This window comes from Phyllostomus discolor, chromosome 12, assembly GCF_004126475.2.
Source record: "Phyllostomus discolor isolate MPI-MPIP mPhyDis1 chromosome 12, mPhyDis1.pri.v3, whole genome shotgun sequence".
In the NCBI taxonomy this organism is placed as follows: domain Eukaryota; kingdom Metazoa; phylum Chordata; class Mammalia; order Chiroptera; family Phyllostomidae; genus Phyllostomus; species Phyllostomus discolor.
The window spans coordinates 63,893,138-64,015,964 of record NC_040914.2 but is presented as its reverse complement, the minus strand read 5'-3'; the positions used below and the strand labels follow the sequence as shown (position 1 = coordinate 64,015,964).

Genomic DNA, 122,827 nt, shown 5'->3' with positions numbered 1-122,827 from the left:
GATACTGAATGTTTTTCCATTTTTAACATCTCTGAAATTGAGGTGTCTCTCACACTGATGGCATCTTAAGCATTATTTTAGAGTTTAACTGGCAGAAATTTTTCTTTCATATAATTCATAGCCTATTAAATTTAATGAAATATGGCAGTGGTTCCCAAACTTTGCTGCACAGAATCACCTGGTTATCTTTAAAAACTACTGATGCCTGGCACCCACCCCAATTCATTCTGATGTAATAAGGTTGTATATGGCCTGGGCATCAGGATTTTTAATAGCTCTCAGGCATTCTAAAATACAGCAAAATCTGGGAAGTGTTAAAATACAGTATTTCTTCAATACGATTTCTTCAAGCTTTTTTCAACTCTTAAGTTTCACGGACAGTATTGCATTCAATATCCGTGAGGAATGAGCATTGGAGACTTTCAGGGGTTCAAAGGTGTTATTTTATTGGCCAAGTTTAACCTGCACAGGGGCGAACTCTCAAAGTGTCCAGTGACACAGTGCCCACAAGGAGCTGCAAACGAGAGCCGCGTGAGCGCTTACAACTACGTTCTTATATAGGGGAGGGCAAGCAAGCGTTATACAGAAGCAGACGTGGCAGTTAGCAATTCGCTTACAAAGGCCTCACGCGGGAATTTCAAACCAAGCATTCTTGCATAAGGCGGGAAGGCAGGCTGTTTGTTCATTAACCTAGTAATCTCCTGGCTCTAGCTAGCTAGTTTTCTATTTTCTCATTAAAAACTACAAAGCACTGCTTATCTAGCCTACTCAGGGGAGAGCATCTGCTAGACACAGGATGTTTGCTTAACTGCCCTGTGTCTCCCTTATCGTTTCCTTTTAGCTACAATGTGGTTCTTGTCTATTAGAGGAAATTTAGTTCTTAATTTCCTTATTCTCAACAGACAGCATCCTTACAGATTTGTTTATTATAATTGGCATACTCCTCTGTTTCAATTAAGGATATCTTTCCAACTGCATCCACTAAGTCATTCTCCATATCCTCATTAGAATGTCAGCTCCAGGCCCTGGCCAGGTTGCTCAGTAAATTAGAGCATCATCCTGATATGCTAAGGTTGTGGGTTTGATCCCTGGTCAAGAATCACCAATGAATGCACATACAAGAATCACCAATGAATGCATAAGTAAGTGGAACAACAAAATTGATGTTTTTTTCCCTCTCCGTCTCATTCTCTCTTCTTTTCTCTAAAATCAATAAATAAAGTCATACCCATATGCTAGCAATAGATTAAAAAAATACTTATGAGTTAGAACACTTATATGTAAAGTACATGACAAAAATAGCATAAAGGAGGAGAGCATTTGCGATCTTACTCCCTGGCATATGTTGTAAGTTTGGCTCAAATAAACTCTTATAAAAATTGTCAACAAATAACATAAAGGATGGGAGAAGGTAAAGACATTAAATTGCTGCAAAGTTATTTTATTACTTGGAGACTAGTAAAGGCATTAACTTAAAGAAGACTATAAAAGGTCAAGGATGCATATCTTGAAACATTTAGGGTAACCACTAGAAAAATAACACAAGAATATGTAACAAAATAAACTGTCAGAGGAGATTTTTGTTAAAAAACTGAGTAATACAGAAAAGACAGGAAAGGAAAAATATAAGAAAAAAGATCTTATGGCTTAATACCAACTTTGTTAGTAATTATATTAAATATAAATAAAAATATATGCCACAAAAACACTAACCAAAACAAAGTTGGTATATCTTGAGTAATGTTAGACTGAGAGACTCTATGGCAAGAAGGATTACTAGATATAAATAAGGACATTTCAAAATGATAAAAAGTCAATTTAAAAAGAAGACATAATAAATCTCAATTTGTATGTATCAAGTAAAAAGAACTCAAGGAAAAAAATAGAATCCACAATCCTTCTTTCAGTCACTAATTTAAAAAGCATGAAAAACATCAGTAAGGATATAGAAGAGCTGAACAGCACAATGAACAAACTTGACCTATTAACATATTATAGAACACTACATTCAAGAACTGTTGTCTTCTCAAGAACACATGGAAACACTTATTCAAACAGGCCACGTGCTAAGCCATGAGGCAAGTCTCGATAAACTTCAAAGGAAACATTCTCTGACTACTGTGCAATTAAACTAGGAATCAATATTAAAAAATAAATTTAAAATCTCTAAATACTTCAAGGTTAAACAACAAACATCTAAATAAATCAGAGAAAAAGGCATAAAATGAAAATTAAAAACATTTTAAACTGATTGAAAAAATCAAATATATTAAAGCTAATAGGATACAGGTAAAGCAGCATACAGGGAGAAATATATAGTTTAAAATGAATGTATTAGAAATAAAAAGTTAAAATTGATATGTTTCTACTTTAAGAAGATAAAAAAACTAAAGTAACAAAAGAGGAAATAGTAAAGATAAAAGTGAGAATCACTGAAATAGAAAGGAGACAAACAATAGAGGAATTCAGCTATGGCAAAAGTTTGAATTTTGAAAAGATTAATAAAATTGATAGATTCCTAGCAAGATTTTTCAAGAAAATAAAGGAAACACAAATTATCAACATCAGGAATGAAAAGGGGAACACCACCATTAATTTTACTTATATTAAAAATATAATAAAATGCCCTGGCTAGTGTGGCTCAGTGGCTTGAGTGCCGGCCTGCAACCCAAAGGGTCGCTGGTTTGATTGCCAGTCAGGACAATTGCTGGGTTGCAGGCCAGATCCCCAGTTGGCGGTGTACTAGAGGCCACCACACATTGATGTTTCTCTCCCTCTCTTCTCCTTTCTCTAAAAATAGATAAAATCTTTTTTTTTAAAGATTTTATCCATTTATTTGCAGAGAGGGAAGGGAGGGAGAAGGGGAGGGAGAGAGAAATATCAATGTGTGGTTGCTGGGGGTCATGGCCTGCAACCCAGGCATGTGCCCTGACTGGGAATTGAATCTGTGACACTGGTTTGCTGCCCGCGCTCAATCCACTGAGCTACGCCCGCCAGGACAAATAGATAAAATCTTTAAAAATATACAATAATGTTGGGAAGAGCTTTATGACAGTAAATTTGATAACTTCATTGAAATGGGCAAATTTCTATACAAAATAACCTACCATTGGGGAAAAAAAAGAAAATCCAAATAGTCTTTTATCTATTAAATAAATTGATCTGATCTATATTTAAAATCTTCCCACAAGAAAATTATAGGCTTATCTGGCTTATTGGCAAATTCCTCCAAATAATTAAGAAAGAAATAATATCAATCTTACACAAACTCTTTTTTATGTAATAGAAAAATAAGAAACACTCCCCAACTTGCATTAAGAGATCAATATAACCTTAATATGAAATCCTGATAAGGAAATTACCAAAAAAAGAAAAAAGAAAAAAGAAAATTATAGACCAATATTTCTCATGAACTCAGATGGAAAAGTTCTAAAAAATGATCAGCAAGTCAAACCCAGCAATATATAAAAATTAGATAGAGCAAGGGATGACTGTATACTTCACTGCTGAGTACCCATAGAGAATTTTATATGTTTTTAAAATTACTCAGGTTTAAGAGTGTAGAAAGTGTGTAAGAGCATATGAAGTGTTTATAAGAGTGTGGGAAAGGTTAAATAAGAGAGTGGGAAAGGTTTATAGGAGTGTGGGAAGGGTTTATAAAGCCTTAAAATATATATAAATAATAACATAAAGATAGCACTGCTACTTCATGGATTTTCACCTATCGTGGGGGTCTCTGGAACCTAACTCCCGTGATAGGTGAGGGATCACTGTATACTATATCATGAGAAATTTAAGATTATTCCAGAAATGTAAGGTTGGTTTACCACTCAAAAATTTATCAGTTTAACTCATCACATTAACAGAAAATACATATGTTTGTAATGGATAAAGAAAAAGTATTTAACACCTCTTTAAGTTTAAAAAATATTTAAGCAAACTGGGAATAGAAAGAAACTTCCTTAATCTAATAAGGGATATTTACAAAAAACAAAATAAGTCAACAGTGTACAGATGATGTTTTGTGGAATTGTGCTGCTGAAACCTGTATAATTTTGTTAACCAGTGTCATCTCAATATATTCAACAAAAAGAAGAAAAAAACAAAACAAGTCTACAGTAACATAATCTTAAGAAACTTTAAATTCTTTCTCCCTTCTGGGTTTGGGAATAAGACAAGGAAGCCCACTCCCCACTTATATTTAAGATTGTAATGAAAATCTTAGTGAAATAAGGTGAGGAATAGAAATAAAAGGTATGAAGTTTAGAAGAGGTAGCAGAGCCAGTATTTGTGGATGATAAAATTGTGCACCAAAAAAGTTTGGAACATTAATCAAACTATTAGACTTCATTAGTGAATTTACTGACATGGCTGAATAGACGTTCAATATACAAAAATCAATTATAGTTTTCTCTATTAGCAATAAATAATTAACAATTTAATGAAAATATTTACAATTGCATAAAGTCAATACTTAGGAGTAAATTTAACGAAAGAGGTTGCAAGCAATCTATTCTAAAATGTATAAGGCATTGAAATTAAAGACAACCTAAATAAAGGAAAAGATATACTACGTTTATGGATTGGAAGACTCAATAGCAAAAATGGCAGTCTTCCCCAAACTGATTTAGAGATTCAATGCAATCCCAATCAAAATCCCTGCAGAACATTTAGGACAAAAAGAAAGCTGATTACAAAACATATGTGAAATGCAAAGGACCTAGAATAGTCAGACAAGGCCATCTTGAGGAAAAACAATAAACTTGGAACACTTATAATACCAGGTAACAAGAATTACTATAAAGTTGCTTGTTAAGATTGAGTGGCATTGGCCCAACATGAGACAGACTGACTAATGGAACAGCATAAAGAATACAGAAAGAGACCAACACATATGCTGTCACCTAATTTTTAGCAAAGATACCACTACAATTTAAGGCCAAGGACGATCATTTCAGTAAATGATACTGGATCAACTGCAGATCTGTATGGAAAAAAACAAACTTGAACTTTTATCTCGCATCATGTACAAGCATTAATTCCACATGAGTTGTAGGCCTAAATGTGAAAGGTAAAGCAATAAACTTTTGGAATTAAACTTAGGAGGATGTTGTCATGATCCTGCAGGAAAGATTTCATAATGAGGATACAAAAAGCACTAACGGTAAAATAAATTTAAAAAATCCCGATAAACTAGGACTTAGTAAAATTAAGAACATATATTCATCAAAATACATGACTGAGAGTGAAAAGAGAAACCAAAGAATAGATGTTTACATTTTTTTTTTCTGATAAGGGACTAGCATTCAGGATATCTTTTAAAAAACTCCTACAAATCAACAAGAAAAAAATAGAATATAACTGGACCAATAAGAATATAAAAAATGCTCTGTATATGATTTGATATCCAGGAAAAGCAAATTAAAGCCATTATTATAATTTACTGCATATACTCCAGAATGGCTAAAATTAAAGTGTGCTGGCAAGGATATGGAGCAACTGCGACTTTGATATATTTCTGGTCGGAGTGTATATTAGAGAACTGTTTGGCAGTATCTATTAAAACTAAACATATACCTACCATATAATATAACAGGGTCTTTATCCATGAGGAATGAGTGCATGCATCTACCAAAAGATCTTCAAGAATGTTGATAGCAGCCTTATTTGCAACAGTCCCAAATTGGGATCAGTTCAAACATCCATGACAGGAGAATGGATAAATCAATAGTGGTTTATTCATACAATGGAATGCTTCTTAACAATAAAAAAAGAAGTAAACTAATGTGACAACATGGATGATTCTCAACAGACATAATGATGGGCAAAAGAAACTGGAAACAAAGAATAGCTACTATTTGATTCTATTTATATAAAATTTAAGAAGAGGAAGAATTATTCTTTTTTTTTTAAAGAGATTATTTATTTTTAGAGGCAGAGGGAAGGGAGGGAGAGAGGGGGAGAAACATCAATGTGTGGTTGCCTCTCACATGCCCCCTACTGGGGACCTGGCCTGCAACCCAGACATGTGCTCTGACTGGGAATTGAACTGGTGACCTTTGGTTCGCAGGCAGGCTCTCAATCCATTGAACCACACCAGCCAAGGCCAGGAAGAACTATTCTATCGTGATAGAGGTTAGCACAGTGACTATTTTTTTGGAGGAGAAAGTAGCCTAAGTAGTCTTAGGAATATTCTATATTTTGATCTGAGTGTTGATTACACAGGTGTTATATAAAGAGTTGTTGAGCCCAACAATAAAGATTTGATGCTCTTTTACTTTTATATTTTATTTTTAATTATATTTTATTGATTATGCTATTACAGTTGTCCCAATTTTCCCTCTTTGCACCCCTCCACCCAGCAACTCTGACTCCCTCAGCAAATCCCCACACCATTGTTCACATCCATGGGTCATGAGTATAAGTTCTATGGCTACTCCATTTCCTATACTGTACTTTACATCCCCATGGCTATTCTGTAACTACCTATTTGACTTCTTTTTTTTTTTTTAGCTCTTTTTTAAAAATATTTTATTCATTTATTTTTTTAGAGAGAGAGAGAGAGAGAGAGAGAGAGAGAGAGAGAAACATCAATGTGCAGTTGCTGGGGGTTATGGCCTGCAACCCAGGAGTGTACTCTGGCTGGGAATCGAACCTGGGACACTTTGGTTCCCAGCCCGAGCTCAATCCACTGAGCTATGCCAGCCAGGGCTCCTATTTGACTTCTTAATCCTCTCACCTTTTCATCCACTCCTCCACACCCCCTCTCATCTGGCAACCATCAAAATGCTCTCCATATCCACGATTCTGTCTCTGTTCTTCTTGTTTGCTTAGGTTTTTTTTTAAGGATTTTAAAAAAGATTTTATTTATTTTTAAAGAGAGAGGAGGAGAGAGAAAGAGAGGGAGAAACATCAATGTGCAGTTGCCTCTCACTGGGGACCTGGACTGCAACCCAGGCATGTGTCCTGACCAGGATTCGAACTGGCATCCTTTTGGATTGCAGGCCAGTGCTCAATCCACTGAGCCACACCAGCCAGGGCACTTTTTTTTTAATTCAATTGTTGATAGATATGTATTTATTTCCATTTTATTGTCTATATTTTTGATTTTCTTTTTCTTTAATAAGTCCCTTCAACATTTCATATAATAATGGTTTGGTGATTATGAACTCCTTTAGTTTTTTCTTGTATGGGAAGCTATTTATCTGCCTTTTGATTCTAAATGATATCTTTGCTGGGTAGAGCAATCTTGGTTATAGGACTCTGCTTTTCATGACTTTGAATATTTCTTGCCAATCCCTTCTAGCCTCCAAAGTTTCTTTTGGAATATCAGTTGACAGTCTTATGGGAAATCCCTTGCAGGTAACTGCTTTTCTCTTGCTGCTTTTAAGATTTTCTCTTTATCTTTAAACTTCAGCATTTTAATTATAATGTGTCTTGGAGTGGGCCTCTTTGCATCCATCTTGTTGCTTTCTAGGCTTCCGTGTCTGTTTCCTTCACCGAATTAGGGAAGTTTTCTTTCATTATGCTTTCAAATAGATTTCCAATTTCTTGCTCTTCTTTTTCTCCTTCTGGCAACCCTACAATGTGAATGTTGGAATGCTTGAAGTTGTCCCAGATGCAGCTTACACTTTTTTGGTTTATTTTTTCCTCTTGTTTTCTGATTGGTTGTTTTTTGCTTCTTTATATTCTAAATCATTGATTTGATTCTTGAGCCACACCAGCCAGGGCATTTTTTTTTTATTCAATTGTTGATAGATATGTATTTATTTCCATTTTATTGTTTATATTTTTGATTTTCTTTTTCTTTAATAAGTCCCTTCAACATTTCATATAATAATGGTCTTCATCGGCTCTACTGTTGTTTCCCCGTAAATTGTTCTTTATTTCAAGTGGTATATACATTTTCTGATTGGGTCTTTTTTATGCTATTAAGGTCTTCACTAAGTTCCTTGAGCATTCTTATAACTGGTGTTTTGAACTCTGCATCTGATAGATTGCTCATCTTCATTTTGTTTAGTTCTTTCTCTGGAGTTTTGATCTGTTCTTTTATATGGGCCATGTTTCTTTGTCTCCTCATCTTGGCAGTCACTCTGTGTTTGTTTCTATGTATTATGTAGAGTGGCTATGACTTCCTATCTTGGTAGCATGGCCTAATGTAATAGGTGTCCTGTAGGGTCCATTGGCGCAGCCTCACCTATTACTCAAGCTGCATACTTGAGGTGTACTCTTCATATGGGCTGAGAACAAGAGGAGGCTCTTGTAAATGAGCCTTGATTTCTCTTGACAGATCAATAGGGGGGATTTACCCAGGCCAGTCAGCTGCAAGGACAGGCTGTGACCTCTAACCACCACCATCCACCCTCCATGGAGGATCAACTGTGTAGGGTGATGGTGGTCCAATGTGGTCTGCAGTGTGGTCTACTGGGTACACAATGTGGTCTGCAATGTGGTCTACTGGGTACACAGGCTCTAGAGTTTCCTGGGTGGTGAAGGCCAAGGTCAGCCCCCACCTGTGCTTTGCCCAGGGCCACCCTGGATGAACTATAAAGCAATCTGAGATCTCTGTTACTTGTGCTAGGCTTAGAGATTCCCAGGCAAAGCCAAGCCATGAATGTAGGCTGGCTGCTGCTATTGCTGGGCTTGGGGCCACTTAGCAAGAGGTATGGAGGATGGGGGCTCACTGAGGCTGGCTATTACTTGTTTGAGACGATTTAGGAAGTTGTGAAGCATGAGCCAAGACCAGCCATTTATATGGAAAAGTCACTGTTAACAGCTTGGGTTGGCCTGTAAATTGGGTTGTAGGGAATCTTAGGGGATGTCCAGGGTCGAGCAAACAGTGTTAGTCAGGTTGGTGAGTCTCAGATATGGTACTCACCTGTCGGCTCTGTGCTTCTGTGCGGGGAAGGTTCAGAAAAGGGACACTGACTCCTGACTGCTTTTCTGTCTGGGAGCAAGCTGTCCTCCAGCTCTCACCTCAATGCCAGACACACACTTCAGTTCCTCCCTGTATGCCCTTGGTGCCTTTCAAGCTGCTACCCTGGTGCTGGAGCTCAGATGAGTGGGTCTGCACAAGTCTGTGTGTGGGTTCTTTAAGATGAACTGCTTGGAACTCCAGGAATTTCTTTTGCTGATTCAATCCCTGCTGGGTTTTGCAGCCAGAAATTATGGGAACTTGTCTTCCTGGCACTGGAACTCTGGGCTGGGGGAACCTGGTGTGGGGTTGGGACTCCTCACTTCTGAGATATCCCTCCCTAATTTTTATCCACCACAGGTGGATGTGGAACCAGGCTGTTCCATGTCTCCACCCCTCTTACCAGCCTGGATGGATGTGGTTTCTTTAATTCCGTAATTGTCTGACTTTCATTCAGCTCGATTTCTGACAGTTCTGAGTGGTGGTTGCTCTGTAGTTTAGTCGTAATTTTGATGTGGTTGTGCAAGGAGGCGTGCCGTGTTTACCTATGCCGCCATCTTGAAGTTCAAGAAGTTCAAGATTTTATGTTTTTAGTAAATGATGCTACATCAATTGCATATAAATATGGAATAAAGTAAGCCTAGCTTCTTTTCCTGTGTGTGTATAAGATGTTTATAACAGACAAATTAGAATAATCTTAAATTTCCAACACTGAGAAAATAGCTAAAGTGTATATGATACATTCTTAAATTAAAAATATATGGCATTAAAAATTTTTGAAGAGGTTTTCTGTAAGAATTGCCTATAACATGGGGTGAAAAAGGCAGACCACAAAAATCCTGTATAAATGATGGTAAAAACTCTATAAAAAATGTGTACAGAGAAAGCCTGGAAGGAAGTAACACCAAACTGTTAATAATGGTTATTGGTTGTCTTTGGTTGGTGAGATAATGGGTAGGTTTTTTTTCTTTTTCTTTTTCTGCACCTTGTAAAATTTCAAGACTTTTGTAATGACAGAATGAACTTTTGAAAAGTATTTTTTTTCCTTCCAAAATGAAAACTCTGCCCTTCAATTCTTCTGCCAACTGCTGTCCCTCCTTACTGATATTTCAAACTTTTCTGCTTTCTGTTCTTACAAAATGTATTCACTACTTCCCCTGGCTGGCTACACTGAAGCTTCTCACTTGCCACCTCACCTTGTCCACTCTTAGTTTCCAATTAAGAGAGAAGGACTTTTGGCAGGATACTCTTTGTTGTCAAGTAAATGAAGGATGTCCTCTGTTGTTGTCCAAGACAAGGGTTGCTGAAATGGAATTCAAATTTTGTTCATAGAAGAGATGTGAATTTTCATGCATCTGGTGGGTAAGCAATTATTCTATAGTGGTGGTGAGACATGTTTCACTTTATTTATGTTAGAAAGGGCAGCTGCAGCCTACAGAGAACAACTTTCTGCCCCATTTCACAGACTGGGGTTCTCCCCCATCCCCCAGAGAATCCATAGAAAGCTTTCAACATAATCCTTTTATTTAGCTTGTGATTCTGTTGGTCAGCAGTCTGGGCTGGGCTGGGCTGGGCTGGGCTGGGTTGGGTTGATCTCAGCAGGGGCTCACTCATGCATCTGTGGTCAGCTACCAGGTAACTGAGGCTGGTGGGCAGGGAGGCCTGGGTTCTCTTCTCTGTGAGCTTTCATCCTCCAGCAATGGAGGAGTACTTTGGGCTCATTCATTCATATGGCAGCCCCCAGATTCCAGGTGCAATGAGAGAAGGTGAGTCCCAATTTACTAGCCTGTTTCAAGTCATTCTTTTCTGTTTGCTACTATTCCATTGGCCAAAGTAGTCACACAACAGAACCGTGACTGGAATTGCTGCGGTCACAGTGCAGTGTACATACAGGGTTGGGGAGAAGTTATGGCCATTTAAAATGCAGATTCTCAGACTCTGCTCAAACATATTGCATCATATGTCTGCAAAGAGGGGTCTGGACTTTGCCTCTGTCAGGTGATTCCCACTCTTTCATATTTTAAAATGTTAACACTATAAATACTATATGTCAACTATATATGATATATATCTTTAAAAAATAAGGCACAATAATATAATGTACATTCATGAACCTATCACCCCGCCCAAAAGCTGGATCATTAGCAATAATTTTCCTATATTTATATCCAACTATGTGCTTTTCTCCTATGCCTTCCTCCTGCCTCCCATGAGAGGTAACATATTACATTTTGTTTTCCATTCCATTAAAAATTTTAAAAATGCCAGTACAACACATTGCTTAGTTTTGCTTTCTTTAAAAAAAATTGGCCCCAAGACGTTTATTTACTGTTTTATTTCTTGAATTTTTTATTGTGATAGAGTACATAGAACAAAATTTCTGATTTTAACAATGCTTAAGTGTATAATTCAATGGCATTAATTACATTCAAAATGTTGTGTAACCATCACCACTGTTTCCAAAAGTTTTCATCACCCTAAACAGAAACTTTGTACCCATTAAGCAATAACTCCCCATTCCTCCCTCCCTCTAGCCCCTGGTAACTGCTTATCTACCTTTTTTTTTTTATGAACTTGCCTTTTCTAGCTATTTCATGTAAGTGGAATCATACCATACTGTCTTTTTGTGTCTGGTTTCTTCTTGCATTTAACATAATGTTTTCAAGGCTTTTCATGTGGTAGTATGTATCAGAACTTCCTTTTTATGGGTGAATAATATTCCATTGCATGTATATGCCACATTTTGTATATCCATTCATTTGTTGAAAGACACTAGGATTGTTTCTACCTTTTGGTTATTGTGAATCACGCCACAGCAAACATTGGTATGCAATGATCTAAGTCTCTGTTTTCAATATTTGGGGTATATACCTAGAAGTAGAATTGGTGGGTCATATGGCAATTCTATGATTATTAGCTCTTTGAGGATTATTAGCTCTTTGCAACTCTTTTCCATCAAAACCATTATATTTTATATTCCAATAAGGAATGTATGAGAGTTTCAATTTTTTTACATTTTGGTCAACACTTAAAAAAATTGTAGCCATTTTAGTAGTTGTCAAGTGGTGTCTCATTGTGGTTTTGATCTGCATTTCCCTAATGACATTTTCCAGTGATGTTGAGCATCTTTTCATGTTCTTATTGGCTATTTGTAGATCTTCTTTGGAGAAGTGTCTATTCAAGTAATTGCCCATGTTTTATTTGGGTTGTTTGTCTTTTTGTTGTTGTAGAAATTCTTCACATTAAATCCTTGTCAGGTATATGATTTGCAAATATTTTCTCTTATTCACAGGCTGTCTTTTCACTTTTCTGATATTGTCCTTGGATACATAAAAGTTTTTAATTTTGACAAACTAATTTATCAATGTTTTCTTTCGCTGCTTGTAATTTTGGTGTCATATCTAAGAATCCATTGCCAAGTTTTGCTTGGTTCTGAGCTCTGAAACAGTGGTGTCATTCTGAAAGTAATCTTCTGAAACTTGCAGTTTTCTTTCAAAACTGTGTTTATGAGATTATCCAGGTTCTTTCATAGTTCACTCACTTTCATGGCTGCATAATATTCCATTACAGGACTATACCATACATAATTTCCTCATTCCCTTATTCATGGACATTCGTGTTGTTTCTAGTTATTGTGGTATTACTTCAGTGCTACCATGAATATCCCAAAGTGATTCTTTTGTACACTGCAACTTTAGGACCATTTACTTTTTTAAAATTAAATTTATTTATCTTTAGAGGGGAAGGGAAGGAGAGAGGGAGAGAAATATCAATATATGGTTGCCTCTCATGCATTCCCTCCTGGGAACTGGCCTGCAATCCAGGCATGTGCCCTGACTGGGAATTGAACTGCAATCCTTTGGTTTATAGGCCCACACTCAATGCACTGAGCTATGCCAGCCAGGGCTTACCTTTTTTTTTTTAAATGAATAAAGCAATCTTTTATTGAGTTGCTATTAAATTTCAGTTGAACCATAATTGGGATAAACAGGTGCAGACATTTGACCGAAGTATATAAATTTTTTCATCTGCCTACTTGGATTGATACTGACTATAAAACCATAAGAACTACGGCCATTGAGTATGGTGTGTGTCGCTCTATACTCTAGCTTTAACCATTTTGTGTGATTTCTTGCAAACAGCAATCACAGAATATACAATAAATACATCTTACTGATTTCAGATTGGAGCGCTTTTAAGCAACAGGGAGATGTCAACACAGGACAGGGGGAATGATTGTGAAAAGGAAATGCTTTCTTTAGAGCCCCACCTCAGCCAGGTTGCAGGAGTGTCTATAAGGGATTTGAAATAACCCAAAGAAGGGCTTTTTTTTTCAGTGCTGAATACTGTCCAAAATAAAGAGATAGAGATTGACAGTTCCTCCTCCGGCCCTGCACAGTGGCTGATTTCGGGAAGCTCTTTGGCAGCTACCTGGGGTCATGATGTGACCAGGTTTCTTTGGGGTTTGTAAAAGAACACCAGGGAAAACTCAAGTGTGAAGCAACAGCTCGACTCTTAACAGGGATGTTTGTGGTTTTGTTACCGGAAAATGCCAGTACTTTAACAAGGCCAAAGTTGTGTAGACACAGGAATTTCAAAATCAAGAAGGGGTGGGGTAAGATATTACAGCATAAAAGCATCAGCAGGCTTACCCCACAGCACTGCTCTTCCAGAGGCAGGACAAATCAAAGATGCGGTGAGTCCACAGCTCTGCTCACACTGCCTCCCTTTCTCTTGTTCTTTATCTCATCTTCTTTGCATAAATCTTTTATCTACATGACAGCCCAGGTATAGGAGAAGCCTACAGAACAGGTGCAAAAATATAACAAAAACAGGGCAAATGGGCTATGTTAAATCCTTTGCTTTTCTGCATTCATAAGCGATAATACCTTCAGATACTGCTGTCTTTGCCAGGAGAAGTGACTTACTCTAACCAATATCTTTTTTCCCTTGAGAGTATGAAGTTTTCACCTTTGTAGGAGATGACACCAGCTTCCATGGTAGGCTTCCTGGTATTTTAAATATATTTATTAGTTTTTTTTCTTGTTAGAAATGTATAATAAAAAAGACCAAAAGTGACATACTTGGGTGACATAATTAAGGCACTTAGAGTTTATCAAAATAAAAAGATTTTTTTAAAATGTGGAAGTAGCAAGACTAGAAACTTAACCAAGCAATCTCTGAATAGCTGACATCTGTCATTGTGATAATTGACTGGTAAGTGTGGCCTGTGCACTGAGGCCTGTGTCCAATCAGGCTTTTAGGAAGCCAGTTATCTTCCAGGTAACCCTCTGGCATTTTGGGGTTTAATGCACCATTTCTTTTTTTTAAAGATTTTTTAAAAAAATATTGCTTTTATAGAAAGAGAGGAGGGAAGGAGGGAGGAAAAGAAGAGGGTGGAGAGAGATTTTGATGTTCCACTTATTTATGCATTCATTGGCTGACTCTTCTATGTGCCCTGACCAGGGATCGAACCCACAACCTTGACATATCAGGATGGCACTCTAACCAACTGAGCTGCCTGGCCAGGGCTAATATACCATTTCTTGAAGCAAATTATCATAAAACAAGAGAAACAACCACCTAGGTATTTTAAATGAAATATTTTAAAAACTTTTTCGTATGGAAAATTTTGAAAAGTAGAGAGACCTAGCACAGTGAACCTCCACATTCCACTACATTTCCCACATTTTATTTGCAGTGTCCTTGTAGCCCAGTACTTTAGGGGTGCCTGAGGGAAGTTTCTCTTTGCTGGAGAGCTCATGTATTATTACTAGTTTAATGATTCCTTAATGCTGCCAGAAATTGAGGCACACACACCTGTGTACCTTCCTATTTTGGTGATTCCTCCCTGAAGCTCAAGTAGAATTCCCAGCAGCATAGAGCTTGCTGGGCCTGCATGTACTGAGAAGCTGTTAAGTACATATTTGGTGGGTTGTAGCTCTTCCATGTGGCGATTTTCTTTTTTGGCTGCCTCTTGGGAGGTGTATGTGTTGTGAAGCAGGGAGCGAGCTTTGCATTCCTTCCTGTTTTCTCTTCACAGCACCTTGGGAGCTGTTGTCGCTCTCTTGCTCTGGGGTCAGCTTTTCGCAGGGGACACTGGCAATGAGGGTACAGGTAATGCAGGTAGGTCTTTGGGTTTGGGCAGGAGCTGTACATCCCAGCACTGTTGTGTCTGACCCTGTTAGATCTGCACCCTCTCTTTAGGGAGACCCAGATCCCCTCTTCTCACCCTAATCTCTGCTCTTCCAATATGATGAAGAGCATTGCGGAGCCAGTTGGAAAGAAGAGAAGACTGCCCACTCTTTGGCTTTGGTCTGGGGTGGAGGGGGGTTGGTGTGCACAGCAGCTTCCTCTTATCTGACTTTTTGTGGGTCTTTGGGAGCAATTTCTGAATATTAACTTCCTCTCCCTGTTTTTCTTCCCAGATGACAGCTGCCCAAAGGCCCCTGAGATTGCAAATGGCCACGTGGAGCACTTGGTTCGCTACCAGTGTAACACCTACTACAGACTGCGCACTGAAGGAGATGGTAAGACCTGCACAAGAGTCTTCGTGTCTTCACCCTCGTGGCATTTCCATGGTGGATGGAGCTGGGGGTGACTGGCTAGGAAATTCACATGTTATCCTTGGAGCCAGGAGATGTAGATTCTAATAAGGGTATTGTTACCAGTGCTGTGGCCTTTAGGGCAGGTTAACTTTGCTCAGCCTCAAATTTTGTCTTTTGTTAAGAGGAGGTGATGCCATGTAGCCTACCCATCTTAGAGTGAGAGCTGTATCTACAAAGGATGTGGCAAAAGAAAGATGGTGACAGTGATGACATTGATAGTCCTTACTTTAGTGAGTACTGTGTTCCTGGCATTGTTCTAGGTGGTTTACATTTATTTGGTCACTTAGTCCTCACAACATCCCTCTACATAGATGCTGTTATTACCATTTGCTGATAAGGAAACAGACATAGAGAGGCAACTTGCTCAAGATCAGGTGGCCTGTAAGAGGTAGAGTGAGGATTTGAGCCCTGACTCCTACCCTGTACCGCCTCACCATGACCACCATAAGCACAATTCTGTCCTGCTGGGCTTCACTGGTGCCTCCAGCACTTGGCTTCCAGTACAGTGCTCCCCTCTTCCTCCTACTCCCCTGCCCCTTCCTTCACCTTCTCTAATTCTTCTCTTTAAATATCTTCTCCCCTCACACTAAGTCCTGATTCAATTTCTCTTTTGGCTCATTTCTTTCCTTTTGCTCCAGGAGTGTATGCCTTAAACAGTGAGAAGAAGTGGACAAATAAGGCCATTGGAGAGAAGCTTCCTGAATGTGAAGCAGGTGAGAAGCCAAGGGCCCTGGGGAGCAGACCAAGGATAGGTGTTGAGGGTCCAGTGCTTGGGCAGGTATCTTGGATAGTGTCCTAGATACACATCCCCGTCCTATGTGGCTTCTGCTGAGCATACAAAAGCCAAGACCAGGGACCAGGGAGAATCACAAATGGCCAGTGGAAAATTCAGCAGTTAGATGGTTCCCCAAAAAACTTCACTAAGGATCTTGTTCATTTGGGCCTGCAGGGCATTGACTGAATCTACTGTGTACACTGCCCCCAGGGGATCAGGAGACCTTTTGTATACAGACAGCCTGCCCAGAGAGCCTAAGGTCAAGGGTAAAGCCAGCTGCAGAAAGAACAATCCATGGAAGTATGACAGAAGGCTGGAGGTGGATTAGGACTTCTATTTCTTGTTATCAGGAAGAGCTATTGCTCTCTCCTTTTCCCTTTGGAACAAGAGGATTTTGCCTATCCTCTTCTGCTATTGGCGTGGAACTGCTAACATGCCTTGTATTAACTGTAGTGTCAATAAAACCTGAGTTCTGGCCCATGCTGTTATAGATCCCTCTTTTTTTTTTTTTTTTTTTTTTTAAAGATTTTATTTATTTATTTTTAGAGAGGGAAGTGAGGGAGAAAGAGAGAGAGAGAGACATCAATGTGTGGTTGCTGGGGGCCATGGCCTGCAACCCAGGCATGTACCCTGACTGGGAATCGAACCTGCGACACTTTGGTTCACAGCCCGAGCTCAATCCACTGAGCTATGCCAGCCAGGGCTTAGATCCCTCTTTATTCAGATAGAATGAGCTAGTATAGCTTCTTGCTGTTACAATGAATTCCAAGGAATTGTGGACAGGTCCTTGCTGTGATGAACTGTTTATAATATACATAAAGCTCATCAGTCAGGATTTCAAAATCTCAGTTTCTTTTGGAAAGCAGGAAATAGAACTCTTAGTGATACAAACAATTTACTGACTGTAAACATTGGAAAGTGGAGGTCAGACGGTAAGAGCAAAGTGTGTAAATATTCCTGGCTCTGAGGAAATGAATAATAACTTAGACAGCAATGATAGCCAAAGCTTTTATCCCTGCTCCTAAACTGGGGGATTCTCACGTTTCTGTTCATGATTTCCTTGCTCTCCTTGACAGTGTGTGGAAAGCCCAAGAATCCAGTGGATCAGGCCCAACGGATCCTGGGTGGATCGGTGGATGCCAAAGGCAGCTTTCCCTGGCAGGCTAAGATGATTTCTCACCATAATCTTACCTCAGGGGCCACACTGATCAATGAACAATGGCTGTTGACCACGGCTAAAAATCTCTTCCTGGGTCATGCGGATGATGCAAAAGCAAAAGACATTGCCCCTACTTTAAGACTCTATCTGGGGAAAACTCAGCTTGTGGAGGTTGAGAAGGTGATTCTCCACCCTAATCACCTCGAGGTTGACATTGGGCTCATCAAACTCAAACAGAAGGTGCCCGTTGGTGAGAAAGTAATGCCCATTTGCCTGCCTTCAAAAGATTATGCACAAGTGGGACGTATAGGTTATGTGTCTGGTTGGGGGCGAAATTCTAACTTTAACTTTACTGAGCTACTGAAGTATGTTATGTTGCCTGTGGCTGAGCAGGATAGCTGTGTAAAGCACTATGAAGGTAGCACATACCCTGAAAAGAAACAAAAAAAGAGCCCTGTAGGAGTGCAGCCCATACTGAATGAGCACACCTTCTGTGCTGGCCTGTCCAAGTACCAGGAAGACACCTGCTATGGTGATGCTGGCAGCGCCTTTGTCGTCCACGATGAGAATGATGATACCTGGTATGCGGCTGGGATCCTGAGCTTTGATAAGAGCTGTGGAGTGGCTGAGTACGGCGTGTATGTGAAGGTGCCCTCCATCCTGGACTGGGTTCAGAAAACCATAGCCGACAACTAATGCAGGGCTGGGTGGAAGCCCTTGCCTGAAAGCGAGATTTCACTCTGGAAGGCAGAAAACTGGATGGGAGTGGAGGGGATAAAACCTGGTGTGAAACTGATGGGTTCCAGCCCTGCATGGCTGAAATAAAGATCTTTCTTCTGACTCCTTTCTGTGCTTTTTTTTTTTTAAAGCCTTGGGCCTTTAAACAATTTTTATTTTATTTATACCTCCTATACCCTCTTCCACCCACCCTCTGCCTCCCCAGCCTTGGGCCTTTTTTATCTTCTCATTTATGGTACAGCAGCAGCCAAGCGGCACAGAGTCTATTGGGAGTGTGGCAGAAAACACCCACAGGCCAACTGTAAATCCCTAAGGATACAAATTGTCTCACTGTGGGAGTCACACTCATTGACTGTGTGCCTACTCAGGTGGGCCTCAGAAATGTCATCATTACCCTTGTTTTACAGACAAGGGAACGGAGACTTAGGGTTAAGTCATTTGCTTAAGGTTACACACCTACTAAGTAGTGAAGCTGAACCTTGAACCTAGGTTTGTCTGAATACAAACCCTGAGGTTTTCACTGCATACTTTAGCTTCTTCACAGTGAATTAGTAGAAACGGTGCAGACCTGGTGAGGAAGATGCTAGATCACAGTGGGATGAAAACAATGTTTCGACACAGACATTTGTAGTCCAGTGCATCAGCACCTCAGAAAACAAAGTAAGATGGTGTAAAGGCAGGCTCTCTGGGCTTGCTGGGTCCAAACCATAGCTCGGGCATAAATTTGCCAAGTGCTCTAAGTTCCCCGCCCATCAGTTCCCTGGTCTTTTCCATGAGGGTCTTAAGCCAGATGATCGTTATCTATTTATTTTTAAAATCCTTGCCCGAGGACTTTTTTTTTTTTTTTACTGCTTTGAGAGACAGAATAAGTGGGAGAGAGACGGGGAGAGAACATTGATGTGAGAAACATCAACTGGTTGTCTCTTGTAGGTTCCCTGACTGGGGATCGAATCCGCTACCTTTCAGTGTATGGGATGACGCTCCAACTGAGTCACAATGGTCAGGGCTAAGCCAGATGATCTTTAAAGCCTCTGCCAAAAATAACATTCTGGGACTCAGCAAAGGAGTTATGAAGAATTTGCCTGTTTTAATACCTTTGAAGAATTTTTGTTCTTCCAGGGTCCCCTGGCACAACCTGCCATCGCTTTGGCAAGTTACTGCTCCTCCCAAAACCTCACAGGGCTATTGGTACTGACTTCCTAGAATGAGACAGATACAAAGCAGGAGGGCCACGGGCCAGGCAGCATGTCACTTTTTTAGCAGCCACTGACCTTGTTGCCAACAGAAGCTCAGTCCCATGCAGGGCAGCATTGTCACTGCAGCCCAGTTCCCTTGCCAAGTGCTTCCTTTCCCAGCCTTTTCTGCAGGGAGAGGAAACATGCAACCTGGTTCTGACTAATGTGACACAGAAGGCTGCTAGGTACTTTTGTGTCCCTCACTGATGAAAGGAGAGGGCCACTCCAGGAATAAGACAGACAAAACCCTTTCATCACCACCTCCATTTTCTCCTCCCCCTCCGCTTTCATGGTACTCATGATGCATGGAACTGCAGCAGCCATCCTAGGACCCTGAGGCCACCAGCACTGGCATGAAGAATGAATATGCTGAGGGTAAAAAGAACCTGGGTCTCTGATGATGCTACTGAACTACTGGGTTAACTAGATCTGCCTCCCTCTAGACTTCTATTAAAAAATAAAACATCTTCATTGCCTGTTACCATTAGTTGGATTTTTTTGTTACTCACAGCCTAAATCACGTAGTACTTGATGTGTTGCAAGCGCTCACATACCAGCAAAATCTCAGAACATGCATGCATAAAACTCTTGTAACTTCTTTCCTCCCAAGGACTTAAGGGAGTGTTTCTCCAAAGTCCTGATTTATATTTTGTTCTTATCTTAGTTATGTTCCATTCCACAAGCATTTATTGAGTGTGTACTTTATGCTCTGCCCCATTTTAGAGTCTACCTAAATACAAATCACCCCTGGATGGGAATAAAGGCTTTTTAGGAGAGGTAATGCAAGAGCTTTAAGGAAAATAGGAGGTACTCCTCTGGAAAATGGAAGGGGAAGGGCATTTCAGGAGAGAACCCCAGGAAGAGGGAGGCCCCAGGATTTGGAGATGGCAGGGAGTGTTGAGAGCCACAGCGTGCAGCGTCCCAGGGGGTGGGCTGGAGGTGCTGCTGAGGAGCAAGGCTGAGAAGATAAGTGAACTGAGCAAATGCCTAAGGTTTTCCCATTATTTTTGTCCTGAGTGGTGACCAGAAGCCGCTTAATACAATCAGATAATTCTTCAAGAAAACTTAGGGCTTAGGGTACTGCCAGAAGAAAAAGGTATAATTGTATTGTAAGATGCTTTTAAAAATGTGTTTGCCTCGGCCATGATCAGTGTGGCTCCGTTGGCTGGGCACTGTCATGCAAAGCGAAAGGTTGCTGGTTTGGTCCTGGGTGGGGGCCTATACAAGAGGCAATCCATCGATGTTTCTCTTTTGCATCGAAGCTTCTCTTCCTGTCTTTCTCTCTGCCTTCCCCTCTCTTAAACAAACAAACAAATAAACAAACAATGTGTTTGTATGATTTTTCAGTTTCGGACTATTATCTCTTTCAGATTCTAGAATATAGGACTAAGTGAGTGCTTCATGGGCCCACTAGCTCTGACCTGTTGAACATTATTAATGGATCTGGAGCATGCAAGTGAAGAAAACCTCACAGTGAAGGCCAGAATCTGGTAAGATGTTGACGACATCAGGAGGCATTTTACGCTGTGAGAAAGAGAGGCCATATTTTGATATGACAAGAAGGTATATTGGTGATGGGTCAGAGTACCGAAGGCTTATAGCAGAAGACTTCAGTTAGCAAAAGAGCTTGCTGTCTGTCTGCAAGGGTTCTGGAACCTTTCTTCTGGGAGACCTTTAAGAGCAAGACCCTTATCTTTGTGAAATGGAACACTCAGATGGCTTGCTTGCATTGGTTCCTGTAAAGGGTACGTCACTTCCAAGTGGGAAAAGCAGCCCCTATTCTTTCTAACAATTCTCCTATTTCTTTCTATTCATGAGATTTTGAAGTAGTTTTCTGTCACAGTAAGAGGTGGAATTCTGACTTCTGGGAGAGTTCTGTTCCTATTTACTAAGGGTAATTAATTCTTTTTTTAGCTCAAATTGGATGCTGGATGGTAAAAGTTCAAGTCTCACTTCTTGGGCAATTTAATAGCACAAAAGCTAGTAACTTTACAAACCAGGACACTGTTTTCAAAGTCTGAGCCAGAAGGCACAAAATAAAGCGAACTTGCCTACTTTCAATAGAGAATTATTCATTCTAAGAGAAACTGGGATAATTAGGACTGCAATAAGACAACACGAGGAATATAAATATGTGAGTGGAGGGATGGGCAAGGGTGAGGTGAGGAAGAGGGGGATGTGTGTGTGTACATATGGGGTAGAAAGTATTTTTGCTCTTTACATTTAACTTGTGTATCAAATAAACATAGTTAAATCAAATTGTACTAGCCAGTGTTTAGAAGAATTCTGTATTATATTAAGGGACAATAAAAGCACAATATAGAGAAAAGTCAAACAAGTCACGTGGGGAAGTTGATCCCAGTTGACCTGAGCGCTCCGAGGTTTGTGGGGGGAAAACACAGGCTTCCCACATCATCTCAGTCCCGGCGGGGTCTTCTACTTGGGAAGTATTTTCTATACAAGTCATACCTCTCCTCCACTGGGACACTGAGCTTGTTTCCGAAGGACTCCAGAAAAACAGCACAGCTGCATTCAAATACTGCTTCTCGAGATGTGCCTCTTTCTTCAGCTTTGACAGTAAATGTGCTAAATGTCTTGATAGAGAAGGTCATATTTGGGAATATTCTTGGGATCAATAGGACTTTGGACAATAAGTTTTCCTCTCATTGCTCCTCGATAAATTACTTCAATCAAATCTATGAAGTCTTGCTTGGTTTTGAAACTTCCCACAAACTTAGTGTGATCTGGAGACCTAGATAGCATAGAAGAGAAACAACCTTGCTCAGATCTTTTAATAATTACTTGCTGAAGACCTTCAGGATAAACAACATGAATAGTAGCTCTTTTACTTTCTTCTTGTCAGGAGACTTCGGACATAAGGCCCAACATTGATTTTTCCATTTGTGATTACAGGGTGCATTTGATACATGACTAAAACCAGTGCTGTGGGCCACTGAAATAGCATGTAAGCCCTATCATAGATATAAAAAGCTTCTGCTCAAAATGTATTTTAATCGCTTCTCAACTGATTGTCAAGGAGAATTCCCTGAGTACTTGTATGGGCGTAGTTTGTTCTGTTGTTGTTGTGTTTGACTTGGCACTGTGCAAAGCCCTAGACATGGTCTGCAAATTCCAGTCACTTCCATTTTGAGTAATGGGCATCAATTTTTTTTCTTTTCTTTTGTTCTTTCTTTCTTTTTTATTATTTTGAAAATCAAGCATACTCAGTGCAGAAATTCTGTAGACACCCTCCCCACCCAAATCACATTTTGGTATGTATATCCCTCCAATCATATGTATATATGTGTATATGTGTGTGTCTCTATGTGTGTTTTTTCACAATAATTGGAATTATACATACTATTTTGCAGTGTGCTTTTTTCAACTAACATACATTTCTTTCAAAGTTGTTAATCATGCATCTACAACATCAGAGTAAACTGGTACTTAGTATCCCTTTGTGGACATCTAAGTTCTAAGTATTTTGCTTCCTAAACAATGACGAGGTAAGTATCCATGGAGCCGATTTTGTTCACTTTCAGGATTACTTTCCTTCAAATAAATTCCTGAAAATGCAATTGCTGTGTTAAAAATTTTACACACGTTTAAGGTGTAAAATTTTGGTATGTTACGTCATAAATCGCCCTCTGAAAAGACTGCACAAAATACATCAGCCATATTATAGGAGAATAACTACTTTTAGAACACTTAAATCACACAATATTTTTTGCTCTTTCAAACTGATAATGACAAAGCAGGTACACAGATCTAGACAAGAGGATATCTCAACTACACAAGAGATAATGAGATTTATGGATTTATTTAAAATAAATATTAAATACTGGGATGCTGATTGGATGCAGTGGAAGGTATTAAGGTAGATTTCACGTTATGTATTCTTGACAGGCTTTGTTGAAGAATAAATTCAACAAAAGAATAACTTCTTTCCTGGCAGAAGGCAGGGAAGTTGGCAAGGGAGAAGCATGTCTTACTTTGCTGAAAGGAGCCCTTCTTTTATAAATGCAACCCACTAGTCCCAAAAGTTAAAGAACAATGACATGTTTTGTTTCAAATGAAATTCCTGGGAAACTTTTAAGAAAATGGTCCTATATTTTCTAGACTGAAGGATGGTCAGTGCTTCACAGCCTGTACTATTCTTTCCTACTTAAGTAGGAAGTTAAAATTTGCCAGTCATACCAGAACACTCTTTTTGCACGAAGTTTCACATAAAAAAATTAGAGAGTACACCAGTTGAGGATATGGTACCCATAAAAGACTCACTGAGCAACCACTGCATGCAAACAGCTAAGTTACCAGGCTATGATAGCTCATGTCAACCTAACTTACCCATAATCCACTTTCATATGTTGCCCATTGAAGAAAAACACAGTAGATGGAATATAACTGATGTCAAAGTAGTGTGTATAAACTGGAGTTTGGTCCACATCCACTAGATAAATAGCAGCCATTTTACTCAAGTCAGAGGAGGTCTTAGAAAGCTGCAAATGAGGACAGAGATGTAGGTTACAATATGAAAGATAGCTAATACTTCCTCTGTGGAATATTTTAATAGAACATTCTGTTTGAAAAAAACAACAACTCCTAAGCCAAGTATCTGGCCTGTTTTAGTTAGTTCCACATTAGAGATAGAGTGTAACCTTATCATTCAGTCTGCATCATTGTTGGTAGGGTTATGAGAGGGCCCTGGATAAACTGTGTGAATATATTCCTTCACTTTTTGCTCTATTTTTGATTATAAAGTTATTTTTATAAACTTTTTATGGACTTATAAAATCCATGCTCAGTTAAAGTGAAAACAAAACAACTTGTCAATATGTACTACAGGTATCAATATTCCCCCAAACCTTTTCCCTTCCAATCCCCACATAAATGATAGTTATAAAAAAAACCCCCAGCAAATACTTACATGGCACTTAGTATGTGCCAACTGTCCTAAGTACTTTCCACTTTTGACTCACTTAGTCCTTACAACATTCCTATGGGGTATGCACTATCATCGCCTCCATTTTTGATAGATGAGGAAACCAAGACATAGGGAGGTAATTTGCCCCTGGTCACACAGCTCGTAGGCAGTCAGGTTTGGATTTGAACTCAGGCAGCTTGGCTTCAGAGTCTGTACTTGACCTGTAGTGGTAGTCTTTCCTCCCTACAACTGAAGGTATAATCCTCTGGCTCTTTTCCCCACAGGGTAACACATCACACACTCATACTGAATTACAGCAAAGAGGATTCTTATACTCCATCCACCTAGTGATGTCAGCAATAGAAATAATGGAAAAAATCTTAGTCTTGGGGTAAATCTCTTTCCATAATAAACAGAGATAAGAATAAACCTAATCTGTCCCATGTTGCCCTCCCTATTTATTAGTGTGAAGATGGGCGATAAAGTCAGAAATTATCATCAGGCACACAATGCAGCAGCATAGTAGTAAAGCATATTTGAGCCAGAGAAAACAAAGTTCAAATCCCAGCTCTGCAATTTAGTGGTCTGTGCCTATGGGAAGTCATCTGACCTCTCTGGCATTCATTTCTCTCCTTGGACACAGTAATAGTAATGAACTCAGTGCTGTGAGCACTGAATAAAATAATGTTCATAGACATTCGTTCATAATGTTTCTGGTCTTTCATTGCCTTGTTGGCAAAGAGGAGCTTTGACAGCTGCTAGTGGGAAGTACATCCAGGACAGATTCAGCACAATTACAGATTTTAGGGGTTCAGCTCTAGGAGAAAGTGTACTAACAATGGAACAGCTATATCCCAGACTCTGCCTGCGCTCTTGCATGCACTTTGCAGATGGTGAAGTAAGAATGTATAGATTTTTAATAAAAACCATTTATTTAAAAAAATCACTTACAATATCATCCAGTTGCAGACAGACAGGATCCTCGTCTCTCCCAAACCTGAGAACCAACACCTTCTCTGCGGTGCTCTTTATCGCCTGGTCGACTTCTTTTTTGCTGGTCAGTTTGGGCAATAGGAAGCTCATCTTGAAATAATCCAAATAGTAATCCCCCACTGTCAGTCCTGAAATAAAGTTGCAATGTTTAAAGGCAGATTAGGGGCCTGAGTCTTTAATTAAAAATGAATTTAACTTTTGGAGTAGGTAATATACATGTTTTTTCCCCACCAAGAAAGAGTTTCATACAACACTATCGAAATAGTAAAAGGAACACACTCAATGCACAATCTTGTGGCAAGTTAAGTCCCCCAGTTAAAAAGGGAATACAGAAAGGTTTACTGTGAAAAATCTCCCTCCGTCTCCCCTCAGTTGACTTAGTCCCTATTGCCCCATTTCTCCCTACATACCAGGTAACTTTATTTTCTCATGTATCTTCCAGAATTTTATTATGTATTCACTAGAAAATACAAATATGCATTCCTGTTTTCTCCCTCTTTTACTCCCAAAATGTCTTTTATTACCAGTGTTCCAGGAGAAAAAAGATGACATCCTCAAATTTGGTAATTGGGGGACTTCCATTAAGACTGGGTACATGAAAAGAGTAGATTATAGTGCTATACTCTGGGGTGAGTAACAGCAGGGTGCTGTTCCCACCTCTATACTTGAGAAGTCATGGGAGGGAGTAGCAACCAGAACTGTGTGGCAGAAATGGCTGAGTGGAGAAGGCTGCTGTATAGGATATCAGACTAGTTAGGGGATTCAGCCATTCCTCTCCCTCCCTCTGATCTCCTGCTAATGCTCCCACTGGTTGACTCCAGCTGGAACCAGAGGGTAAGGGAGCTGCCAAGGTTGGTAAGCCTCCTGGTCCCAGAGCAGGCTAGAGGAGGAGGAAGAATGGATCTAGAGGGGCAAATGGCAGGTGTCCAGAACATGTACAATGTCTTTACTCACTCTTGTGCACTTTACACTTTTTTACCTAACATATGAAGATCTTCCCGTATCTCTATATAGGAAATTTACATATTCTTTGTCATGGCAGCATACTGTCTCATCCATGTACCATACTTTTTAAACAGTCCTTTATTGATGGACATTTGTATTATCATGAGTTCTGTCTTAAAAATTCTTGGTGCGTATCTTATGAGGTGCACCTCATCATATGGCAAACAAATCCATTAAATGTGTAAAAGCCACACACAAAAAATGATAAAATACTGAGATAAAAGGGGCCTAATCCAACCTCATTTTACATATTAGTTTGCTTATAGTTACACTTCTAGCTACAACAACAATGACTAGAATCCAGGTCACTAACTTTCTAGTCTAGTGTTCCTTCTACTACATACAGTAAGTTCCTGTTTGTGTAATGAAGAAACTCTTTGATCAGCCCTGGCTGGTGTGGCTCAGTTGGCTGGAGCATCATCGCATAACTAAAAGGCTGTGGGTTTGATTCCACGTAAGGGCACATGCCTGGGTTGTGGGTTTGATCCCTGGTCTGGGTGTGTGGGATTCTTGGTTCGGGCATGTACGGGAAGCAGCCAATTGATGCTTCTCTCTCACAACCAATTGGTGTTTTCTCTCTAAAAAGCACTGAAAAAATGCCCTTGGGTGAGGATAAAAAGAAAAAGAAAGTCTTTGATCAAAGAGCTTTATTTTTGCATCCATCCATGAGAAAACCACTGAGATACTTGATATTTTAAATTCAGTTCCAAAGTTGGCTAATGCTATGAAAAGGGAAGATTTCTTTCTCTGCTTTTTTTGGTGAAAGACAAATCTAAAGATATAAGTTAATAAAAATTCATACAGGAAATGAAATTGTTCCAGTAATAGGGCATACTTTTGGCTAGAAGGGGCTTCATTAAATGCAAGTGGCAGAACAAATTATTGATGAAAGGGAAAGTCAAGGAGAAGATGGATCTGTACCACCACTAGAATTCAAACAGCAACTCCTGTATGTTATTGATAAAGAGGAGGCAGTGAGAGAAGGGCAAAACTGTCAAAAGAGTGACAGGGGAGGGGCACTGGATAAATGCTGGCAGGAGTGGAACACTGCGACCACACCTAAGAAAATGTCCACAGCAAAGGAAAATGAGAAGGCACAAGGTAGGTACAAATGGACAACAGTAAGCAAAGAAAAGCAAATTAAAAATATATTTAAGTAAACCATTTAACTGGCAAAGATTAAACGATAACGGAGAGTGTGAATGAAAGACAGGCATTCATAGTTCCTGCTGGAATTTAGAGGGAAAACTCTTGAAAGAAAGCTGAAATACTCTGACCAACGATTTCAGTTCTGAGAATTAGTTTTTAGAAAATAATTAGACACGTGCACAAAAATTTATATACAAAGGATATTCATCCCATTTATAATGGTAAAAAACTGGAATTAATTTAAATGACAATTTAATAGGGGATTGGTGAAATAAAAGTACAGTCCTGCAATGTACTATTATACTGTCATTAAATGCTGTTAGAGGTGAACATTTATCGGAACTTTTCAGACACCGACAAGTTCTCACGATAAAGAAAAAAAATTATACAGCAGTGTGATGCCACATTATCGTCTAGGTACAAAACCTAACTGTAATATAAATGTACGTATTTACAAACAAAAATAACTGGGAAGGAGTATCCCCAAACACCATCAATGGCTAACCGCATGTGGACAGGTGCATTTTATTTGCAGTGGAGTGCGGGCCTCTATCTTTCCAAAGTACTCGATATAGTTGACCCTTGAACATCGCAGGAGTCAGGGCGCCTAAGGCGCCTGTCCAAAATTCAGGGAGAACTTAAGCCGGCCGCGGCATACCCGGATTCCCAAACCGTGGATGGAAAATACAGTTCGCGCTTGAAAAACACGGGTTCGAACCGCGCGGTTCGAAACCTCATTGTTCAAGGGTCACTGATAAATTTTTAATAATGTCTGTGTCAGGGAAGACCATACTTACTTAATTTGTACAAGTTGCCTCCCTCTTCAATTTAAGACTGTCGACAACCGCGGTCTCTTTCCCAGTCAGAACACTAGAAGTTACTTTCTTCCGCCGGAAACGCCACAAGGACTCTAATCCGAAGCAACCCTGGGTCTGTTGCCTAGCAACCCCCGGCGGCACACTTAAAGAGACGGAAAAGGAAAACGAAATCGTACAGGAATAGTAGATGACGCAGTTCAACACCCCAATGGTCTAGTTATTCCAGTCACGGTCTACGTCCCCCGGCTCCGACCGGAAGCCTTAGAGCCACTTCCGCCCTTAGTAAACATGACCGACCTCTATCCATTTCTCTCCCACCGTCTCAAACTAAAGGCGGGGCCTCGCCTCTTAGGCCGTGATTGGTCGCAACGAAACTCGGAAGTGTCTCTGATGAGAGACCCAGAGGAGGACACTCTAGCCTTGGAGGCCCGGTCGCGTTTCGTCCCATACTTGGCGCCTGGAACTGGCATTTTCCGGGTTGCTCTCTATGGTTTCTTTGGACGGATAGAAGGGGCCACACAAGGTATTGTGGGACAATAATGGCAGCTTTCAAGGTGTGGGTTGTAGATCTCTAAGGCGATCTGGGCGAGGGGTGGCGACGCCGGGGCCTCAGAATCCGGGACAGGAGGTCCCGAGAGTCGGGCTTGGTGAGGTGAGTGTTCCTCCTTTCTTGCTGACCCGCCCTTCGCCAATCATGGCGGCTCCAGGCGGCAGATATCGGTCCCTCGCTCAGGTTCGGGCGCAGGTTTGGAAAAGTCTTGTCCTCGTTACCCAATTTATCTTACTTACCCTAGGGCTGCTGCGCAGGTCCTGCCTGTCTCGGCTCTCCTCTTTGTCCTTGTCAGACCTGCTGCCTGGCGCGTCCTCATTGACATGCAGGGATGCTCCCCCCGCGTCACCCGAATTAGCCCGCTTCCAAACGGATAGAGCCCAGGACCCTCCTTGTGTCTTCTCTGTCCTAGTGGCATCTCTACCCCGGGATCTCCTCTACTAGAATGTTGACTCCAGGAGGGCGGGGATTTTTGTCTGTTTTCTTTTCTGCTGTATCCATATTTCCCACTACTGAATGGGAAGTAATTGAAGAAGTAAATCCATTTTCTTTTTTTCATGGTTGTTTTCGTACTTAATGTAGCTGCTTTGTCATTAATCCTTCTCCAGAATCCAGGTCCTTAAGACTTTATTTGTTCATCTCAGCAGGTAATTAAGTCTTGATGTCAGACACCTTGTCCGTTGTTGTTGGGATCTTCCTTTGCTGTCTCTAGAATAATGTTTCACTTCCTGTTTTCCTTTAACCGGTTTAAACCCATCTATTCATCAAACGTTTATTTTGATCGGCATGGAGTATGGCATCAGCAAGACAGGCATGGTTCTCTCTCCTGCATAGAATGGCATTCTAGGGGTATATTATCTAGTTTAGACTACTTCTGAGCAGAGCCTGTATAACTCTATCTTCTTATTTAGATTTTCTCACATGTATGCAGATGTCACCAATATGCAGCTTTCCCTTTTCTTTTCTACCTGATGGCATTTTTTAAAACACAGCTACTGTTTCTGTGTCCATATTATGTGTCCAGTCTGTTTGGCAATATTAATTACAGCTGTGTAAAACATTTTGGATGGTATACCATTGCTTGAAACTTCCTTTGCTTTACCAACTTGTTGGAATGAAAGGGGATTATCCAAGCACTCAGAATTGGTGCATATTTACAAGTGGATGGTATGTAATAGGAGGTAAAGAGGAATTTATTACAAGTAGAGTCCCAGGAAATCTTGTGTCCACCTAAATACTTTTCAAAAACACTATTTTCGAACCCAGTGCTTCTCATCAATATTTTGGTGAACATGGGTTTTTAAACAAATTTTGACTGCCATACACAACTGGTCCAAAAAAAGCCAATGAAGTATGGATCACATGGATGGTAGCCTTATACACTGACATTTCTGCTCTATCTGTGAGTTCAAAAGGAGGAGAGGTAGAAGAACTCGTGGAAAAAAATAGTGAGGGACCCCATCAGTGAATAGGAACATAGCAAGAATAAAGCAACAACTACATTTATGTAACTCTTTATCGTTACAGAGAACTTTCACAGATACTTTTTTGATTCTTATAATAACTCCATGGATTAGATAAAGCAAAAAGTATTTACATTTTATAGATACAGAAATTATACGTAACCAAAGATTAAGTCATTTGCTTACACTCATACAGGTAGAAAATGCCAAGAGCCTGGATTCCAGTTGAGGTTTCTGATTTCCAATCCCCTATACTCCCTCATAGATGACATCATGCTCTAATAAGTGTGCCATCGTGAGGCCTGGGGATGCTTTCTTGGATCCTGGTGTTTGGGGTGGATGTGTGTATGCGCATGAGTGCATGTGCCTGTGTGTATCTTTCTTATGCGTGTTGATGTGGGAGTAGGATGATCTTTCGAGATTGCAGTGGCTTGATGGAAGGGTCTTAGGAAGAGGTACTTAAGAAATTTTGGTCTTAGGGGGAGGTTCAATACTACAGTTATTTTGGGTTGTAGCAGAGCCAAGCCTTTCCACTCTTATGACCAATATCAAATGGTTTGTCTTCCTTCCAGGGAAACCCCAGAGTCTGTCATGGCGGACACCAATGAGGATACCTCGATCCATAGATTGGAAGGCACTGATGGGGACTCTCAGGTTGGTGGTCTTATTTGCAAGACCAAAAGTGCGGCCAGTGAGCAGCATGTCTTCAAGGCCCCTGCTCCCCGACCTTCATTGCTGGGACTGGACTTGTTGGCTTCCATGAAACGGAGGGAGCGAGAGGAGAAAGACGATGGGGAAGACAAGAAGAAGTCCAGAATCTCTTCATACAAGGACTGGGAAGAGAGCAAGGATGACCAGAGGGATGCTGAAGAGGACGGCAGTGACCAGTCTGGTCGAAGTATCCGAAAAGACAGGTAAAGGCTTTTGGAAGGGTTGACCCAAAGGGTTTGAAAATGGAGGCCAGAAAATAATGTTCCATGTTTATCTCTCAGTTTTCTTGTTGGACAAGTAGAGCTTTTTGATTTTGTCATGATTCTATAATATTGTAAGTAGATAGAAATTGGTATTTTCTTCAGATTTGTGGGAACATCCAAAGAAGACCAGGGAGTAGATGATGATGGTTAGACATGCTTTGGGGTTGTTGCCATATATAATCCTGTAGTACCAGGGGACAGAGTGGAAGAGGACAGGCCAGTCATTTGGCACAGGTGTTATGGGGCAAGGTTTTTGTCCTATGGAGGGGCCCTTTAACAGTTGCCTTCCCTGTTTCAGACATTATCGATCTGCTCGGGTAGAGACTCCATCCCATCCTGGTGGTGTGAGTGAAGAGTTTTGGGAACGTAGTCGGCAGAGAGAGCGGGAGCGCCGGGAACATGGCGTCTATGCCTCGTCCAAAGAAGAAAAGGATCGAAAGAAGGAGAGATCGCGGGACCGAGACTCTGACCGCAAGAGAGACAGAGGTAGACTGCCCAGCATAGTTTCCATAGCCCATTATGCATTTGGGTTGACATGCCAGCCTCTTTCCTGTTGCAGTTTTTATAACACTCATTAAATTAGGGGGCCCTATTTGCATAATGTCATCCTCGCTGGTTTTGACCCTGTTGGGTTTAGGAATGGCAGGCAGCTTCAGAACTGTTAGTTGCAATTTAGCTGCTTTGCTTGAGTGCGTGGTCCTCATTTTATTATGAAATTTGGTGAGGATGGGTAATATGTCTAAGAAACCACAGTTGACTGTAGTCAGTGACAGAGAAAGGACAGTGCTATGGAGCAAAGCCAGACATAAAATCCGATGCTGGCTTTGCTCAGTATTGCTTAAGTTTTATTATAGATTTGTAACTATTAAACAGCTACTTACTATAGACTTGTAACTATTCTTTTTTGAATTCTTACAGGAAAATAACTTACTGTGAGTTTGAAACTTTCTAGCCAATAACTATTTTTCCCCTTGAAAGAATGGGGCTATGTGAGTTTCAGGAGCCCATGGATCGCATTAGAGCAGTGCAGGTTGCACCTGTGAGTGAGTGGGAAGGCCTGTCCTTTCTCTAGGGTGAAGAAGGGTGGCAGTTGGGATGGGACACATGTTTTCTAAGCTCTGTGTGTACTCTCAACAGATGAGCGGGACAGAAGCAGGCACAGCAGCAGATCGGAGCGGGAAGGAGGGTCAGAGCGCAGTAGGAGAAATGAACCAGAGAGCCCGCGACACCGACCTAAAGGTAGACTGAGCCGTTGCTGGTGGTGGTTTGTGAGGGGTCAGGTGTATAAAAGGCAGGGCGGGCGACTTCCATCCTCAGAGGGATTGCTGTGGGCAAAGACAGAATTCTTGATTCCACTATGAACTTCTTGGACTATTTGGTTCTGAGTGGGGTGAGAAGGCTCTAGACTTCTCTATAACGATGGAAATGCTCCTTCAAGGTGAAAGGTTAGTTTACTGACCACTTTCCCAAATGGCAGGAAAGAATAGGGAGATGGGGATCAGAAAAAAGGTTTATTAAAAAGAATTACTTATATTTAAAGGGTTGTGTTTACAGAGACAAATCAGATATTCCTTGAAGTGTTATAAACACAGATGAAAACTGGACTGTTAAAATGCAGATACCTTTAAAAATTGTCAGAACCATCCTACCAATTACAAATAGGTACAAAGTTTATAAATAGTAAAACAAACTTGGGAAATTGACTTTTGGCTAATAGTTTGAGAGCTAAGTCCTGGTTAAATGAGATGTTTCCTATAGATGTGTCTTTTGTGGCCCCAGATGCAGCCACCCCTTCAAGGTCTACCTGGGAGGAAGAGGACAACTATGGCTCCTCAAGGCGCTCACAGTGGGAATCGCCCTCCCCGACGCCTTCCTATCGGGATTCTGAGCGGAGCCATCGGCTGTCCAGCCGAGATCGGGATAGGTGATGTTCTGGGCCGAGCACCCAGTTTCCCTGGGTGGGTGGCATGGGTGGATGTAATGAGGGCAAAGGGATCTCTGGGCTGGGAGAGCCCAGATGGCAGCTGGGGAACATGTCTCAGCTTACTGACTAGTGATGCTGGTTATACTATTTCCCAGGTCTGTGAGGAGCAGGTACTCAGACGACACACCTTTGCCAACACCATCCTACAAGTACAATGAGTGGGCTGATGACAGAAGACACCTAGGGTCCACTCCGCGTTTGTCCAGGGGCCGAGGTAAGGCGGTGTGGGAGTGGGAGGCAGGAAAGCAATGCCGTTCATCCTGTTCAGGCTGAGCAAAGCTGTGCTTTGGAGCGTGCTGTTCTGCAGATCTGTTGGTGGCCGCTGGGGATAAGCTGGGGTTGTGTGGTCTGACCTGCTACGTGTTCTCCTTCAGCCAGACGTGAGGATGGTGAAGAAGGAATTTCATTTGACACAGAAGAGGAGCGGCAGCAATGGGAGGATGACCAGAGGGTAAAAACTTGATGTCTGTGAGGGACTGAATGAAAGATGGTGGCCATCCATTGATGAATGGGTGACAGGATGTGCCAGAGCACAAGGGACGTGAGTGACGCTCTAGTGGAATTGGACTTTGATGACAGTTTCAGGGAAGCTGAGCCCTGTCCAGTCCCAAAACTCTGGAGTCTCTTTCCAGAGGCACAGGCTCTGTGATGACGCTTTTCACCCAGTGCAGGACAGACCTAACTTTTCTAGTTGTGTGTTGGTGCCACCATGTGGTAAATCTAAGAAGTGCTGCCTTGATGAGCTGCCATAAAAAGTCTTAAATAGGTCACCGTAGTTCTCTCCTAGGTGGCTTGTCTTAGAGCTGGGTGGCCTCTTGTGCCCCTCACAGGGGCTGCTCCACTGCACTAGTGACTTCTTACCCAACATTTCCACCTCTTCTGGCCATGTCTGGTGCACAAACTTGATTTCTTCCTTGTTCCCTTTGCTTTGTCTCTTGCACTGCAGCAAGCTGACCGGGATTGGTACATGATGGATGAAGGATATGACGAATTCCACAATCCCCTGGCCTACTCCTCCGAGGACTACGTGAGGAGGCGGGAGCAGCATCTGCATAAACAGAAGCAGAAGCGCATTTCAGCTCAGCGGAGACAGATCAATGAGGTGACGCTGCTGCCTATAGTAGTTGGGGCAGATTCAGCTGGAGCAGGGGGCATGTGGGAGATGCAGCAGGTCATGTGCCTGCACTGACAGCACAGTTTGTCTCCCTGTTGCTGAAGTACCACATATAGTTGTTACTCTGGAGGTAGAGGAGGGGTGGGTGTGCAAATTTCCAGTAGCATAAAAAAAAACCCCAAAAAACCAAACCCAACTTGGAACTTCTCTCTTTGTAGTACTTCCTTGAAGGGTGCTGGGCATGGCACCATTTGTGTGTCCTTGTAGAGGTTCTGACTGAGGTGTGAAGTGCTGCCTCTTGAAAACAGCACTGCAGATGATTTGGGACTCCTCTAAGGAGCTACAGGGTAGAGAGGCCTGTGACATCCCTGCGGCCCCCATGGCCCTTCTGTCAGGGCTTGATGTATGAACTTTCCTGGTGACCTTTCAGGATGACCTTTTGTTTTCATTCTGAGAGTGGCCTCTCATTGTGTCCTTACAGGATAACGAGCGCTGGGAGACCAACCGCATGCTCACCAGCGGCGTGGTCCATCGGCTAGAGGTGGACGAGGACTTTGAAGAGGATAGTGCAGCCAAGGTGCATCTGATGGTGCATAACCTGGTGCCTCCCTTCCTGGACGGGCGCATTGTCTTCACCAAGCAGGTGAGGTTCCTCTGTGTCCCAAGAGAAGAAAGCTTAGAAAGACCTCAAGTGGAAATGGAGAGAAAGAAAGAAAGGAAGGAAAGGGGGAAAAGTGCTCCCCCATCACGATGGGGTCGCCACTCCTTTCATTCACTAGGGCTTTTGGGAAATGGACCTTCTTGTTGAGATTAGAGATCAGTGGGAATTTCTCTTTCCCTCAACCTCCTGCAGCCAGAGCCTGTGATTCCAGTCAAGGATGCCACTTCTGACCTGGCCATCATTGCTCGAAAAGGCAGCCAAACAGTGCGGAAGCACAGGGAGCAAAAGGAACGCAAGAAGGTTGGTTTCTTGTCACCTGGGGCTGGGGAGTCTGTATATTTTTTTCTTTTTAAAAACCATATCAGACCTCATAGGTAGGGTTTGTATTGGAAGCTAAAGGACACTCACAGAGCAAGAACCAGCCCTTGGAGGAGGGCACTGCCTTCCTCCACCAGGGCCTCAGTCAGGACAACCTCAGGGCCTGATGCTTTGGGAGCCTAAGGGTGAAGACAGAATGCCTTGTGGGAATTTACCACCTGCTGCTAGATGAAGTCTGTAAAGTGGGGTTGGGTTTCCTGAACACGGTCGTGTCATGGGATGGAGCAGACTTACTTTTCTTGTCTTTTTCAGGCTCAGCACAAACATTGGGAACTGGCTGGAACCAAACTGGGAGATATAATGGGCGTCAAAAAAGAGGAAGAGCCAGATAAAGCACTGACAGAAGATGGTAAAGTGGACTATAGGTACGTTTCTTGCCCAGCAGTCTTGGGCTCCAAAGACTGGGGCCCTCAAAGGCCTTTGTGGTGGAACTGATAAAATCCGTGGCTCATGTAGGAAGGTGACTTCACTTTGAATCTTCTGGTTTCTTCTGGCCCATTCCTCCTGGTGTCTCTCTTCTACCATCTTCAGCTCTCCCTAGACATTGTTCCTATTGCTGCTACGACTGGCGGAGCCTCCTCTGTGCCAGGCAGTGTTGAACACCTCGTATGTGCTTGCTCACTGAATTCTCGCCACAGTTCCTTCCATGGGATGGGTGCTGTTATTCCCACTTCAGTGAGGAGACTGAGGCGCAGGGAGGTTAAATAACTTGTTTGAGGTCACCCAGCTAGTAAACGGTAGAGGGGGGACTAGACCTAGACAGTCGAGCTTAGGAGTCTGCCCTCAGCCAGTCTGCTAAAGTGCCTTTCAGATATTCAGTATGGGAAGGTGGGCTTTGCCCCCTTGAGATTTCAGTTCAATATAAGGAAGAACTATTTTTGACAGTTTCGAAAATAGAAAGGTGTGTCTTATCAGGTAGTGACTTGATAAGTGACATTGGTATCTAAGCCAGTGTAAGTGCTTATTGGGGCTCCCGGGATGGATAGGCATCGGGACTCTAGTCTCTTTTGAAGCTCATCCTTCGAACACTCGAAAGTCCTCTTGAACTGTCATCTGATTATTCTCTGTACCCTTGTGAGAAGTGTTCCAAATGAGAAGTTGGTACTGCTGATCAGCTCTTGTTAGTCTCTAGGAAATTTAATCCCTTCGATGTTAATAGTTAGCTGACCAGAGTGACTGGGGAATTACAAATAGGAAGGTTGACAGAGGAAAAGTCTTGGGAGGGGGAGGGGGAACATTTTGTGGACTCGTGTTGCACCGGGCTGGTATCCTCTTGCTGTGGAGTCTTGGGAAGACTACACAGTGCTTTCGCGTCTTGGGAAGTGTACGTGTGTCAGGTACTTAAGTGTTTTCAGAAATAGGTAAATGTTAAGTCTGACTATTCTCACAAGTCTTTGAAAAAGAAGCCTACCGACTGCACCGTCCTGTCAAGATGAGGGAGGAGGTCTGTCCCTGGTCGCGCCTTTGCAGCCACCACTCTTCCTTGTAGCCCCTTAAGTGTTGTGCTGAAATCGCCCGAGGGTATTCGGTGTCAGGTGATTTCAGCTCGTCTTCTGGCTGAAGAAGACAAGTCAGGGACTTTGCCCACTTGCTAATCTGTAACACCTCCGATCCCTATTTAACTGTTTCACTGGGGTATTTGGTGTGTTGTGGGTGGTGGGTTCTCATGTAGCAATTCTCCCTTAGGCTGGAGGAGGCGAGAAGCATCCTAGATCATCTAGTGTCTTGAAGATTTATGGTTGAAGTAGTTCTCATGCTGCGGTGTAGGGAGAAGGGCAGTAACCCAATCAGGAAGGAAAATGTGGGAAATTGTGCAGGGTGCTTAAGCTTCTGTGTGTTCTCAGGACAGAGCAGAAGTTTGCAAATCACATGAAGAAAAAGAGCGAGGCCAGCAGCGAATTCGCAAAGAAGAAGTCAATTCTGGAGCAGAGGCAGTACCTGCCCATCTTCGCTGTGCAGCAGGAACTACTCACTATTATTAGGTAACCCTGTCCCAGGGCTTGGGAATTCCAGTACTGGATGGGGTGTGCCCTTTGTCTCCTATGTTTACTTGTTAGCTCTTTTCCTTTTGGGCATTACATCTGATGGAGAAGAGAAAGTAAGCAAGATGGCATTGTTTTGTCATCATTCACTTGTTTAAACCTTCTAGACGTGTGGTTTCTCGGTACAGGGCTGTTTTCCCAGGGAAATTCTGTCTAGCAAGCATGCTCCTTGGACAGCCAGACATGGGGATAGGAGGTAGCAGCATCTTCTTGGAGGCTGATGTGGTTGTCCGTGCCCCCCGCTCCCCCCGGCTGATTTGCCCATTGCCTTCTCTCCCTTGTAGAGATAACAGCATCGTGATCGTGGTTGGGGAGACGGGGAGTGGTAAGACCACTCAGCTGACCCAGTACTTGCATGAAGACGGTTACACAGACTATGGGATGATTGGGTGCACCCAGCCCCGGCGTGTGGCAGCCATGTCAGTGGCCAAGAGAGTCAGTGAAGAGATGGGGGGAAACCTTGGTGAGGAGGTGAGTGGGTGAGGGCTGAACTGTGGTTATTACCTGGTAGCTTCTGTCTGTTTGAGCTGATCTGTTAAGGGCTAGACCCAGCATGGGTGTGCTAGTGGCAAGCTGGTACTACAGCTTGTGGGCCATCACTCCTATGACCTCCAGGTGGGTTATGCCATTCGCTTCGAAGACTGCACTTCAGAAAACACCTTGATCAAATACATGACTGATGGGATCCTGCTCCGAGAGTCCCTCCGGGAGGCGGACCTGGATCACTACAGCGCCATCATCATGGATGAGGCACATGAACGCTCCCTCAACACCGATGTGCTCTTCGGGCTGCTCCGGGAGGTGAGGGCTGTGGGGTCCAGGTTCTCAGTGTCAGTGGTTAGCAATCACTGTGCTTCAGATGGGCTGGGGTCTCTCTTGGGGAACCTGACAAGGTCCCTGTCAGGCCAGAGTGTCCCGAGGCTCCCAGGTTGCTGGGTGCAGGTGTGGTAATATAGTTTACTCTGTTCTTGCTCAGCTAAATGACTTATGGTTCTCTTGGATGTGGCTACATGGGTTCAGGCTTCAGGATTGTTATGCATCTGTGTGCCAGTTTGGCAGCTTTGGCTTCTCTCTTATTTGGGAATAATGTTGATGAGACTAGAGGACAGAAGCCAAGGGTCCCAAACTCGTGGGGAAGCTTCTGACCGCCCTCTTCTCTTAGGTGGTGGCTCGGCGCTCAGACCTGAAGCTCATTGTCACATCGGCCACTATGGATGCAGATAAATTTGCTGCCTTTTTTGGGAATGTTCCCATCTTCCACATCCCTGGTCGTACCTTCCCTGTTGACATCCTCTTCAGCAAGGTACTGGGACCTCCTTGTTTTGAACTGACCCAAAGCTCTAGTGAGAAGTTGGAGGGCACAGGATAGGGTACTGAGTTGGGAAAAGGGTTGTGGGTTCCGTGAGGCAGATGGGGCGGCCTGTAGCTCCTGGGCTCAGAGCCAGAGGACTGTGTTCTGGGTGTGTTTTGTTTTATGTTTTTTTTGGGGTGGACCAGGGGGGTTAGGTAAGCTCGTGTACAGGTGTGGCAGTCCTAAAAGTCTGTTTCTAGCCCCAGACTAGTGACTGGGTCACTGGCTCCCAGAGAGGTGCCTGGCCTGCATTTCCCTCAACACCTTCCTCTGATGGTGTCCCCGGCTGGTGTTGCAGACCCCACAGGAGGATTACGTGGAGGCCGCAGTGAAGCAGTCCTTGCAAGTGCACCTGTCAGGGGCCCCTGGGGACATCCTCATCTTCATGCCTGGACAGGAGGACATAGAGGTGAGTGCCTTGGTCGTGACCATGATGAAAATGTGTATCCTGCGTGTGATAGTTTGGGACTCCAGTGTCTCACAGTTACTGTGTCTTCAGGTCACCTCAGACCAGATCGTGGAACACCTGGAAGAACTGGAGAATGCACCCGCCTTGGCTGTGCTGCCCATTTACTCCCAGCTGCCTTCTGACCTGCAGGCCAAAATCTTCCAGAAGGTGTGACAGCGAGAATGTCTGTTCTGGGCTCTCACCTTTGGGTCCTCCTGGGTTCTCCCAAAGGAGGGCAAGAGAGAGTAGGAGTTACTTTTCTGGCAGGGGTGGGGTACACTCTTTCCTTTTGGTGGTGGTGGGGTCTTAGCTACCTGAAGGCCTACAGCTTTCCCTCCCTGTACATCCTGCCCGGCCACAGGCTCCGGATGGTGTTCGGAAGTGTATTGTTGCCACCAACATTGCCGAGACATCTCTGACTGTTGACGGCATCATGTTTGTTATCGATTCTGGTTATTGCAAATTAAAGGTAAGAAAAGACACAGGTGCCAGGACCCTGGGACCCAGAGCTGAGTCGGGTGAGAAGCAGGCCCTGGGTCCCTGGCCCTCCAACGAGGGATTCACATGAACGTGGTGCTGGTTTAAGAGACTAACATTTATTGAATTCTGAATTTGCTATGTGCTTGATTCATTTAACCCTTGTGGTTACTTGACAAGGCAGACAGTTTAAGAAATTCAATAGAGATCACAGAGCTGGTGTTTCTGGGGGAATTTCTAGAGGATCCTGCCTCCGAAAGGATGGCTGTCTGTATTGCTAAGACACTTTGCTCTGCAATGTATAGCAGCCACCAGGGTTTGTCTTTGTCTCTAGGCTGCCTCCCTTTTCCTTGTCCCCTTACTCTATCCTTAATCAGTTCTTTGCTGCCCCTTCCCAGGTCTTCAACCCCAGGATTGGCATGGATGCTCTGCAGATCTACCCCATCAGCCAGGCCAATGCCAACCAGAGGTCGGGGCGAGCCGGCAGGACGGGCCCAGGTCAGTGTTTCAGGTAGGAACCCTGTGCCAGCCTGCTTCCAGGGGCGGCGCTGGGATTGCCGAGTGTGGGGCCTGGGCCGGGGCTGCCGGTATTGGACTGTGATCCAGCAGAGATATTCTGGCCCAAGGGCCGCTCCGGAGGTGGGGACCGATGGTGAGGGTGCCATTTGTTGGTCCTCTTATCATGTGCCGCTGAGTGGGAGAAGCCTTTCCAGGCAGCTCTGAGGTCTGAGCGGTTTGAGGCTTTAGGCAGGCCTGCGTTGAATGTACTTGCAGGAAAAGACCAATAATTACAGCATGTTTTTCCTCAGGATAAATCTGAACAATTTACACCATTGGTTCTTTTTTACATCTTCAATTACTCTTTTTGGTTCTGATTTTCAAAAATTATGTATTCACTATAGAAATCCAGAAAATACAGAAAAATATTAAGGAAATAAAACCCAGTTACAATTGTAGTCCCAGGCTTGCTGATTCCAGAAATTAAACAATCATGTAGGATACTCTAGCAGAAGGGTAAACTGGCCAGACTGAGTTTTGAATAGGTGGAAATTTGCAATTCATAGAGAAAGGGGGAGGGGTAAGGGAAGAAATGAGAAATTCTCCGGCCTGTGGCTTCCATCTGTCCTGGCTGTGCGGGTGCACGTGCAGGGAGGAGCTGAGACGGCGTTGCTCCGCGGGCAGTGTGGTGGGACTTGGTCTTCTCCTCGGCAGGCTCTACACCCAGAGCGCCTATAAGAATGAGCTCCTGACCACCACGGTGCCGGAGATCCAGAGGACCAACCTGGCAAATGTGGTGCTGCTGCTCAAGTCCCTGGGGGTGCAGGACCTGCTGCAGTTCCACTTCATGGACCCGCCCCCGGAAGACAACATGCTCAACTCCATGTACCAGCTCTGGATCCTTGGAGCCCTGGACAACACAGGTGCTGCTGCCCTGGGAGCCGGGCAGGGCCTTGTGGGCGCTGGCTGCCGGGTTCTTCCCCTGTGTATTGCACTGTGTTCACTGGATGTCTGCATTGGCTCCCTTCTCCTAGGTGGTCTGACCTCAACTGGGCGGCTGATGGTGGAGTTCCCGCTGGACCCAGCCCTGTCCAAGATGCTCATTGTATCATGTGACATGGGCTGCAGCTCTGAGATCCTGCTCATTGTCTCCATGCTCTCGGTCCCAGCCATCTTCTACAGGCCCAAGGTGGGGAGATGGTGTCCAGCTCTCCTTTCTCCCCAGAAGCCTCAGGGGGAGTTATGGGCTCGAGAAAGATTAGAGGGGCAGTAGTTTCCATATTATTAAGATGAAATGGAGGGACAGGAATCATCCAGAGGACCAACTGTTTCTAAAGAACAGTTTTGCTGTTTTCAGTTAAGCAGGTTGGGGTTGGGGTAGGGAGGTGCGATGGGCTCGGTCAGTGCTTCTTGGAGAGTTTTGAAAATGTGCAAGAGCAATTTTTGTCTTCTAGTATGGTTGAACCTGAACTCTCACATATTAGGATATTTATTATAAACTGTGTTATCCTTCTCATATCGTTAGAGCACTGTATTGATGTGTTTGAAGTTGTGTGTGTGGGTCAGTGATAGTGTGCGGACCTCCAGCCTCTTCTCAGGGAGCCTGGGCTCCCCTGTGTTTAGAGGTCCTTTTTTCCTTCCTAGGGCCGAGAGGAGGAGAGTGATCAAATCCGGGAGAAGTTTGCTGTCCCCGAGAGTGATCATTTGACCTACCTGAATGTTTACCTGCAGTGGAAGAACAATAATTACTCTACCATCTGGTGTAATGATCATTTTATCCATGCCAAAGCCATGCGGAAGGTGGGGGCCTTGGCCCAGAAAAGCGGGATGTTGGAATGAGGGGTGGAAGGCACGGGAAGGAGGCTGCATCCTTGCCTGCCTGTGTCCTGCTCCAGGTCCGGGAGGTGCGGGCTCAGCTCAAGGACATCATGGTGCAGCAGAGGATGAGCCTGGCCTCGTGTGGCACCGACTGGGACATCGTCAGGAAGTGTATCTGTGCTGCCTATTTCCACCAGGCGGCAAAGCTCAAGGTGAGCCCGTTGGAGCTGTGGCCCCTTCCTGGCCTGATACTTGTACACGGGCAAAGTTCTTTCTTTCTCATGTACCATTCTGCAGATCTGGGCTTCCCCACGAGTTTGTCAAGACAGTATTAAAGGGACAGGGTGGCTGCCCAACTGAGCAGCGTGTTCCTGATGGGCCACCTGTCGTGTCTCTTCCCTAGGGAATCGGGGAGTACGTGAATATCCGGACGGGGATGCCCTGCCATTTGCACCCCACCAGCTCCCTCTTCGGAATGGGCTACACCCCAGACTACATAGTGTACCACGAGTTGGTCATGACCACCAAGGTGAGTCTTTTTCACGGTGACTGGCATGACATAGGCCCACACGGCTGGGCCAGGCCCCTTCACAGCCTTCTGGGGTGAGAGCTGACTTGGGGCAGCTTGAGACCACGTGCTTGGTTGGGAGCTGAGGGAGGTTTTCAGTTGAGGGTTTGGAGAAACTTCCAGTTAACCTCTAAGTCACAGTGGTCTTGGCTGTGCCAGCAGGAGTCTCCTACTCACTGCCTGGGACGAGCAGCCCGTGTGGTGTTGTTCAAGTAGTTTTCTAAGGTGGGGCGTTTTCTTTTTTCTTTACTTTTTTTTTGTTGTTGTTTAAAAGGAGTTTATGGCTGACATTGACACTGGGTTAGCCAGTCTTAATGACTTTAAAAATGTGGTCTTTGTAGTTCAAAATGCCAGGATTTAAAAACAAAATTTTTTAAATTGTTGTTCAAGTACAGTTTTCTGTCTTTTGGTGGGAGGAGGGATTAAAATTCCAGTCTCTGAGGCTTTCCCCTGCCTTTTTCAGCCTCAGAGGGCTGGGAGGTAGGGCCCCTCCACATATCTCCTCTTGTAGAGCCCCCCTGGGAGGGACCGCTTGAAACGTGGCCCTTCTGTGACCACCACTTTGTGGCCCTTCTGCCTGCAGGAGTACATGCAGTGTGTGACTGCTGTGGACGGAGAGTGGCTGGCGGAGCTGGGCCCCATGTTCTACAGCGTGAAACAGGCAGGAAAGTCTCGGCAGGTAAGGGCCCTGCACTTTTCATGAAGGTTTGTTTGCCCCTGGGATCCACTTCCCCTCAGCCCGGTACTGAAGACACATCGTCGTCCGACCCCTCTTAGTCTCCCAGTCACAGTGACTGTGATCTCCCAGGCTGGTCTGTCCCATTTCCTCACACCCACTGCCTTGTTTTTTTTTAAGTGTTATTAAAAAGTCCAAATAAGAGGAAATTCATAAGAGGGAAAAAAAGCAGTATAATGAATTCATCACCCAGCCTCCATAATTATCAACATTCTGCCAATTTTGTTTTGATTACTCCCTGCCCCCTCCAAACATCCATTTTTTTCCTCTGGAATATTTTATTGTACTTTTGTACTTTATTTTTAGAAGGAATGCACGAAGAATGCTTTCTTCTGCCCCTCATGATGTGTTTTTGTTATTGTCTCTTACATATACTCACTGGCTCACCCAAGCCTCGAGGCGCCTCTGGTCTCCCTTGCTTCCCTGGCTGCCTCTTCCCCCTCCTCAGAGCCCCTGGCTGGTCTTAGCACAGGCTGTGGAGGGCCAGTTCCTGCTGTGGGCATGAGAACCTATGCCCTGGGGGAGGGCACCGCTTCCTGGGCAGCCACTGACGTTTCTTACGAGAAACTGGATGTTTTGGAGCCTTGTAGAAACTGCTCCAGAGTTCACATGCCCTTGTCGTGTGTGTTGGGATGGGCTCAAGGCATCCCGGAGGCATCTAAGTGGGGGATGCACCCACTGTCTCTCCTGCAGTTGTGTCCTGGTGGGTTCTGGTTTCCTCAGCATTGGGCCTCCAGGATTTTGGCCTGCCTTTGCAAGTCAGCCCAGGGGGGTGGGGCTAGGGGGTGGGGGTGGTTCTGGAAGGATGAGCTGGGCCAGCCACTCACTGCTGATAGGCAGGCTGAGGAAGGTTTTTCAAAACAGGATGTGCAGGGGCACTGAATGCCAGGCGGTCCTCTCCTCGGGGAGGAGGAGGTTAGGGAGCAGAGGAGCTGTGGGCCTGCCCTTAAGCCCCAGAGCGGAGGAAGGGTGGACTCCACGCTGGGCCTGCCAGCAGGGCCGAGTGCAGGAGGAGAGCAGAGGCTGTCTGGGGGCCGGCAGGGTGGTGGCTGTGGAGATGGCTGGTGGTGAGGGCTCAGGTGCCTTGAGGGTCAGTGGGCCTTTTTCCTGAAATATTTTAAAGCCTATCTCAGACACCATGTTTTTTTCATCCCTAAATACCTGACTTTGTACTTTTAAAAGGATGTTAAAAACTAAAATATGACCTCCATGCCATTATCACTCAACAGAATTCATCCTTAGTGTCACCTAAGGCTCTAGTCCTTATTCAGACTTCCCCTTTAATCTCAAGGATAACTTTGTGTAATTCGCTTGCCTGAATTAGGATCCAAACATTGAAATTTGTTGTAATACGTGTTAAGTCTTTTATTCTAGAGCAGGCTCTGCTCTCACTGCTTTTTATGATACTGATTTATTGCAGAAACCAGGTCATTTATCTTGTAGAGCAGCAGTCACCAACCTTTTTGGCACCAGGGACCGGTTTCATAGAAGACAGTTTTTCCATGGCCCAGGGTAGGGGAGATGGTTTCAGAATGATTCAAGCTCATTACATTTAAGCTCACCTCCTTTTGTGTGGCCTGGCTCCTAACAGGACTGGACCGGCACCAGTCCATGGCCCATAGATCTGGGACTCTTGTTGTAGAATGTTCCATGTAGTTTTGGGCCCATTGGTTCCTCAAGGTGTTTAACGAGTGCCTCTATCCCGTGTACTTTCTGTGAACTAGTAGTTCATCTAAAGCCTTGATTAGATTCAGGTTGAGCTGTTGTGGACAAGGATGCACAAATGCAGGTGAGCTTCCTTTTAGATCCTTTCAGAAGGGCTGGTGGTCCCACTGATGCCACTGCTGAGCTTGCCCAGTGGTTCCACCTGATTCCTCCATTACAGATTCTCTGCCTGCTACTCCATCTCTTCACGGTCTCAGTGTCCATCGGTGGCCACCATCTAGAGCCATTATTTAGGGCTGCAGAATGTTGTGGGGCTTTTGCTTTCCCCCTTCTCAGTCCTCCCCACACTGGGCCTGCACACATCTTCTGTCTGAGCGTTTCAGCCAGTTGTAACATCTTCCCTATTTCCTTACTTTGTGGAGTAGTTATGAACTTTTTAAGAAAAATACTAGTACTTACTGCATTGAATGGAGCGTTGAGGCATGACAGGGTTTGGACTGAGTCATCCAGTGCCTATTTTGAATCTGTGAGAAAAGCAGGCCCTGGCCTGAGTGCTGGGGCAGGGAGCCGTGTGGGGCTGCCTCTGGGAGCTGGTGTGGTTTACACAGTACCTGGCTTACAGCGGGGGGATGGGTGCAGACAAGGTCTTCTTACCCACCGGTCCCCAGTGGCCCACAGTAGCTCTCTCTCCCTTCTGTAGGAGAACCGCCGACGGGCCAAAGAGGAAGCCTCTGCCATGGAGGAAGAGATGGCGCTGGCTGAGGAGCAGCTGCGAGCCCGGCGGCAGGAGCAGGAAAAGCGCAGCCCCCTGGGCAGTGTCAGGTGAGCTTTGACCTTGGGACCCCGGCTGGGAGAGAGTCCCTCTGGAAGCTCCAGGGACCAGCTTGATGGATCCACTAGGCCCTGATCCAGGGTTGTATTTTAAGTTGAGTGGGTAGAAGTATTGGTGACAGAAGTTGATGATGGTCACATGTGGACACATGGAGGAGTTCTGGATGCACTTTCAAGGGGTGGTGATAATCTGCAATTCCTGGTGGTTGTCCGTCGTGTTGTATTTGGGGCCTGAGGTGGGCTGGAGTAACAGAGTAAGTCTCACAGCTTTACTGACAGGCCAGGGCTTGGAAAGCACAGTGGTGAGGGGAGGAGAGCCTTAGGCTTCTGCGTCTGTGCAGGCACCTGAGCTAAGTCAGTCTTCACAGTGAAGGGCACAGTTTTCCGCAAGACTGACCTCACTTCAGACACCAGCTGCAAGCTGGGGGATACTCGGGGTCACCCCTCACCAACTTTTTATAGATTGGGGACCCCTGCAGACTCCCTCAGTTTTGATAATTTGCTAGAACTCCTCACAGAATTCAGGGAAGTACTATACTTCTGATTACTGTCTTATTATAGCAAAAAGATACAAGTTGGAACCAGCCAAAGGGAGAGATGTATAGTGTGAGGTCCCGCAGGGTCCCGAATGCAAAGCTTCCATTGTCCTCAGGGCCGCGTTAACCTCCTGACACAGTGGTGTGTATGCACAGAGTATTGCCAACAGGGAATCTCACTCGAGCTTCTGTGCCCAGAGTTTTATTGGGGTTTCACAAGTAAGCACGTGGACAGAGTCAGCACCCATGTGGTTGACTCAGTCTCCAGTCCCCTTTCCCTCCCCAGAGGCTAGGTTCAAAGCATAGCCTTCTAATCACCTGGTTGGTTTTTCTAGCCTGGTGGCCCCTAGTCCTCAATCATCTTATTAGCATAAACTATCATATGTGGTCTGAGCCCCCCCACATCCCTGCCTTCCTGCCATGTATCACAGACACTCCAATTCCTTAGGAAATCCCAAGGGTTTAGAGATTACCTCCCAGGAACAAAGGCCAGCCAGAGTCTCAGACGCAGCTGGAGTGGCAGCCTGGTGAGGTGGATGGAAGGTTACCTCCACAGCTCACCTAGGGGATATGAAAGGAGTCATTAAATGATCTATCTTGCAACGCGCCCTAGTAGATATCAGAATGAGGTAACATTCTGCTCCCACTCACAAATGGGGATGGCAGGGGAGTGGAAATGTGCTGGGGGAGAAGCCCCTTCAGCCCCAAAGCCTGCTCACATACCAGCTAGACACTGTGAGGCCTCAGGCTCCTGGTTCTGCTGTGAATGCTGGTTGGAGTGAGCAGCAGTGATTCCTAACCCCTCTTTCTGTGTCTCCAGGTCTACAAAGATCTATACTCCTGGTCGAAAGGAGCAAGGGGAGCCCATGACTCCTCGCCGCACGCCAGCCCGCTTTGGGCTATGAGCTGAGGCTGTACCTGCAGAGCATGGGAGTGAGGTATTGAGCGACAGCACCACCCTTGGCCTGCTGACAAAACCTTTTCATCTCTGTGCTTTCATCTGTGTGCATCACGGCCCCTGGGGAAGAAGCTTCTGCTGAGGGCAGGGCTCTGCCAGGGAGGAAGCAGGAGTTCCTCAGTGCAGGCTCAGGGCCACGGAGCAGCTGAAAAGCTGCGAGAGGTGGCTGGACTCATTGTAGCCAAATAAACTGTCCCCAGGACGCTGATGTGTAAATGACGTGGCCATTGACTATGTTTTTTAACATTCTTGTGTAAAGCAGTAAAACATACCTAGAGGGAATTGTAATTTGGTTGTAATTCAGGATTTGGAAATAAATTTATTATTTGTAAAATGTTACTGCCTTTCTGACTGTTCTTTTTCCTTTACTACCCTAAATCACATAATAAAGATAAGATGGGCAGGACCCCAACCTGACTTCTCGGATGGATCCGGCTGGAACCCTGGCTCATCGTGTTTCTGTTCTCCAGGCAGTGGTGGCCTCTTAGACGAGGGGTCAGCAAGGTGGGACACAGCCGACAGGGAGGAGAATGGCCCAGGCCACCAGCACCCAGCTCTGTGTGCCAGGCTGTTCCTAAGGATGGCGGGTGGCTGGGAAGGGAGGGAAATGAGCAGTGTGTACCCTCTGCCCCTCCTCAGGGGTTGCTGCTCTCTTGTCCAGAATGGCAAAAGTTTTGACTCTGCATGTGTCAGGTTTGTGTATTGATGGAAAATAGTGTAAATTGTTGCTTACTGATTTTCATATAAAAGATGATTCTTAGGCCACAATCCCTAGTCTTTGTTAAGTGACTTCTTAAGTGTGTGGAGGTAACTATTTGGTCCTTTGTGTCAGTCATGGTCCTTATTTTGTGATTCTCTGGGGTTGGGCTTCTGCCAGGCGTGCTGGTTACAAGGTTCGGTGTTGAGGCTGTATCACCTACAGGCTCAGAGCTAAGAAGCACCTGGATACTAGCCAGCGCTCAGCAAGAGCCCTTCGGGGCTGGGCTCACACTGCTGACTTAGTTCCACACTCTTCCTCACGCTCTTCCGGGGATTTGAATTTCCATCTGTTACAACTCAAGGTATAAGTTCAATTTTAAGTCAGTTTGAAGGGTGAGTTTGGAGGTCAGGCTTTACCAGCCAGCACCAGCTATACCTCTACTTCCATTCTTTTTACCTCTAACAGCCTTTATTGGAAATGCAGGTGGAAACTGACTTCTCATGGCTCCAGAGTGAAGAGAGAGCTTCTGGCTGTTTGCCTGGGAAGGCTTCATCTTGGCCCTGAGATGAAGGGCTAGCAGAAGTTGTCTACCTGCTCTGTGGAGAGAAGTAAGCTGGGTATGTAATGTATTTATTGACTTGGGCTCAGGGTGCAACAGAACAGGAAAAAAGACAGGTTCCAACTGTGGCTTTATTACTAACAGGCTATGACCGGTCACAGACACCTTCAGGTCCTCTAGATGCCAGAGAGGTTGTGACAACCATGAGTCCCATTCAACCTTCTAGTTTAAAAGCAAGAACACCTGGCAAAGACCCTTGGCACACGGGCGCTGCAGGAGGAGTGGAAAGGCTCCTCTTTGCCAGGGGTGCTATCTGCATCTGTTTTGGTTTTGTGACTTCTGCCTAAGTCTGCCCCTGTCTCGCCACACTTTTCTCTTTAATTGGCAGACCATTTCCATTCAGATCCACCCGTAAGTTCCTTTTAGCTTTAACACTAATTCTTACCATCATTTCCTCAGATAATAACCCATGCTTTTTTTAAAGGTACAAAAACATTTCTGTGACAGCACCCCTGACGCGGATTCCTGGGACTGGATTTCAGACTTCTTCGTGTGAGGGAACAGTGAGGCCACTGAACTGGATGTCTTTACAGGGGTCCCCTGCCTTGTACTCAGTCGTGGGCATCTACCCTTTAATGCCTTGTCGGCAGTTACAGGGCTCTGCCAGGGAGGAAGCAGGAGCAGTGCAGTCTCAGGGCCACAGAGCAGCTGAGAAACTGCGAGAGGTGACCGGACTCATTGTAGCCAAGTAAACTGTCCCCAGGATACTGATGTATAAATGACTTGGCCATTGACTGTGTTTTTGAACATTCTTGTGTTAAACACAATGGAAATGTCAACAGCCGAGGGTCTCGGGTTGAGATAGGGGACTCATTCTGGGGACCCCAGAGCTCCCTGTCTATGGCAGGGAGCTCCCTCTTCCCTTCGGTAAGGAGGCAGGATGAGGGGGCTGATGTTTGCTGTGGGTTCCTTCAGCTCGGGGAGAAGACGTATACTCGGGTTGGGTAGAAGAGGATCTGTTACACAGGATTCTGCTGGCCCCAGGTATCAGAATCTGGGGGACACTCTCCCACTGGGTGGCTGAAGCTGTTATTTTATTTGTAATCCTCTTGGCTAGGTCCTAGCTTTACAGTCATTTTTTTATTTTTTTTAAGAGCAGTTTTAGGTACGCAGCAAAATTGAGCAGGAGGTACAGAGATTTCCTGTGTATTCTGAGCACACGCACAGCCTCTCCTGTCACCAACGTCCCCCACCAGGGTGGTATATTTGTCACCACAGGTGAACTTATACTTCTTTATCCCCCAAAGCCCACAGCTTACATTAGGGGTCATTCTTGGTGTTGCATTATTCTGTGGGTTGGGACAAACGTGTAATGACATGTCTATTATTAATTAGCATACGGAGACCATTTAAAAAAAAATCAGCCCTGGCTGGTCTGGCTCAGTTGTTGAGTGCTGGCCTGTGAATCAAAGGGTTGCTGGTTTGATTCCTGGTCTCTAGGGCACATGCCTGGGTTGCGGACTAGGTCCCCAGTAGGGGGGTGTGCCAGAGGCAGCCACACATTGATGTTTCTCTCCCTCTCTTTTTCCCTTTCTTCCCCTCTCTCTAAAAAATAAATAAATAAAGTCTTTAAAAAATGTCAGCTGTTCAAACTACTTTTTAGGAACTAACTTCTTTGGTTATTTCTTAAAGAATTATAGGCAGGCAACACTCAAAGGACTTCTCTGCTCTTTGTCCTGTCTTTAGAGAAACTGTATTTCTCTAAGTGTAACCACTCTACTCCATCAGGCTTCCTGTCTGAAGGCCAGACAGTTAGGAGACAAAGTGATGTTTTTCTGGCTCTGCTGCCCCTTTGTTCCCCTAACTCGCTACCTGCTTGGCTCTGGTGTGATTACTCTCCTGGAAGTGAAAGACAACTTTTGAAAAAATGTACAGCATTCAAAGTACCCAGATACTGTTACTTTCACCAACATATAGTATATCAAACCTTTTTGTAAATTATAGACAAAATGCATTCTTTGTAGACTGTGCTGGAGATTTTAATGACATGGAGCTTTTGTTTAAATAAATGGTCCACAGGCTGGACCTAGGAAGCTATTATTAGTACCAGATAATTGAGTCTTTGTTTTCTCTTGAAAACATGTCCTCATTCTAAGTGAAATGGAGGAAGACAGTCAAAAAGAGCAGAAAGAAACAGACAACACCCATCGCAACAGAAACACCGGACGTGCCCATCACCCTCGCCTTACATGGCATTTCTGGAATTTGCCTTTCCTGAGTCCTTGGCACCCTGTGTTGCTATAAGCAGTGACTTTTCTTTGCTTTTGTTTGGCTGGGGAGGGAGGCAAGAGTATTTAAGAATTGCTACCAACTAGTGGGTTTCTTCCTTTGCTTTTCCTTCCCTTCCACCCAGAAATGCAAGCTCTTTCATTTCTTTCTTTTACTTCACCTTTGTAGCTATTTCTCTCAATTTCCTATGGACTAGAAATAGAAATTCTAGACATGTACTCAGTTTAACAAAATCCTACCACAATAAAATAGTTTAGCTGTCCTTGGAGTTTGTTATAATGGAATTTTACTTGTACTGAGCTGGCTGGGGAGAAAAATAAAATTGTTAAAAGGAAGGATACAATGTGGTGGCCAGGGAAAAAGCAGTCTCTCCCTCCTCCATTTGGAAAAATGCATCACTTATTTCTCTCCCTTTCTTTTGGGCCTCAGGATTACTTCCTTTCTGAGGTTTGTAGACCTTCTTAAATTCCAGACAGAGATGGAAAGAATAAAAAAGGACCTATTTCTTGTTGGTTTATAAACCAATCCAGAAGCTCACTTTGGGAATTTCAGCTCCCTGTCAGTGTGACAGAGACCTGTATCTTAGAACCCAGAGAAAGCGGGATGGACACGCCGCTGGGGGCAGAGGTGCCCGCAGGGCGCCAGGAGCTCTCACAGAGACTTCTGTGCTCATGTCTTTATTTTAGAGTCTGGGCCTGGAGGTGGTCCTAATGGTTCCAAGGCTCACTCTACTGTGGGAAGTAGACAAAACCCAAGACAATGTTAGTGTATTGCAAAATAGGCTGGGACCTTGACATGTTCCCGTAAGCACAGATCCAGGTCAAGACAGAGGGCTAGGAACTCACTGTCCTCTGAAAAACATGTGTGGAAATGATGCTCAGGGCTAGCAATATGTGGAACCTGAGGGAACAGGGAGGAAGTGACAGTCTTTATTTGAGGAGAAATTAATGAGGTGATTCCTCAAGGACTGGCCTGTGGCCAGGCGGCTCTGTTGCAGTATGGCTTGCTCCTGGGGTAACATGGAGTCTGCGTGGCAGAACAGATAGCTGTGGACCCAGGGTACGCAGGGGACAGGCTGCTCTTTTGGGGTGTCCAGAAAACATGGCAGGAGGAAGATGCCTATCCTGCCTGTTCCCCTTTGGTCCTCACCATTCCCAAAGGGGACTGACTGGTCAGGGTAAGGGATAGATCTGAGATAGGAGGTATTCGGGTATCAGCCAAGATTCTTAGAGCAACATGTTGTGTCTGTAGACAAGGGAACAATGATCTCTGGTCCTGAGTCAGTAAGAAAAAGACCTGTTTTCTTGTCTCTATTTGAATTCCTAATCCAGTGATCTCTTGAAAAATACCATCAGGCTGTCATTTTTTTGACCTGTGGGACTAAGCCGGTATCATAGTAAGTAGCGGAAGAAAAATGGCAGACATACCTGAACAGTGGGGAATCCCGACAAACTTGGTGACATCCATTCTTTGCCTCATGTCCGGGGTGGTCCCCCTCCAGCCCAAGGTGCCACACAGTTTCCCCCTTTGTGTGGCCTCTGTTTTGCTTGGGAGCAGGGCTTTGGTGCACAGCCTTGGGTGCCCTGATTTCAGCTTCTTCTCCTCTATCTCGCACTTCAGCTTCTTGTTTTCCTGTTGCAGGTGGACCATTACATTGTGGAGGTGGCTGGGGAGGGAGAGGGAAGGAAGGGCTGGTGGGTGTTTGGTATGCTCCAGCTACTGGCTCCCCACTGGAAAGGACAGATAAAGGCCCCACAAGAAGGAGGGCCATGGATGTCTGGTTCCTTCCGGGCTAGTGCTTTCACACATGTTCTGTGGGAATGGATGCCTGTGTGTGTTCCCTGGAAGAGGCCCAGACCTGGGGTCAGGGTAGACTCCTGACCCGCTGAGTCATTTCAGCTCTCGCTCCGTGTTCTCGTCTTTAGATGGGGACAACTGAGTTTGACGAATGATGGAAGTGTGATTGGAAGAGCCAGAAGGCTGTCACAAACCACTCTGATCACAAGTGCTTGGTTTCTCGTGGCCGTGCCTCAGAAACACTCTCACCCGGCTCTGATGCTGAAGTCCAAGTTCTTTCACATCCCTTTGCTGAAGGATTGAAAGCACAGGGATCCGGCTCTGTGGAGAGCTTGGGCAGATAACTTATCCCCATTCTACAGACGAGAAAACAGTGGCTGTGATGTACACAAGGGGGGAAGGCACCTCAGCATATCCCCGGGGCTCAACCAATGGCAGCTATTCATGCCAATAGTTATATTTCTCCAAATCAGCGTTGAGGGCAGTGGGGACAGTGGCTCTGGAACCAAACTTCCCAAGTTGGGATGCTGGCTCTGCCACTTACTAGTTGTGCGGCCACGGGCAAGTCCCTTAGCCTCTGATTTCCTCTTTCCTCCACCATAGACGGCGACTGTAACTGCCCCTAACTGGTGAGGTCTCGTGAAAGTTAAATAAGTTAATACCAGTAGAGTACCTAGCACAGGACCTCACATGTGTACGTAATAAATATTAGTGGAGCTACTGTTATTATTCAAAGATAGCTTTCCTTCAAAAAGGCTCAAGCCCACTCAAGAATGAAACAGAACTACTTGGAACGTGGCACAATGTAAGAAAAAGCCTGATACCCTCAGATTCTGACAATTTTTCTTTTAGTTGAACCCTTTCAGAAAGTATTTTTGTCCTAGTAAAAACTTTCATGTTTTTTTTTTTTTTTTGTCCTAAAGAAAATCAGTAATTCATTCACAGTTTCTTCTCTGGCCACATGCTTTGCCCTCCTGTTCTCCATAAACCCAGCCAGAGTTGAAGACATGCCCTCCTTTGTCGACCCTCAAGTCGTCACCACATTCTGCATGTCCTGGGCTTGCAGGTGGGCTTGTCCTTGGCAAGCCCCCCTTCCCTGGCTTGCTGCCCCTCTCACTGGTCCACTCCTGTCAGCATCCCCAATGGCCTCTCTGTTCCCACCTCCCTATTCCAACGATCTTATCCTTGCTTTCAACTCAGCCACCCCTCTTTAGGTCAAGGCCGGGAGCTGAGCTTTCCACGGGTGGGTTCCAGGTGTGCTGAGATACCTCTACCCTTGGTGCAGGGGATGGAGCAGCTGCTGATTGGTCAGCTTTGTCAAAGCAACCCCATCCCAGACCCTCCCGGTGTGCCAAACAAATGCGGTCATTTTCTAAGTGCTCTCTGACGGAAGATTGGGAAGCACTGCCCCAGAGCTTGTCATTACCTATTGCTATACCGCCTTTGACATCTCAGTTTTAGACATCCGTATCTTTGCCTCTACTCCTGAACTTCCCACAGTCCTCTCCTACCACATTCTCTGCTGACCCAGCTTTGACCATGAAAGGGAAGCAAGGCCACAGGGGAGGGGAGGGCAACAAATGGAAGGAACGAGGTCCCCAAATGACCACGTGGGACAGAGGAACCCCACCAACCTGGACCTCTCACGTCCTAGAAGTGTTCCTTCATTTGGAAATCTCTGTTAGAGCAGCTTGGCCCCTACCCTAACTACTACAGTCTTCTTTCAGTGCCCATGACCTCTGAGAATCATAGAAAATTACAGCGGGAAGGCACATGGAGACTATCGACGCCCTTGTATTGTTGTTGAGGGAGTTATGGCCCAAAGAGGCGAGGTGATGTGTCCAAGGTCACACAGATGTGGATAGGACTCGGAGTTTTTCCAAAGTCCCAGGCCTTTCCCGGGGTATTCGCATGCATCCAGTGATAAAGCCACCCTGGCTCCTGCCTGATCCTTTTCCTCGGGGCCCAAGCAACAGCAGGGTGGTGTGGGATGACTTACTCCTTTTCACCAGTCAGCTTGGCGATATATTTGACCTGTTCACGGAGCTTGTTTCCTAATTGCTCATTGGCGATCCTGTAATAAAATCCACAAGAGAAAAACAGTTCCCAGACCCCTGTGAACAAGACCACGGGCTGGCTAAATGGGACAATGGGTGTTCTCAGCAGGGCTTCTGCTGGGCCCCGGGCCTCTGCTCATCACCCAGTCCCCAGAGCTGGAGCTCCTGCCAGCTGGCGATTAAGAGGACTCTCCATACTCAACTCCTGTGCAAATTCCCTGTGATCCCAGGTGGGTTCCAGGGATCCAGGCAGTGAAAGTGGACACTGAGTTGGGAGAGTTACTCCATTTCTAAGTCAGCTGGGCTTTCTAGCTCATCCCCAGCTCCTGGGTGTGTGTTGGGACGGGATCAGCTTCCCAGAAGGGCTCTATGTGATACTGTTCTTTGGCATACATATGGGTCCCTCAGTTCAGCCCAGGCCTTGAAACCCTGCTTTACGTTTTCCTCCCTTACTTACTTCTGATCTTTGGCCCATTGCTCCATGTTGGTCATAATCTGATCATTCTCTCGGCGCAGCCTACAGGGGTCTTTGGGTGCAGACCGCGGGGGCAAGCAACAGGTCTTTGGTACAAGAAGAAAATGGGATAGTAAGGGGTGGGAGCACAGGCCTGTCCGCTCCCTACTCCCGATTCAGGCCTCTTCTCTCCTCCTGGGGGAAGAAACGCTGACTCTGCCGTCCAGCCCCGAGGCCAGAGTTGGAACGGCCACAGCAGGACTCCGCCTCCAGCAGAGCAGACCGCACCCACACAAGGTGACACCTCTGAGCAGGCGGTGTGTATGTAGAGACAGGGTGGATTTGTATATTTACAGTAACGATTTTCAGGCCAAAGACATTAATGAAAGTGGCTTGTTCTAAAAGAGCAGTATGTTAAGTCAGTTTTTCAATATGGGAGAAAAAAATATCTTGAGGAGGAGATGCCTTTTTTCTAACTAGAGCAAAGGCCCTGTGGCCACCCCTGGGTATCCTGCGGCTTCCTGCCCTGAATTTCATGGCTCAGGGTGCTGGGCATGGGGCACACCTGAGATCTCTTAGCTGACTCCACAGTACGGTAGATAAAAGTGCTAGGATGGGCTTGGAGGGGAAGTGCCTAGTGGATTATCTGAGTCAGGGGTGACTGGTATGCCTGGCAGGAAGATGTTTGGGTTCAGACAGGTGCTGTGGGCCTGGAGCACCTAGACCCTGCTTTGTATGGAATAGAACAGGTGTTCTTTCCTTGTTCCCAGTCACTTCTACCCCCACCAAGTGCTACCTGGCATCCAGACGGTCGTGCGATGTGCTGGCAGGGACTGGGAAGGAGTGCCCGGAAGCCGAGGAGTACCTACCTCCTTCTCATCAGCAAGGAGGCTCTCTTTCAGGGTGGCCATTTCCTCCTGGAAGGCCCGAAGCTGCTCTTCTTTAGCGGCCAGCATCTTGAGGTCACTTTGGTGCTGCTTCTGCCACTGCAGCACTTGGCAGCTCATCTCCTCCAGCTTCTTGTCGAAGGCATGCACCTGCTCAGAAAGGCAAAGTGAGGAGGAGACCCTAGCTTGCTGCCCTGACTCCAGAGGATCCGTAATGAGGCCGGAGGGCTCTTTCTCATCTTTCAGATTCATTAGGGAGTATTTTCTTTCTAGTGGCCAGCAGAGGGCACCCATGCTCTGAGTGTTGCTTCTATGCCCTAAGCTCACAGGGCCAAACAAGGGGAGGGAACCCATTAGCTAAAGGGAATGGTTCGATGCTAAATAGTTCTGGGTGCTAGAGGAGACCTTGGGGACCTCCAGCAGGAAGACAGCCTGAGCCCCAGACTGCCCCTCACCTCTAGCTCACTCTCCTGATGGAAGCCTTGAAGTTTTTTTAATTCCATGTTGAGTTTTTTCATCCTCTCCTCATAAGCCAGGATTTCTTCTTCCAGCTGAACTTTCCTATCTTGGGCCTGTGTCAAGTTTCGGTGCAGGCTCTTGGTCTCTGATATCGTATGATTGAGCTTTCGGTAAAGACAAAGGGGATGAGAGTGGCTGCCAGAGCCCTTTGGCCTTCTCTGCTGAGCTTTGAATGGAGAAGGGTTCTGATCCCTCCCTGTCCTCTGCTCAGGGTGGCACAGACACCCTGTCACTTTCCTAGTGTCCCGGAGACAGTGGGAAATGACAGTGGTTGGTTTTCTGCCTCCTCATGTTCCCTCCCCTATTTCTTCTCTTTTCAGTCCTATAAACTGGTCTGCCAGGAATGATCAGCACAGGGCATGAATTTTGCTGATAATCTGGGTTCTGTGAAAACCTCCCCCCTGGGATCACCCATGGGCAGAAAGATCTGTTACATCTGCCTCCACCTTTGCTCCCCTCAGCCCTCCCCAAAACCCTCACTAAGAAGCAGGCCTTCTCTGGACAGACATCCCAGCTCATGCAAGGGTTTGCAGACAGTTTTGGTGACAGCCAGTAGTATAGGAAATGGACTCCTTTGCCTTTCCCCCTGCTAGGACATTTATTTCTTTGTCCCCAAACAACCCTGGACACAGGACGTGGCCAACCTTTTCGAGAGCTTGTGTCAGGTCATCTTGGCAGGCAGCTGACTTCCGGGATAATTCCTCATAGGCTTCTTTACTGACCATGGTCTGGAGATAGTACTTCTCTTTCTGTATAGCCTTGTCTAGCTGGGCCTGCAGACTCGCTAAAGCATCCTTCTGAACGGCAACCTTCAGGGAGGGGGAATATCATGGCCAAGGTTCATGGCTATAGAGGCATTCTGAGTGTCTACAGGAAACGGACAAGCACTGGGCTCTCCTTCCCGTATGTGATAATGCTCCAACTCCACCTCATTGTTGTAAAAGGAAGAGCTGCCTCTCCAGGCTCTTCTGCTGTCCTCTCCCCATGGTTCAACCTTCTAGCTCCATCTCCCCCCAATACAAGGACTACTGGCAGTACTGGGTCATCATGGGTCAAGTACATGGGAAGTCCCTTTTGCAGACTCTGCAGCCTTTGATAAAGATCTGGAATCCAATTCTAGGGTGGGAGACGTGCTACAGTATCTCAGTTGTGTGCATTATACCTCACTTTGTTCTTGACATTATCCATTGGATTTGTTGCACCATGAAAGATGGGCTGTGCATGCTTTCTTCATCGCTCTATACCACCATTTACAGCTCAGGGCATGTCACATAATAGGTGCTCAGTTAATATTAAATAATTGTTTTGGACCGAGGGAAATATTGCAAATCAGAGCTGCATTAAACCCATAGTTTTGGCAGAAGTGTATTTAAAAACTAAAGCCTGTGTCTTAAACTTAGTGATGAGTATTCATGCTAGTTAAAAGGAATTGAGATGTGGAGTTAGAGGATCTGTGTTGAGGTCCTGGTTCTGTCATTTACTTAATCTCTCAAGTCCCAGTTTATTCTGCAAATTGGGATACTTTCAACTGCTTCATAGAGATTTTGTGATGATCAAATGAGACATGAAAAGGGCTTTTTAAGTATAAATACTACACAGCTGTGAGTTATGATCATGAAGGTGCTAAGGAATCAGTCATCTTATTATACACTTTAGGTACAGGACGGAGATCTACACCTAAGTCTGGAAGCAGGAGAGAGACCTTAGAAATTCATATACTTTACTTCGGTTTTTTTGGGTATTCTAGTACACCTGCATTCTCCATGTGGCCACACGCATAGTAACGTACTCTTTTGGGTTTTCTTCAGTAACTGGTCAGTGCTTGAAGTTTATTATTTTTTTTTCAAATGGTATTTTGAGTATCTTTGACCTTAGGGATTAGTATATTTCTGTCCCTATGTTAACGTGTCTGGGGTGGGGGTGAAACTAATCCTAAAGATGGGATAAGTTGGTCTTCTGGGAATAAAAGTACGCTGTTCCTGGGGACTTCTGAAAAACATGGAGTCACCAGGTCTGCACAGCAAACCAGGGGAGTCATGGGAAATATCACAGTTCACCATAGGTGCTTGATAATTGGTGGCTGAATCGAGAAATGTCATCATAGAAGTGAGATACTAAAAATAAGGGTGGCAAAAAAATCACAATGATGCTTAGAAACTAAAGTGGAAGGTTTATCTTCAATTTCTCAAACATGAGTGGTTTATCTTGGAAAAAGATACTAAAAACACAGAATCAAGGAGTTTTACTAAAAGTTCTCATAAAGGTCTATTCTCTCCTTGCCAAAGGCATTAGACCCAGATGGTTTTACAGGTGAGTTACACTAAATCACTCTTGATTCCTTACTTCCTCTCACATTCGTCCTGTCAGCTAGTCTGACCAATTCTACTGCCAAAGCACATCCTGAATTTGCTATCTTCTGTCTTCGGTGACACAACTCTAGCTTAGATAGCAATAGCCTCCCCACTGGTTTCCTCACTTCCACACCTATCCCTCTCCCCAATCCATTTCGACACATCAAAGTTATATTTTGAAAACTTAAGTCAGATCAAATCACCTCCCCTGCCCCTTGAGGAAATTTCATCAATATCTATTGATTGTTCTTAGAATAAAACACCAAATTTTTTAACAGTCCACAATGTCTGCCCCCACATATTTCTCTGCTCTCATCTATACCATTATCCTCCTTGATTGCTACACTATAGTCATATTGGCCTTATTTCATTTCTTAGAACGTTCCAAGGAGTGACTGAAAGAGGGGTACATGATACACAGTGAGCATTTATACTTGGAATACAAGGGCGGGCCAAAGTTAGGATCAATTAATTTTATTCACCACATTACAGGGAATCCTACTAGAACATAAATTCCATTAATATTAAAAGGAAGAAAAGGAAGCTGCTGTTGAACACTACACTGTAAGTACTGTCTAATGCAATGAGGCAAGAAAAATAAAAGATTATAAAGGTTTAGAAAATTGTTGCTTGCAAATGATCTTAGCATAACTTAGAAAATCCATGAGAAGCAACTAAAAAACCATTTCTTCTTATAAATGGGTTTGGTAAAATGTCCAAATACAGAATAAATATATAAAAATAAATTATCTTTATTATTGTTAACAGTAATTAATTATAAAATGTGGTAGAAAACATCCTAGAATCAAGGACGTGAAAAGAATCTCTATATTGCCTGGACTTCAGATGGGAAATTTTAGAATTGAGATATAGAATATTGATGAAATAAAAATATGTTTTAGAATGCACAACTAAGCCTCTTTCTAATGGCTATTTCAATTGATTCATAATTGGGGCATGCTTTTATTTTAAAAAGATTTTATTTATTTATATTTAGAGAGAGGGGAAGGGAGGGAGAAAGAAAGAAAGTGAGAGAAACATCAATGTGTGGTTGCCTGTCATGCTCCCCCTTACTGGGGACCTGGCCAGCAACCCAGGCATGTGTCCTGACTGGGCATTGAATTGGTGATCCTTTGGTTTGTAGGCTGGCACTCAATCTACTGAGCCACACTAGCCAGGGTGGGGCATGCTTTTAAAAAGCGGAAGGGGTGTACACACACACACAAAACCCTCTAGCCTCCTGATTCCCACCAAAGGAATTCTGAACTTAGTGCTTTTACTTCCTCATTTACATGACTTAGTGCTTTTACTTCCACATTTACATGACTATCTTTCTTTCGGCAAATGCACTGACAAACCTCTATTAAATACTTAAGTAGTATCCCCTTTTTGCAGAGAGGTTCCTCAAGGATTTGAGTGACTTAGCACTCAACTCTGGATCACAGCAGAGATTTATATCTCTGGAGGAAAAAACTCCAGAGTCAGGAGTTTCTCTGCTATCTAATATGGTAGACACTAGTCACATGAGGCTATTTACATTTAAATAAAACTAAAATTAGTTAGTATTAAAATTATAAATTCAGTTCCTGAGTTATACTAAGCCATATTCCAAGCACTCAACAGCCACACATGGCTGGTGGATATACTATTAGACAGCTGTAATTTAAGCTGTAATTAAGCTGTACTGGGCAGAGCTATTCGTAGAATAGTCATAGCATTTTAAGGTTAACTTTTTTCTTTTTTATATTGTGAAGGAATCGGAGCTGCTGGTTTCTCATTTGTAACCCAAGAGACCACCTATTAAGAAGCTCAATTTGTTTCTTGCCCGGAAAGATGGAATGTATTCAGCTGGGGAAAACATTGCCATTCATGAGGGGGAAAGGGGTTTGATGCTAGGCTCAGATGAACCATGTTTGAATGCTGGTCCATCCCATCCTTACTAATTAATCACTTTAAGCCATAGCCTTTCTTTTTTCGGTAAACTGGAGATCATAGTAATGCATATCTTCTTGGGAGTAAAGCAGACGGAAGGCATGTAAAGGACTTATGTAGACAATTAATAAATGATGACTGAACTGAAGCGCAGTGCCTCGCACATGTTAGATGCATTTACTCCTTTCTGTCATCTTTATTGTGTAATGAAATTTATGTGTAATGAAAAACAGCCATCTCCCCTTCCACCCTGTTTTTGTGCTTTGGTGTTATTTTTGGAAGTGTTCCTCAGCAAATTGCCCCAGACAATGGATTCACTTAACTCTGGTCTCAGATGCAACATTGGAGGACTTGATGTCAAAGCCCAAATAGTCTGGGAGTTCCACCAGATGTTTTTAAATAAGACCTTCCACATGTGGATGGAACAGTTCTTTGGTTGAGCAACTGGATGCTTAAGGGGCACCCTACTTGAAGGAGGGGAGAGGAGCTGCAGGTATCACAGGGTGCACATGGGCGCAGCATTTCTGTGGTGGGGGAAGAGCTAGGAGCTGATTTCAGGTCAAGGTTCACAGGGTTCAAGTTTCTCACCCCCTTGGGGTTTCTGTCTGCTCACCTCATTACTGGGGTTTCTGTCCACTCACCTCATTATTCAGCTCTTGGATGGTTTTCTGGGAGGAGTTGTATTTGCTGACAGAGGTCTCTAGTTGTGTAGAATGCTGCTTAAACAGTAGTTTGAGATTCTCATTTTCTTCCTCCAAATTTCGCAATGTTTCTTTTGACTGTTCCCCAATTAAAGAACAAAGACCAGAAAAGAGCTGTTACCCTCAGACTCCTTTAGAGCCCCATTCCTCCTTCCCTCACCCACAGCTCCACTCTGCACCCTATGTTATCTCAGGCCTTCTCTCTCCTCCCCACTTGCCTTTCCCACTTTCCCTCCCTTCTCTCCTGAAGTCTGAGCACCCACAGCCTCTGTATCCCACCACAGTCTGCCTGGGCTCGTGTCTGGTCCTGTATTTATGACTCTGACTCTCCAAGATTCTCCTTCTCACCGTCTTTTCCTTCTTTCTTTCTTCCAGTTGCAATGACTCAATCTCTACCTCCATCAGCTTCTCCTTTTCTTTGCTCTTTTTCAACTGTTCCCGTTTCTCCTCTAGTAACCTTGTTAATTCCTTAAGCTCCTCCTCTTGAGTGCTTTTGATGGAGGTTAGCTCCCTGTGCTGAGAAAATAAAGGCTGACCTGAAAGACCTTGGACTGTATATTTTTGGAGAAACAAACAAACTGAGACAATGGTACCCAGGGAATAGCTGAAATAAATATGAGAGCAACTCCTTGGTTATTTAGCATGTGTGATAAAAAAAAATTCCCTCTCATGTTCAGCAACATTGCCCCAGATTTTTAATTTGTTCATTTAGATATACCAGTTTATTTTGTTTACAGATCCAGTTTCAACAGCATCAACCTTCTCTCCCACTTACCACATCTTTCCACATAAAACCCTTTTGAATAAAGTTTAAAGAATCTGAGAAAAACATAAAGAGAATAATTCAGAGGTCAAAGACTTTAATTGACAAGGATAGCTTTTGAATCCCAGAAAAAAACCACATTGTCCTTTGACTCTTTTTAAGCTTAGCCCTTGCAAATGCTTATTGCTGGCCATACGAACTGGAGCTGACTGGCTGGCTTTGCATTCAAACACAAATTCCGGACAATCTGTTCACCATGGATTGGTGGCAGCATCTTTTCAAATAAAGATTAATTTATTTAACATTAAGCAGAGCCAATGCTTCAGCTGGCTGCCTATTTGCCCTTCATACCTGGTGCTGAAGGAGTTTTATATGATCTTGCAGTTCATTCATTTTCATATCCTGCTCATTCACTGTCTTCTGAAGCTGCTTCTTTTCCTTGTCTGAATTTTCAAGCTTCTTCAGGACCTCAGAGAGTTCTGATGTCAGCTCCTCTATCCGTTTCCTAAAGCCAAATGGCAACAATAGGAGGATGCACTTCGGTGTCTGTGTTGGGGGCCTGTGACCTAGCCTCATGGGGCTTGCTATCCCAGTCCTGGGCAGCTGCCCACAATGTCCTGGCTGGCTCATAGGGAGAAAGACTCTCTCTGGAGGTGAACCTGTGGTACCTGTTTGGTGTAAGTTCCTCTTCAGCCATCAAGGAATCCTTCTGCAGCTTCTGAAGTGCTCTCTGAAGCTCCTGGATGGTGTCTTCCTTCTGCTTCTCTGAGAGAATGCAGCTTTGCAGTTTCCTCTGGGAATCCTCCAGGTCATTCTTTGCATTGGTGGCCTCTTCTTTGTACTGGGCTGCTTGCTGAGCTGCAGAAGACAGGAGACAAGCTAGGGGCATGACCATGCGAGAGGGAGTATGTGTGAAGATCAGATTCTTGAATCAGGCCAGTTAAAAAGTCTGTTCCTTTATTGTGTGACCTACTTCAATCTCCAATCTGTCCTCATTTCTCTCCATTTCATTATCACTCCTAAGGAGCTCTGTTAAATTATCTGTCTTCAACTACCCTCCAGCTGCGGTCTCCTTCTCGGCTAAAATTAAACTAATTGATAGCAATTGCTCAGTGTACCCTATGCAACTCATCCAGTCATTAGGGGTGCATCCTGGCCCCTTCTGGAGTTTAGAGTCTAGTGAGGGAGCCATACTGGCCCACTTGATATAGAGACCATGGTGATGTTAAACTTGCAATGCCAGTCAACTCAGGAAGCAAGATCAATGTAAGAACAGTTGGGGTTGGACTCACAGAGGAAAAGGGGCTGAGCTATACCTTAGAAGGGAATTCTAGATGGGGGGACTGTTAGAGTAAATGCTTGATAAGGGAATAGAGAAGTCATGTGAGAAGAAGGGAAGAGATGGGTTTAATTGGAAAGGAATCTGGATAGGAGTTCTGGGAGATAGCGCTAAGTAAGTGCATGGACTAGAGGAGGATTTGAAGGACTATGAATGCCTTAAAGGTTTGGAGCTGATTTTGTGGGCTCTTGAGCAGGGACCTGGCATAAAGGAAAGAACACTTTAGGAACATTGGAATAAATTAGAATGGAGAAAGAATTCCTACAGTATCATTTAGCCTGTGTCCTTGCCTTGACTGGGTACAAGGGAAAAACACCCAAAGGAGTTGCTTATTGGAGTTTCTCTAAGCCCACTGTATCCCCACATCCAGTGGTTTCTACCATCATTTCTACTTTAAACTTTGCTCTCCTCTCCATTTTTTTCCAGCCTGAAATGCTGGAAGAAAGGTGGTGTCACTACACAAATAATTCTAGACCTTGTAAGAAGGAAGAAAAAAATTTTGATGCAGGGAAGAGGACAGGTTCAGTTTTGGGGATGCTGAGTTAGAGGGGAAGGTGGGTCGCCCAGGTGCAGGTAGTCTCTGAAGCCAAGACTGACCACAGGCGTGAAATCAGGACCAGGGCTCCAGGTTTTAGAGTCATCTGCAGAGAAATGCAGCTCCGAGGAGGGGAGGTGCTCACTAAAGAATGAGTGTAGATGGAGATGAGAAAAGCAGGAGGGCAGAGCCTTAGGGATGAATGATTCTGTCAGAACAGAGGGAAACAATGATGATATTTCTGGGACTTGTGTCTCCAAAGCTAAGAAACACTTGTTGAGGTATGGAGGCTGACAGCATAGATACACAGAGTCAGAGGAGGGTAAGGAAGGGAGCCAAGCTTTAGAACTTTTACTTTCCCCGCACATTTCTATACAATGTAAAATAAAGAGGAAGATGAAATGCTGCACGAGCTAGAGAAGAAACTGACACAGGTTCAGACAACCCTCCCAAAACAAAGAGATGGAGTGGGAGAAGCAGCAGCTAATGACAACAGAACTTGAAACTGTCCAGTTCAGTGGTTCCTGGCATACTCACAGAGGTGAGCAACCATCGCCAATATGTAATTCCAGAACACTTTCATTGCCCCATGTCCAGGGCAAGAAGTTGTTGGTGACCTCCAAGAAAGCAGTGTTAGCAGAGGAACAAGGATACAACCCATAGTGTTGTATCCTTGGTATCCATAGTAGAGAATTTTTGGAGAGAATAAAAAAGGAGAGAGTGTCAAAAACCAGGGAAGGGAGAGAGAAAATGTGTGACAAAGGTTCTGCAGAAGATGGGGAGGAGTGTGGTGCAAACAAACAGAGCACAGAACCCTCCCCGTGGCAGAGAAGGGAGAGGATCTCTGTCGGAACCGCTGAGGGAACAGTGGGCAGCTCACTTTCCCAAACTGAGCATCTGCTATGTGGTGAAGGTTCCAGAGGGGTGGTGAGGTTGAGGGTGAGTGGAGGAGTACAAGAGGTGGTTGTAGCTGCTGAGATGTGAGGTGAGATCATGGGAAGATTTGAAGTGAGAAAGTGAGGAGGTGGAGGGGGCGGCTGTGTACAGAGAGAAAAGGGCTGCTCCGGCCCCATGTGTCGGAAGTGTGGTGGGGACAGCACTTGCCGGGCCCTCACCAGCCAGCTTCTGCTGCTGTTGGGCATCTTCGAGATGGTCCTTCAGCTTCTGGATCTCAGTGCGCAGGGCCTCACACTCCTCCTTGCTCTTATCCTGATTCGCCTCCTGGATGGCGATTTCGAGTTCTGTTGTGATTAGATGCTGCTTCTCCCACTCCATCTCTTTTTTCAGGAGGGTTGTCTGAACCTGTGTCAGTTCCTTCTCTAGCTCGTGCAGCATTTCATCTTTCTCTTGGAGGAGCTGAGGAAAGCAAAGTGTTAATGCTAATAAAGGCCAGAACAGAGGCAGGGCAGTCAGCCAGAGATTATTCTGAGCCCTCTCACAGTCACCGTCTTCTCTTGCCTGGATATTGCAATAGCCCCCTACATTAGCTCCTGCTTCACCTCAGCTTGTTCTCACTGCAGCAGCCAGAGGGGGTCTCTAAAATTGCAAGACAAATCCTGTATACCTCTGCTCAAACCTTCCACTGGCTCCACCTCACTTAGAGAAAGGCCTCCCAGGATGCTCGTGATCTGATTCTTGGCTACCCCATCCCTCTCTGCTTCAGCTGGTCTCCTGGAACACCCTATGTGAACTCCCACTATAGGGCTTTTGTACTTGCTATTCCCTCTGCCTGGAATATTCTTCCTCAAGACCTTTGCCTGGGTAGCTCCCTTACTTCAAATCTCTTTCCAAATGTCACCCTGTCAAAGAGGCCTTCCCTGACCAACCTGTGTCAAACAGCCACGAAGCTATCTTAGGAATTTATCAGTATCTGACATTGTATGACATATTGTGTTATTCATTATCTGTCTGCCCACACTAGAATGTAGGCTCTGTAAGAGTAGGGATATTGCATGTTTTATTATATTCTTTTAAAAATTAAATTTATTGGGGTGACACTGGTTGATAAAGTTTTATAAGTTTCAGGTGTACAATTCTGTAATATTCGTAGTGACTAGAACAGTGCTTGGCATATCTTAGGAGCTCAAAAATATTTGTGGGATGAATATATGAATGACTCAGAGCTGTTTATCCAAACCCCTTGCTTCGTGTTGACATCTTGTCCAACTGCCTCTATTTTGACTGATGGATCACCTCTGTACCTTGAAACAGGAGGTGGGAATGACCAGTCAATCAAGAACTGGATAATTTCTACTAGCTCTGATGGAAAATTTAGAGTTGGATAGCACTGACTCCAAAAGCTTGCATTAGTTTCACAACTTTTCTGTCCTTGGTTTCATTCCTAGGCTTTTCTAGGACCTTCCTTTATGTTGGCAACTATCGATCTTCTAGTACATACCTCCATTAATACTTTCAAACTGCCCGATCTACGTATTCTAAAATATTTGTAATTTTAAAGTTGAAATTCACTTCATATTCTTAATGAGGCTACACATTATTATTTTTAAACATGTAATTAATTTATTTTTAGAGAGGCGGCAGGGAGGGAGAAAGAGAAGGAGAGAAACATCAATATGCAGTTGCCTCTCATGTGCTCCCTACTGGGGACCTGGCCTGCAGGCCAGGCAGGTGCCCTGACTGGGAATCAAACCAGCAACCCTTAGGTTCGCAGGCTGGCACTCAATCTACTGAGCCACACCAGCCAGGGCTACACATTATTTTGTAGTATCTTTCTGCTATCAACCACGAACAAAAGCATAAGGGAACAACATAAGTGTGTTGCAACTCTCTACCTTGCAGGGCTGGGGAAAAAACCTCTTCTAGAGTCAACATATCTATTAAGGTCCCTGGATCGGGCTATTTTATTTATTTATTATGTGCTATGAGAACTACCAAAGAGATTAAGTACTCAGAATCGTCTGTGGGCCTCCAGAACCCACAGTCCTGTTGCACATATGTTGATGCTCTTCACATAGTTGAAGCTATCACAGTAGGTGCAGAACTGCTGAACCTGCTCCATCTGGCCAAGGCTGGGCCTCACACCTGCCTTATTGGCAGTTCCAACTAGAGAGCACTTGGTCTTACTGCCTTACCGTGTCTTTCTTCAAACCCAGCTTTTGGGTCTCAATTAACTGCATCTGCAGCTCCTGCAGCCGGTGCTGCAGGATCATCACCTCCTTGTCCTTCCTCTCCAAATGGGCAGATGTCTCCTCCCGTAGCCCGTGCAGGTCCAGCTCCAACTTCATCATTTCTACAGTGGCATGACACAGAGTACTCTTGCTTAGAGGCAGGTTCCAACTTCCTTCTGGATCCCTGCCCCTCCATGCCACAACCACCAGCCCACCGTGTACCCTTCATGATGTTTTTCTTTTGTTCTGACACAGCCTCGAGCTCCATGCGCAAGTCCTTCACAAGGTTCTGGTATTCCTCCACATGCAGGCACTGGCTGTCCTTCTGGTCCTGTAGGTGCTTCAAGACCTGGGCACACAGAAGGAGAGCAGGGCAGGGTGAGAACAAGGGGGAAGAATGCTTTCCAAAATTCTGAATGTCCAGAATGTCCAGGCAAATCCGTGGGGTGCAAAGTTGACTAGTGGTTGCCAGGGGTGGCAGTGGGGCATGGGGGAATTGGGAGTGACTCCTCATGGATACAGGTTTCTTTCTGGAGTGATGAAAATGTTCTGGAATTAGTGGTGATGTTGCCCAACTCTGTGAATATACTAAAAGCCACTGATTGCACACTGTAAATGGGATATTTTATGGTCTGTCAATTACATAGCCATTAAAAAAATTAAAAAAGGGATATGGCAGACTTCTCACACTCACATTGAATGTGCACAAAAGAAGCCACTTCTTCTTCCTTGCAACAATCAATGTCATTGATGGAGTGCCTACTGTGTGCCAGGGACTGTCCTAAGTGCTGCAAACAGTGCAGACATAAATCCTTGCCCCCATGGAGCTGACCTTCCGGTAGGGTGAGACAGACAAAGAGCATATAAGTAGTGACTTATACAGTAGAAACATTAAAAATTGGTAATTGCTGTGGAAGAAACAGAACAGTAAGAGGGGAGTGGAGTTGATGGGGCAGGGGCAGGGGCAGGTATGTGGGGTTGCAATATTAAATGGGATGGATCGGTTGGCCTCCCTGATAAGGTGGCCTCTATGCAGGGACTTGCTGGAGGCATCTGAGGGAAGAGCTTTGTAGCCAGCGACTAGGCCCCAGAGAGGGAATTTGGAGGAGACTGTGTGGTTACAGCGGAAGGAGTAAAGACGAGAGTAGCAGGAGATGAGGTGAGGAAGTTGGGTCGGTCATGGCTTATAGTCTCTTGGCAAGAACTTTGGCTTCTACCCTGAAGGAGAGGGAAATGGGCTGTAACCAAGAGAAGGCAGGAGCATGAATCCATGGCTAAGGAGGAGCAATTAAGTGTCTGGGCATCAAGGGAGGCTGGGAGGAGCTAGTTAGGTGATTTCAGTGCTGACAGTGAGTGTGGCATGAAGATGGGACAGCTGGAGAAATGCAGGGCAGTCTCCACATGACTCAGGTGGGCATTGCAGGGACTCAAAGTCCCAGTATATGCCAGGCCAGTGGAGCAGGGAGAGGGCTGCTGGTATTAACTGAGATGTAAATGGTTTCATTCCTAATAGAATCTAACATGAATCTATCACACTAACATGAAGGCTTTGGATAGGATACAAAAAATGGCTGGGGAAGGTATATTCTGTTTCTTGAGAAAGTCTGTATCACTTTTTTAAAATAGAGTGTCAAAAGAGGAATTAGTGTTTAGTGGATATGGTTTTAGTTTTGCAGGATGAAAAAGTTCTAGAGATTTGTCACACATCTATGTTAATACAGTTAACATGGATGAGCTACACACTTAAAAGTGGTTAAGATGGTAAATTTAATGTTGTGTTTTTTTAAACCACTTTAAAAATGAAATAGTAAGAAAGAAATAAAGACATTTTTCAGACAAAAATGAAAAAGGAGTGTTATGAAATCTTGCTGTAGGTAGGATGTGAATAACATGGAACTGACCTTTAAAATAAATATTGACAGATGTCCACGGAGGAAACTCCAAAGTTTAATATTGATCCCTCATTCATTCAAACTTTCTGGGATCAGAAAGACTTTGCTCCTCTGCCAGAGAACCCCTTGGAGAGCTATAGGTGCTGTTTGCTCTCTCTGCCACCCCTGTTGCTCCTATTTCACCATCAGCAGGCTGCCCTCACATGCCCACAGCATGGCCTCAGGTGGCCAGCTTTGCCTTGTACGTCAGGTTCAGGCATGACTCACCTAGGAGAGGACCTAACCTCGTCTTGACTACTGGTTGGTCAAATCTTGCTATTTGTTTACATGGCTTAAATGCTTATACAGTATGAGAATCTACTTTTGAGATGCCTTTAAATTTTGATAACATCAGGTTTTAAAGAAAGTGAATGAATTTGAATTAATAATCTTCCCTAAATTTGCTACTTTTCAACTCCAACCAGAAACTAGAAGGCTGGAATGGTCCTTCTGAATCCAGCAAGCCAAAAGGAGTCTCTATCTTGTGTAGGTGCACTGTTGGAACTGCGTAAAGGGACAGGAGCAATTCCAAAATTCAATTCCAAAATCCAATGCTGGCGGACATACTTGTTGGGACTTGGATACATTATATACAGTATCCATGGAGCAGGGCCAACCAAGACTACACAGAGAGAAAATATAACATAAAAATTAAAAATAAGCAGGAAAACCCAGAATCAAACCCAAATTGGATGACCCACCAGGCACAAATAAGCAAAAGTTTTCCCACCTTTTTGATGTCTTCACAATCTTCTGAAGAGCTAGGAGGATGTCGGTGGGTGGCTGTATAAGAAGCAAAGTCTGCTTGTAATTTTATCAAAGCCTCTTCACGCTCTAGAACCTGCAATTGAACACAGGTCAGTTATGCTGCATGATCAATGCAATGTCTTTATTACTACTACTATTTTAGCAGGGTGTTCCTTTTATCATCCTAAGTCTGTCTTAGCATTGTATAATTAATCATGCGCTTCCTGTGGGGTTGGTATGAGGAAGGAATTATGTTCTGAATCTTACATCAAGGTTCACTAAGGCATAGACAATGATTTGTTCTGAGTTTGTCAGTGGACACATTTTGGACTCCCTCCTGAACCTCTGTGTGGCCCACTTTGTTAAGCAGATGAAGGTCCTTTGGAGGCTGTGAAATTAGGAAAGATGCACCTAATCTACCAGAAGATGTTGTTCAAAGTTCAAGAATTAAAGAGGGAAGTTGTTTTTTTGGAATGAACAAATGTGTATGTATATTTTTTAAATTAAAAAACATGAAACATTTTGAAAAGTATATTTTATTGATTATGCTATTATAGTTGTCCCATTTTTCTCTCCCCTTTATTCTCTCCCTGCCACCAGCATCCCTCCCCCAGCTTAGTTCATGTCTATAGGTCGTACATATAAGTTCTTTGGCTTCCCGATTTCCCATACTCTTCTTAGCCTCTGTCTATTTTGTACCTACCATTTATGCTTCTTCCCTGTACCTTTTCTCCCATTCTCCTCCTCCCCTCCTTGCTAATATCCCTCCATGTGATCTCCATTTCTATGATCCTGTTCCTGTTCTAGTGGTTTGCTAAGTTTGTTGTTTTTTTAGGTTGTTTGATAGTTGTGAGTTTGTTGTCATTTTACTGTTCATATTATTGATCTTCTTTTTCTCAGATAAGCCCCTTTAACATTTCCTATAATAAGGGCTTGGTGATGGTGAACTCCTTTAACTTGACCTTATCTGGGAAGCACTTTATCTGCACTTCCATTCTAAATGATAGCTTTGCTGGATAGAGTCATCTTGGATGGAGGTCCTTGCCTTTCATGACTTGGAATACTTCTTTCCAGCCCCTTCTTGCCTGCAAGATTTCTTTTGAGAAGTCAGCTGATAGTCTTATGGGAACTTCTCTGTAGGTAACTGTCTCCTTTTCTCTTGCTGCTTTGAAGATTCTCTCATCTTTAATCTTGGGTAACTTAATAATGATGTGCCTTGGTGTGTGCTTCCTTGGGTCCAACTTCTTGGGGACTCTTTGAGCTTCCTGGAGTTCCTGGAAGTCTATTTCCTTTGACAGATTGGGGAATTTCTTCTTCATTATTTTTTCAAATAAGTTTCCAATTTCTTGCTCTGCCTCTTCTCCTTCTGGCTCCCCTATGATTCAGATGTTGGAATGTTTTAACAGAGGTTCCTATGCCTCTCCTCATTTTTTTGAATTCTTGTTTCTTCATTCTGTTCTGGTTGAATGTTTATTTCTTCCTTCTTGTCCAAACCATTGATTTGAGTCCTCTTCACTGTTGGTTCCCTGTGAAATATTTTTCTTTATTTCACTTTGTATAGCCTTCACTTTTCCCTCTATTTTGCAACCATACTCAACCATTTCTGTGAGCATACTGATTACTAGTATTTTGAACTCTGCATCTGATAGGTTGACTATCTCTTCATCACTTAGTTCTGTTTTTGGAGCTTTGATCTGTTGTTTCATTTGAACTATATTACTTTGCCTTGATGCACCTGTTACATTGTAAGGGGCAGAGCCTTATGTATTCACCAGGGGGTGCAACCCATGTCACTACTTGTGGCACTGTATGTGGGGGAGGGGTCTGACAGGGAACAATGGCTCTTGCTTGGTTTTCAGTCACTTTGCCCCCTACCCACAAGCAAATTGGGCCCTTTTGTTGCTGATTCCTGGGTGGGTGGGTTTGTACATTCTAGGACCCTGTGGGTCTCTCCAACTAATTCTCCTGTGAGGCTGGGAGTTTTTCCCGCTGCCACAGCCCCCAAAGTTTTTACAGCCAGAGATTTTTGTAGCTTTCTTTTCCTGTGCTGGAACCCTGGATGGCGTAGTCTCACTCCCCATTTCTTCCCCCCTGGTTTATCCACATGCAAATGCTGGACTGCCAGCTGCTGCCTTGCCCACCTGGTTCTCCAGGCACTGCTGTGCCACACATCCTCTCCGCCCTGGCTGCCTGTGTCCTGACTGCCTGTGTCCGCCCCTCCTACTGGTCTGGATGAATGTTTCTTCTTTAACTCCTTGTTTGTCGAACTTCCATAAAGTTCGACTTTCTGGCAGTTCTGGTAATTTTTTAAAAAAAATTTTTTGTTGTCCTTCTTTTGGTTGTGTGAGGAGGTAAAGTGTATCTGCCTATGCCTTGATCTTGGCCAGGAGTTGAAATTTTTGTTGTTTGTTGAGAATAATTCAAATAAAACCCAAGCATTGGTAACAAGAATTAAAAATTTCCTTTCCATTTATTCTTTCCCTCTTTCATTTCCCCTAAGGGGGAGGGGACACAATGGGTAATTTCCAGTTTATACTTCTATATCGTGATTAAAGGAATTGAAAAACAAAAGTGGAACTACACATAAGATTCTGCAACTTATTCTCAACAATATATCACAAGCATTCTTCCATGTGCCCTTATAGATTGGCTTAATCTATTTGCTTGGCTCATACTATTCCACAATATACCCATAGCTCTTTAACCATCTCCCAATCTCTTTAACCCTTTCCCTCTTGATGGGCACTTAGGTTGTTGTGTGAAAGATTTAAGTTTCTTTATGATCTTGAACTACGTGTGGTGGGGAGGATGCATACCATGGAGAATATAAATAAAATAAGAGGCAGAGGCAAATTTATTTAAGACACTGAGGAGTGTTGGTGAAAAAGATTACTTTAGGTGACTCTTTTACCCTCCTTTCTTTTCTCTTTTGGGTCTCAGAAAAGTGTTCTAGAAGTAGGCACTTACCAAAGCATTACTGCAGGCTAGCTTATTCCGAAGTTCCTGGATCAGATCATCCTGTTCAGAGACCTTTTGCCAGACTTCAGACAGTCGTTTCAGAGTTTCTTGATGCTCTTGAATCATGCAGGGAGAAGTGTATATGCGCACCTTTGAATGATCACCCTTGCTTTCAGGTTCCTGGGATATTTAAAAATAGTGGGTGGTTTTGGTTATAATTATTGTATTAAGAATGCTGTGATCATGAAAAATCTCTAGACCTCTACTCTAAAAGCTTATGGTCATATATGTGAATCACAACTTTCTTAACAAAAGAAAAATCAACAAGCATCTACACATGGTATGAAGTTTAAACAGCTCATGAGAGAATAATGACAAGTCAGTCTTCTTCCATCTTGGCCCTCAGGTCCCCTCCTCCATCACAGTCCTTGTTACCAGTCTTTTGGGTATCTCTTCAGAAATATATGTGATATATAATCCCTGAATTTTTTGCCTACACAAATGAAAGTCTTTTATACAGTATCGTAACTTATGTTTTCACCTGACAATTTATTTAGGTATTTTCTGCTTTGTTGCTTATAGATCAATCTTCTTTTAAAATTAATTTCAAATTGAACAATACAGGTATATAGTATGTTTTTAAAATTTGTAATGTTACAATTTCTCTTTGAACACCTCCTCTAAGCCTATACTCATTGCATTCTCCAGAGATGACCATTTGCACATAACCTCCTAGAACTTTACCTATATATTTACATACATACAAATGAAACTGTAGAGTGCAGATATTATATTGTCTGTTAAAAACTTAAAAATAGATTTTTTTCACTTAACAAGATGTTTTAGAAATTTATCCATGTAAGTACATGTGCTTCTATCTTGTTCTGTTAAATTCCTTTTAAATGTGTTTATCTAGTCTCCTACTAATGGGAATATACTGTATTTTGCCATTTATAATGTGTATCCATGTTTTTGGTCCAAGCTTTCAGGGAAAACATCTTCTGTTTTAATTCAATTTTTTATGTGTTTACATTCATTAACAAAACCAACTATTGTATTCCAGAGCATTATTTTATATGTGAGTATCATTATTGTTTTCTAGAGTTATACTTTTAATGCATAAACATTAATAAATTAAAAACCTTTATATAGATGTGGAATTAGTACTACTCACGAATAATGCACATCCTTATTTTTCCCTGAAAAATTTGGGCAAACAAGTGTGTGTTACACATTGCAAAATATGGTAGGTTTTTGGACAGTTTCTTTTTCCTAAAACAAACCTGAAATATTTTGGCATATAAATCTTTGAATTCCCTTCCTGTATATGTGTAGATTAAATTAATAGAAGTAGGACTGCTAGAACATTCTTAAAACTTTGGTAGATATTACACAACTGTTCTTGTAATAAATTGTACCAATTGACATTCTCATCAATTTGTGTATGCCTGTTCTCCTACAACCATTTTTTAAATGTCTTTTCCCAGATCATCTGAAGTCACACATGAAGATTACTACCTGCTCATTGGTCTGTACTAATAATAGGGTGAACTGATGCAGATAATCAACAAAAGAGCAAAGAGTTCTAGTTCATATGGTAGGTCCTTTCTCCATTAAACTAATTTCCCTAACTAGGCTTTTTTTGGGCAAAGTTAGAAACAGTACATGTTCACTGAGCATGAAAGTTGCCCATGAGCAAGCTCTAGGAGGGTGAGTCAGAAGTCTAAAATTGACCATAAATAATGTTCTTATAAATAATTTAGTGCATAAGTGGGCAGAGGATTGAAAAACAGTAAAAAAGTTAAGAAACAGGGAGAAGCTATCTACAGGCTCCAATATTTCCTTAATACTATATGATTAAAAGTAAAAATTAATTTACAGTAACAAGCAAAAATTTTCTGAGCTGCAGAAAAATGTACATTTTCAAATGCAAAGGATCAATTAAGTGCTGAGAGCCTTAATGAAAAGTAAATTAAAAAGTCCTGAGCCTAAAAGCTTTCAGAATTCAAAGACAAAACAAGTAACTTAAAAAAATGACAAATAGACTGAGATCTAAAAATTTCTTTTTAACGCTGCATGGTAAAAGACAACACAATAATATCGTCAGTGATTTATAGGCAGGTGTTGAAAATTTGTATACCCAGACAAACTAGCATTAAAGAATGATAGTAAAATAAATCTTATTCAGACATGGAAATATTGAGAAATTTTATCACCCACAAGTCTTTCTGGAGGAATTAATAGGAAATTATTACAACAAAAGGAAAAATATAAAAATGCAGAAGAGGTGGAGCATACTGCTGAGTAATGAGAAAAGTTGGTTTTCTTTGTAATCTTAAGGAACTATATGTTATATAAATAGATATAACATTTATATGTTATATAAATAGTTCTAGAGAGTTAGAAAAATAAAAGCTTTCTAACTCATATAGGGCAGCATAATCTAGGCTCCAATGATATAAGAGCACAAAATTTGAAAACATCAAACTAATCTAATTTCTGAAAATGATGCAAAAAGTAAATTTTTTTCTCTTTTTCCCCTAATTTTATTTTAATCATTGTTCAAGTACAGTTTTCTGTCCTTTACTGCCATCCCAGCCCACACACCCCTCCCTTCCCACCTCCCTCCGATTTCTAGCTCCCCCTAGTTTTTGTCCATGTGTTCTTTATATTTGTTCCTGTAAATCCTTCCCATTCTCCCCTGAAATTCCCACCCCTCTCCCCTCTGGTCACTGTCAGCCTATTCTCTATTTCAGTGTCTTTAGCTATATTTTGCTTGTTTGTTTGTTTGTGGTTAACAAATTTAGTATAGCAGTGATTATAATATAATGATGTATCACATTATTATTAAAATAATAATGTCATGATCAAGTAGGATTGAATCCAGGGACTAAGGATTATTCTATAAATGAAAATCTATTAGTGTAATCCACTTCATTAAAGGAAAAAACTCTATAATTACCTCAAAAGATGCTAACAAAAACTTCATATTAAATTCAACATGCACTCCTGATAAAATCATTGTATAGACAGTCATACTTTCAACTTGAAAAGAGATATTAACAAGCTGCCAAGAACAGACAGTATATTTAATGGTGAAACACTACAAAACATTTAATTTAAAGTATCAAGGCAGGGATGCTACAATGTTATAATATTCTAGAGGTCCTGGTCAGTGAAGTAAGATGAAAAATAAGCATAACAACAGTGATCCTGAAAAGGGAGAACAAAGTTAGAGGAATCACATTACCTAATATCAAACTATACTACAAGGCCATGGTAATCAAAACAGCATTGTACTGGCATAAAAACAGACACATAAATCAATGGAACAGAATAGAGAGCCCAAAAATAAATCCACATCTTTTAGCTAATTAATAATTCGACAGAGGAAGCAAGCACGTACAATGGACTAATGATAGTTTATTCATTAAATGGTGTTGGTAAAATTGAACAGATACATTCAGAAAAATAAAACTAGACCACCTTCTTACACCACACATGAAAGTAAATTCAAAATGGATTAAAGATTCAAATATTAGACACGAAAACATAAAAATCCTAGAAAAAATATAGGCAGTAAATCTCAGGCATTGCTCATAACAATATTTTATCAAATATATCTTCCCAGGCAAGGGAAACAAAAGAAAAAAATAAACAAATGGGACTACATCAAACTAAAATGTCTTTTGTACGGCAAAGGAGACCATCAACAAAATAAAAGACAACCCATAGAATGGGAGAACATATTCACCAGTACATCTGATAAGGGGTTAATATCCAAAATCTATAAGGAACTTACAAAACTCAACACCCAAAAATCAAACAACGCAATTAAAAAATGGGCAAAGGCTCTGAACAGGCACTTGTTCAAAGAGGACACACAGATGGCCAATAGACATCGGAAAAGATGCTCAATGTCACTAATCATCGAAGAAATGCACATTAAAACCACAATGAGATATCACCTCATTCACCTGTCAGAATGACTATCATCAATAAATTAACACACAACAAGTGCTGGCGAGGATATAGAGAAAAGGACGCTGTTTTGTACTGTTGGTGGGAATGCAGACTGGTGCAGCCACTGTGGAAGGCAGTATGGAGATACCTCAACAAATTAAAAATGGATCTGCTTTTTGACCCAGCAATCCCACTTCTGGGAATATATCCAAAGGAACCCAAAACACTAACTCAAAAGAACATAAGCACCCCTATGTTCATTGCAACATTATTTACAATCACCAAGATTTGAAAGCAGCCCAAGTGTCCAACAGTAAATGAGTGGATAAAACATCTATGGCACATTTACATAATGGAATACTGCTCAACTGTAAAAAGAGAAAATTTTACCCTTTGCAATAGTATGGATGGACCTGGAGAACATTATATTAAGTGAAATAAGCCAGTCAGGGAAAGACAAATACCATATGATTTCACATATATGTGGAATCTAATGACCAAACTGAACTAACAGCAAAATAGAGATAGACTCATAGATGGAGAGCAGGATGACAGCTATTGGTGGCGTGAGGTGTAGAGGGTGGAGGGATTCAGCAAAATGAAAAAGGACTCTCGGACATGGACACAGTGTGGTGATTGCAGGGGGGAGGGAGTACAAGGGGGTTAAAGGGTAATGGAAAAATACAATAAAATTAAAAAAATAAATAAATCACACAGAACTCAATATTTAAAAAAGAAAAGAAAAATAAGTTGTACAAATGTTGAAAAGAAAGGCAATCTGGAGAAATCCAGGAGAGTCAACTGAAAATCTAATAAGAGAGCTCAGTAAGGTGGCAGGATAAGGGTTTTCCTTTATATCAGTAATAATTAGTAAAGAAATAAGGGTATAAAAGATCTCATTCATACAACCAATAGAACTATATCTAGAAATAAACATTGCAGGAAATAGGTGAGATATATAAAGAAAAGTATAAAATCTTCCTGAGGAATACAAAAGAAAATTTAATAAAAATGGAAGCATATGGTTCATAGGGTATGCTAATTTTCCCCAAATTAACATATAATTTGAAATTAGGTCAACATAAATCTAAATTTTACCTAGAAAAGGTGTACAAAAATGGCCAAGGAACAGAGAAGTAGGGTCTGCCCTAAAAAGGCTATCATATCAATACATGTCACTTTTTTGGTCACTAAATAACTTTTACTCTGGTGCAGGAACTGGCAAGAGATAAAAGAAAATAAAGTGTCCAGACAGAGCCATGGGTACAGAAGACCTGGTCATTATACTGGGTTGGTACTTCATTGTAGGAGAAGGATGAGATATTCAGTAAGTAGATTTGGGACAACTGGAGATCCATTTTGATAAACATAAAATTATAGCCTTATCTCATGTATACATGAGAAACAAACAAACAAACAAACAAACAATAATAAAGTTTCCAGATGGACTACAGATAAAAACATAAAAATACAAAATTATGAAAGAACTAAAAGAAAATATAAGACAATCTTTTACAATCGTGGGGGTAGAGAAAGCCTTCCTAAAGTAAGACATACAACCTACAATCTATGAAGAAGGATGGAGTTTCAATTCCATAAAGATTAAAAATGTCTCTATGGTGAAAAATACCATTTATAAAATGAAAAACTACCAACTAGGAGAAGATATTTGTAATACATGTAATAAAGCATTATTACCAGTAATATATTAAGAACCTCCTATAAATCAATACAAAAAAAGGACTAACAACCCAATAAAAATAGGTTAAGGATTTAAACAAGTAATTCCTAAAACAGAAGTCCACATGAACAGTGCTCAATAGTTTGTTAGTGTCATGGTCACTGTGATGTGCCTCCCCAACTCCCTTCAGCAAGGCGTCACCTACTACTTGGGGCAGAACAAGACTTTTCCCTCTCCCTGGGGACAGCTCACATCCAATCAACATGGAGGTATAAAGGCCAGCTCCCTTCCTCCCGATTTGGGACCACTCTGAAGGACCATCTAGCCCCAGAGCTTCCCATGGAGTTGGCTGAGCTTTTGTTGAGACTGCATCACAGCTCAGCTTTCCCCTCTGCCTCACCCTGCTTTTGTCCCCTTTGTTTCACAACAAAGTATATATATATATATATATATATATATATATATATATATATTTTAAAGATTCTATTTATTTATTTTTAGAGAGGAAAGGGAGGGAGAGAGAGAGAGAGAAACATCAATGTGAGGTTGCTGGGGGTTATGGCCTGCAACCCAGGCATGTACCCTGACTGGGAATCGAACCTGCGACACTTTGGTTCACAGCCCATGCTCAATCCACTGAGCTACGCCAGCCAGGACAACAAAGTATATTTTTCAATCTGATGGATGAAAAAAAACAGGTTTTCTCATTACAACTTTTATTTCTTTTAATTCTAAGAGTTGTGGATTGGCTTCTTCAGATAGCAGGCTCTGAAACAGATTAGCACATAGGAAATTTTTGGACAGAAATGAGAATGTTCTTTACAGCTTATTTGTAATAGACAAACAGGTCAGTAGATGGTACAATCATGCTATAGAATACAAGGTAGTAAGTAAAAGAAATTAAGATACATTTAAAAAGCAAGTTGTAGAATCACATTCATAAAATGATCTACTTATGTAAAAAGAAAATCCTAACTATTTGTATATGTAACTGTACAGCAAAAGGCTGGGGAAGATTCCCAGCGCATTATGTAAGGGATTGCCAAGGGGGAGAGTGGCGAAGGTGGATTTTCACATTTGACTTCCATATTTCTGTCTAGAGAGCCTATATCGTTGTATTGAATATTACTTGTGTAATTAAAAAGAAGCAACTGGAAAAAAACAAATTCAGGTGTTTGGGCTTTTCTTTCTCATGTTTCATGTCTTTCTCCGCCTGTTTGATCCTGAAGTCATGATTTGCATGACCTAGAGGAGCCCTTCACCAGACCCTCATGAGAACATGAAAGATTTGAGAATGCATTTGGTAAACCACTTTCTGCCTTATTTGAAGTGGTGGCTTTTTATATTGATTAAGGGCCTCAAAATTCCTAAGGAACAATGTAAAGGGGACATGAAGGCTGGATGTTCAAAGCTGAGGGCCTTGTAATTTAAGGGAAGGAATGCCATCTGGTTGAAGGTCTGGGTTTCTGGTGGAGAAGGCTGGGACAGTTACAGGGACCTCCTGGTTTGAGAGGCCTACGTTAAGTCCTACCTGACTGACAATCCCGCTGAGCTCCCCTTCCAACATCTTCACTTGGCACTCCAGTAATTCAATGTTGCTTAGGGAAGTCTGGTATTTATCCCTGTAGAGGTTTAAGCTTCTTTCTAGGGAGACAATCTTGTCCCCGGCCAAGGCGAGTTTCTCCTGTGCCAAGTGGAGCTTCTCCCCTGTGCTCCCAGTATGATTTCCAATTTCCTCCTCATAGAGAGTCACCTGTTGGTGCAGGAATGAAACCACATTGAACCCATAGAAGCATCTAATGAGGAAAGAATGTGTCTCTAAGACTCCATGCAGAAGAGTCTTATATCTTAACTCATCTTAAAAAACACAGACACGTAGAACAGACCCAGCGCAGATCTAAAAGCTACAATATATAATATCAGATTGTTAATGATTAGAAATATAAAAGGTTATCCTATTTAGACGGTAAGCTTCTTAAAGGCAGGGACCATATCTATTTTCCATTCGGCCTGGCACATAGTAAGAACTTCATAAAGACTTGTTAGTTGATTAATAAGGAATAAATTTGTATAGTTCTATTTTGTAAGGGCTTGAAATGCCAGCATTCTCTCTTCCCTAGGTATTCTCTAGAGGTCTAATTTAGGAAATGTAGAGCACCTTGTGTACACAGGTCCTTGTCAGCAAAGTTCCCTAGAGACAGTGGGGGAACATGACCCGAAGTTCCTCTGGGATTTGTACAATCTTTATTTAGATTCCTTTTCTTCCTAATCAATTAATTAGCCAACCAACTGACATATTTATTGAATGCTCATGAGCAGTGTCTTGTGTGTTGAGGGGGTACATAATATTATACGACATAGGCTCCTCACTCAGAGTTTATAAACTCTGACAATTTTGGGGAGAGATGATTTAAAATTAGCAAACAATTGTACATAGTGGAGAGTGCTAAATTACATGGCTTGAATTACACGTATGGAAGGAGTTAAGAACAAAGAATTGCCAAGGAAGCCTTAACTTTGATTCAAATAGTTCAGTGTGGAACTAAAATAGAACAATGTTCTGTTGGTCTAAGCTCGTTATAGTTGCTGCCTGCCATTTGAGATTCTTCTTAGGAAAGGATTGCTTAGTTGGAGGTGTTTATTAGGTAAGGAGAAAGAGGAAAGGAATATTTTATATTCAAACGTTTATAATAGAAGCTGCCAGTGGCCTGCTCATATGCCCTTGGCACTCACCGATCCTTTGCATGCTAAATGCATTCCAGCCACAAGCATTTTCAACTCTGTCTAAGAGATGTTCTGGCCCTAGGGGCCCACCCACGCAGAGGAGCACAAGGCAGGTTACAAGTACTGGGGTGTTAATACTCTCAATGCAGTTCTCAACCAATGACTGGGTATATTCTACACCATTTCCCCGAGTTCTCCAGGGACTGAACCCCAGCTGTCTACCACAATGGTCTTACTAGCTTTTCTTTTTGGGCTCCCTGTCCTTTGACTTACTTTCTACTCTCTCACCCTGCTTCCTAGGATCACCTCCTGAATTAACTACCAATATCCATCTCCTTGTCTTGGGGTCTGCTGTTGGGAAACCCAGTCTTACTCAGAAGTTTGATGCTTCTGAGTAATAAATATTGAGGGAGTTTGGCAGAATGCCTAAAGTAGTTTTCCCAGTGCTTTCCTGGTTTGGGATCGGTATCGGTGACTGTTATTGCTACTGCTACTTGCTGTATCACTTCTTCCTTTCCTCATTAGTTATAGCACCTTGACTTTATTTGGGACAGCAGTGTACTTCACTAAAACAGCACATTTCATTGGCTCTTTAGCTGTAGCCATGTGATTAACTCTGGCCACTGATACATAAGTGAAAGTGTGTGGGGCTTTTGAAGTGTCCTTAAAAGGGAGGCGTGTGCCTTTTCTTCACATTCCCCAACCTCATCCTGATTATTTGGATCAAGGATGTGATGGTTGGAGCTCCAGCAGCCATCTAAAAAATGGAAGCCGTGAGCTGGTGGTAGAGCTAAAAGATAGGACCCTCGGTACTCGATGACACAGTTACCGTAACAGTCCTAGACCTTTTTTTATATGTCATAGAAAAAAACTATCTTATTTAAGTGCTATTACTTGGGAGTTTTCTGTTATATTCAGCCAAATTGAATCACAACTAACTCAGGGCCACTTTATCCAGGCTGGACTCTTGTTTAAATTATAGTGAGTTTTGAGTTTTAACAACAGTCCTGTGTTAACTTTATTACACCATGATTTATGCTCACCAGTTTTGTTCCAGATTATATTTTGTAGGGTATCCTTTCTCAGTTCCTTTCCCACCCAACCCTTTTTAACAAATTCTCATTGGCCATAATATTCCCTTTAAAAAATTCTGTGTTCTTTAAGGCCCCTCAAAAAGCCCCCGGAGTTAGTCCTTAAGCAATAGCGCACACACACACACACACACACACACACACACCACCATCACTATCCAAGATAGGCCTTGGAAATTTATCTTTAAAGACAAAGGAAGAAATGCCAGGGGAGGCTGCCCGTCCCATTACTTAGAGCCCATGGTTTTACTGATGCCAGTGCTGCCATTGCTCAACTGGCTTAAGTTCTTTTATAGCTTTGGTCTTTGGAATGTATTTGGGATTCCATAAGTATTCTCTCTTTGGTTTAAAAAACACAGCCCTGGGACGTGCATAGAAATGAACGTCCAGAATACAGTTAAACTAAGTCTAGATGATCTCAAACTCCCATCTGAACAAAATGACTGATCTGGTATTCTCAGCGACTGACTCACACTCAATATCTGGTTATATTATCAACTGTGCCAATGCCAGGAATTTATAGATTATCAAAACTTACTTTTTATAAAAATGGTTCATTTAATAGACCTTATGCCCTTTTTTATGACCCTCAGAGACCTAGACCCTTTTACATTTAAATTGCAATGGTAATAAAATGGAACCCTGGTCCTTCACACATATCATACACACAAGTGTGCACACACACATGTATCACATACCCCACATGTATTAATACTGGAGCTCTCACCCAATTACGCCATTCTGTTTAGTTCTCGCTGCTCGGCTTCAAAAAAAAATTAAGAATTAAAGAAGGAAAGTTGATAAAACCTGCTCGAGATGTTGCAAAGCGCCCCTCTGTAAATCCAATGTTTGCTTCCTAGTAGGCTTGGCCTGATTTCTGTAGGTACATGGGCACATGAGAAATTTCCAAAGTAAGTCTATCTATACCTCATCTTCTTTCATTTTGCAGTGATGGTGAAGAAGAACCAGGTCAGAAGTCTGCTTCTCTAGGACAGACTGATACTGCAGAAGGGAACAGTAAGAAGTCTGCAGCTCCTCTGTGCGAAACTCCAGTTCTTGCTGAAGGGCCAGCAATTTTTTCTTGAGCTGTTGGAGCTGTCTCAGATGGCACTGTTTACTGGGCCCAAACTCCATCTGTGATTCCTCGAATGCTAACGCTTGCTTTTTATTCTGCAATCGAGATCAAATATACAGAAAAGGCTTTAGAATACTGCTAAGTATGCATTCATTCTTTAATTTTTTTTCATTTGTTCAACCATTTACGTCCACCATTCACATCCATCTACCTATCCTTTTATCATTTCATCTACAGGGAACTTATTAAATACTTTGCTTTATTCACAATGAAACACCATTTTGTATTTCTACTCCATAAGAAGGATTTAAAAGAAGAAAAAACTCCACAGTTTGTTCTGACTATTTAGACCTACCATTCATCTTATTTAGGTCAGAAGAAAAAACACACGTGAAGGACCTAGAGAGTAGTATAAAGATATATGTGATAATATGTTTATGTTTTGTCTTCACCTATAAAGATAACACAGCTGACCTGGAAGGTAATGGATTTCTGGTCACAGTTCTTGAACTAATCTCAATTATTAATAATGCCTAGATCAAAGGGTAAACTCCTAGGTGAGCTTTTAAGGAAACAGGTTTCTGGATGGTGGGAAATGGGGGGCAGAGATACTCTTCAGGCCTGTCTCTGTCCCTCCTCCTGATGGAAGATGTAACCTTGCGGATGTTGAGTGAGTGTGTGTGTGTATATGTCAAAGAAAGACAGAGAGAGAGGGATGGAGGAAGAAAGAGAGAGACAGAGATGGTGGATGAGGAGAGAGGGAGAGGGAGAGAGAGAGAGAGAGAGGAGAGAGAGAGAGAGAGAGAGAGAGAGAGAGAGAGAGGTCAATCTCCCTGCCAATCCACAATTCCCCTGAAATGCTTCTAGACCCATCCTACATTTTCATTCATTCCTTCAGTGAACATATGTTGAACACCTACTTTGCATCAATATTTTGTTGGTAGGATATATCCCTCAATTGTTTCTCTAGAACAACTGAGATATTTACATTGATGTGTCTATATTTTCTTGCCCAACATGCTTGAAGACATATAGAAGAGAAGTGGATGATGAGGGTGGCCTGTGGGTAGCCCTTAGCTCCTCTCTCTGCTTGCTATCATTTTATTCATTCTTTAAAACCCTGTCCAAATCCTGCTCTCCTTCCTATTTTGCCTGCAAAGATGTCTGCATCAACACCATAGACCTTATGGGGATGCCCTTAACATGACATTTCACATTCTGCCTTGCATTGTAGTGATCTCTGTGTATCTCATATGGTAAGTAGCTTATAAGTTCCTGGAGGGCAGGGGCCATGTCTGCACCTAGAGGGCCTAGATTAGAGATTCATACACAGCTAGGTATTGAAAGAGGGAAGGAACTAACATAGAGAATGAGCACTCTCATTGGTTCCCATGAATTTGAGCATGTAGCCTTGGCCTCATTTATGGAGTATTTTCAGACTTTGAAAAAAATTAACTGTTTGAAAAAACCCAGTTTGATTGAGATATACTTTATATATCATAAAATTCAACCATTGTAAGTGTACAATTTAATGATTTGTAGCAATATGGAGTTGTGCAATCATTATCACAACTCAGTCTTAGAACATTTCCATCACCTCAAAAAATCCCCTCATGCCCATTGGCCACTCCTGTTTCTACCCTCAGTTCCAGGCAACCACTAATCTGCTTTCTGCCTCTACGGATTTACCCTTTCAGACATTTCATATAAATGCAATTGTATAAAATGTCATCTTTTGTGTCTGTCTTCTTTTACTTAGTATAATGTTTTTGAGGTTCATTCAGGTTCTAGCAAGAACCAGTATTGTGTTTTTTGTATTGCTAAATATACCATATTTTGTTCATCTGTTCAGCAGTTAATGGATATTTGGATTTTTTTGGCTATTATAAATAATGCTATGAATATTAACATAGTAGCTGTTGTGTGAATATTATATTTTTATTAAATTGTTCAGCAAATATTATGGAGTACTTACTATATGCTGAGCACTGTACTAGGTAACAGGGATACAGAAGTCTATAAAACATAGAATTTCTGCCTTTATGTAGTTTGCACCTAATGGGGGTGGGGAGGGAGAGAAAAGAGAGGGGGGGAATCAAACAAATAAATTATGTAGTGTATTAAAAGAACAAAGTGCTATGGAGGACAGTGAAGCAGGGGAGGGAGAGGAGGAATGCCAGGATGGAGAAAACTGTAATTCTGAATTAAGTGTTTTCTTGGAGGACCACATTGAGAAGGTGACGTTTGAGCCAAGACTTGAGGGAGACAGGGAAGGAGCCTGGCGGGAGTCTACAGCAGGAACACTTCAGGGAGAAAAAACAGCAAGTGGTAAGGCCTGGAGGTGAGAGGAGCCCAGCGATGTTTGAGGAGTCACTTGTTCTGGCTGAAGCAGAGAGAGCAAAGGGGAGAGTGGTACCAGGTGAAATGAAAGGAAAGGAAGGTGAGGTTCTCTAAAGCAACATATACCATTCTAAAGACTTTAACTTTTCTTTTCAGGGAGGTGAAAGACCATTGGAGGGTACGGAGCAGAGGAGAATGACCTGATCTCCTTTAGATGTTACAAAGGACATGCTGGCTGTTCTGTTGAAAATCAACTCTAGGGAGGCAGAAGCAGGAAGACCAACCAGGAGGCTACTGCAAGAATGAGGGCAAGGAAGATGACAGCTTAGACCAAGGTGGTAGCAAGGTGGTAGAAGGTGGAAGAAATGGTTGGATTCTAGATATATTTTGAAAGTAGAGCCCACAAGAATTGCTACTGTGTTAGATGTGTGATGGTGGGAGATGATGGTCATCCAAGGCAAGATGGCTCTCAAGTTTTGGTCTGAGTAACTGGAGAGATGGGATTTTAATGAGATTGGTTAAGTAAGAGCTGAGACCCAGAAGAAAATCCTTTCTAGTGAGAGTGGATGGAGGCAGCACAGACAAGGGAGGCGTAGTCCAGCTCAGAACCAGAAAGTTTACAGCTGATTGTGTAGGTTCAATCTGATTTACTCTTTCTGGCTCTCCTGGAAGTTTATTTCATCCTTAATGCCTCAGACAGAGAAGACAGACAGAAAATATTTGCACACTATAGCTACCTGTGAGTTTAGAGGAATCAAATTTCAAAGACTTGGAGAAATGCCTACACTCATTTGAGACCTATTAAATTTCTACATATTTATCCTTAAGTATTCAGAAGATTATTTTTCTTAATTCTAAATGAATAGAAAATGACATGCTATGGATTAAGCCTTCATATCACTTATATGTGCCAAAGAGCAGTATCATAAAGGCATTAATGCATTTCCTATTGCTTCTTTGTCTTCTTTTTAAAAAGTTTTCTTTCTAATGAAGACAGGCATTTTATTAGATTCTTCTTTAACCTTTAAACTAAGACCTGGAGAAAATGAGCAAGTTGGAAATGATTTGATGGAAGTCTGATTAATTCTTAGAATGACTATTGAGAGTTGGAGATGATTCTGGAGGCCATCTGGTCCAACCATGTTTCTCAGATTTCTATCCAGACCTCAACTGTATGTATGTATGTATGTATTATTTTTAGAGAGAGGGGACAGGAGGAAGAGAAGAGAAATATCATTTGGCTGCCTCTCACATGCTCCCATCTGGGGACCTGGCCCACAACCCAGGCATGTGTCCCGATCAGCAATCCAGCTGGTGACCTTTTGGTTTGCAGGCTGGCGCTCAGTCCACTGAGTAACTGAGCCACTGAGCCACTAAGCCATGCCATACCGCAACTGTTTTAAAAGATGGAGAGCACTGGCCACCTGTAGGAATCTGTTCCCATATTTAGTCAACATTTTAGCTGTACTTATGGTCAAAGAAATTATAGCTGTTGCCCCCTCTGTGCCTATGTGGCCACTTGATCACAAAAGGAAATTAATTGGCCTGGCATGATTTACTTTTGAAAAGTCACATTGGTTTCCACCCATTACTCTGTGCTCTTCAAGTTGATGCTAACTGATTGATGTTAAGTTCCATATTTTCCCTGATATTGAAGTTAAACTGACAGGTCTATAATTATCAGGATTGTCCTTTTTCCCTTTTTAAAAAGATGAGCACTTCATTTACCCTTTTTCAATCTACAGGGACTTTCTTTATTCTCTGGAGTTCTCAAAAATAATTGCTAGCAGCTATGTAATAACACCTGCCATTCCTTAAGTACTCTTCGAAGTATGTCATAAGGCCCTGCTGATTTGCCCAAAGCGGTCTTTTCAAAATACTTTTTAACCATTTTATTCCCTATTTTAATTTTAAATAAGCATCTTCTGTCTCAGGCTGGAATTGCTCTGATAACCAGGTCTCTGCTGATACTTTTTCTTCATTTAAGAACTGAAAGTCTCATATTTTTCTGTCATTGTCATGAACATCTTTTCCTTTTTGAGGTGTTGAGATATTTCTCTTGTAACTCTGTTTTAACCTTAAATCACTAGATAGGTTTATCTGTTGTATTTTATACCTTCTACAAATTGCATTTCTTACAACTTTCTTGAATGTGGAACTGTGTGTTAAGTTACAAGCATTTCTTTTGGATGCACCTTCATGGTTTAGAACTTTTCTCATCAGTGATCTCTGCTTACCAGAGATTCACTTCAAAATGAACTATTTTGAAATAATTTTAGATTCCAGAAAATTGCAAAAGTAGTACAGGCAGTTCTCATGTACTCTTTTTAAAAAAGATACTATTTACTTATTTTTTAGAAAGAGGGGGAGGGAGGGGGAGAGAGAAAGAGAGAGAGAAACATCGATGAGTGAGAGAAACACTGATCAGCTGCCTCTTGCATGTTTTGACTGGAACCTGGCCCACAACCCAGGCTTGTGCCCTGACCTGGAATAAAACCTGTGACCATTAGGTTTGCAGGACCATGCCTAACCTACTGAGCCACACCAGTCAGGGCAATTCTCATATACTCTTCATGTAGCTTCCCCTAATGTTAAAATTTTACATAACCGTAGTACATTTGTCCAAACTAAGAAATTAACATTGGTAGGTTACCATTACCTAAACTAATACTTTATTTGGATTTTATCAGTTTTTCAACAAATATATTTTTTTATGTTCCAATATTCAATCCAAGATCCGACATTGCATTAATATTTAATATATTCACTTAAATGTTTTTTTCATTCTCAATGATTCAAAGTGATATCTCTGTGATAATTTTCATTGGAAGTCTATTAATTACTTTTATCTGCAGAAATGAAAGTTCTTACAGAGTTTTATGCTAAAAATAATGTCCTTCTTACACTTCAAAGATGAGTTTGACAATCTGAGCCCTACTGAATATCAGGATATTCTCCCCATGCTACCACCAGGGCCAAAGAAGTCTGGGAAATTGTTCAAAGAGGCCCTTCCTTTTTCTAGTTTGACCATCACAATATCTCTGTTGTTCTTTCCTTTCGCTTTAATTGAGGCCCTCTTTTGATTCCTGGTCAGGGTGGGGACCAGAGTAAAGCAACTGACATGCAATTAACAAGAAAGCTCTCAGTCTCAAAGTTGAACAACTGCAGGGATGGCACCTGAGAGTGAATGCCCCTTAAATTTTACACTTAGGCACTTCACTTGCTTTCCCTTAGTCCCAGCTCTGTTCCTGGGTTTTAGAACACAGTGTATTCTTGATTTACAAGATCATGTCATTTTCTTTCCTCATCACCCACTCCTTTCCTGCCACTCCTTCAGTTACACATAACATCTGATACAATATTTTAATTGTCTAGTATAACTGTGGTCCTGAGCTCTGACCTCCTGCTTAGTTCCCCAGCTCCTTGTTAGATATCAGTCGATATTTCAGAAAGTCTTGGGTTTCCCCTTTGTTCCCATATTACATTTCCTCATGGGAGGCAGATCTTGCAGGGATTTTCTGAGTGGATGAGTATAAGTCTACATCTAATTGTGTATTTGTATGCAGAGTCTGCAATTTAAATTCTGCACTAAGTGCTAGGAAAAAAAGAGCCTGTTTTAAAGCTTGTTTCAAGCTGTTAGACCTTCTGGGCAATTAGAATAATAAAATGTGACTTAATATCTTTCTCCTTCCAAGTTGCCAGGTATTTATAAGCCACATGGCTTTCCCTGACTTGGGGAATAAATAAACTTGTGACAGCAATGGTGAAAATATTCTAAAACATTAATATTTAGAAAGAAGTAAATTATGGTAATAGCCTTCCTGAGATCCATTTAAAAAACCAATGGATTTCTCTATATTTGTTGTGACTTACTGGGGAAAGGACAGCAGTGCTCAGTAAGATAAGGTAGAATTGCTTTGTTTGTAGCATTTTTAGGGCATTACAGAGAAACAATCTGTGGTTTCTACAGGGAAGTGGTAAGTCCTGGGAGAACTCTAACATGCACAATGAAGAGAGACCAGATCCTTGACCACAAATGTTGAAGAAGATGGCGGTTGCTTACACAGCATCTAAGAAGCTAACTTGGGGGTCCAGCACTATTGCTGTGCAACCAGTACCTGCTTTATGGTTGCCAAGAACTCAAATCCCTAAACGGAAATGAAGGCTACAAAGTAAGGAATTCTTGGAAACCCAAAGTATTGAGAGAGCTTTGGGAAAATATTTTCCAGCTGGCCCCCTAGCTTTTGTGGATAAATTTAGAGACTGGTTTAAGGACTTAGTGCCAGAGTTTCCAAAGACAGAAAACCTTAGGCTGAAGTGAGGTTGCTTCAGCTGGTGAACTGCTTAGGCAACAGATAAGTATTAGCTCAAAATCACAGTCTCAATTAAGGTGACCATGCCAGGAGGTCTTTCTGTTCGCATATGTGTAGGACAAGTGTTACTGAGTATCTTGGCTTGAGCACTACTGGAAGCAAGCCCTGTGACAAGGAACAGAGTATCAAGTAGTAGTTTACATGAGAGGTGATCTTAGGAAACTCAGGTGGTGGAGCAGGACAAGAAGACAAGGAAGGGAAGGAAGCTGTGAAAGGGTGTGTTATCAAGTTAGTTACCACTGTGGGCATCTGGCATTGGGTTCCATTGAGGAACTTGGGAATGGAGCAAAGAGCATGCTAGGAATTACCTCTAACTGAGGGGTAGGGGAGATAGGTTATTTAATTCACCAATTCTCCATTAGTCATTGATTGGGGGCTGCTTCTAGAGGCATTAACTCTTCTGCATTTCAGCTCATCCTATGATTGGGTTCTTGCATCAAGGAGAAAAGCTGAAGGCAGAGAGCTACAGGTGTGGCAATGAAGAGCACCTGCTAAAAAATACCAATGATGTATTTCACAGAACTAGAATAAATAATCCAAAAATGTATATGGAACCACAAAAGACCTCAAATAGCCATAGAAATCTCGAGGAAGAACAACAAAGTTGGAGGAATAATGTTATCTGACTTCAAACTATACTACAAAGCCATACTAATCAAAACAGCATGAACTGGCATAAAAGTAGACATATAGATCAATGGTACAGAATAGAGAGCCTAGAAATAAACCCACACCTATATAGTTACTTAATATTTGACAAAAAAGACAAGAACACACAATGGGGTAAAGACAGTCTAGTCAACAAATGGTGTTGGGAAAATTGGACACATGCAAAACAAAAAACAAAAGAAGAAACCAGACCACCTTCTTATACCACATACAAGAATAAACTCAAACTGGAGTAAAGACTTAAATATAAGACTCAAAACCATAAAAATCCTGTAAGAAAACATAGGCAGTAAAATCTCAGACATTTCTTCTTTCTTTTTTCTGATGTATCTGCTCAGGCAAGGGAAACAAAAGATAAAATAAACAAATGGAGCTACATCAGATTAAAAGGATTTTGTACAGCAAAGGAAACTATCAACAAAATGAAAAGGGAACCTATTGAATGGGAGGACATATTCATCAATGATACATCTGATAAGTGGTTAATATCCAAAACTTATAAAGAACTCATACAATGCAACTCCAAGAAAAAAAAACAGCTCCCACAAACAATCCAATTAAAAAGTGGGCAAGTGATCTGAATGACACTTCTCCAAAGAGGACATACAGATGCCCAATGGACATGTGAAAAGATGCTCAATGTCACTAATTGTCAGAAAAATGCAAATTGAAACCACAAGATATCACCCCACACTTACCAGAATGGCTCTCATCTATAAATCAACAATCAACAAGTGTTGGCGAGAATGTGGAATAAAGGGAACTGCTGTGCACTGATGGTGGAAATGCAGATTGAAGCACTCATCATGGAAACCTAATGCACAGAGGTGCTTCAAAACATTAAAAATGAAACTGCCTTATGACCCAGAGATTCCACTTCTGGGCATATATCCAAAGAAACCCAAAACACTAATTCGAAAGAATGCATATATTTGAGGCATACCTCCGTGTGCCTCAAAACATTAAAAATGAAACTGCCTTAAGACCCAGAGATTCCACTTCTGGGCATATATCCAAAGAAACCCAAAACACTAGTTTGAAAGAATATATGCATTCTTTTTTTTAAAAATATTTTATTTATTTATTTTTAGAGATGGAAGTGAAGGAGAGAGAGAGAGACAGACAGACAGACAGACAGACACAGAGACACACATCAATGTGCGGTTGCTGGGGGTTATGGCCTGCAACCCACGAATGTACGCTGGCTGGGAATCGAACCTGGGACACTTTGGTTCCCAGCCCGCGCTCCACTGAGCTACGCCAGCCAGGGGAATATATGCATTCTTATGTTCATTGCAGCATTATTTATAATAGCCAAGATTTGGAAGCAGCCCCAGTATCCATCAATAGATGAGTGGATAAAAAAGTTGTGGTACATATATACAGTGGAATACGACTCAGCCATAAAAAGAATGAAATTTTAACCATTTGTGACAGCATGGATGGACCTAGAAGGTATTGTAAGTGAAGTCAGTCAATCAGAGAAAGACAAATACCATATGATTTCACTGACAAGTGGCATCTGAAGAACAATATAATGAACAGACAAAACAAACAGACTCATAGATGCAGAGAAGAAACTGATGGTTGTCAGAGGGAAGGTGGGTTGGGGAACTGGGTGAAAAAGGTGAAGGGCTTGAGAAGTACAGATTGGTAGTTACAAAATAGTCACAGGGCTGTAAAGTACAACATAAGAAATACAGTAATAACTATTATTATATATGTAATAACTTTAAATTGACAGGTGGGTACTGGAAATAGCAGGGGGAATACTTTGTAAAGTATGTGACTGTCTAACCACTATGCTGTATACCTTAAACTAATACAAAATAATATTAAATGTAAAAAAACGCCCAAACTATGAGCAGTGACACCTCTGAGCAGGTGGGAGGATTGTTACTTTTTGTTAATTCAGAAGTTTGTTTAAGATGCATTAGAAGATGCTGTTCTCCTTATAAAACTGTAATTTGGTCTTGCAGGGCAATGGCCACAGGTGGTGCAAATCCACAGGTGTGAAAGGCCAGACAGGGACAACACAAAGCCTCAGATGTAGATGACCTTGGAGACAGCTAGATTGAAAAGTCCTGAGGGCAGGATGGGGGCATTGTGTACGAGAGAGAGAGGGGGGATGTGTTTAATTCTCTCAGTGCTTGCTCAGCAAATGCTCTTGTGGAAGAACTTTCTGTTATTGTTCCTGTCAACAGAAGCAGAGTGGAAGTCACGAGACCAGAGGTGGGTAGGAGCTGCTGAAACCCTCACATGGCTGCTGTTCATCATCGCCTCCTCCACACAGAGTTGATTCTCCTGCAAGGTCTTCCCCTGTCTCCTGCAAACATCATGTAGATTCTTGATGTCAACTTGCAGGCTCAGGAGCTTGCTGTTCAGGCTGCTCACTTCTCTGTCTCTTTCCCCTCCCTGTGCAGTCAGAAAAACAGAAGCATCAATTATGAACCATCAAGAAAATGCTTACTTTCATTCACTTAACTGGTTGACAGAGACTTTAAATTTGCTGAAAATTTGTCCATCTTCCCTCTGCTGTTATTATTCATTCCGTGTAACATTTACATATTCTCCACTTTCGAGGTGTCTGAGTGCTCTGTATTATTCAGACAATTACTTATTTAATTAATCTTTGCCCACTGCTGTAGGTGCATCACAGACACTTCCCCGTTTTTCAAGAGGAAGCCAGTGCCTAGAATAATTCCAGGCACCTCGTGGATTGCCTATAAATATTAATGGCTCTGCCACTGATAAAATTAACATATTGAGATGTCAGATGAACTTGTCAAGACTAGAGAATCAGTGATGGAGTTGATGTGGATTCTGAAGTCTCTTAACTATCGCTCCTACCCACTAAACTAAAAGACCTCCCTCACCTGCAAACCTAGTGCTTTTTCTTTGGAGACATATACCAATGAGAATAAAAGTAAAATCCCTGGGCTGATTATATAAGATCATTGCCTTTGAATATGAGTGAAAAAGATTAGTTAATTATTGCTAGGTCAGAACGGAAGTTAGCGATCGAGATCATTAATAGAGTGTGAAGCATAGCAATTTGGTGGGGTTAGGGTGTGGAGCTGTGGTAAGGGGGGTGCTCCATTACCCTAGGGTGCCAACTTCGACTCCCAGTGTTGTGGGTGGCTGCCACCAGTGTGAAAAGAAATTAGGAAGTAGCCCTCTGTGAACCTGTCCAGTGCTTTAGTCCTAACGCTGTGCACACTGTTCATAACACTCATGAGGACAGGTACTATCCACCACTTCTGAGTTTCAGATGTTGGAACTGATGCTGGTGCTTTTATGGTAGGTACCTGTCTTATGTTAGATTACTCAGGGCAGGCTCTAAGGTGAGGATTCATGGCACCTATTAAAGAAACATTCCCAAGAGCAATTAGGAAGCAAGTGGGGGAAGCAGGATAAGGGAAGGGGAAGAAACCAAGCAAGGGCAGGATTTCAGACATAGTCCTGCAGGCAGTAGCGTTAGCCTGATCCCACGGGGAAACCTGGAGTGTAAGTTACACCTCAAAGTCTGTCCTGATCAGGTGCACTGAAAGCTGGGCTGTCAGACTTGGCATCAGCCAGTCAATGGCTAAGGGCAGCTGCATGGGAGGTAAGCAGCCAAGGACTTCCAGCTTTCTGCTCCTCTGGGCAAAGTGACCCCAACAGCCTAAGGGCAATTCTTCTAAGAGAGTCACAGGTGTCAAGGCACACAAGCCATGGGTGTGAAGAAATGGAAAGTGATCCAGGCAACAAGGTCCCATAGCTGGTTAGGAGAAGAATGAGGAGAGTTCTGCTCTCCCGACCATGTGGCCAGTGCTCTGTCACCACAGCCCACTGGCTGCTCTGGCTTCCTAAATATACGAGCTATATAATACACATTCCTAGTGGAGGAGACCTGATATGGACATCATAAATCAAGCCTTACTGGACAGGTCAGTTTAAGAGACCTCTGTTCATGGCTGAGAGGGGCCAGAGAATCATCATGAGAATCGGACACTACAATGTCAGAGTATGCGGAATTCAGAAGGTTTCCCAGAAGTGCTGCTGTCTCAGCTGATTTATTTCTTCATTTCCATTTAGTACCTGGACTTTTTTTTTTCCACTTTACAGTTTAATTAGGTTAACGGCATGGCTCTGTCATTAAAAGTATTTCATTATCTCAAAACTCTCCCTCTTCCTCCCCCTCCCTTGTTCCTCACTTTCAGAAAAATAACAGTGGATGTCAAACTGCCCCAAGCATGTAATTACCATTAAGACAATTACCAGGGACTCACTTAAGAGAATATGTGTAGAGCAGCTAAAAAAAAAAAAAAAAAAAAAAAAAGAGTACAGACACTGTTTTCTAACCGGAAAACAAAATCCTTGCCTCGGCAAGGAGCAGCAGTTTGATCCCAGGGCTTTAAATCCCTTTTGTAACGACTGCCACAGTAAGAAAAGGATACAGAAGCTTGTTTGGGAGTGAGATCCTACAGATCCCCTCCCCTCTTGCTCCAGGACTGTCTTTCTTTGGCATCTATGAACAGATTAGGTCACAATACAATGCCTGCTCTATGGAAATGCCAGATGCCCTGTACTCTTGCCTTGATGCTGAATATATGCATCTTAAACTTAAGATGAGGACCAGGTCACCAGATTGTTTCAGGAAGCCCGGCATGCTGTGGACTCGTCAATGAAGTACGAACGCTATACAACTTGAACCTCTCTGAGTTAAAAGTTAAATGCCCTTTCTCTTTCAGGACAAGAAATAAATCCCCTCTTCCCGCATGTTTGGATGTCCTCTGGGCTGAAGACCTGCTAGCCCCTTTCTGTTGCATGACCAGGACTTCAGAATTAGATCTTTAATGTAGATGATCTCATCTAATTTGGGCATTAGCATGGATTCGGAGTCTCTGAGGTAATTTCTTTGTTCATAACACATGAGTTTTGAAGTAAATAATCTTTCTACGAGGATTCCCTGAACCAGTTGAATAACAAATGTGTTTTGCTGGATGTCAAATGCAATTTACTTTTGAAATCAAAATTTAACCATTCACTGCTAAAGGCCAAATCATACAGGGGTTTTTATTCATCAGAAGAGGAGTAGAAATGCTGGGAGAGCAGTAAAATGATTTCCTTGAATCACGCATTATTTTTTACTGTAGGAAAATGTAAGAAGAGACCGTGCTCACCTCACACTCTAGAAAGGCAAATGTTTCTGAGGTTCCAGTAAACCTAATTTCTTGCTAATATCTCGCACAGAGGTCACTGTACACTATTTCTAATCCTATCTACTTTTTGAAGGCTAAATTCCAGGCAGATGCCTTTTGAGTATCAATATGTCATAAGAATTGATTTAATCTGACATTTCATCAATCAAAGCTCTGTAACCAGTACTAGGGCATGAGATGAACTGAGAGTCATAATGCTGACCCTCAGGCACCATCTGATCATGTCCTAAACCTGAAGTCATTGATGATGGCTGAAATCACAAGCGTGTGATGCTAGGTTAGTTTTCATTTACATAAGCCAAGTGCTCAGATTCCCAGTTTTGCTTAGATGAGGTTGGAGCCTGGTCACTTAGCTTGACAGCATGTGACATCCAACCACAGGCAAAATGGTGAGTGCTGATACTGCAGGTGTTACCAAACTCATGATAGTTATTGGAAAATAGGTTATGCACTGAAGCAAATTTTCTGTATTGATTAAGTGGATCTTTTTCAAAGAGCATGTCTTCTCCCCCCGCCCCCACCCCCTCTGGAAATTATCTTCTTTGAGGATAATAACCAATTTTCAACAATGAAAAGCCACTTTAGCCACCACTGCCATTCAACATATGTAAGTTTATAGTGAGAGTTATGTTTTGAAAAGCAGGCAACCTTAAAAATTAACATTGCTTCAGGAATTTTTAAATTTTGCATGTGTAATAATAGAGTTTACAGTTATATATAGTAGTTTCAAACACTGTTAGTGATATCACTACTAACTTTTCCATCTATAGGAACATTGAGTTTTTGATTACTTATGATGGCAGTTAATGGGCATTATACAAGGTTTTGTCTGTGAGCAAAAAATTTGGAACCAGTTACATTCATATATTGAAGAATGAGTATATCTTGTATTTTATTGTGTTCTAAATTCTTTATAAATAGGTATACTGTATAAAGTATGTGGTTCAGGATATACACAGCATGTGGCAGAGGTCAGCCACCTATGGAATATGGGCAATTTTTATTGGCACTTGGGTAGGTGCCACATACTTTTCTCCATCATATCCTTGGAGAGTGATTATTTCACTAGAAAGTAAGCTCCAGGACTTCTGGCCAAGATGGAGGCATAGGCAGATACACTGTGCCTCCTCACACAACCAAAGGACAACAACAAATTTAAAAACAAAATACAACCAGAACTGCCAGAAAATTGAACTGTGTGGAAGTCCAGCAACCAAGGAGTTAAAGAAAAAACATTCATCCAGACCAGTAGGAGGGGTGGAGATGGGCAGCCAGTGCAGAGAGGACTCATGGAAGGCAGTGGCTGGAGGACTGGGCAAGGTGGCAGTGGTGGCTGGCAAGGGGGCAGCTGGCAGACTGGGCAGTCCCACATGTGGATAAACCAGGAGGAACAAATGGGGAGTGAGACGGACTGCACAACCCAGGGTTCCAGTGTGGGGAAATAAAACCTCAAAACCTCTGACTGAAAAAACCTGTGGGGTTGTGGTGGTGGAGAAACTCCCAGCCTCATAGGAGAGTTTGTTGGAGAGACCCACAGGGTCCTAGAATGTACACAATCAGCACCAGAAGGGCCCAATTTGCTTATGGGTAGCAGGGTGAGTGCTACCAATCAACACCATAATTTACTTGTGGGTTTCAGGGGAAGTGATTGAAAGCTGGCAGAGAGCAGAGAAAATGGCATTGTCCCCTCTCAGACCCCTACCCCACATACAGCGCCACAATGCAGGGAGGTGGGTTGCCCTGCCCTGACAATACCTAAGGCTCTGTCCCATACAACGTAATAGGCACACTGAGACAAAAAAAGTGGCCCAAATGAAAGAACAGATCAAAGCCCTAAAAACAGAACTAAGTGATGAAGCCAACCTATCAGATGCAGAGTTCAAAACACTGGTAATCAGGATGCTCACAGAAATGGCTGAGTATGGTTGCAAAATAGAGGGAAAAGTGAAGGCTACACAAAGTGAAAAAAAGAAAAATATTTCACAGGGAACCAACAGTGAATAGAGGGACTCAAATCAATGGTTTGGACAAAAGGAAGAAATAAACATTCAACCAGAACAGAAGAAAGAAACAAGAATTCAAAAAAATGAGGAGAGGCTTAGGAACTTCTGTTTAAATGTTCCAACATCTGAATCATAGTGGTGCCAGAAGGAGAAGAGGCAGAGCAAGAAATTGGAAACTTATTTGAAAAAATAATGGAGAAGAAATCCCCTAATCTGCCAAAGGAAATAGACTTCCAGGAACTCCAGGAAGCTCTAAGAGTCCCCAAGAAGTTGGACCCAAGGAAGCACACACCAAGGCACATCATTATTAAGTTACCCAAGATTAAAGATGAGAGAATCTTCAAAGCAGCAAGAGAAAAGGAGACAGTTACCTACAGAGGAGTTCCCATAAGACTATCAGCTGACTTCTCAAAAGAAACCTTGCAGGCAAGAAGGGGCTGGAAAGAAGTATTCCAAGTCATGAAAGGCAAGGACCTCCATCCAAGATGACTCTATCCAGCAAAGCTATCATTTAGAATGGAAGTGCAGATGAAGTGCTTCCCAGATAAGGTCAAGTTAAAGGAGTTCACCATCACCAAGCCCTTATTATAGGAAATGTTAAAGGGGCTTATCTGAGAAAAAGAAGATCAATAATATGAACAGTAAAATGGCAACAAACTCACAACTATCAAACTGAACCTAAAAAAAAAACCCCGAAAAACAACAAACTAAGCAAACAACTGGTACAGGAACACATTCACATAAATTGAGATCACATGGAGGGTTATCAGCAGAGTGGGGGAGTGGGAGAATAGGGAAAAAGGCACAGGTAATAAGAAGCATAAATGGTAGGTACAAAATAGACTGGGGGAAGTTAAGAATAGTATAGGAACTGGAAAAGCCAAAGAACTTATATGTATGACCCATGGACATGAACTCAGGGAGGGGAATGTGGGTGGGAGGGAGGGAGAAGGGCAGAGGAGAATAAAGCTGGGGGAAATGGGACAACTGTAAAAGTATAATCAATAAAATATATTTTTAAAAAACAATTAAGCCCTGGCTGGTGTGGCTCAGAGGACTGATCATGGGCTGTTAACCAAAGGGTCACTGGTTCGATTCCAAGTCAGGGCACATGCCTGGGTTGTGGGCCAGGTCCCCGTGGGGGCCATACGAGAAGCAACCACACATGATGTTTCTCCCTCTCTTTCTCTCTCCCTTTCCTTCTCTCTAAAAATAATTAATAAAATCTTTTTAAAAAGGGAATTTAAAAAAAAGAAAGTAAGCTTCATGAGAACAGAGATCTTTGTTTTGTTCAGTGCTTAATCCCTAGCCCCTAGAACAATGCCTGGCATATTGAAGGGGCTCCATAGATATCAACTGAAAGAATGAATATCCTTCTAGAGAATGCATACCAGATCCTTCATCCCTGCAAAACTCTCAGCGAATCCTGCATGGGTCCCTCTAGTAGTCCAGCAGGAAAGGAGCTGAAACACCTCTTTTAGAAGCTGCTCACCTCTTGGTAGGAGGTCTGTTAAAAAGCGTATGTCATGTGGGACAACCCTAGGCTAATCAAAACATACCTCTCAAATCCTTCTGGAACAAGTCAGGGAATACATAAACACAGTTTGACCGAAATATTAGACTAATCAGAACACTCCACCTTCCCTATCATTCCAGATAACGAATGTTGGCAACAATAGTTAATATTTTAAAGTGATTTCTCTGTGCCAAGCAGTAGTGTTTTACATGCAGTATTTTATTGAATCCTCATAGCAAGCCTTTGAAATAGGTGCTCATTATTCCTGTTTTTTTTTTTTTTTTTTTTTTTTTAGTAAGGCAAAGGAAGCTCTGAGAGGGTGTGCAACATGCTCAGTATTAAACTGCAGTTAGGTGTGGACTCAGACCCACCTCGCTCAAGTGTGGACTCTTAAATCCTGTGCCCTCTGTCTGCGATATTTTTGGATGCTCATTACTGAAATTTTGAATCATGAACCTTGAAAAGAACTGCCTTGTAACAAAGATTCAACTCTGTGTTTGTAGAGGAGTTAGCCTTACCTCATCTTTCATTTCCTTGGCACCTCTCATTTCTCCTTTAAGCCTTAGCATTTTCTGAGCTTCGTTATAAACCTGGAAAAGTATAAAAATTTAAGATGGAAAAAGTATAAGTGAGTTCAGCCCTTTAAAGGTTTTCCCATCTGGATGTGTGTTCTCAGCAGGGAGTTCAGAAAATTTTCCCCGATTGTTAGCAATGCTTACTTGCCTACCCAACTGTTGTGTTTCCAAAAGTGTTAAAACCTTCACCAGGAAGAAGACGACTGTGGTTTTACATCTTCTCCCTCCGTCAAAAAAAACAAACAAACAACCCACCACTCAATAGTTTCTAAATTCATCCTTCTTGGACAGCAAAAGGTCTGAAATGATCTCACTTTCTAGATTTCTAAGTATTCAATGGGTCAAACACAGTTAACATTATGCACTAATTATGAACCAGATGGAACGTGCACAGCCCAACTTTATTCTAGTGATAACCCTGGGAGGCAGATACTATTACTATTTCTATTTTATGGAAGGGAAATTGAAGTCCAGAGAGGCTAAGCGACTTACCCAAAGTCACACAAACTCCCTTACTGCTTCACGAGGAGCCTCCACTAATTTATAACTATTAATTTGGAAATATCTGATGATGTGATTTAAGCATCAAGTTACTGTAATGTTGATGCTTGTAAAGTTAGGAAACATAATGTATTGTGAATATCTAGGTAAAAAGCCTCAAAGCCAAAGATTTTTGCATATGTGTGTGCGTAAGTACAGGATGATGTATTTGAGGTCATAATGCATTGAGTTTAATAAAATAATCTAATTCATTATGTGTTTAACTCCAAGACTAGAGGAAATTTCCACCAGGCACTTACCTGCAGAATAGTTCCAAGAATGAGAAGCTATCAAAATACTTATTCTTTGTAATGAACCACATCCCCCACCCCTAATGTAAGCCAAGAGGAAGAAAGAATGCTGGTGAGTCATAGAATTTGGAATGTTTTATGGGGTTGTATTCTGATGTGCTGCATTGTTTATCCTATTAAATCTTCATGCACAGAGATGCATCATGGGAATGGTGATGTAGCTCAGGCTTACCTAGCAGGGAGAGGCTAGTGATGCTACAAATCTCAGTGGCTTATAACCATGAAGGTTTATTTTTCATTCATTCTACATGTCCTTTATGAGTCAGCTGGGGCTCTGCTCTTCCTTGTCCTCAGCTGGTAGAACCTTTATCATTTAGTATGTTGCTTGTTGCCATGGAAGCAGAAAGGGAACTTGCTGAATAACATAGAGGTTCTTAAAGTGGAAGTGACACATTTCACTTCTGCTCCCATTTCACTGGCCAAAACAAGTCACATGGTCATGCCTAACTTCTTTCTTTATTCCCCAAAGGAACTATTGGTGAATATCACAAATGACTTCCATGCTAGGTGTCTTAGCTGGTTGGGCTGCTATCACAGCCTGGGTAGCTTAAAAACAACAGATTTTTTTTTTCTTATAGTTCTGGAGGCTGAGAAGTCCAAGATCAAGCCACTGGCAGAACTGGTGTCTCGTGAAGACCCACTTCTGTAATGGCTGTTTTTTTTGTTCTGTAATTTCACATGGTGGTAGGTACAAGGGAGCTCTGTGAGTTTTGTTTTATAAGGGTGCTAATCTCATTCATGAGGGATCCATCCTCATGACCTAATCACTTCCCAAATGTCTCATGTCCTAAAACCATCACCTTGGGGGTTAAGATTTCAACACATGAATTTTGGGGGACACAAACATTTAATCTATAGCACTAGGTAATGAGATGAAAAGTAATGTGGCATAAACAGGCTAAACAGGGCTCTAGGCGACCAAGTTTCTAAACCTGGTTTTGCACCTAATTCAAAAAGTAGCTTTTGGAAACGTATTGATCTCTGTGAGCCTTTGCCTCTGCCTCTGCCAACTGGGGGACTGTAGAAAATGACTGTTAAGTCTTTCCTACCCCTAAGGTTTACTGACTCAATGTTCTACCTTGACAGACATCTTTCTTGCTAAAGAACCATGAACTCAGTCCAAGCATCACACAAAATTGGAGTAAGACAGTATATCCTTGGGGAGTGATGCTGGGCTGTAGAGTCTGACAACCCGGGCTGAAGTCCTGGCCCCATTTCTTTCTTGGCATGTAAGTTTGGCCATGCTTGTTGACCTGCCTGAACACCACCTGCTCATCTGTAAAATAGAGGGTGATAATTGTACCCATGTCATAGGCAGACCCACTGGATAGTCAGGAGATGCTTCTTAGGTCAAATGCAATCTTGTCTCAAAGACAGAAGACGATTGTCCGGATTGTGATTGTTTCATCCGCTATGGAGTTACACAATGATAGCTGCAAGGGCCAGGAGTACTTGGAAGGGAAAGTGGAAGGCACCCGCTCTTCTATTTGCATGGAAATATATTGGACTTCACTAAGTAAAATTAAGTCAGAGGGAGAAGAGAGAGCTGAATTGTGTTCCATGAAAGAGACATAGGAATCCTGTGAGTCATTAAGAACAGCAGTGGGCAATTTGGAAGTGCTTATGATGAAAAAAATGGAAGGGTTATATGATAAATTTTCGAAGCATTTGACAGTAATGTTTGCCAGATGGATAAGGAAGAGTGCTTTGAGGGAGCCTCAAATGCTTTATAAAATGATCACGTGAGCCTTCACAGAGCTCTCTGAGGAGTGTGGCTGGACAAATATTTCGTAGAGAAGAGAAATCATCACAGAGGGAGGGGCTCCCTACCTGATCTGTGGATATTAATCTCTGGGCCCAGGACTTGACTGTCTTTTTTCTCCTCAAACCCTTAGTCTATTCAATATGTCTCCCGGGCTGCTGTCTCCTGCTTCTTTATTGAGGCCTTAACTTCCTCACACCTCTTCTCCATCGGCATCTTTAATTTGCTGCAACTGCCCACAGAACTGCTTTCCTGCATTCAAAAGTTCTGCTGTCTGCTTTTCCAGTAGGCCTTCCCTTGGTGATAGCTGTGTCCAGAGAAAAAAAATTAGCAAAAACAAAATCTTGGTCAGAGCAACAAGTAATGTTTTGTGTCTCTTGGATTGACCTCAGTCCATACACACAGCACCTTATAGATTCTCAAGAAACACTAACACTGCATCTCACATGAGTGTAGCAGGTATGAACAGGTGTGCAAAAAAAAGGTTACTATTTTTCTGTTACTCTTTATTGGGTCCCCTTTCCACCAAATGGCAGAAAACAGAATCTTAGCTACTTTCTGAGAAAGCTCCATCATTTTTAGCTTAAAAAGTAAATCAGCTCACGAGCTTCTTCACCTTTTTAAGGCTTTACAGAATGTAAATTCTGGGGTCCTATGTTGGATCCTGGCATTAGAGTTGACTCTGGCCCGTGGTTAGGGGCATCTCTCCCAGCTGAAGTGTGCTAAGATAGATGCCTGTATCCTGGTCAAGGGACCATATATACTGCATGTTCCTCATATTGTGGACTTTGAGCCTGCTGACCCTCTTTTGTCCTCCATGGGTGCTCCTATAATGCAGAAAGACACACACACACACACACACACACACACACACACACCTGTGAGATTGGGCTCAGGCCCTTTGTTCTTAGATCTTTCCTACCATCTTTCTATGTTTTGCCTGGAAAGGTGTTGAGAAGAAGGGGATAGAATCCTAAGATCTTGCTTACTTTCCTGCTCCCCATTCCTGGTATTGATCAAAAGGCCCTTCTGCCTCTAAAATGCTAAATCTGTCTGAGGTTCTATTGTATTCCCCACTTTCACCCATGTCTTTGATCTCAGGGTCTAATTCTCTTGCTTATGCTCAAATTCCCCTTTGCTTCCTTTTTCTTAACTCAGAGTCTTTGTTTAGTTTTGGGGAGAGAAAGGAAAAAAAAGGGTACAAGTGAACAAGTTCAATGAAACACAGGTTGAGCGGGCAGGATGGGAAACACATGTTAGTGCTTCATGCACCATCGACCCACATTAGATTGCACAAAGGCCGTAATCACAGATTGCTGCCACCGGCTCTCTCCCCAAGGAACCGGTAACTGCCTGGGTGTACAGATGGACTACTGGTCTTAGAGCTGCGCTGTCTATTCCTTCTATTCCTTTTCCTTCATGATCTGGATGAAAGAATATCAAGGATCTAGTTTTCTTCTCTAAAGCATTTTTTCTAGGTTTTCATGGGAAGAGATGCTATGCAGTTTAAAGTTAAAACTATCCTTGGGAGTTAATCAACACTGACAAACAAGTTTACCTACACTCAGTCATAAGTCTTTCCTTTACTCTTACTGAATTTTAGATTTTTCTCCATGTTCTACCTCCTACCAATGAAAAAGATGAATTCTAAGTTTCTTAATTATTGAAATGATGAAAGGATGTTCAGTGTTTCCCCTATTTAAAAAATATGTGAGCACCATGAATGAATGGGAATACTTCTTCCTCAATAAATTATTTCTACTCAGAATGAATGGACAGAGCCATAGTGTACAGAGGCCTGGCATGAAGAGAGTCTCTTTGAATCCAAACCCAGTTTTGAATTACAAGAGAAAATTCCTGTTTATGTAGGGCATACATACTAGGGGAAGATGGTAGGAGGAGATGATGCTGGAGATAGTTTTTCCAGGATATGGGGATTTAATTCCCAGTCAGGACACATATCTAGGTTGTGGGTTCAATCCCTGATCCATGTGCGAACAATCCCTGGTCTGGGCATGTATGGGATGCCCATGTATGTATGAGAGAGAAGCAATCAATGGATGCTTCTCTCTCACATTGATGTTTCTCTCTCTTCCTTCCTTTCCCTCTAAAAGCAATGATAAAATGTCCTTGAGTGAGGACAAACAGACAAACAAACAAAAACCCCCCTGAGGGTGCAGAAGGAACAAGAAAAGGGTTTCCAGGATTTTTCAGGCTCACTGTCACAGGTGAAAATCTCTCTCCATGGCTGCCTCCTTTGGTACTTCAGAGGCTTTCAGTTGCCTACTTCAATATCTATAAATCTATCTTCCTTAGTAAGAGAACCCTAATTTTATTGTTGTACCCATGTACTCACTCAAAAGACTACTGATCCCAGCCTCTCTTGTAGCTAGATACAGTTGCTTTATAAGTTTTGGCCAATGAGATGTAAGAGAAATATGTGGAAACTTCCAGGGAACCTTCTAAAGAGCAGCAGTGCATAGTTCTTTGTTCCTTCCTGCTTCCTGACTGTTTGGAATGCCGATTTAATGGCTGGTGCTCCAGCTACCATTTGGGACATGAAGAAATACTCATAGAGACAGAAGGAGCCTAGGTCCCTGATGGCATGGAACCACCATGCCAGTCCTAGACACAGAACAATTGATAACATAAGTCACTGTTATTTTGAATGTTTTTGTTTCTTGAAGCTGAATCTTATGCAAATGGACAAAGTACCCTTATTTATGTTCCTCTCAGAGAGACCTCTTTACAACTCATGCTCCATTTCTAGCACCTTCACCAGTTGCTTCTACTACACATGTTGAAACTCCTGTTTCATTGAGGACCGACTCTTAGACCTCACAGATATTTTTCTCAAATGCTCCTTCCCTTCTTTGATTTGGTTTTCTCTTGTTACATCAGCTCTTTGCTTTCATTTTCTCTTTCTCCACTTGATGTATGGAGTAGGAGGATCCAGGGTGGGGAAGAGAGCGACATACTCAGTCTTTCTACTGCCACCACCAGCATCCCCATGCCATTTAGTAAAACTTCCTCTTCTGAAGTATACACTCCATCTCAACTTGGTTGCCATTATGATCAACTGACACGGTGAAACTCTCCCACCTGACTGCTTTATGCCTGCCCAGAAATCACACACTTTCAAGACCTAACTCAATGGTCATTTTTGTCATCTTCTCTCAAATTTCAATGTCTCTCTTTCTTTTTTTTTAAAGTTTTCTTTTTTGAAGATTGTATTTATTTTCTTTTTTTTAAAGATCTTATTTATTCATTTTTAGAGAGGGAAGGGAGGGAGAAAGAGAGAGAGAGAGAGAAACATCAATGTGCGGTTGCTGGGGGTCATGGCCTGCAACCCAGGCATGTACCCTGACTGGGAATGGAACCTGCGACACTTTGGTTCACAGCCCGAGTTCAATCTACTGAGCTACACCAGCCAGGGCAGATTGTATTTATTTTCAAAGAGAGGGGAAAGGAAGGAGAAAGAGAGGGAGAGAAACATCACTGTGTGGTTGTCTCTCACGTGGTCCCCACTGGGGACTTGGCCTGCAACCCAGGCATGTGCCCTGACTGGGAATAGAACCGGTGACTCTGGTTTGCAGCCTGTGCTCAGTCCATTGAGCCACACCAGCCAGGGCTCTTTTTTTTTCTTTTTAAATGAGATGTCTGCTTTATGCCTGCCCAGAAATCACACACTTTCAAGACCTAACTCAATGGTCATTTCTGTCATCTCTCAAATTTTAATTTCCAACATTATAGAATGTTATAATTAATTTCCAGAAAACTTGGCCATTACTATGTTCAGGCAGTGTTCTGAACATGAAATAACATAGTTTATCCTCACAGCAACCCTGCCAGGTAGGTAACCTCTAACACCTCTACAACATTTTACCAAGTATCTTTTAACACAACATAATCTGCCATTATTAAGATTATTTATGATTTTCTTCGTCTCCCCACAAAGGAAACAATGATCTCTTCTGGTGAAGGAACAAGAACTTACAGGTCTTTCTGAAATTCTTTTAAACTTCCAGAAAAGTTGCAAAAATAGTATAGAGAGTTCCTATATATCCTTTCTCTAGTTTCCCCATTGTTAGTATCTTACATAATGTCAGTGTCTTATTACTGATAATACTAAACTTGGTTGCTTGGTTATGCTGGTGTTTACTGAGTTTGTATTCTGTACAGTTAAAATTTTCCCCATTAGAATTAATAAAACAAATTAATCAAATCTGCTTCTTGAATTGCCCTTGGCTGTCTTATTTCTGGTACTATGCAAGAAGACTCTCGTTTTTATAAAGGGTTTTTCTAATTCCTTTTCTTTTCCTCCCTATGTTAGCCCCCTCCACCTTCTCCCAGGTTTCAAAGGGTTCAGTGAATGAGTCAAGGCCTTTTGGAGGTGATATGATCAATTGGCATTTGCCTCAGTGCCTGCTCTCCAGCAGGAGAAGGGTTAAATACTTTGGGAAAACTTCATCACTGAACTGCCAGGTCTCTTAGGTTCAGCTCAGCAATCAAACCGCATAACCTAATAGAGCCCCCGGCGCTACGGGAAACGCAAGACACTGATTTATATTTTAATATCAGTAATTTCCACAAGAGCAACATTTCTGAGTGTCATTTTACAATTTCTGTCAAATGCCAGCTCAGTTTTTCTTAATTCTGTTTATTGTGTCTGAATTTGCAATCTCATCCGCAATGCAGATTCTTGGCTCCCAGGGGAAAAGAACATTTTCGCTGGAATGGGAGGGATGGGGGTGGGGCATAAATGAGCCTATAAAATCATTGGAAATGTAAACAAAATACTGTTTATTAAGAATGGTTATGAAGTACTTTTAGTTAAAAAAGGCAAGGACAGTACTGAATAAACTGCAAAAAATGACAAACAAAAAGGGTGTTTGGGATGTAAACTGAATCCTTTCTTCCAGAATGGAGAACTGCTGTGTACACTGCAAAAACTGAGAGGACAGAACCAGTATGGGGAATACTTGGCTGCATTTACTATAAGATTGTTGCTATTGCCATTAGCACTATAGCAGGTTATAAAGTGCCTTGGTCTCCTTAAGGATCAAAGGTGCGTGGCTACATGAATGCCAGATGTTGCCATTAGGAAGCGGGAGCCTGGTTCTCTCCTGTATTCTTTGAACATCCAATAAAAGTAAGAACAAAGCTGGTGCTGTTGGCACCAAACCACATCTACTCAGTGTGCTTAGGGGTGGGAGTGCTTCTTGGGGCTGCTGGCTGCAGATGTATGCCCTCGCATGCTCAGTGTCATCCGCTAGTTCCCTGAGGGCACGGAGCTCCAGTTTCTGTACTGGTCCTTTCTGGTCAGTCATAGCTCAACATAATGCTTGTCAAGTCCTGAAATTTGGCTTTGGCTTGAGAGGATCTCGCCTTTGGTGGGTGCAGAAAGCCAGTCAAGAGCCAGAAGCAGGGCCTGTATAGCCTTGTGAAGCTTCTTGTATGACTACTCAGGGCCCTTCTCAAATGGGAGTGTCATTAGCCTTCATAATCCTTCTTTTCTCCAAAGCCACAGCTCTGGTAGGTCATAGTGAGCCCAAAGCCAATTGCTCTGCTTCCGACAGGCATGAAGACCACATGCTTTTCACCAGCATTCTTCAGTTTCATATACTCCAAATCCAATATCATGTCTCATTGCCAAATCTCTGGCAGAAGCCGTGTTGAGTTTCTCAGTGGAGCTATCGACCACATTGACTGAAGCCGCAGTAACGTGTTTCTCCCCGTCCAAAAGGGTAAAAATAACAGGAACAAGTTGTCGGAAATGAAATTTCAATTCATCCACGCCCTTTCTACACTTCTGCTGTGACTCCCAAGCAAGGATCAATAGTGTTTAGACAGCCAAGGAGATTTTTTCCCCTCTTAAAGCACCAGATCAATAGTTAAAAAAAAAATCCTCCAGCCCTCTGTATGTGTTGTAGTAAATGTGAACAAATCAGAGGCCTTCGGCTAAACGGATTGACTGAAGGCAGCAGCAGTCCAGCGCTCTGTAACTAAGAGTGCATCAGCTGTGCAAGTGGCAACACGGGAGGAAAGCCCAGGCCTGGGTGAACCCTGGTGCTCCCACAGTTCCAATGACAAGGAGACCTCAAAGGGAATTTCTGTCCCCAATGTGAAGGGAAGAAATGAAAAGATTCCTGTGTGTCGTAGCATGGGGGTGTGACTTTTTAAAAAATTAGGAATAGGACCATTCATAAAAGTGTACTTTATGGGAAGAGAGCTTGGGCCATGGGGTATGCCACACTGCCTGTCCACTTTGCCTTTTGCTTTTTAACTTTAATTTTTCTTAAATTAAAGTTCTTGGCTATTTTTGGCTTTTTCTCATTGCTTCCTTTTTAAAAAATATTTATTTATGAGAGAGAGAGAGAGAGAGAGAGAGAGAGAGAGAGAGAGAGAAAGAGAGAGAGAGAGAGAGAGACATCAGTTTGTTGTTCCACTTATTTATGCATTCATTGGTTGCTTCTTGTATGTGCCCTGACCGGGATCTACCTAACTGGGCTACTGGGCCAAGGCTTCTCATTGCTTCCTTAGCTTTCTTTTCATAACATCTCCAGTTAGAAAGATTCTGAATGCACACTACTTTCCTGAGTTACCAGTCTGCCCTGCACAGTCATTTCTCTCACTCACCTGGTTTCTTCATTTGCCATCACTGCTGTTCTCTGAGGCTCGGTCTATCGCCATCTCTTAATTCCATTATTCATCATGCAACAGAGAAATTGAGTCAAGGCTCAATTCTGATTTTCCTGAAAAGATTTATCCGTGAGTAACCTTCTCCTTCCATTATGAAAATTTCTGTATTTTATTACATCCTTGTTTTGATTTCCACAATAGATAAATAATACAGTATGAAGAAAGTCACATGAATAGTCTAGTCATCAGGCTGACTTCCAGATTTGGTTTTTCTGTTTCAAGAAGCAGGCAACAATGGGCTGCAGCTCTAATTATTATGTGAGAAGCTGAGATTCCTGAGATGGATATTGTCACAATACAAATCTTTTTTAAAAATTTTTATTTTATTTTTTAAAATTTATTTATTTATTTTTTAGAGAGAGAAGGAAGGGAGAGAGAGAGAGAGAGAGAGAGAGAGAGAGAGAGAGAGAGAGAGAAACATCAATGTGCAGTTGCTGGGGGTTGTGGCCTGCAACCCAGGCATATGCCCTGACTGGGAATCGAACCTGCGATGCTTTGGTTCGCAGCCCGCGCTCAATCCACTGAGCTACGCCTGCCAGGGTGCAATACAAATCTTTAATTTCACTTGGAAAAGCCAGCCTAAGGACTCAAAAGACTATTGCATAGCTGGTGCTACTTTGTGGGATCAAAACATTATTTAGATTGCAAAACCCAAAGGTGTACTGGTATGAACATTTGAACATCGACCTTCATTATAAAAGATTTGTTATTTTTATCAATGATTATCATGCTAACTCTGTAATGAATTAAGATTCTATTTGAAATAAAGCATTGGCTAAATCTAGCATAGAAGCATATAAAATGATAGCATGTCATCATGTTTTAGCTTAGATAATGTAGTTTTTGTATTTTAATTAAATGTTTATAATTACAGATAAAAGAAATGATCCTTACCAGTTGTGCTAGAAACAGAAGCTTCTCTTAGAGTTACTTCCTGGCTCTTAGGAGGCTGCACTTTAAACCAGACCTGTTTTCCTTATGGTCACCGGCATGCTCGTACATCTCAAATTTATCCTAGGGGAAGAGAGATACGCTTCGATCACTTCAAATAGTCAAGAGGTTAGTGATAGTAGAAAAAGTCCCTCTCAATGGATATTTCCAAAGATGAAAGAAGAGAAAGAGACACTAAGTATTAATTTATCCAGTAGTTAAAAAGTGCTGAGAACCCAGCATGCATTAGTTGAAGCAGAGGTAGACAATGACAGATGTAACTAAGAATACTGGCACCACAAAATAGCCCACCTCTCTTCTCTAGGGGGCCTTACACAGCACGCTGCCTTTAACTACAGCTTCTCCCTCTCAGTGATTATTAGCATTTAAAAAATTTAAATATTTTCGTATGTTATGTAGTTGAGTGGTTCCCAAATGTAAGGCAATGTGGGGCAAAATGAAAAGGCAATGGGCTGGTTTTCCGTTTGCTGCCCCTCACTTTTACTTTCTACCCCTCTTTCCTTTGCTTTGTGCCCCATGAGGTGGGCCTGTGGGTGCTGCATCGACCAGCAATCTTGCTCTCACGCTTCTGGCTGGCTTGGCTGCTGGTAGAATAATCAGATCAAAGGGAGGGAGATCGGTACCATATATGCACGTATATGCACGTGTGCCCTCAGGTGCGCCTCTGGCAGATCCGCAAGAGTGACTAAAGCTCCAGGCGCACTTCTGTCTCAGGCCCTTCCACACAGCTGCTCTGTTGTCCATTTCAGGTAGGTCTGCTCCCTCCCTTGACCACTGAGGTCTAGAGATGAACAAGGCTCATTCTTACTCGACCCTGGCACTGTAGGTACCTTGTAGCTTCCTTATACACTGCCCCCACCTTTATACCTAGTTCCTTTAGGAGACATTCCTTAAATTACTCAGTCTGAGCATGCCATCTACTTCCTGCTGAGACCCTTATTTATATGGTAAATGTAACATGCCATTAGCAGTTGCACTAGTTTGCTAGGGCTGGAATAACAAAGTACCACAAACTGGGTGGCTTAAACAGCAGATATTTATTGTCTCACAGTTCTGGTGGGTAGAAGCCTGAAATGAAGGTGTGGGCAGGGTTGATTCCTTTGGAGGGCTGTGAGGGAGAAACTGGTCCATTCCTCTTACCTAGCTTCCAATGGTTTACCCCCTCTCCTCCCACCTCTGCCTTCGTGTTCACATGGTATTCTCCCTGTGTGCAGGTCTGTCTCCAAATTTCCCTTTATAAGAACAGCGGTAGTCTTGGGGTGAAGGCCCACCTTATTCCAGCATGATCTCATCTTAACTAATGACATTGCTAAATAAGGTCACATTCTCAGGTGCTGAGGGTTAGGACTGCAACATATTAATTTTGGAGGACACAATTCAATCCATAACAGCAGTTACATGTGCTCAAATATATTCTACTGTATCAAAAGAAAAAAAAAAGCTTCTCCTGACCTCCATCTATTGTCTATTCTCTCCTCGCCATTCTTCAGGAATGAGTTGTCTGCATTTGCTGTATCTTTGTATTTCCTCCACCACCCTCCTCCCACCCCCACCTCACCACCCCCATCCTGGCAGCAGCAATTCTGATTGGTCAGGGTCAAACTTTTGTTGTCAGATCCAATGGGCTTTTTTTGGTTCTTACTGTATTTTTTTTTAAAGATTTTATTTATTTATTTTTAGAGAGGGAAGGGAGGGAGAAAGAGAGAGAGAGAGAAACATCAATATGCGGTTGCTGGGGGCCATGGCCTGCAACCCAGACATGTACCCTGACTGGGAATCGAACCTGTGACACGTTGGTTCCCAGCCCGTGCTCAATCCACTGAGCTATGCCAGCCAGGGGTTCTTGACACCAGTGGCTACTTCCTCCTTCTAGAAACATTTCTCTCCTTAGTTTTTGACACCCTCTCTGAGTTTTCCTTGTGCTCTTCAATTTCCTCAGCCAGTACCTCTCCCACAGACCGTTCCTAAAACGGTCCTCAAAGTTCTCTCTTGTCTTGTCCTCTCCTTTCTGACTCTACATCCTCTCCACTCTGTTCCAACCATTGTCCTCATTTTAGTTATCATTCACATGACATTGCTCCCACAACAAAATCTCCAGCACAGATCTCCATTTGGAGATCCAGATCTATATATACAATTGCCTTCTAGACAGTTGTTGATTGTTCCACAGATCTCTGCAGTTTGACAAGACTAAACTCGTTTTCAAAACTAAAATCATAATCCTCTATGCCAGGGGTGTCCAACTTTTTGGTGTCTCTGCACCACATGGGAAGAAGAAGAGTGGTCTTGGGCCACGTATTAAATACATTGTGACATGTAATCACAAAAAAATCTCGTAATGTTTTAAGTAAATTTACAATTTTGTATTGGGCCGCATTCATAGCCATCCTGGGCTGCATGCAGCCTGTGGACCTCAGGTTGGACACCCCTGCTTTATGCCAAACCTGCCACTCCTCCTGTGTCACCTATTTTATTTAACACATATAACATTTTTATGTGCCAGACACTATTCTGAGTAGGTCACTATTAACTCATGTAATGTGCATAACAACTCTATGATGTAAATACTCTGTTATCTTCATTGCAGATGAGAAGTAAGGCACAGAAAGGTTAATAACTTTCCCAAGACTACACAGTAGAAGTGGTAAAGCAAGAAATCAAACCCAAGTAGCCCTACTCTGGAGTTTGTGCTCTTAACCTTTATTATATGCTGCCTCAGTGAAAGGCACCATTACCCACTTCATTTGTTCAAGGCCAGAAATATGAGTAGCATCTTGATTCTTCTCTCTTTCTCTCACTCACTTCAACTCCCAGTCCCCTTATCCCATCACTTACCAAGTCCTGCCTATTGTATCTCTAAATAAACCTATTGGCCCTCTTCTCTTCATCTCCAGCGACACTGCCCATTCCTTCAGCAGCTAGATATACGATCATGTCATTTACTTGCTTAAAACCTTTCAATAATTCCCCATCGTTCTCATGACGGAGTACAGACTCTCAGAATGGTTTACAAGGCCCTCCTTGATCTGTGTCCTGCTTTCCTGACCCTCCTCTCTGCTCTTCTCCACATTCCCCGTCATAGCTCTACTGAACTATGTTCAATTTCTCAGACATGCCCTCACCGATGGGGCTGGTATCATCAGGCTGTTGGCCGTGGCTCCCTCTCTCCTAGACTTTGCTAGGAGGAGTTCAGACATCATTTCCCCTTCTCGGCCTCACGAGACTGATAAGCTCTTTCCTTAAATAGGCTACTCTGGTACAGTCATGGTTTGAAGATCTGGGAGCCATATGCATCATTCAATTGTTCTTTCCCACTATTTTTGGGGTAACTCCAGCTGATGTGTCAGTAAATATCATTTCCTCTACAAAGCCTCCTCTAGTTCCCCAACCCTGGATTCCTCCTCCAACCATGTGCTCCCACCTTGATCCGCTGAGCACCCAGCAGGGAAGTCATCACACTAGATTAGAATCGTGTGCGCAGTTGTATTTCCCTCTGGATTGCAAACTCCATAGATCAAGGGACTGTATTTTTCTTGTTCCCCATCTTATCTCAAGTGAGTAGACAAGTATGTGGGACAGAGTAGATGTGCAGTAATGTTTGTTTAGAGAATGAAGAGCCAGTTAGCTAATTCACAATGAGAAGTCACCATCATGAGAGCTGAAATACTCTTAGTCTGTAAGGACCAGCTCACTCTTTCCATATAGGTAGGCCAACATGAGAAAATAAGGCTTTTTTCGGTGACAGAATCAGAACCAAAGAACACTTACAGAATCCAGTGGTGAGTGGTGAGCGGCAACCGGCTAGGACAGCATCGTATAACTATCTCAGATAGCAAAGGTCTCACCGATGGGGCGGGTATTATCAGGCTGTTGGCCGTGGCTCCCTCTCTCCTAGACTTTGCTAGGAGGAGTACAGATATCAGTTCCCCTTCTTGGCCTCACGAGACTGATAAGCTCTTTCCTTAAATAGGCTACTCTGGTACAGTCATGTTTTAAAGATCTGAGAGCTATTCTGTTTTAAGTGACTAAGGTGTCTATAGACAGGGTTAGGCTCTCCCAGAACAAACTTTCTCTCAATTGCAAATTCTGGGGGAAGCCCCTCTGTAATCTGCTATGAAATGGCAGACTATCCCAAAGGGTGCAATGGATCACTTTCCACTGGATAATCCAGAATAGATTTTTATGGAGATGGTTGCATTTGATTCTGATAGGGAAGACGGGTTGTATTCTAGGATATTAGGGAGAAATTAAAAAAAATTCCAACTAGAGCCAAAAGAGTAGGAGAGGCAGAGTCTGGAATTTATCTAGAGGTAACAGGGAGCCATTGCAAGTTTTTGAGCTGGGGAGTGATATCTAAAGAACTGTTTCAGGTAGATTAGCCTGCAGACAGGTCAGACAGAGGTAGGAAGAAGAAAAGGCCCAGAGAGGTAGACAGGAATTAGGAGATGACTGTTTTTAAATGAAAATAGTTGAGCAGGGTAATAGGTAAGAAGCCTGTTTCTCTAATTTGTCACTATAATAGTATAATATTATATCCAAATACATAAATACAATATGAAATGTAGTAAAAGCAAAGCACTGATTAAAAGCACTGATTAAAAGCAAAACAAATAAAAATAACTTCATTTCTGAATAAATATTTACTTAATGCAGGCCAGTAGCGGGTGAGTTTGAAAACTGCTGCATCAAGGTAATACTGCATGGTTCATTTTCTTCGATCACCAGATCAGTCCCTGGATTAGATCTGGTCACAGTGAGCTCTAAGAACTGTCCACGTTCAACTGGTTCGGTTATAATAGTCTGAGGTACTGTTCAAGCAGTCAGGACACGGACTGGAAACCTTTTTGATCTAAATAATTTCTGTGGTAGTGACAGCCACCCTAGACCCTGTAGGGGTATTTGCCTAACATTTCATTTGTAACCCTACGGGATTGTGGAGGCGAGATGAAGGTACGACTGATTCTGGAAGGAGGTGCTGGCAGGTAGACTACCTATATCAAACCCACTTATATTAGAAAGTCTTTTTCCTGTAGCTGTTCTCCAGTGATCAAGTTGTGGAAGGAAGGGAGAGTGAGGTGGTTACATATGGGTGCTACTATTGTTATGTTGGAAAATACTTTTTGATGAACAGTCATTTCCTTCCACTGCCAGAGGGTGTTGATAATGAGCAAATTACCTTTTACTCCCTCTGGTGTGGATGTGAAATTGGCTGTTAATAGAGTTGCTAATGCTACTGGGTTAGCATGTGATTGTTCTATTTTAAGCCAATTTAAGTTATATTTGGGGAGTAGCCAATCAGACATCTCTCTAAGAATATGGACCCAACTGCAGCATTTAATATTGAGAAACCTGCTTCACCCACAGATGTGGCTGTGAGCAGAAAGTGCTGAACATGCTGTCGTTAACATGAAATGCTTTAATACAATGTCCATTTCCTTTGTAGGTACAAGAATGGTCTCATTAGGCAAATACTAAATGTTTCCATCATAGGATAGGACCCATTTCAAACCCCAATAATGTAGAATGCTATCAGCCAATGAGGTACTGGGTTTAGTCTAACAACGGGTTAATATCGGTCATTTCACGACTGCTTGTTATGCAGTGAAAGCTTACGAGAAAATGAAATATTCAGAAATTAGTTGAAAGGAGCAGAAGAGGTGAGAGATTTTACTGAGTTATATGCTCGATTGGGCTAATTAAAGGTACAGATGCATTAGTAGGTTATGGGAACATCTTTGGTTTCTAAAGATGCTTGCCCAGGAGGGGGATGGTGTATTCTAATCATTTCTGGCATTGTGAGTCCCCCAAGGGAAGGGAGCACAGCTTTTCTCCTATATTTTTCCTAGCCCTCACCGATAGCACCTATTGCCTGCCACCTGGCACCTGGTGGCTAAATTGAATGCATTGCTTGGGAAAGTTTCTTGATTAAATAGGCTATTCTTGAACAAAGCACTGTTGATTTGTGATTTTCATGTTTTATTGGCTTTTCATGTTTTAAGTGTAAAGCTCATTAACTACACACAGAGAAGGAAACAGGTATGAGGGGTGGAAAATAAAACTCGACCAAGGTGATACAGAAAGGTACAGTGTGTGCCATTCTGGTTTGGATTAATTGGGCTTGGCACTATTATGGCTCCTGTCACCTGATCAGTTTACTGAGCTAAAGAAATTGTGGGAATGGAAAGTGCTGGTGCCAAACAATACCCAGACCTCACCCCCTGCCCCCCTGAAAACCTCCCAGGGAAATCTTAGGCTTGTGCTCTCTGTTTTACCTTTAGGATTGGGTCTTCCCATGGGAGACCCATCCTGTGTGATCGTCCACTCACTCAACAGACATTTGCTGACGGCTGCCTTGTGCCAGGCTGGGACACAGAAGTGACTGGGGCAGGGTCCCTGACCAAGGGAGCACAGACTATTCTGGAGACACTTACCTAAAAAACATAATACATGGTGGTAAGTGGGCTAATAAGAGGTAATAAAAAGCTTGAGATTTGGAAAATGCTTTTCGAGTTGACTTGTTTCCCCACCTTAAACGAGCACACACGATACTTAATGTTTCAGACACCACTCTAAGGACTTTACAAATATTAACTCATTAATTCTCATAATTCTCATCTTTGGAGACAGATGCTATTATTACCTTTATTCTGTAGTAAAGAAAATTAAGGCATAGAGGGGTTAATAACTTTGCCTAAGCTTGTCCATGTAGAGTCAGGATTTGAACTTACACCATCTGTTTCCAGAGCTCGTACCCTTAGCCACTACCTGCTGTCCCTTTAATTTAGTCTCTGAAAGGTGAGTGGGGTTTGAGCAGATGGAGAAAAGGGGAATGGGTGAGATGAGGATGTCAGGGACAGCATTCCAAGCAAAGGGACAAGCTTGTCCAAGAGCATTGATTTGTGACTACCTGTGGCACACAAGGAAGACCCCAGTGGTCAGAGTAGCAGGATGAGATGGGTCATAGTTTGGGGTGTGAGTGCTGATCCTGGAGGGATGGGTAGAGAAAGAGGAGTCGGCATAGAAGGAAAAACCAGGAGGGGGACCTCTCTAAAGGCCCATAGTGTCCAGTAAGATGAGAAAAATCAGGCCATTCATAATTTTGGAGATCAGGCCACTGCTGACCTTAGCAAGCACAGGGCGGGCAGGCAGAATGGAGGTCTGAAATTATGCTGTAGTTTATGGGGAATTTCTAGGAGAAGAATGTTTTTCTAGAAGTATTATAGTAAAGGGAAGAGGGGAGAGAGAGAAGGGAAAGAGAGGGGAAGGAAAGGAAAATAATGAGCTTGGCTAAGGATCCAGAGAAGGGGGAAAGCATAGCATGAGGTGGGGTGGGGGAAGCGTCAGAGATGAGTACAATTGAGGCACCGAGCTTCTCCCCTGCAAACCTCAACCTGAAGTGCTCTCAGGAGGACAACAAAATTACTATTATGATTTTTTCAGGCACTGGAACCTAACATAAAAAGGTTCAGATGCAGATTTAATACGGGTGGCTTTCTAAGACATCCTAGGCTGTGAGGACTTCAAGAGATGACACTGTGTCCCTAGTAGAGTTTGTTGAATACATGGGACTTACTGACATTTTTATTGTGAAAATTATAAAAAAGAATATGGCACTGATTTTAAAACACATGGAAACATAGTTATAAAAAACTAGCATTTTATGGACTGCAAATCATTTTATGAAATGTTGCAAATGCATGTATCCATCTTGCCTGAGGCCTTAAAGTAATAGGACCATTATAGCATTTCTCGTTGGGTCATCAAAAAAGTTTCTGCTCTCATAGTCCTGCTACTTTACAGACAGACTCTGCTTTTTATTAAAGGTAAGAAAAATGGATTGTTTCTGAAGCATAGGGTATAGTTAAAGGTGTTAAGAAAATATAAAATAATTTTACCAGTGTCTTGACTACTAATTTGGATGAATGTTTATTCTCAAAATGTTCTAGCATTATCTTTCTTCTAAAAAGGTCAGGCACATGCCACTGAAAATACATTGAGTACATTGAGAATATTTTTAAGTGATTTATTGGGGTAATGTATGGACTATTTAAATATAACTCTTATTTCCAGTAATGTCCCAACCTCATTAGAAGTGACTTGGCTCATTGCTTAAGCAAAATGCTTTTGCTATTTAGGCCCTCTCTTTTTAAAATAGGCTATTTTCCTTTAACCATTTTACCAGAATTGGGGATCTATATTTAGAAGAGTCCACGTGAATGGGTAAAGTCAGAGCCCAGAGCCTTAGGGAATTCCTCTAGAAGTTGTGTCTGTTGTACGTTCTGGTTCATTTTTCTCCCTACTGGATTCTCCAGAGCAGAGGGAATTCTCCACTTGAGGTGTGAGGCACAGCTACTTCTCCGGGGACTGTGGAATCCTCCAGAGAGGTCCTGTCCTGTACTCTCTGTGGCAGGCACCCAGCCAGGACAGTATGGGGCCTGGTTTTAGCAGTGAAAAACTGCTTATGCTCTTGGGGGACATTTGAACGCTATTGGATGTGGTAGCCAAGGAAATTTGCTAACTACTGAGCATGCAATACATAATCACCTCTCTGTGGTAGATACATTTAGATGCTTACAATATATATACAAGTTATGAAGCAGAATGATAAAATGAGTTTGTGTGACACCTCTGGGGATCACATTCCCAATGTGGCATGTAAGAATTCCCTCTGTTTTATTCCTCTGACCCTGCCTCCCTGCTCAGAGGTAACCACTATCCTGAATTCTATGTTTATTCTATGTTTATGATGAAAAAAGGCTTCTTATCACATATGTACGCACCCCTAAGTAATATATTCTTTAAGTTTATTTGCTTTTGAACTTTATAAAAGTTGTATCTTACTGTACTTAATCTTCTGCAACCTGCTATTTTCATTCAACTCTTGTTTCTAAGGTTCAGTGGTTCACGTAAGGTTGCATTTAGCTGTGGCTATCCATTTCACTGCCATATGACAGTCCTCTGTGGGAATACGGCGGCACAGTTTACTCATCCATTTTCCCATACAGCTGGGTTGTTGGCAGTTCTTTAGCTGTGGCAGACAGGGCTGCTGCTGCATGTGTTCTTGGGCATTCTCATGCTGTAATGAAAGTGTTTCTCCAATGCCTGTGCCTGGTTCATAGGCTTGCAGATGTCTAACTTTGTAAGACGGTGCCAGACTGTTATTCTCAATAGTGCCATTTTAATTTCTTGACCGACTTCATGAAAAATATGTCAATACAGTTTTGATGAAAAGAAAGACATGCAGACGGGTAGGCAGGATGGCAGGAAGAACGGAAGGAAAAAAGGGAGAGAGAGACAGAGGGAGGGAGAAAAGAGAATTGCCCCCCAATGTAGAAGACTTAAAAATTTCCTCAGGTGTTTTGTTCCGTCTAATGATCCAAACTCAACTGTTATAGGATGTTTGTTATTGAACTGAAAGATTAAAAAATTTATTAAAGCCAGTTGCTGTGCATATGAGGAAACAGGCATTTTCATTTATTGTTTGTGGAGTGTTAATTGCCTTCTTTCTTGAAAGTAATTTAGCAATATAGAACGAAAGCCCTAAAAAAACACAAACTACAATTGACTTGGCAATTCCCCTTATAGGAGTATATCCTAAGGGAAGAAAACAAAAAATATACAAAGTTATTTGTTTAAGGGTGTTAACTGAAGTGTTCCTGGTAGCAATAAGAAAGAAGGAGAAATCATCTAAATGTCCAAAACTTATTGGTTAAATAACTATGAGGCAATTTAAAATGATGGATAGGTGTACATGTTACAGTGAGTAGAAAAAAATCAGTTATTTCATATGTATATGGACCATCCTATAAAAGGCCACCCAATTTTTATTTATTTTTTAATAAAAATTATTTCAACATTTATTTTCATGGGGAAAATTATAGATGCAAACACCATCAAATTTTATAAGCCATGGCAGGATTTTAGGTGGTTATTATTATTACTGCTTATCAGGATTTTTCTACAAGAATGTTGTCTTACTTATTTTGATTAAAATAAAGAATGACTTGTTGCAGTCTATTAAAAAGAAAGCTCGGAGACTTACAATACTGCCCACACTCTATTATCCAGCTGTGGATTATCTGAAGAAAATTTAACACCATATGGTAGCACATACTATGAAGACTTTTTCTCCCCTACTCACTGGAGGATGTAAACTGATCTTATATCAGCCTAAAAAACAAAAACAAAACTCTACAACTCCCAAATGCATTCCATTGAACAAAACGTCAAGTGCGTTATTGCCCCTCACCATGCCAGCTCTGGTCCATCAGCCTGATCACACACACCACCACCAGCTACTCCCCTCCTCACCATGTTTTCCTCCAGGTGGTTTAATATTTCTAATTTCATTTGTCATTATAACATACCCATGAGGTGGGGAGAGTATATAGTGACAGATAGAGTAATTATCGAGGGCACTTTTTTTTTTTGGTAAAAGACTGGTCAAATATTTTCATTTTAAAATCCCTGGTCTCTTGGAGTCTTTGCAAATAATGGCCAGTAGTTCAGCAAGTTCATTAACCGATTCCCTCTAGGTTGGGGAATGTACATTGTCTGGACCTGCTGATTTACATATATACCATGTTTTCAAGTATTCCCTTACCTGGTTTATTTCAACATCTACATTTAAAGGTCTTCATTACTTCCTAATTATCTATACCCCCTTCCTTTATTTTTCTTGGTAAAGACCAATTTAAAAGAGCAGCTCGGTATCTCTGCCACTCAGAGTCATCATTAATTTCACTCACCTTCCCATTTATTAGCTCAGCCACTTTATTGTACATGCTTCCTCCTCCCTAGCCTATTTTCACTGCCTCTAACCTCTCTGCTGCTCTTATCTTTCCTTGACAAGCCTTAGAAAGAGTTTGTGCATTCATTTTTTTTCTCTTTCTCATCCTTTCTAGATTTCCACAGTGGGCTTTTTTTCACCCTTAGATCTTTTCAAGGCTCTTTGTCAAGTGGCTCCTTGCATTTTTTATTCAAGGCATCATGGGCCTTTGTGGCTTAACTGTGATTTGAAAACTTTGCACTCTTGTCTGTAGTGCTCTCTGGGTTTCTTAATTCATCCAAATTGAATTTATGAAAATCCTTAAACTTGACAAAGTTCCTTTATGTTTTAAAATATCGAGATCAGGTCATATAATCAGGGTAGTGACATCTCATGGTCAATAGCATCAAAGACCATTTATAGGAGGGGAGAACCAACACAGATATGAGGTCATTGTTCATGCTTGGGAAGGATATTGACATTATGAGACCCAAATCCATCCTTAACAAAGAAGCTAAAGTGCCATTGGTGTTCCAGGTTGTTGACATTGAACTCGGTTTCCTGGGCAGAGAATATACCACAGATGGCAGGCAGCTTGCTGTTTAGAAGAGCGAGATTAATAAAGGCTGTTCGGAAGTCCCTTTTTCTAGTTTACATTAATTAACAGAATGAGAACAAGTACTAGATTTAAAAAAATGATTTTGTCTATTTATTTTTAGAGAGAGTGGAAAGGAGGGAGAAAGAGAGGGAGAGAAACTTCGAAGTATGAGAGAAACATCAGTTGGTTGCCTCTGCACGTGCCCTGACTAGGGATCAAACTGGTAACCCAGGCATGTGCCCTGACTGGGAATTGAACCAGTCACCTTTTGTGTTGCGGGGCAACACCCAACAAACTGAGCCACATTGGTAAGGGCTAGATTTTACACTCATCGATTCAGACACATCAGTCTACTATGTTCCTTCATTGTCAGTTTTGGAGAGTGTCCATGTGTGGACATGGGGATCTTCTGACAAACATATGATGGCACAGTTTCCCTTAGAGCCTATGTCAGACTCCATAGAGCCATGCTGCTCAGGTCACCCTTTGAGAGAGAATCTGCCCCAAGGAGTGCAGTTAGTTGGCAGCCTCTAGCTGTAAGTGTCTCCAAAGTAGCTCCTGGTTAATGGCCAGGTACAGTGGTGGTATTAGGGTTCACCTTTTCTGGATCTTTGCACCAGATTGCCCTGCTGGGCTGGCCAAGCTCTTCTCCAGATGCACTGCAGTCTGAAGCTTTCCCTAGATCATCTTTCTTCCTTCCCCCTGTCCTTTTCACAGATGTCAGACCTGCGTCTGAGGCTCTGCCTGCCTACTGCTACACTCCACTAAATATCTTGTACTTTTAATTCCTTCTCAGCATCTGCTTCTTGGAGGACTTGAACTAACCCAAGGATCCAGTCTTCTTTTAACCTTGCTAGCTTCTCCTACCGCCCCCACCCACCTTGCCTGGCATGAACTCAGTTATGCTCTCTTTTATGTTACTTGATGGAAAACCCATATGTTACATAGTCACAGAGGCATTTCA

At 42.5% G+C, this 122,827-nt stretch overlaps 4 protein-coding genes and 1 long non-coding RNA gene across 7 annotated transcripts; 2 read left to right on the top strand and 3 right to left on the bottom strand.

Moving 5' to 3' along the window:
• Nucleotides 1–12,281: 12,281 nt before the first annotated feature.
• LOC118497517 lies at nucleotides 12,282–13,338 on the bottom strand. Its single transcript, XR_004900042.1, has 2 exons — nucleotides 12,826–13,338; nucleotides 12,282–12,621 (listed from the first exon to the last, which is right to left on the bottom strand). It is a non-coding gene; the product is annotated as an uncharacterized LOC118497517 (long non-coding RNA).
• A 157-nt stretch (nucleotides 13,339–13,495) lies between these two features.
• Nucleotides 13,496–18,296, top strand: LOC114488384 (haptoglobin). Its single transcript, XM_036012125.1, has 5 exons — nucleotides 13,496–13,610; nucleotides 14,958–15,040; nucleotides 15,343–15,444; nucleotides 16,161–16,235; nucleotides 17,374–18,296. The coding sequence occupies exons 1-5, from the start codon at nucleotides 13,606–13,608 to the stop codon at nucleotides 18,150–18,152; spliced, it is 1,044 nt and encodes a 347-aa protein (XP_035868018.1). The 5' UTR covers nucleotides 13,496–13,605; the 3' UTR covers nucleotides 18,153–18,296.
• A 3,340-nt stretch (nucleotides 18,297–21,636) lies between these two features.
• TXNL4B (thioredoxin like 4B) lies at nucleotides 21,637–29,506 on the bottom strand. Of its 2 annotated transcripts, none has more exons than XM_036012126.1 (4): nucleotides 29,495–29,506; nucleotides 25,305–25,474; nucleotides 23,777–23,928; nucleotides 21,637–22,181 (listed from the first exon to the last, which is right to left on the bottom strand). In XM_036012126.1, the coding sequence occupies exons 2-4, from the start codon at nucleotides 25,434–25,436 to the stop codon at nucleotides 22,016–22,018; spliced, it is 450 nt and encodes a 149-aa protein (XP_035868019.1). In that variant the 5' UTR covers nucleotides 25,437–25,474; nucleotides 29,495–29,506; the 3' UTR covers nucleotides 21,637–22,015. The 2 variants fall into 2 exon arrangements, with proteins under 2 accessions (XP_035868019.1, XP_028357597.1); XM_028501796.2 differs by lacking the exon at nucleotides 29,495–29,506 and adding an exon at nucleotides 28,298–28,558.
• DHX38 (DEAH-box helicase 38) lies at nucleotides 28,697–47,706 on the top strand. 2 transcript variants are annotated; one of them, XM_028534753.2, is made up of 27 exons: nucleotides 28,697–28,841; nucleotides 30,904–31,245; nucleotides 31,604–31,791; nucleotides 32,443–32,544; nucleotides 33,085–33,229; nucleotides 33,385–33,503; nucleotides 33,664–33,740; nucleotides 34,236–34,391; nucleotides 34,885–35,046; nucleotides 35,257–35,364; nucleotides 35,695–35,807; nucleotides 37,287–37,424; nucleotides 37,769–37,955; nucleotides 38,100–38,285; nucleotides 38,647–38,787; nucleotides 39,134–39,244; nucleotides 39,335–39,451; nucleotides 39,645–39,752; nucleotides 40,159–40,271; nucleotides 40,973–41,181; nucleotides 41,293–41,447; nucleotides 41,903–42,058; nucleotides 42,154–42,288; nucleotides 42,480–42,605; nucleotides 43,228–43,323; nucleotides 45,746–45,867; nucleotides 47,233–47,705. In XM_028534753.2, the coding sequence occupies exons 2-27, from the start codon at nucleotides 30,923–30,925 to the stop codon at nucleotides 47,315–47,317; spliced, it is 3,678 nt and encodes a 1,225-aa protein (XP_028390554.1). In that variant the 5' UTR covers nucleotides 28,697–28,841; nucleotides 30,904–30,922; the 3' UTR covers nucleotides 47,318–47,705. The 2 variants fall into 2 exon arrangements, with proteins under 2 accessions (XP_028390554.1, XP_028390553.1); XM_028534752.2 differs by having other exon boundaries at nucleotides 28,831–28,970; nucleotides 47,233–47,706.
• A 2,948-nt stretch (nucleotides 47,707–50,654) lies between these two features.
• Nucleotides 50,655–102,972, bottom strand: PMFBP1 (polyamine modulated factor 1 binding protein 1). The gene is made up of 21 exons (XM_028501914.2): nucleotides 102,913–102,972; nucleotides 100,175–100,246; nucleotides 93,193–93,348; nucleotides 83,404–83,646; nucleotides 80,193–80,414; nucleotides 73,027–73,197; nucleotides 70,043–70,153; nucleotides 67,604–67,730; nucleotides 67,346–67,503; nucleotides 65,369–65,609; nucleotides 63,048–63,237; nucleotides 62,731–62,884; nucleotides 61,965–62,132; nucleotides 61,557–61,694; nucleotides 57,277–57,441; nucleotides 56,569–56,736; nucleotides 56,096–56,263; nucleotides 55,230–55,333; nucleotides 54,715–54,789; nucleotides 52,346–52,584; nucleotides 50,655–51,944 (listed from the first exon to the last, which is right to left on the bottom strand). Exons 2-21 carry the CDS (start codon nucleotides 100,223–100,225, stop codon nucleotides 51,802–51,804), a joined length of 3,192 nt encoding a protein of 1,063 aa, XP_028357715.1. The 5' UTR covers nucleotides 100,226–100,246; nucleotides 102,913–102,972; the 3' UTR covers nucleotides 50,655–51,801.
• Between the last annotated feature and the right edge of the window lie 19,855 nt (nucleotides 102,973–122,827).

Coding starts and splice junctions, on each gene's coding strand:
- LOC114488384 (XM_036012125.1), top strand. Junction 15,445..16,160: donor ACTGCGCACTGAAGGAGATG/GTAAGACCTGCA, acceptor CTTTTGCTCCAG/GAGTGTATGCCTTAAACAGT. Junction 16,236..17,373: donor GCTTCCTGAATGTGAAGCAG/GTGAGAAGCCAA, acceptor TCTCCTTGACAG/TGTGTGGAAAGCCCAAGAAT.
- TXNL4B (XM_036012126.1), bottom strand. CDS start 25,436: ATGAGCTTCCTATTGCCCAAACTGACCAGCAAAAAAGAAGTCGACCAG. Junction 23,929..25,304: donor GTCTGCAACTGGATGATATT/GTAAGTGATTTT, acceptor CCTCATTTGCAG/CTTTCTAAGACCTCCTCTGA. Junction 22,182..23,776: donor CATATGAAAGTGGATTATGG/GTAAGTTAGGTT, acceptor TATGCTATCTAG/GTCTCCAGATCACACTAAGT.
- DHX38 (XM_028534752.2), top strand. CDS start 30,923: ATGGCGGACACCAATGAGGATACCTCGATCCATAGATTGGAAGGCACT. Junction 31,246..31,603: donor CGAAGTATCCGAAAAGACAG/GTAAAGGCTTTT, acceptor TCCCTGTTTCAG/ACATTATCGATCTGCTCGGG. Junction 33,504..33,663: donor GCGTTTGTCCAGGGGCCGAG/GTAAGGCGGTGT, acceptor GTTCTCCTTCAG/CCAGACGTGAGGATGGTGAA.
- PMFBP1 (XM_028501914.2), bottom strand. CDS start 100,225: ATGCTAAGGCTTAAAGGAGAAATGAGAGGTGCCAAGGAAATGAAAGAT. Junction 80,415..83,403: donor GCAAAATGAAAGAAGATGAG/GTATAGATAGAC, acceptor CTGCACCAACAG/GTGACTCTCTATGAGGAGGA. Junction 65,610..67,345: donor TGGGTTTGAAGAAAGACACG/GTAAGGCAGTAA, acceptor TGCTTTCCTCAG/CTCCTCCAAGAGAAAGATGA.